Source organism: Pan troglodytes, chromosome 1, assembly GCF_028858775.2.
Source record: "Pan troglodytes isolate AG18354 chromosome 1, NHGRI_mPanTro3-v2.0_pri, whole genome shotgun sequence".
Taxonomy (NCBI): Eukaryota; Metazoa; Chordata; class Mammalia; order Primates; family Hominidae; genus Pan; species Pan troglodytes.
Genome location: NC_072398.2, coordinates 77,506,618 through 77,650,796, shown reverse-complemented (window position 1 = coordinate 77,650,796; position 144,179 = coordinate 77,506,618). Strand labels below are relative to the sequence as shown.

The following is a 144,179-nucleotide window of genomic DNA, read 5'->3' as shown; positions in this document are numbered from 1 at the left end:
ACCCAGGCTGGAGTGCAATGGCACAACCTCAACTTACTGCAACCTCCACCTCTCAGGCTTGAGTGATCCTCCCACCTCAGCCTCCCAAGTAGCTGGGACTGTGGGTGTGCACCACCATGCCCAGTTAATTTTTGTAATTTTTTTTTTTTGAAGAGACAGGGTTTTGCCATGTTGCTCAGGCTGATCTAGAACTTCTGAGCTCAAATGATCTGCCCACCTCGGCCTCCCAAAGTGCTGGGATTATAGGTGCCCGCCACTGCACCTGGTCCTAAATTAATATTAGATAGACAAAATTATTTGCCCCCAGTATGATTAGAAAAAGAAGTGACCTTGTAAGATACACACACACACACAGCCAAAAATGCACCATTTTGACGTGGTCAAAAGAGGAATTCCATTTTATTGTACTCCACCAAATACTCTTTTATTGACACCAGTTTAATTTCCTATGTTTCTCTTCTGTCGGGTTGAGTCCCTTTCTAACATTTTAGGCAGCATTCTCATTTGGTGATCAATTCTCTCAATTGGTCACTTTTTCTTTTTTTTTTCTTTTTTTCTGAGACAGAGTCTCGCTCTGTCGCCCAGGCTGGAGTGCAGTGGCATGATCTTGGCTCACTGCAAGCTCCACCTCCTGGGTTCATGCCATTCCCCTGCCTCGGCCTTCTGAGTAGTTGGGACTACAGGCGCCCACCACCAGGCCGGCTAATTTTTTGTATTTTTAGTAGAGGCGGAGTTTCACCATGTTAGCCAGGATGGTCTTGATCTCCTGACCTTGGGATTTGCCTGTCTCGGCCTCCCAAAGGGCTGGGATTACAGGCATGAGCCACCGCGCCTGGCCAGTCACTTTTTCAATGTAAATATTTTGGGAAAGTTGTACCTTATTTTTGCAGAACTGTCCAGCGAAAGTTAAACACATTCAAATCCTTAGCCTGCTCAAATAGAGCCAGGGTGATCAATGTTTCATTCCTCAAAGGGTATGTCAGATCCAAGAACAGCATCATGGTTTTCCACTCAACAGTATACATAATGAAGGACCTCTAACATCTGGGAATCTTTCTTTCCACACTTTCCTGAACAAAAAAGTCAACCACTGCTTTCCCCAGTTAGATACAAGCACCATTCTAACAATTCCACCATGCCATTTTTATATACAAACAGCCCACAGGGAGCAGCACATAATAACATTATCCTCCTCTCACCTCCCACTCTCTTCTAACAGATGAAACACTAAAGCAAGTGAACAAGTGGATAAGCCAATTTAAGAAATTGTGGGAGATGTTTAAAACCTGTTTGGGCATACAAAAGTTTCCAAACTGTCAGGCCCTAAAACCATGAAAAATCTTGGTTCTTATCTGGAAAGTCATGGTACTTAGAATCCATACTAGCCAGTTTGCATTTAACCATATCATTAAGTCACATTGTTAACTCTCTTCCCATGTAAGCATTCACGGTTTCTCAGTGTTTTTTGTTTTTTTTTTTCTCAGTCTTTTTTTTTGAGAGGAGTTTCACTCTTGTTGCCCAGGCTGGAGTGCAATGAGTGTGATCTCGGCTCACTGCAACCTCTGCCTCCTGGGTTCAAGTGATTCTCCTTCCTCAGCCTCCTGAGTAGCTGGGATTACAGGCACCCTCCACTATGCTCAGCTAATTTTTTGTATTTTTAGTAGAGACGGGTTTCACTATGTTGGCCAGGCTGGTCTCGAACTCCTGACCTCAGGTGATCCACCTGCCTCAGCCTCCCAAAGTGCTGGGATTACAGGCATGAGCCACTGCGCCCGGCTTTTTTCTCAGTCTTTAAAAAAAGATGTATACCTTTCTTTGCAAAGTAATTGAGTGTCAGGAAGATTTGTTTTAAAATTATGTATTTTTAGATAAAATTGTAATTGAAATAAAATATTGGCCTTAGCAATCTGAAGGAATCTTGCAATAAATTTAATTAGTTACTAATAAGTATTTAGTTAGGTCTACTTGATGCTTTGTACTCTGCTGTTTGAAAATATATTTATATTTGTTCACTTTTTTATTATCTGCTTCCCCCACAGAATGAAAGCGCAATAATTTCAGGGACTTTTTTTGCAAAATCTTTTTCTCTGATTTATCCATTGTATCTATTATATGACAGGAGTTAAATAAATATTTGCTTAATGAATAAAAATATTCCAGCAACTAGCCAAATGTTTCCTTTTTCTCCCTCTAGAAAGCCACCTGAGTGTATCTTTGTCTGCCACAAAATCCCAAACTGCTTTTCTCTAACTCACTGTAGCATTGCTTTATGGAGATTAAACAGAAGTTCACTAACAAATTGCCTCAAAATATTCCCATGGCTACAGTTGGCTTGTGTCATGAAAGTTATTCCTTGGGTATCTTACATTATTCCTTTGATAAAAATCTAAGACATGCACAAGAGGTGAGTTTAGACTAGCTGACTACTCTTGGACAACTTTACAGATTGTTAAATTGTTATGTTAAAACCAAGAATCAATAGTTACTTTGACATAGATTGGGTTATCCCACAGTTCAAAATATGAGCATCAGCAGATGCACAGAAGTGCTGAGCTAAGCTTTTCATTCTTGAAAGCAGAGCCAAATGGGGATTTTCCTAAGATACAGTCAACCCAGAAAGGGAATTAGGCAATTTTAGCCCATCTATTTCATCCTCTCTCTCTGCTTGCATAGTGATTTACAGAAGCAGGAGCAGCTCTGACAGATGGTGCTTAGTAGAACAATTGGTTTGTATGTATTTAACCTGCTCAAAGCGCCAAACCTCCCTCTTGCTATCATCAGTGCCTCTCCTGCCCAAAATCTTACCCAGATTTCTTGGTGCTTCTTTTCTTGCCAGAGACTCTCTCTGATGTTATTTTACCTGATTTCATTCAGGTAGAAATGGTAGGAAGTGCTTTCCAAACTTACCTAATCTTGAGAATCATCTAAAATATTTATTTTGAAATGCAGCTTCCAAAAGAACTACTAAAATAATTATAGCTGAATCGCATCCTGAACCTCCTGAAAAGCATTCAAAGCAACATGAAAAACAACAATAAAACACAAAAACAGATATACAATTTCTACACCAATGTTTATAGCAGTATTATCCACAATAGCCACAAGATGAAAGCAACCCACAAGATGAATGCTTACATGGAAAGAAAGCTAACAATATGACTTCAGATATTCAGCAACAGATGAATAAAACAAAATGTAGTATATGCATACAATGGAATATTATTCAACCTTAAAGAGGAATGAAATTCTGATACATTTTACAAGATGGATAAACTAGAAAGACATTGTGCTAAGTAAAATAAAAATAGGCCAGACACAAAAGGAAAAATATTGTATGATTCTACTTATATGAGGTACCTAGGGTAGTCAAATTCATAGAGACAGAAGGTGGAATGGTGGTTACCATGCACTGGAGGAGGAGGGAACAGGAATTGGTGTTTAATGGGTAGAGTTTCAGTATGGGATGATGAAAAAGTTCTGGAGTTAGATGGTGGTAGTGGCTGTACAACGATATGAATATATTGCCAGCACAATAGCTCATGCTTGTATTCCCAGCACTGTGAAAGTCCGAGGTGGGAGGATCGATTGAGCCCAGGCGTTCAAGACCAGCCAGGGCAACATAGCGAGAACTTGTCTCTACAAAAAATAAAGTTCCAGCTCCTCAGGAGGCTGAAGTAGCAGGATTACTAGAGCCTGGGAGGTTGAGGCTGCAGTGAGCTGTGATTGTGCCATTGTACTCCAGCCTCGGTGACAAAGCAAGATCCTAGATCAAAAAAACCCAAACTATGTAAATATACTTAATGCCATTGAACTGCACACTTTAAAATGGTTAAGGCCAGACACAGTGGCTCACATCTGTAACCCCAGCACTTTTGGCTGGCTGAGGTGAGAGAATCACTTGGGGCTAGGATTTTGACACCAGCCTGGGCAACATAGCAAGACTCATGTTTATTTACTTATTTAGAGACAAGGTCTGACTCTATCGCCGAGGCTGGATTGCAATGGCCTGATCTAAGCACACTGCAACCTCTGCCTCCCAGGTTTAAGCCATCCTCCCACCTCAGCCTCCTGAGTAGCTGGGACTATAGGTGCACACCACCATGCCCAGCTAATTTTTGTATTTTTTGTGGAGACCAGGTTTTGCCATGTTGCCCAAGCGGTTCTCAAACTCATGAGCTCAAACAATCCACCTGTCTTGGCCTCCCAAAGTGCTGGGATTACAGATATGAGCCACCACACCCAGCCTAAGACCCATCTTAAAAAAAAGTGGTTAAAATAGTAGATTTTGGCTGGGCATGGTGGCTAACACCTGTAATCCCAGCTCTTTTTGAGAGGCTGAGGCAGGTGGATCGCTTGAGCCCAGAAGTTCGAAACCAGCCTTGACAACATAGTGAAATCCCTTCTCTACAAAAAATTTTTTAAAAAAATTACCTGGGCACAGTGGTGCACACCTGTAATCCCAGCTCCCAGCTTCTGGGGAGGTTAAGGTGGGAGGATGGCTTGAGCCCAGGAAGAGGGGGGTTGCATTGAGTGAGACTGTCTTCACTGTCTCCCAGAAAAAAAAAAAGGGTAGATTTTATGTTATATATATTTTATCACAATTACAAAAACAAATACATAAGACACTCCATTTTCTTTTTTTTTTTCTTTTTTTTTGAGACAGAGTCTCACTCTGGTGCCCAGGCTGGAGTAAAGTGGTGTAATCTTGGCTCACTACAAACTCCGCCCCACCAGGTTGAAGCAATTCTCCCACCTCAGCCTCCCCAGTAGCTGGGATTACAGGCATGCACCACCATGGCCAGTTTATTTTTGTATTTTTAGTAGAGACGGGGTTTTACCATGTTGGCCAGGCTGGTCTCGAACTGCTGACGTCAAGTGATCTGCCCGCCTCGGCCTCCCGAAGTGCTGGGATTACAGGTGTGAGCCACTGCACCTGGCCAAAACACTCCATAGTTCAGTGAGACTAGGATAAAATAGATAAAATCTGCAGACTCCAAAACACCTATTAGGGCAGCTAAAAACAGTGGAGAATAGGCAAAAGTCATATGATAGAAAGTGGAGAGAAGAAATTTGAAGGATGATGAGAGGTTATTTTTATTAGAGCTCAGGAAATACCAGGGTGGGGGTCACTTTCTGAAAGCGAGGGGCCCAGTCTGCAGTTCAAAGGCAATATCACTTGTTTGCACAAAGGGTTATGGGAAGTGGGGTAAGCAAGGCTCTTAGCAGAAGCCCTCCTGGACATTGTGTGATCCAGAGAAGTAGGCATGTAAGGACTACCTAAAGAATTACACAGATAATTCAAACAGATAGGACTGGTATATTTCTGCTGCAAAGGAGAGAGCCTTTGGGTTGTAAAATCTCAAAGGTTACCCTGACTCACCTCTTTTGCTATGCATTAATCTCCTACAAATAGTTAAGTTAATAGAAATCTAACTCGGGCAGGCATGGTGGCTCATGCCTATAATCCTAGCACTTTGGGAGTCTGAGGTGGGAGAACTGCATGAGCTCAGGAGTTTGAGACCAGCCTGGGCAACAAGGTGTGACCGTGTCTCTACAACAAAATTTAAAAATTAGCCGGGCATGGTGGCATGCACCTGTGGTCCCAGCTATACCAGAGACTGAGGCAAGAGGATTACTCAGGCCCAGGAGGTTGAAGCTGTAATGAACTGTGTTCGTGCCACTGCCCTCCAGCCTGGGTAACTGAGTGAGACTCTGTCTAAAAAAAAGAAAAAAGAAAAAAGACAATCTAACTCATTTATTGTTAGGCAATAAAAAACAAAAAATTGGCTGGGCGCGGTGACTTATGCCTATAACCCCAGCACTTTGGAAGGCGGAGACAGGCGGATCATGAGGTCAGGAGATCGAGACCATCCTGGCTAACACGGTGAAACGCCGTCTCTACTAAAAATATAAAAAATTAGCCTGGCGTGGTGGCCGACGCCTGTAGTCCCAGCTACTTGGGAGGCTGAGGCAGGAGAGTGGCGTGAACCTGGGAGGCGGAGCTTGTAGTGAGCCGAGATCGTGCCACTGCACTACAGCCTGGGCGACAGAGCGAGACTCCATCTCAAAAAAAAAAAAAGAAAAATCTGGCACTGGCAGCATTGATACAAACATACCAAAAGAAAAATTGTGGGCCAGGCATTGTGGCTTACTCCTGTAATCCTAGCACTTTGGGAGGCTGAGATGAGCAGATCACCTGAGGTCAGGAGTTTGAGACCAGCCTGGCCAACATGGTGAAGCCCCATCTCTACTAAAAATACAAAAACTTAGCCGGGTGTGGTGGTGGGCACCTTTAGTCCCAGCTACTCAGGAGGTTGAGGCATGAGAATTGCTCGAAACTGGGAGGTGGAGGTTGCAGTGAGCCGAGATGGGGCCACTGTGCTCCAGCCTGGGTGACAGAGTGAAGACCGTGTCTCAAAAAAAGAAAGAAAAACTGAAAACAATTACAAAGTTACCAATGAACAAATCATACTAACCAAGAGAATAATAGCCATCAAAAAACAGATGAGCCTGGCCACAGTGGCTCACACCTGTAATCTCAGGGCTTTGGGAGGCCGAGGTGGGTAAGTTGCTTGAGCCCAGGAGTTTGAGACCAGCCTGGGCAACATGGTGAAACCCTATTGTCTCTACAAAAAAAATACAAAAATTAGCCAGGTGTGATGTCACGTGCCTATAGTCCAGCTACTCGAGAGGCTGAAGTGGGAGGATCACTTGAGTCCAGGGAGTTCAAGGCTGCAGTGAACCATGATCCCACCACTGCCCTCCAGCCTAGACTATAGAGAAGAAAGAAAAAGGAAAGGAAGGGAGGGGAGGGGAGGGGAGGAAATAGGGAGGGAAGAAAGAAAAGAAAGGAAGGAAGGAAGGGACGAAGGAAGGAAGGAAGTGAAGACTCAGGCCAGGAAGGAAGAAAATAAAGGGAAGGAAGAAAATAAAGGAAAGAAAGGAAAGAACGAGGGAAGGAAGGAAGGAAGGAAAAAGAAAGACAAGACAAGAGAGAAAAGAACTAGGCTGGGCGCAGTGGCTCACACCTGTAATCCCAGCACTTTGGGAGGCCAAGGCGGGCAGACCACCTGAGGTCAGGAGTTCGAGACCAGCCTGGCCAACATGGTGAAACCCTGTCTCTACTAAAAATACAAAAATTAACTGGGCACAATGGTGGGTGCCTGTAGTCCCAGCTACTTGGCAGGCTGAGGCAGGAGAATCGCTTGAACCCAGAATGCAGAGGTTGCAGTGAGCCGAGATCCCACCACTGCACTCCAGCCTGGGGGACAGAGTAAGACCCTGTCTCAAAAAAAGAAAAAAAAGAAAAGAAAAAGAAAAAGAACAGAACTCTGGGAAGAAATGATGAGAAATAGTAGGAGGTAACATGTGAACTGAACATACAGGAAAAAAAAAATAAATCCAATAAGAGTAAGGATGAAATTAGAAGGAGCACAGGAAAAGTGAAATACAGAGTTTAAAAGAACTGGAGAAAGATTATAGAGAAAACAAATTAAGGAGTGCCAACATTTGCATAATTGAAGCCCTTGCAGTTGTAGAAGTGTTGAGATTGAGGTGTCGGCAGACATGTTTTGTTTGGATCTCACGTTATTTATAACTATGTGTGTAATTAAATGCCATCACTTAACGACTGGAAGATTTCACCCCCAAAAAATTCTATTTGGCTTCTTTCAAAAAGATCAGAACCACTATCACACCAAAACTGCATTTCTGCCTAGCCTCAGTTGCATAGAGCCAATCAATAGCTCCTGCCACTTTAGTGTAGCACAAATTCACCCAGATATCCACAGTCTGCACTGGACTCTCACCTCCTGCAGACATTTGGGTTTGGGATCCTGGTATACGCAATGTGATAAGGTAGTTTTTAAAAAGCACCTCTTATGAGAGCTGGTCATTTAAAAAAAAAAAAAAAAAAGCATGGATGGGCCAGCCACGGTGGCACACGCCTCTAATCCCAGTGTTTTGGGAGGCCTAGTTGGGCAGATCACTTGAGCTCAAGAATTTGAGACCAGACTGGGCAACATGTTGAAACCCCATCTCCACAAAAAATACAAAAATTAGCCAGGCGTGATGGCACATGCCTGTAGTCCCAGCTACTTGGGAGGCTGAAGTGGGAGGATCACTTGAGCCCTGGAGGTTCACTTGAGCCCTGGAGGTTGAGGCTGCAGTGAGCTGTGATCATGCCACTGCACTCTAGCCTGGGCAACAGAGCAAGACCCTGTCTTAAAAAAATAAAAGTAATAAAAGAAAAATAATAAACCTCCATCTCCTCACCTGCAAAATGGCCAGACTACCTGTCTTATAAGGGTTTCCTAGGAGAGTTTAATGAAAAAATGCACATAAAGCTCAATAGTAATTGTTAACAAATGATAGAAAAAAATGACCAATTAAAAATTAGAGGCTGGGCATGGTGGCTCACGCCTGTAATCCCAGCAATTTGGGAGGCCAAGGCAGATAGATCACCTGAGTTCAGGAGTTCGAGACCAGCCTGGCCAACATGGTGAAATCCTGTCTCTACTAAAAATACAAAAATTAGCTGGGCATGGTAGCACACATCTGTAATCCCAGCTACCCAGGAGGCTGAGGCAGAAGAATCACTTGAACCGGGGAGGCAGCAGTTGCAGTGAGCCAAGATCGTGCCACTGCACTCCAGCCTGGGTGACAGAGCAAGACTCCATCTCAAACAAACAAACAAACAAAGAATTGAAAACACAATTCTAGAACTGCAGATAGAATCAGAGCTATGGTCCATGGATTGGAAAGTGCTGTATAGGTCTGTCCTAGATTTAGGACTTTATGACTGATGTGTCAGAACTTCTCCTCTAGCTCCCCATCTCCATGTCTCAATCCCTAAGAGTTAACAGATAGAAAGAGCCCAATAAATATGGAAGGAAGGAAGAAAAGGAGAAGGGAAGAATGAGTGAAGGAGCTGAAAAAAAGAACAAACCCAAGATGTTTTCTTTTATTTATAAAGTAGAAGAAAAAGGAAGTTTCCAATTTATCTCAGTTTGTTTCGGCCCACCCATCACCATCCCTCTGCCAATAAAAAATGTTAACTGAGGCATACAGTTACATTCTATACCCCCAGTTCCAAAGAAAAGATTTTGAAAAGACACACACTTAGTTTGACTGCAAAATAAATCTCTAAGCCTCCCTGAGTAAGATACTATTTGGATAGTGTTTAATAGAGGTATTTGTTATACCTAAATCATAATACTAACAAAAACCAACAACAACAAAAAAGTGATTACAACTACGATTTAGTGTAAAAAGCTTCAAATAAAAGATGGTTCTGTGTAAGGGAGGGCCAATTTACCCTTTTCTGTTGTAAAAAACATATATAATTTTAACTTTTGAATTCTCCACACAAGCAGTATTCAACCCTGTAAACACCTTTTGTTCATGCTTCTGCTAAACACATTTTCTAGTAGCCACATTTATTTTAATTTAATTTCTTCCAAACACACTATTTTGTTTTTTTGTTTGTTTGTTTTTTGTGATGAGGTCTTGTTCTATCGACTAGGCTGGAGTGCAGTGGTAAGATCTCAGCTCACTGCAGCCTTCACCTCCTGAGCTCGAGCAATCCTCTCTCCTCAGCCTCCTGAGTAGCTGGGACTACAGGTGCACATCACCATGCCCAGATAATTTTTTCTATTTTTTTGTAGAAACAGGGTCTCACTATGTTGCCCAGGCTGGTCTTGAACTTCTGGCCTCAATTGATCCTCCTGCCTCTGCCTCTCAAAGTGCTGAAATTACAGGCATGAGACACTATGCCCAGCCATATTTTCCTTTTTTAAAACAGTATGTCAAAATTGAAGTTTTAAGTCTTCCCAATGTTCTAATACCTGAATACCAAACTATGTTTGGCTTATTCTGTTAGCATGTTCCTGATTTCACTTCTTTGTAGCTGAGGAAAATAGTCATATTAAGTCTGAAACTGAATTAACTCTCATTTTTTAAAAAAGCTGGGTGAGTTAAATTACCAACAGTTTTGATTAATAAGATATTTTATAATGTCATAAATACTGGAAGCAAGAGCATAAATTGTCTGGAAACAACTAGGTCATCTTTTGCTACAAATAAATATTATTGCCAGCGGATTTCAAAGATTCACTTAAGTACTGCAAAAACCGTAAGATAGGTTCTTGAATGCGACTATTTGGCTGAAAACTCTAGATTATTCTTGGAAAGAAACTAGCACCAGGAGAGACAATGTTAGCACTAAGGAACACATCCAAGTCATGCAGCACCAAAGTATGTGAGCAGTGGCGAATCTATATGAGTCTGAAGCAACCTCAATTCTTGCCTTGTCGGAGGAAAGAATTCCTTAAGGTAGAGGGAGAGACCAAGGCAAGTTTTAGAGCAGGAGTGAAAGTTTGTTAAAAAGCTTTAAAGTGGAACCAAAGGAAGTAAAGTACCCTCGGAAGAGGGCCAAGCAGACAACTTGTGAGATTCATGTGCATGGTGTGACCTTTGACTTGGGGTCTTATATGTTGGCATGCTTTTGGGGTCTTCTGTTACTTCTCCCTGATCCCTTGAGGTGAGCTGTCTGCATGCACAGTGGCCTGCTAGCCCATAGGAGGGGCCACATGCACAGTATGTTTACTGAAATTGTACACATGTTCACCTGAGGCATTCTTCCCTTAACAGCTAAGTGTTCCTAGAAGGAGGTCATATACCAGTTAAACTCTGCCATTTTGCCTCTTAGTGAACATGCTTGAGCCCACTTGCCTAACTCCTGAAATCTTACAGGGAAGTTGCTGATCACCAGCTTCAGGTGTTTATTTATTGGGAGACTGCCTGTCCCTGGCATCAGCTGAGACCAATTATTATTTTACAGAGACAGTTTAAAAACTACCTGACCATCACCTGATGGTCACTTGACATTACTGGTAGGGACAGCCCTCTCCTGCCCTAGCCATGTCTGACTATCTACTGTAACAAAAATAACAGGCTCTTGGCAGGAGAAGGAGTGCTATGAAGAGTATTCTATTATCATATGAAGGAATGGGTATGGGGTTCAAAGTCAGTTGCTATTAAGTGCATACGTTTTTAAAGTCTAATTGTTCTAAACTATCTCAACCAAAGGATAATTGTAGTCTTTATTTCCATGAAGCTATGCTCAAGGACACATAGAACTGGAAGATTATTGAGCTCATCCAGTCTAGTTTGCTCATTTTACCATAGGAAACTGAAGATCAGAAATGTGGCCTGCTCATGGTGACCAGATCACAAGGTCCTTTTGAATCCCCTTGCCTCAGCAGCAATTGCACCAAGCACACATTATTTGATAAAAAGGTGATGAATTTATATTCATGAACAAAGAATGAATAGTGTCATCATCATTTACATTCTAGACGTGCTTCGGGGAAAAGGTGTTATGCACTGAATGTTTATGTCTTCCCAAAATTCGTATGTTGAAGAGTTAACTCCTGATGTGATGGTGTTAGGAGGTGAGACCTTTGGGAAGTAATTAGGTTTAGATGATGCCATGAGAGTAGAGTCCCCATGATACAATTAGTGCTCTTATAAAAAGAGATACCAAATCAAGCTCTCTCTCTCTCTCTCTTTCTGTCCCGCATGTGAGGATACAGCAAGAAGACGGCCATTGCAAGCCAGGAAGAGAGCCCTCACCAGAAACCAAACTGGCCAGCACCTTGATCTTGGACTTCCCAGCCTCCAAAACTGTGAGAAATAAATGTCTGTTTAACCACACAGTCTATGGTATTTTGTTATAGCAACCCAAGCTGACTAAGACAGAAGGTTTCCCAAAAGAAAGATTTCTAAAAGAGGGTGAAGTAAAAATATGATGTAGAATATATCACGGAGAAAATCCTTTTAAAGAATATTTTATTGTGGAAATTTTTTTAATTCATAAAATGAGAGAATATAATGAATCCCTATCACCACTTTAAACAGTTATCAATATTCTGCCATTCTTATTACAAATGTATTCCCCTACATTCTTTTTCATTTCGCTTTGTTTTGTTTAGTGGAACATTTTTCTTTTTTCATATTAATTTTTTTATTTTTATTAACTTACCACCATACTAATCGAGATGGTATTTTTTTTAATTTTTAATTTTTTTTTTGTAAATTCAGATTTAGGCCTACAGAGAAGATGGTGGAATACATATATTGTTTGTTTGTTTGTTTGTTTGTTTGAGACAGAGTCTCACTCTGTCACCCAGGCTGGAGAGCAGTTGTGTGATCTTGGCTCACTGCAGCCTCTGCCTCCCAGGTTCAAACAATTCTCATGCCTCAGCCTCCCGAGTAACTGGAATTACAGGCATGTACCCCCAGCTAGTGGTGGAATATTTTTAAAGCAAAACCAAGATTTTGCATGCTTTTTTTTGTTTAAGACACAGTCTCGCTCTGTCACCCAGGTTGGAGTGCAGGTACGCGATCTCAGCTCACTGCAAACTCCACCTCCCAGGTTCTAGTGATTCTCATGCCTCAGCCTCCCAAGGAGCTGGGATTACAGGCGTGCATCACCATATGCAGCTGATTTTTATAATTTTTTTTGTAGATACAGTGTTTTACCATGTTGGCCAGGCTGGTCTTGAACTCCTGGCCTCAAGTGATCTTGAGATCTGCCTGTCTCAGCCTCCCAAAGTTCTGGGATTATAGGTGTGAGCCACCATGCCCAGCCCTTTTTTTTTTTTTTTTTTTTTTTGAGACAGGCTCTCACTGTGTTGCCCAGGCTGGAGAGCAGTCATGTGATCATGGCTCACTGCAGCCTCAACCTCCTAGGCTCAGGTGATCCTTCCACCTCAGCCACAGATAGCTGGGGCTATAGGCACACACCACCACACCTGGATAACTTTTTGTATTTTTTGTAGAGACAAGGTTTGTCATGTTGCCTGGGCTGGTCTTGAACTCCTGGGATCAGGCAATCTGCCTGCCTTGGCCTTCCAAAGTGCTAGAATTACAGGTATGAGCCACCACACCTGGCCTTTTACATCATTTTTAACTATAAATATTTCTGCAAGTATCTCTAAGAGATGAGAATTTTTTAAACAACGTAATCACAATAACTTTTTCATATCCCGTAATATTAACAAGAAATCCTTAACTAGGCTAAGATCTAGTCCAGGAGAAATTTAATTTTATCAGAGCATTCATAAATGGATCAAGTTTTCGAGTGATAGCTTTTCAATGAGACTAAGAATTTTAAAAAGAGGAAAACTTTCAAAATTAAAATTGCAATCTCATTTTTTCTCATATTGCTCTGCAAATATAAATCTGGGCACTCAAACTCCAGAAGAGGATAAAAATAGCCCTATGAATCGAAACCATTAATCATATCCTGTTATTTTTAGTTATCTGTTTCTTCCTGATGTTTTAACTCAACATCAGTTTAATATATTTAATCATGTTTTTTTAAAAGAAAAATATTTTAGATCCATCATGAAAAATTTTAAACAAAAGATAAATTGAAAGCTAAAGCAGGATGGTTGTCTAAGCCTGTGTCCATAACTTTGCACGAGACACTTAGTCATTTGGAAAGTCCTGTGTTAATAGCCTGTTCTATGACTCAATTATCTCCCACATAGAGACAGTAAAAACACCCTTAAGAAAACTCACACCTAGGCCGGGCACAGTGGCTCACATCTGTAATCCCAGCACTTTGGGAGGCTGAGGTGGGTGGATCACCTGAGACCAGGAGTTCGAGACCAGCCTGGGCAACGTGGTGAAACCATGTCTCTACTAAAAATACAAAAAATTAGCCAGGCCATGGTGGCGGGCACCTGTAATCCCAGCTACTCAGGAGCCTGAGGGAGGAGAATTGCTTGAAGCTGGGGGGCAGAGGCATCAGTGAGCCGAGATTGCGCCATTGCATTCCAGCCTGGGCAACAAGAGCGAAACCCCATCTCAAAAAATAATAATAATAATAATAAGGCAAAAAAAACCTCACACCTAAAAAAAATGTAAAAATCATACAACATAAATGACCACTGGGTCACAGATGAAATTACCCTCCATACTAAAAGCAGACCCTAATAATGGCAATTTTGAGATAGCCTATAAAATGTGTGGCTCAGGGCCAGGGTGCAGTGGCTCAGGGCCAGGGTGCAGTGGCTCAGGGCCAGGGTGCAGTGGCTCACGCCTGTAATCCCAGCACTTTGGGAGGTCGAGGTGGGTGGATCACCTGAGGTTGGGAGATCGAGACCAGCCTGACCAACATGGTGAAACCCCGTCTCTACTAAATATACAAAATTAGCCAGGCGTGGTGGCATATGCCTGTAATCCCAGCTACTCAGGAGGCTGAGGCAGGAGAATCTCTTGAACTGGGAGGCGGAGGTTGCAGTGAGCTGAGATCACAACACTGCACTCCAGCCTGGGTGACAGAGCTAGACTCCGTCTCAAAAAAAAAAAAAAAAAAATGTGGCTCTGAGTAAACTCTAAGTACCAGTGTTTTATTTTCACTAAAATGTTTAGAAAGATTCTTTCATACATAAAAGATGCTCAACAGTATTTGTTGATTCAATTTAATATTGAAACTAAAATTTTCCAATATAGCAAGTATTGAATTTCAGAGTAGGTAAAACATAATGGATATGCATTATCCTGCATCCTGGAACTCAGTAGGGAAAGATGGGGCTTTTTCTTTTCTTTTCTTTTCTTTCTTTCTTATTTATTTATTTATTTATATATTTATTTGAGACAGTGTCTTGCTTTGTTGCCCAGGCTGGAATGCAGTGGTGTGGTCATAGCTCACTGCAGCCTTGACCTCTGGGCTCAAGCTATCCTCCCACCTCAGCCTCCTGTGCAGCCAGGACCACAGGCACACACCAACACATCTAGCTAGTTTTTAATTTTTTTTTTTTTCTTTTTTTGAGACAGAGTCTCGCTCTGTCACCCAGGCTGGAGTGCAGTGGCGCGATCTCGGCTCACTGCAAGCTCCACCTCCCGGGTTCACGCCATTCTCCTGCCTCAGCCTCCCAAGTAGCTGGGACTACAGGCGCCCGCCACCATACCCGGCTAATATTTTGTACTTTTAGTAAAGATGGGGTTTCACCGCGTTAGCCAGTATGGTCTCTATCTCCTGACCTTGTGATCCGCCTGCTTCAGCCTCTCAAAGTGCTGGGATTACAGGCATGAGCCACTGCGATCGGCCTAATTTTTAATTTTTTTGTACAGACAAAGTCTCCTTATGTTGCCCAGACTGAAAAGCTTTTTCTTATACACTTTTTAATCTACATTCAGTACATTACCTGCTGTCCCAAATATGTATATTTATATATTTATATTCAGTGTTCATGCTGAATTTATGCTGGTAGGATGGAGACATACAGCATCCCTACATTACCCCCATTCATAACTTCCAGGACTGTCCACAGGATGAGTGATGATGGGGACATTTTCTGGATATTGATAGAAAGGCACTTATCAATACTTCCTGTTTACGTATCAGTGAAGTGCTGATTTTTTTTTTTTTTGGAAGAACACCCTAGTTGGTAAGGATGTCGTACCTCTCCAGAAAATTCTACTGTTGCCCTAGACCTAAATACATAGAAAAAAAAAGAAAAAATAGAATTCTATTGCACCCTTTTCTAGCCTGAAATTTATCAGGGCTATGTAGAATTTACTTATCACGTGTGTTCTAATTACATACCAGCATATATATAAACACAAAATATCAGCCCACATGTTTTTCTACCAGCACACTTTCACTCCCAACAGTCACATGAATAAAGTAACAACACATGACCCTCTCCCAAAGTTTTAGGCTATGTTTTGCAGGAAGGATAATATGGGCAAATAAATTCATGTTAACCAGAGCAAAAAACAAACCAACAAACAAAAAAAACTAACGTACCTTGATGCAGTTTTCCTTATAAGTTATGTTTATTCTTCTCCCATTCATCTTTGTGAATAGGAACAATGCCTTCATTATGTTTGCTCCCTCAGAAGAGTGCATCGGAATCACATGAAGAGTTTTTTTTAAAAAAACACCAGTTCCCAGGATTACCCTTTATCAGGAACTTCAGAGAGTAGGGCTCAAGAATCTGTTACCTTAACAGTTCCTCAGATGCTTTTTCTGTTGACCAATACCAACAGCATGTGAGAATTACTGCCCAGGGTACCTAGAGCAGCTCACTACATATAGTATTTGTATATAAATGTTCAATGAATGAGTAAATAAACAAATGAATCAAAACTGGAAATGCACTGGGCTGGGTGGCTCACACCTGTAATCCCAGCACTTTGGGAGGCCGAGACGGGTGGATCACTTGAGGTCAGGAGTTTGAGACCAGCCTGGCCAACATGGTGAAACCCTGTCCCTACTAAAAACACAAAAATTAGCCGGGCGTGGTGGTGGGTGCCTGCAGTCTCAGCTACTAGGGAGGCTGAGGCATGAGAATCACGTAAATCCTTGAGGGAGGTGGAGGTTGCAGTGAGACAAGATCATGCCACTGCACTCCAGCCTGGGGGACAGAGCGAGACTCTGTCTCAAAAACAAAAATAAATAAATTAATTAATTAAAATGTATTTTAAAAACTGTGGAAATGAGCAACTCTGTGAGCTCTGACCACACCCGAGGCCTATTGGTCTATGAGTCTTCTAAGTGTCTTGCATCTTACATCATTTGGCCAGATAGATGCTGGCTCAACTCTGATCTGTGTTGCCTCATTGCATTTCACTCCTGAGCAGCCAGCAGGACCCCACCTCAAAAAACAAGCTGCCTGGCATGTGGCTCATGCCTGTAATCCCAGCACTTTGGGAGGCCGAGGTGGGCAGATCACCTGAGGTTGGGAGTTTAAGACCAGCCTGACCAACATGGAGAAACCCCATCTCTACTAAAAATACAAAATTAGCCAGGTGTGGTGGTGCATGCCTGTAATCCCAGCTACTCAGGAGACTGAGGCAGAAGAATTACTTGAACCCGGGAGGCAGAAGTTGCTGTGAGCCGAGATTGTGCCGTTGCACTCCAGCCTGAGCAACAAGAGCGAAACTCTCAAAAACAAACAAACAAGCAAACAAACTAAAAAACAAAAAAAAAGGAAAGCTTTGCCTTATTTATCTCCTGGCTTGTAAAGTAAGGAGACTGAAATCCTAAATCCCAGTCCACAGAAATACCTACTGGCATTCAATATATTGCTAAAATAATTAATTGGGAAGCCATTAGGCTGAGAAGGCTGCAGTGCCTTGGGTTCCTACATAAGCAAACCAAAAGCCCACTCAGTGTAAACAGTAAAACAAAACATAAGCTTAACCAGTCAGAAACCATAAACTGGCTGGGTGTGGTGGCTCGCTCATGCCTGTAATCTCAGTACCTTGGGAGGCCAAGGTGGGCGCATTTCCTTGAGGTCAGGAGTTTGAGACCAGCCTGGGCAACACGGTGAAACCCCATCTCACCAGGCAACGTGAGCGTGCGCCTATAGTCCCAGCTATTCAGGAGGCTAAGGTGGGAGAATCTCTTGAGCTTGGGAGGTTGAGCAGAGCACTGAGCTGTGATTGTGCCACTGCCCTTCAGCCGCGGCAACAGAGTGAGACCCTGTTTCAAAAAGAAAAGAAAAGAAACCACAAGCTAACCTTTAACTGGAGACATTAACAATCATACACTGCCAACTCTAACCTCTAACTAGGGACTTTTCTCTTTAACCAAATATTTTATTTGTCTTGCTTGTGTGAGCACCTTATAAAAATTTCCCCCTCATGTTTCCTCAGTGGAGTCCTGAACCACTTGTGATCCAGTGCTGCTTAATTCATGAATCACTGAATGTTTAAATAAACTCATTAAAATTTTAAGGTGCTGAGGGCCAGGCACCCTAGCTTGTGCCTGTAATCCCAGCTACTTGAGAGGCTGAGGCAGGAGGATCATTTGAGCCCAGGCGTTGGGGCTGTAGTGAGCTACGATTGTACCACTACACTCCAGACTGGGTGACAGAGCAAGATCCTGTGTCTGAAGAAATAAATAAATAAAAATTTTATCTTGCTATGTACTATTTACTTTGTATATGCCAGGCATAGTAGAGGATACAAAATAATTATAAAGTTTGATACCTGCATGTATTAGTCCGTTTTCACACTGTTAATAAAGACATATCTGAGACTGGGTAATTTATAAAGAAAAAGAGGTTTAATGGACTCACAGTTCCACATGGCTGGAGAGGCCTCACAATCATGGCGGAAGGCAAGGAGGAGCAATGCCATGTCTTACATGGCAGCAGACAAGAGAGAGTGTGCAGGGGAACTGCGCTTTATAAAACCACCAGATTTCCTGAACTTATGCACTCACGAGAACAGCACGGGAAAAACCCACTCCCATGAATCAATTACCCCCCACCAGATCTCTCTCACAACACATGGGGATTATGGGAATTACAATTCAAGATGAGATTTGGGTGGGGACACAGCCAAACTATATCAGTGCCCTTGGATACTTTTTACATTTAATGTTGGAAAGAGGAAAAAATGTGTCATATCCTATGCTAAGAACTTTATTGACATCATTTAATTCATTCCTTGGAGCAATTATGTAAGAGGTGTGGTGCGGGATGTATTATTATCTCTATCTCACAGGTTAAAAAAAAAGAAAAAAAAATCCTACAAAGGCTCAAGAGGTAAAATACCAGCTAAAGGTTATATATTGGCACAGTTTGAATTTGAACTTCCCTGACTCAGAACCCAAGCTATTGTCACTAACCTATTATACATGCAAGTGCAATGGAAGTTACTATCCATTCAATATCTACCCAAGAAATATAAAATATGCCTTTACTGTGCACTAGGCCCTGATGTAAATACAGATCACACATGGCAGACATTTAATAGTCACAGCAATGAGTATTATGAAGGAAAACTGTAGGATGTTACACAGTAGCCTGTAACCAGTAACTTATCTTGGTCTGTTAAAGAAAAAATTATTCTAACACTCGTTAAAGACGGTAAAGCTGACTTTATTGGAGGAGGGCCATGGCAATGGGTATAGAAACAACTGTAATGAGGTTTTGCAGTGGGGGAAGGAGATTAGACTCAACTCCGACTCCAACAAAAACAAGGGAAATTTGTAACCAAGTAGCGAGATGGGAGTCGAGTCAGTGGTTGGAAAATTACTTAGAGGGAACATCAAGGATAAGGAGATTTCTGGCTAAACCAACTTCATAGTATTATTGTTAAGGTTAGCCTAGAGTGGTAAGATATGGGGGTAATGAGATAACAAGGGTGGGGAATTTTTCACTTAGTGGGATCGACTTAGTGGGATTGACTTAGTGGGATTTTTGTTCAAACTGGATTCTATGAGGACAGAGAGGGAAGCCCAGAGAGGTTTATTCAAGCAGAGTACTCAGAGGAGGCTGATTAGAGTTTTGGTGAAAGGAGAGAGTCTTTGGCAGGTCTAAGGATTCAGCAAGTAGCTGAATCCTAAGTCCAGCAACTCTACTTTCTAGTTTCATGATTTGGGGGAAGGAACAGTTTATTATCTGCAAAATAAGGGATATAATGCAAATCGTAAGTTTTGTGAGGCTTACCAGATAAAATGTTAAAAGCACAGAATCTAACAAAAAGTAAGCGCTCGATAAACATTACTTAGCAATTACTTTAAACATACATATTAAATAAATATTACATTTAAATATTCGTATCTTTTTATGATCAGGCCTGGAGAAAATTTAAGATGATGCAAACGCAGGGATAAAAGCAGATGAAAATGAGCAGTAGAAACAGAGGAAGGAGCACAGTCAAAGGCCCTGAGGCACGAGAAGCAAGGCATCACAGAACTCGGTTTTAAGGTCCAGTCCTGCCTGGCTGAAAAAAAGAGAACCCTGCCAGGGGAAGCTGGAAAGATGGGTAAGGGACACACCAAAATGTCAAAATTTATCAACTTACATACTTTAATTTTTAATTTATTATTATTTTTTAAATTGAACTGACACTTTTGCTATGTTGCCAAGGCTGGTCTCAAACATCTGGGCTCAAATGATCCTCCCACCTTGGCCTCCTGAGTAGCTGGAACTACAAGTGTGCACTGCCACACCTGGCTGACCTGTATGCTCTAAATATACACAGCATACTGGATGTCACACATACCTCAACAAATCAATTCAGTGTAATAAAATTATAAGAAAAAATAAGTCACTTTGATAAAGACAAAGGTAAAGAGAGGAAAACAAAATAGCAGTGACCTTAATAGTTTACTTAAATGACATATGGTGGTGACTTGGATTACAATGGTGGCAACTGGAATGGGGAAAAAAATTAAGGACTTGGCGATTGATTAGATATAGTGATTTTCAGGATAAAGGAGAAAATGACATCTGGTGGATTTTCCTGATTTCTGGCTTCAGCAAACTGGATAGATGATGGTATTGCAGGCTGGCTTCCTTGGGGTAACAGTCAAATTAGCATGCAGAACACTAACTAGCATGCTTTGGGGAATGCCAGGGGAAAGGAGGAGAGAGAAGCAGAATCAGACAGACTGAGAAGTTGATCTATGATAAGTCCCAATGAAGGCTTTTGCCAACAGTACATGAAGTTCTGAAACTGAAGTATCCGTTCATAATGGTCCTCAGATGAGATAAAAGGCCCAGATCTTTGTACCCTCACACCAATCAGTCATTTAGATGGTGGATGCCTCTGAAAAGAGTTGTGACCTTGGGCAAGGCAGTTCTCATTAGCTGAGGCAATCTCAAAAGAAGGTTTAGTCTCAAAGAGGGCTATTCTCACCCAGCACTCCCAAGAACTCTAAAATCAGTCATTCCTTCCCCAGGAGGGACTGGACAGCACATCTCAGTGTCCACCACAGTTGGTGGTTCTCTCACTGAGACACAGAACCCTTACCTCAAATGGATAACAACTTTACATATTATAAAAACACAAGGGAGGCATGGTGGCTCACGCCTGTAATCCCAGCACTTTGGGAGGCCGTGGCGGGAAGATCACTTGAGGCCAGGAGTTCAAAACAAGCCTGGCCAATATGGCAAAACCCCATCTCTACTAAAAATACAAAAATTAGCTGGGTATGGTGGTGCATTCCTGTAATCCTAGCTACTTGGGAGGCTGAGGCAGGAGAATCAATTGAGCCTAGGAAGTTGCAGTGAACCAAGATTGTGCTACTGCACTCCAGCCTGGACAACAGAGCGAGACCTTGTCTCAAAATAAAATAAAATAAAAAACCCAAACAAACAAACAAAAAAACCCACAACCATCAGTCAAGTGCTATACTAGCTTGTTAATAAAATTTTAAATTTGCAGCTAGACATATGCCTGTAATCCCAGCACTCTGGGAGGTCAAGGCAGGAGGATCCCTTGAGCTCAGGAGTTTGAGACCAGCCTAAGCAGGATAGTGAGACCCTCATCTCTACAAAAAAAAAAAAGAAAAGAAAAGAAAAGAAGGAAAGGAAAGAAAAAGAAAGAAAGAAAGAAAAAAAGAAAGAAAGGGAAAGAAAAAGAAAGAAAGAAAGGAAAAGAAAGAAAGAAAGAAAGAAAGAAAGAAAGAAAGAAAGAAAGATTAGCTGGGCAAGGTGGTACACACCTGTAGTCCCAGCTACTTGGGAGGCTGAGGCAGGAGAATCACATGAGCCTTGGCAGTTGAAGCTGCAGTGAGCTGTGATCAGCCTCTGCACTCTAGCCTGGGTGGCAAAATAAATACATTCTGCATTTAATGGTCACAGATGGGTTTTAGAATGCTTGCCTTCTGAAATCACACCATTGCAAGAATAACTCCCTAGTTTCTTGAGAGAATAATGATGGAGTTTCTGTGGAAGTAAAAACAATCTGAGGAAACAATCCAGCCCTGCCTACTTCTCTCAACCCCTACTGCAGGATTCAAGCCTCCTCTCACTACTCCTTGGATTATCATTACAGCCCCTGAAACAGCTGCTCTTGTGCCAGGCAAACCATTTTTCACATTTCAGCTAAAGAAAAGCTTCAGACACTAACCATTTACAGCTCCAGCAGCTAGCACAATCACTGGTACATAGTTTATGCTCAATTAATACTTGTTGAAAGAAAAAGTCACTAAGGAATAATATATATTAAACTGTCTTTCCTATGTGATATCATAAAACTTACACATTTTATCTAGATTACGTAATATCCCAGTTTAAATCTAATCGTTGGCTCCTATTGCCCTCAGTCATACAAAGTCAGTTTACATGACTTTTTGCAATCTGGTCTCTGATCATCTTTGAAGTTTTGCTTTTTTGCCCCTTTTTTCACCTTTCTCCCCCCTCCACCTCTTCCCTTTTACTTTATGAATAACAGAGCTATCAAGATGCTTTTTAAAATCCTCAAACATGCCATGCTCCATTTGGCTTTTGGGATCTTTCCATACGCTGGTCTCTCTGCCTGAAACATTCTTCACCCTTCACTAAATGCAAGTTAACTGCCTCCCTTTCCCCAAAACTTGCCCCATCACTTCCTGTCATATCTGCACACACACACATACAGACACACACCCTCACTCATAACATATATTCACATGAGTATCTAATTCCTATAAACTGTTGGGGCTTAATTCTGGGCAGAAATGTAGTTGTAAGCATTAATCAGGCTGCGCTATGACCCACTTCCTTGTAAGTGAAAGTCGCATAACACTAGATACTGACCATTTGCGTCTTGATTTTCCCTATAGATAGGATTTCTAACATTAAAATCATTAGGCTTTTAAGAACCGCTTAAAGTCGGGCACGGCTGCTCATGCCTGTAATCCTAGCATTTTGGGAGGCTAAGGTGGGCAGATCACCTAAGTTCAGGAGTTCGAGACTAGCCTGGCCAACATGGTGAAACCCTGTCTCTGCTAAAAATACGAAAATTAGCCAGGTGTGGTGGTGGGTGTCTGTAATCCCAGCTACTTGGGAGGCAGAGGCGCAAGAATCACTTGAACCCAGGAGGCAGAGGTTGCAGTGAGCTGGGATCTCACCATTACACTCCAGCCTGGGTGACAAGAGCGAGACTCTGTCTCAAAAAACAAACAAACAAAAAAAAACTGCTTAAACAGATCCTGAATTCCAGACAGAACAGCTGACACCAACTAGTTTAAAGATCTCCACAGAGCAGCCTAGTCAGCATGAGAATATGGTTTCTTCATCTCCTGCCCCATGACTTTACTCTGCACTCTTCAACCAATCAACTATCTCTACACTTCAGCCCACTCTGAAACCCTTAAAAACCCAAGCCCTAAACTCCTCACAGCCCAATGATTAAATCTTTCTCTGCTGCAACCCTGCATATTGACTTGCAATAGATCTATTATGGCTACATTCCCTGACCCCCACCATCCCTGGAAATTTGGGTTAGATGCCTTCCTTTGGACTCACAAGGCACTTTTAATTCTCTCATCAGAGAATTTATCACCTGTGATGGTTATTTTTCTGTGTCACCTTGGCTGGGCTACTATGTCAATATTTGGTCAAACATTATCCTGAATGTTTCTATAAAAGAGGTGTTTTTTGTTTGTTTGTTTATTTGTTTTTTGAGACAGAGTCTCGCTTTGTCGCCCAGGGTAGAGTGTGGTGGCCCAAACTCGGCTCACTGCAACCACCACCTCCCAGGTTCAATCAATTCTCCTGCGTCAGCCTCCCAAGTAGGTGGGATTACAGGCACGCGCCATCACACCTGGCTAAGTTTTGCATTTTTAGTAGAGCTGAGGTTTCACCATGTTGGCCAGTGTGGTCTCAAACTCCTAACCTCAAGTGATCCACCTGCCTTGGCCTTCCAAAGTGCTGGGATTACAGGCATGAGCTGCTTCATCCGGCCTATAAAAGTGTTTTTGTTTTGTGGGAGGGGGTGGGGGGGTGATTATATTAACTGTAAATGGATGTATTTTGACCTTCATAATGTGAGTGGGCCTCATACAATCAAGTGAAGGCCTAATGGAAAAAAGACTGATCTCCCCCAAAGGAATTCTTAAGTGTGGCAGCCTTTTGACTTAAACTACAACTTTGTCTCTTCCCTGGGTCTCCAGCCTGTTGGTCTACGTATCCTATTGGTTCTGTTTCTCTGAAGGACCCTGACTAATATGTCACTTTTAATCATAATTACGTATAATTTCACCCCACTCTCATCCCACTTGAATAGAATCTCCTGAGAACAGGAATTTAAACTGTTTTATTCATTTTTATGTCTTCCTTAGCCTGATATATCATGACTTTTTTTTTTTTTTTTTTTTTTTAGACAGAGTTTTGCTCTGTTTTCCAGGCTGGAAAGCAGTGGCAAGATCATAGCTCACTGCAGCCTCAAACGCCTGGGGTCAAGAGATCCTCCAGCCTCAGCCTCTCAAGTAGCTGAGATTATAGGCACACACCTGGCTAATACATAGGTAATATGGAATATTGTTTTTTTGTTTTTTATGGAATATTGAAATGAAGAGTTTCATTTCACTGCAATTCCCCAAGGCTGTTAAATACTTTGAGATGCTTTCTCTCAATTCTCTTTCAATCACTATTCCCCTTTCTCTCTTCTATCAAGACCATGCCCTATGAAGTTAACAATGGTCCAACCTCTAGAGAATTGCACTAATTCCCATTTGAAGCAATTATTCACTAAGACTCTCAGCAGCTCATAGAAATATTTCTGAAACAATCATTTAATTAACCCCAGCAGAAAAAAGAATAGAGAAGAGCCTGTAGTCCCAGCTACTCTGGAGGCTGAGGCAGGAGAATGGCGTGAACCCAGGAGGTGGAGCTTGCAGTGAGCCGAGATCGCGCCACTGCACTCCAGTCTGGGCGACAGAGCGAGGGTCCATCTCAAAAAAAAAAAAAATAGAGAAGAGAAAGAGAAACAAACCAAAAAACCAAACTAGGTACAAGCTACTGGTGGCATTGTAACATATGAAATTCTCTCTTCCACCACAAGCCTAAAAATTATTCAAAATACCTAGTCCCAATGGTAACCAAAAAAAGTACTATCAATCTTACTTCTCTTAATTACTATGAAGCAATAAAATATTTGACATCAGATAGTTTTATTTATACATATACCCAATTGGTTGGGCAGCAGATACATAAAAAGTCTCGTATACTTTAAAAAATGCTACAAGCGACAGCCAGAGTTACAATTTTAAAAATAATTATTGGGCACTGTATTCATATTCATTAGTAATATCTCACGGATCTGCTTTTTGGCCTAAAAATTTAAGAAATTACAATTTTCTGTATCTTCAGTTACCACCTGGCTATTTTCCTTTTGTAAGCTTTTCCTGTTCTGCCTTTGTTGTGACCCCTTTCCCTTTGTGATCTTCCCCTTCAGATCAGTGCCTTTTATCGCTACTCATTTGCTGACTCAGGTGAATTTACAGCCTAAGGCAAAAATGGGAGCCAGCAGTTTGTTTTCTCAGTCTCTCCCCTCTTTCCCTCCCTTCTTCCTGCAGCTCTGTGAGGGACTAAATCTTCCAGATATTCTGTGCTTATTAACAACACAGCACCCTCTTGACTTGGAATCCATAGCTGTAAGAACTTAGTTTCTCCTGTCAGCTAAGAAAACTCTGGGAAAATTTTTGGTGGACAGTAAATGCCAGGTAATCCAAACTTCATTAATTTATGACATAACAAATAAATACAACTTTTAGCCAAACTGTCCCCTTTATTCAATTATAAAAAGTGTTTGCTAAGTCAATAAACAGACTGGTAATTAAAATATTTATCGGCCGGGCGCAGTGGCTCACGCCTGTAATCCTAGCACTTTGGGAGGCCGAGGCGGGTGGATCACCTGAGTTTAGGAGTTCGAGACCAGCCTGGCCAACATGATGAAACACCCTCTCTACTAAAAATGCAAAAATTAGCTGGGTGTGGTGGCGGGCACTTGTAATCCCAGCTACTCGGGAGGCTGAAGTAGGAGAATTGCTTGAACCCAGGAGACGGAAGTTGCAGTGAGCCAAGATTGTGCCACTGCACTCCAGCCTGGGTGACAAGAACAAGACTCCATCTCAAAAAATAATAATAAAATAAAATAAAATAAAATAAAATAAAGTATTTATCCTACTTGGCCGGGCGCGGTGGTTCACGCCTGTAATCCTAGCACTTTGGGATGCTGAGGCGGGTGGATTGCCTGAGCTCAGGAGTTTGAAACCAGCCTGGGGAACACGGTAAAGCCCCAACTCTAAAAAAAAAAAAAAAAATTACCCGGGTGTGGCAGCATGTACCTGTAGTCCCAGCTACTCCAGAGGCTAAGGCAGGAGAATGGCTTGAACCTGAGAGGCGGAGGTTGCAGTGAGCCAGGATCACACCACTGCACTCCACACTCCAGTCTGGGTGAGAGAGTGAGACTCCGTCTCCAAAAGAATAAATAAATAAATAAATAAATAAATAATTTATCATACTTTATATATAATGTAAAATTTTACATATAACATATAATATAAACATTATAATGTACTCAACAGATAGCCTCTCACAAGTTGGCCAAAGGTTTTTTTTTTGCGGAGCAGGGGAAGGAGTCTTGCTCTGTCGCCCAGGCTGGAGTGCAGTGGCAGGATCTCAGCTCACTGCAACCTCCGCCTCCTGGGTTCCAGCAATTCTCCTGCCTCAGCCTCCTGAGTAGCTGGGACTACAGGCGCCCACCACCACACTCGGCTAATTTTTTGTATTTTTAGTAGAGACGGGGTTTCACTGTGTTAGCCAGGATTGTCTCGACCTCCTGACCTCAGGTGATCTGCCCGCCTCGGCCTCCCAAAGTGCTGGGATTACAGGTGTGAGCCTCCATGCTTGGCCCATTTTTTTCTTAGTTTTTGTTTTTTCTGGACCTCCCGCAAAGGTGATTTGTTGAAGAACTATCAACATTTTTCTTATCTTTATTAGCAAATGTACAACATCTGTTGATGTTTATAAACTGAGATTACATTTTCATGCAGTATTTGGGTATTCTGGTTTTCTTTACACCAGGCTTATCATGTTTCATAGTTTTTAACTAAATATGATTTGCTGGATCATTCATAAAAAGAAAACAAAATTGTCAAATGCACCTAAACACTTAAGAAACACAACTGCTAATCCTTTTGTAGTTCATAAGTGTGATGATTCAGTGTTCACATGAATGTATGAGATGCGCCAACCTCAAACCTTGTTATGACGTGGTCCATTACCCATTTGATGTGAAAATTTAAAATTTTTAAACAAAGAAGAGAGAAAAAAGGAACATTACTGCTAATAAAGTATGATACTTTCACTGATCATTTTGTTTTTAACTACTCTACCGTAAAATTTCAGTGCCTACAGGATTATGGAATCAATCACAATGAGAAGGGTAGAAACTCATTAAATCATTAGCAAATAAGGCTGGACAATCACAAAGAAAATACGTCATATTGTTTGGAGACTGAATTTGTTTTCAGTAAGAAACTAGTTTGCCTGATTCCACACCACCCAATTGGAAATTTGATAATGTTATTCTAAAATTATTGTTTAAATATAAGTGTTGTAAATTAAATGAAAAGTTTTCATTCGATCTGTCATGAAGACATTTTTGTTATAACAACTTTGTCTACAATGGTGGAGTGTCAGGAGAAGTGCAATCCAAGTCAAGGAGACTTCAGTCACATTTTCCCCAATAAATTGGAAACAAAGGTAGTAAGACTGCTCTCTAAAAGTTAGACTTTAAGATCACATACATAGCTAGGAGCAGAAATAAGCAAAGTCACCTTTAAAACACAAACTGGTTTGATTTAACTGTAACTTGATTTTTATTGAAATAATATTGCAAAGAGGTTTGGGTAGCCATGGAAACAGAGAAAGTAACATACAGGGGGCACTTTAGGGCCAGTGGCCATCCAAGTGCTGCTAAGGAGACAAGGAGCACAAATCAGCAGCTCAGCAGGATGTCACCACTATATTGGAGATCAATGTGGGCAACTGCAGCCATTGGAAATTGAGAACTTCTATTTTCAGGACAAAATTGTTCTGTTGTGAAGATAGATGACTCAAGAAAAGTCTATACATATAACTCCACTTGTTCAGAATATGTGCTCATCAAGCAACCTTCTGATAATGCCTTGGTTTCCTGAGTAGGTTTGGCTACACAGAAAATGCACTCAGCGGGGCCAGGCACAGTGGCTCACACCTGTAATCCCAGCACTTTGGGAGGCTGAGGCAGGCGAATCACATGCGGTCAGGAGTTTGAGACCAGCCTGGCCAACATGGCGAAACCCCATCTCAACCAAAAATACAAAAATTAGCTGGGCGTGGTGGCGCCTTTGTGTAATCCCAACTACTCGGGAGGCTGAGGCAGGAGAATCGCTCGAACCTGGGAGGTGAAGGTTGCAGTAAGCCGAGATCACGCCACCTGGACAACAGAGTGAGACTCCATGGGGGAAAAAAAAAAGAAAGAAGGAAGGAAGGAAGAAAAGGCAGGCAGGCAAGGAAGGAAGGAAGGGAGGGAGGGAGGGGAGGGGAAGGGAGGGAGGGAGGGAGGGGAGGGGAGAAGGAGGGAGGGAGGGAGGGGAGGGGAGGAGAGGGGAGGGAAATGAGAAAATGTACTCAAGAAAAGATAGCACCTTGGGTCCATGCTGGCATACCGGAGGCTTTCTGTTTCTGGCAAAAATTAAAAGAAAAAAAGAAAAAAAAGTATTGGCTTTGCAGTTGTTGAGTGTTCAGGTGTATAAATTAAAGCTCTTGGAAATTAATAATTTAATACATGTCTTTTTTTTTTTTTTTTTTTTTGAGACAGAGTCTCGCTCTCTCGCTCTGTCGCCCAGGCTGGAGTGCAGTGGCAGGATCTCTGCTCACTGCAAGCTCTGCCTCCTGGGTTCACGCCATTCTCCTGCTTCAGCCTCCTGAGTAGCTGGGACTACAGGTGCCCGCCACCACGCCCGGCTAATTTTTTTTTGTATTTTTTAGTACAGACGGGGTTTCACCGTGTTAGCCAGGATGGTCTCGATCTCCTGACCTTGTGATCCGCCCGCCTCGGCCTCCCAAAGTGCTGGGATTACAGGCGTGAGCCACCGCGCCCGGCCATACGTGTCAGTCTTATGACCTTGGTTAATGTAATTTCATCTGATTGCTGAAGTTGTTCTCCATTGCTCAAGACAGATGTTTTGGCTGGGCGTGGTGGCTCATGCCGGTAATTCCAGCACTTTGGGAGGCCAATGCGGGAGGCTTGCTTGAGCTCAGGAGTTCGAAACCAGCCCAGTCAACATAGCAAGACCTCGTCTTTACTGGCAAAAAAAAAAAAAAAAGCCAGGTTTTGTGGCAAGCACCTGTAGTCCCACCTACTTGGGAGGCTGAGACAGGTGGATTGCTTGAGCCTGGGAGGTTGAGGCTTCAGTGACCTGTGATTATGCCACTACACTCCAGCCTGGGCAGCAAAGTGAGACCCTGCCTCCAAAAAAACAAAGAAAGATGTTTCTGTGACCAGGACACTATAGACCAGATCCTAGAAGGTTGTAGAAATTCACTAAAGTAATGCTTCCTTGTCCTCTTGTGGATGATCAGTAGGCTTTCCCCTGGCAATGACCCTATATCAATAAAAAAAACTTTTTCTTTTCTTCTTTTCTATTTTTTCGAGAAAGAGTCTCACTGCAGCCTCAACCTCCTGTGCTCAAGTGATCCTTTTGCCTCCAGCCTCCCAAGTAGCTAGGACTATAAGCATGTGCCACTATGCCTAGCTAGCTTTTTTTCTTTTTAATTTTTTTGCAGAGGTAGGGTCTCACTATGTTGCCCAGATTGGTCTTGAACTCCTGGTCTCAAGCAATCCTTTTGCCTTGACCTACCAAAGTATTAGTATTACAGGCATGAGCCACCAAGCAAGTCCAGACTTTTCTACTTCAAATTAATATTAGTGGGGAGGGAGGTGTTCATAATTTACCTCTCTTTATTATTTCATTTATTCTAACATTGCTACAGTGACAATTCCATGGACATACACCAGCTACTGGCGGGGAAGATCGTTCAGACCAGAAGTGGTAAGAAATCCTTGAATCTTAAATATGTCATAGGTAGTTCACAAAGAGGACAAAAGATACCATTTACTAAACATTCGCCATCTGTTCTGACATAATATTATCATCATTGTAGTCTCCCACTTCCAGATACACTCATCTGCCTATGTTACACTTGCCTAGTAAAAGCCAGCATGGGTGAATCTTAGTATTCAACGGAGCTGAACACTGTGCTGGAGAGATCATATAAATAAACTGAATGGCTTATCTCACATCCATAATTAGAAACTTAAAAAGTGCTCTCAGCAGCCCATGCTACTCTGTTCCTCACACTAGTTTTACTTTCACTCTCTGTGATAACTTTTCAATACACCAAGACTTCTCAGCTTGCCCCAAATTCACTGAGACATACTGGCGAACTGCTGGTTCAACCATTTACACATCCACCCACCAGACATAAGAGTGCTCATTTCACTGAGGCTTATTATCAACTTGTAAACGTGGTCAATTCAAGACTTCTTAGAAAGGTCTCAGGTCCAAGCTTTGTCCTGAAAAGATAATTCTGATTGCAGAAACTCCCTCCGTCCAGCAGGAAGCGCCAGCACCCTCTGTCGGGGTTGGGCCGCCACGGAGGCTTCACGTGATCCGGCCGTCTCTGCGCAGGAGTGTGGTCTTGCGGAGATTTGCCCTACGTACTTAGCGTCATGACGTAGTACGTAGGGGCTGGCTAGCCGCCATCTTGCTTCTTTTTCTCGCTCGCTCGCTCCCTCTCGGGAAGCTGCGAAAGTGCTTTGGCGGTTTGTCCATCCGCAGCTTCGGCTTTTCCAGTCTGGTGGCCCTTCCGGCCACCTCTTTAACCCTAGCTTTCCCTCCCCCTTTTTTCGGTCAGAGATCGGCGGAGACCCTCGAAGTGCGCAAACTTGACACTCACCCTGACCGGTAAGGAAAGCGAGGGTGTGGGGGCCGCGATCAAAGAGGGCCCCATCGGGAACGGCCAGAGTGCGGCCTGGGGCGTGGGAGCGCACCCAGACCCTGGCGCCCGGAGGCTAGGGGGCCGCGTGGAGAGGGCCTTGGGTCCGGGCATTTCCCTTCTGTTTGGTTACCATCATCTCTGTGTCTGGGGAAGTCGGCCTCCAGCTTGGGGAGCGGGAAACCGGAGTCAGACCCGCCCCATGTGGTCTGCAGCGGGAGTTCTGGACCGGTCTGTCTTGCTCCCACCTAGACCCCAGTCCTGGCCCTGCGAGGGGATTACGCATGTTGCCGGGTAAGCGAAGGGGGTTTCCGTCTTCCTGGACTGGCGGACGTGCAGTCTTTTTTTTTTTTTTTAGTGTCGGGTATGCGTTCCCCCAAACAACTGAAGGACTCAACCGGGGCTTTCACTGTCTACCTCTTCCTGTGTAGTGAGGGTGGGACTTGCAATGAGCAATGTATGGGAGGGTCTGGATTAAAGACCTGGTTAGATGAGAGGCTCTTCGGGGAATCAAGACCAACCCTACTTCCGCTAGGGAAGTGCTGCCCAACTCCGGAGGAGGATTTGGGTAGTCTTTTCACACTCTAGGCCGCTCCATCCTCTAACTTGCGTGGTGAATCTCGGTAGCTCCCTGTCTTTGAGATAGCGTTGATATTGGTGGTGTCAGGGTAAAGGCCCCGTTTTAGGACTGAAGAAAAGGGCATGGGGCCACTATAGAGACATTGATAGAGTCTTCCTTCCTTTGCATGAGAGGAGTACCTTTAATTTAAAGGGATGTATGTGTGTTTTGACATTATTTGGAATCTTTTGAGGGTCTGACATGCCTGATGTTTGCTGGCTTATAAAGCTACCCGGATTTCCGCATTGGCTGGTTTTCAGCCTGGGTTCATAGATTCATACCTCGTTAGAGTACTTAGAATTGTACAGTAGGCGGCTCTGCTGTAAGATTTTCATTTGGAATGCACCAGAAGAATCGGAGGATTTTTTGATTGTTGAGTACTTAATAGCTTACTCCTGCAAATAAAAATAATAGGGTGATATTAAGCACCTACCAAGCCTAACCCCACCATTTTTCAAAACTAGATTTCACCTCCCATATTGGTAATTAAGATGCTGCTTTGACTGGAGCCATTTTTAGGTGTGTGTCACAGATGCACTGCAGCATCTTTTCTGGCTCACCCCAAATGCATTGATCCCCTAAAAAATTAGGAATAAATTGAACTTGAATTTTGTCTTTAGCATGTAGTCAAATAGTAATTCTCTCCTTTTCTGTAAGTGGATTTTCAGAATATAGCCTTTTTAAGTGATTGTGTTTGCTCTGCTTAGCTTATGTGTGGCTGTTCTCCATTAGGTGACCTTTTGCTATACACTGAGCACAGTAATAAGTCCTTTTCATACATTTTTTTTTTAATCTCCACAACAGACCTTTGAGAAAAGTGCTATTAAGATCATCCCCATTTTACAGATGAGGAAATGAAATCTGAGAGAGTAGTCTGACCAAGGTCACATAGCAGTTATTGGTGGTATTGTGTAGGTTCAGTTCCATACTGTCTGAACCCAAAGGGGATGCTCTAAACCTTCAACCTGCTTTTTAAATTATAAACTACAGTAACTAAATAAGATAAAGCATTATTAACTAGTAGTTTTTCTTTAGCTTGACTAGTATATGAATATTGTTGCATGCTAAGGTTAAAGTGTTGAAAGTTGTAAAAATGGAATATATCCACTTTGGACTTGGGGTAGAGGCTAATTTTTTTGCGTCCTTTTCTATTTGAGTGCTTAGAGATAACTTAAAACTAACTCTACCATGTCATAGATATAATTTTTAAATTTAGGCGTCTGATCTATATTATTGGTAGAATACTCCCTCATCTGTAAAATGGTGATGTTAGGACTTCCCTCAGAGGCTTTTATAGGAGTAAAAAAAGATAATGGATAATGTATGTAAAGGGCTTATTACTATGCTTAGTGCATAGTAAAAGGTCAACTAATAGTGGAGGGAGAATGGTAGGATATTGGTAGAAGAAAATACTCTCTTCCAAGCAATAAATAATCTGTAAATTCTCAGGGTGATGTATATATTTCTTTAGGTACATAAGAAAATTTCACCTCCCCTTATCCCTGATATGTCTACTTATATGCAGGATTTTGCTTCTTAGCGATTTCTTTATGCTCTACAGTAAATATCCCTGGGATGAGTATCTTGTTCATAGCTGAAAATGCAGAAGTTCTGGCTCATTCCAGCCCCCTCTCTTCTTCTTACCCCCACCCCACCCTCTTTACTGATAAAATGTCTTTGAAGATTATATTATATCCCTGTCTGCCTCCAAGTGCCACCCCTAAACACTACTTCAGTTTGTTAGTTAGGTAACTTGTGTTTTGGATGCTATTTATGTCATATTTGTAAATGACAAGAATTGATCATTGGTAAAATGTTACATAAGTTAGTACAGAATTGTATTCTTACAGTGAAGGAGATACAAAAATTGTGTCTGAGTTATGACACACTTTCATTTCGGTAAATCGTGATTTTGTCACCTTATGAATAGGACAACACAATGAAAGCTTATCTCAGTCTATGTTAATTGTTGCTTACAAGTCTGAGAGTTACTGTGTTAGTTTTATGAGTAATAACATTTTAAATTCCTCGCTAATCTCATTGATGCATGAGCCAGAACACCTTTGTGGATAAAAGCGTTCTATAGAGAGGGTAACTTTAGTAAATTTTCTATTTAAGAGACAGACCTAACTCTGTTGCCCTGGCTGGCCTCCAACTCCTGGGCTCAAGAGATTCTCCTGCCTTAGCCTCCCAGGTAGCTGGGACTAGAAGTGCCTACCATTGCTCCCAGCATTGCCAGTTACATTTCTAGTCCTTATTTTCCTCCAGATTATCAGAAAGCATGTTTTGGGGCCTGTGACTACATGTATTTGCTGGCAAATCCAGTCAAACAAGGACTGTTACTTAGTTTCAACCGGAAATTTTTATCTGATTGGCAGACATGATTAGCTGTTAACTAAGAGTCTGAACACAAGATTGTAATGAAATTATTATGTGAATTATAGTCAGTGTGATATACTCACCCCTGTGTGGTGCTGCTATGTGCTTAACATTAAGGGAAGATGGAATATCATTTGAGGAGCACGTCTAGTATTAAAAAAACTATTGGGTATTATGTATGTAGCATACTACATAGGAATATGTACTACATACTATCTAGTAATTTTTCTGTTTTCTGTGTTCTAATACTAGTTTGTTTTCCTCTACTAGACTGTTTCCATGTCCTCATCACCTTGTATGGTGGTTGGCGTATACCTAGAGTTTATATGTTATTGAATGAATGAGGGTGAGAAACACAAAAGAATAGACCCACAAGATTAACTGATAAGTATACTATTGGAGCAAAAGAAAACGCTGTCAGGTTTTTTTTCCTTTACCTCTAAGAATAGTATCACAGGTAACCTTCGAAGAGTTTGTGTTAAATAATATGCATTGTGAGATTTATTTACATCTGATTTTTAAAATTTTTAGCTTATTCAACAAAGATTGAAGATTCTTTTAATTTTGTAAGGCCCAGTGAATCAGAGCAATATGGCATTTGGTCCACTCCCAAGGTGTTCACAGCCTTAAGGATTAATGTTAAAAGTTATCTTGTAGTCTTTGGATTCATGCCAGAAGATAAAAAGGTGTATAAGAAGGTAAGGGAAATTTGGTACAGAAAATTACAGATAGTACAGATTGAGTTCCTAGTTGATTATAAGTGAAGCTGTGATGGCTAAGAAAAATCAAGAATAATTGTGATTATTAATATTTCTTGAGCACTTATTATGCCATGTTACTAAACTAAGACTATTTTTTGAATGATCTATTTAAATCCATATTGCAGAAAGCCTAAAAGGAAGAGATTTAAGTAATTTGCTCAAAGTTACCTAGCTTTTAAGTGGTAGAAATGGCATTTGAATTATTGATCCAGAGCCTGAGTGCCTAACTCAACTACATGGGTTTCCTAGTGGCCAGTATTTTCCAAACTTAAATCATTCACAATTTCTGCTTTGTCCCAAACCATCTGCCTGTTACTTAATATTTTTCTTCAATTCAACTTGCTGTCTTTTAATTAAATGAATTTAAACGAATTTTTTTTTCTTTTTTTAGATGGAGTCTCACTCCGTTGCCCAGGCTGGAGTGCAGTGGCGCTATCTTGGCTCACTGCAACCTCTCCCTCCCGGGTTCAAGTGATTCTCCTACCTCAGCTTCCTGAGTAGCTGGGATTACAGGTGCCTGCCATCACGCCTGGCTAATTTTTGTATTTTTAGTAGAGATGGGGTTTCACCATGTTGTCAGACTGGTCTCGAACTCCTGACCTCGTGATCCGCCCACCTTGGCCTCCCAGAGTGCTGGGATTACAGGCGTGAGCCACTGCATCCTGCCGTTTAAAAGGAAATTTTTATGATTATTTGGCATTAGCTTCCCCCCAACATGTTTTAAAATAAACATGATTTTACATAATTTTCTGTGGATCACTTAAAATCATCCAGTATACTACCAGTCTTTGTATTCCACCCTTTGGGACATTACTGCTATAAGAAATGAATACTGGATAGGATCAGGCCACAGGTACAGTTAATGAAGGTCGAAAGCCTAGAATGGAATAGATTGATAAAATAGGAAATGGCAGCATTACAGGAATAGAGATAGGAATTAGTCTTAACTACATACTTGAGACAACCACTTTCATGATAAACCGCAAAGGAGTAGGTTTATTTAGATAGAGAAATGTAATAGGATGTCTAGGACAGTCTATGGCAAGGGAAGAACAAGACAAAATAAGAAGGAAGTCACTATAGAAATCAGGGCAGAAGAGAATAATCTAAAAACAGGATTATTAGAGCTAAATGTAGCAGAGTTCAGAAAAATATGTGACAAGTAGTCTTTGGATTTGGCTGTGACATCCTTGGTGACCTTAAAATAATCTAGGTCAAGTTACAAAAGTGGAAGGTTAAAGGGGGAAGAGGGAAAATCTCTTGATTTTTAGATATATTGAATACTCAAAGTGGACTCTAGACTAATTGTTTTAAAACCTAGGTTTAGTCCTTTTTGTCACTTTGTGCCAGCTGTTAATTTTGGGGCAAGTTAACCTGGCTTAAGTTTTAAATATATTGATTTGTGATACAAGGATAATATCCATTTCCCCTATCTCAGAGGACTATTGCAAAGAGTACATTTATGTATTTCTATATATCTTCTGAATTTAATATTCTTTGATATTACACAATATCAAGACATGAGTCTTGACCATATTTAAAGCAGAAAAGAGAACCATGAAAAGGGAAAATTAAAGATAAAGGGGAAGATACGTTCCCTATAAGGTTGGAAGATCCCTTCTGAATAAATCTTGAGTCTGAAGGATAAGAGATGGATGCATGTATGTGGTTGGAGAATGGGTATCTAGATACGTTAATAATTCATTTTTTCTTCCCTGTTTGCCAGTGAACAATCTGAAGGTACAGGGCTGCTATATATGGTTATGCAGCTTGTATACTGCCCAAAGATGCTGGACTGAAGGAAGCAACAAGTCAGCCTGTGTTCTGCTTACAGAGTCCTGTGCCCTAGCTTAGGCCTCGCAGAGGGAACTGTGCCTCCACTTCTCTCTCCAAGGCATCAGCTCCTTGCCAAAAGTGTCTGTATTTCCCCAGAAGGATGTATTTTTCCTAGTTACATAAAGGCCCTATGGAGAGCAATGGATGCTCTGAAAGACTCCTTAAGGAGACATATTAAGGATACATTTAGAACAACATCAAAAACAATTGGGAAATTGGAGAAATGGTCACTAAGGAACAAAAAGCTTTGAACTTTTTGCTGGGATGGGTTAGGTGGTTGGGCAAGTACAGAATTCTCATTTATCCAGTGTACTTTAAAGATCTGTATTGTAGCTTATTAAATATTTTTATTAATCAAGAAACTATATTAAATATCATAGTTTATCATATTTCAAAGAAGAGTGATAAGAGTAAAACAATACTTAACACAATTTAATCTTACCCAAAAACTTTGTAATTTGGGGGTTTAAATTAAAGTTTAGATTTTTGGTCATGTGGCTGGTAGTTTTATATATAAGTAACTTTTTAATGTTAGGTTTTATAATTAAAGCTATATAAATTTTATAGCTCTTAATTGAAGAAGCACAATAGGGAAGGTACACAGTTACTTCTGAAGGTTAGGAAAATGGAACAGTGGCATTTTATTTTGAAAACAGAGGACATTGAAAACAAAGGAGGCTTTAGACAGGTGAATTTTAAGTTTATATTTGGAAATTTGATTTGTGGTGTACAGTTCTTTAAGTTTTAGTATGTATGGATTTTTGTAGCCCCCACAACTAGGATACAGAATGTAGAAAGATAAAACATCTCCCAACTGTAGAACTAGAGTCTTCTGGCATTTTGGAGACAGGGAAATTCTCTTGAAGAAATAACTATTAAAGAGGGATGGAAAAAGCCAAGAATGGCCTACCCATGCTGAATGATTTGTTTTCTGATTAGAAAGAAAAAATATTTTGATTATACTGTTATATTTATGACAAACTTGAACATAGAAAGAATGAAAGTAGGAGAAAGAAAAAGAAGGAGTTGGGTGTTGTGGCATGTGCCTGTGGTCTTAGCTACTTGGAAGGCTGAGGTGGGAGGATCTCTTGAGCCCAGGAGTTGTGGAGGGTAGCACACTGTGTTCTACATATGGACTGAGTGTCTGCACTAAATTCAGCATCAATAGGGTGTCCTGGGAGTGGGGGACTAACAGGTTGCCTGAGGAGGGGTGAACTGGTCCAGGTTGGCAACAGAGCAGGTTAAAACTCCCATGCTGATCAATAGTGGGATAGCCATTGCACTCCAGCCTGGACAACATTAAGGTGACCCTGTTTCTTATTAAAAGCAAGAGGGTAGGGGAATTTTTTAAATTTTATTTATTTATTTATTTATTTATTTATTTATTTATTTATTTATTTTGAGACAGAGTCTCTCTCTGTCGCCCAGGCTGGAGGCAGTAGTGCGATCTTGGCTCACTGCAACCTCTGCCTCCCAGGTTCAAGCAATTCTTCTGCCTCAGCAGCCCGAGTAGCTGGGATTACAGGTGTGTACCAGCACACCTGGCTAATCTTTGTATTTTTAGTAGAGATGGGGTTTCACCATGTTGGCCAGGCTGGTCCTGAACTGACCTCAAATGATCCACCTGCCTCGCCCTCCCAAAGTGCTGGGATTACAAGGCGTGAGCCACTGCGCCTGGCCGGGGAATTTAAATAAAATAAAATAAAATAATAAAAGAAGAGAAGGAAGGAGAGAAAGAAGGAAGGAAATAGGTTTACATGTCTTAAGACTGGATATTTCAGTGGTAGAAGAAGAGGGCCAATGATACGGAGGGATGTTAACCAATTCTCTACACTTAATAAATTTAAAATTAATATTCTGACTTTTAAAGGCAACCCTTTGGTCATCCGAAAGATTAACCATAATTCATAATGCTAGATGAGCATCTTGGAGCAAGTACTTCTCTTTCACTCCCATAACATTCAACATATTTTGGCCTTGCAAAAAACAAAGTTCAATTAACTGGATGGGGTGGCATGTACTTGTAGTCCTAGCTCCTCAGAAGGGTGAGGTAGGAGGATCACTTGAGCTCAAGTTCAGGGTTGCAAAGTGATGGCACTGCTGCACTCCAGCATGGGTGACAGAGTAAAACTGTTGAAAAGAAAAATAATACATAAAGGTTGACTAAGAAATTATCTATGCTTTGGGCCTGAAGCGATGGCTCACCCTGTAATCTCAGCACTTTGGGAGGCCAAGGTGGGTGGATTACTTGAGGTCAGGAATTTGACACCAGCCTGGCCAACATGGTGAAACCCCATCTCTACTAAAAATACAAAAATTAGTCAGTTGTGGTGGCAGGCGCCTGTAACCCCAGCTACTCAGGAGGCTGAGGCTGGAGAATTGCTTGAGCCTGGGAGGCGGAGATCCTACCACTGCACTCTAGCCTGGGCAACAGAGCAAGACTCTGTCTTAAAAAAAAAGAGAAGAAATTATCTATGCTTGGGTTTTTCTTTTTAATATATTAGTTTTGCAAATATTGATTACCACTTAATAAGCTTTTGTTACGGGCTTTACACTATTCTAAGAGCTTTATACACACTTTGTTAATTAAATCTTATAATAGTATTGGAGTAGATATTATAGCCCACCCAGGTGAGGAAGTAAAAAATTTGAGATTAAGTAATTTGCCTGTGGTCACCTAGCTACTAAATATTAGAGCTAGAATTTAAACAAAAACAGTTTTAAGAGAAACAGTTGTGTAATTTTAACAATTTTAAAATACATAAGTTGTTAAAAAGAATGCCCTGGCAATCACCTCATTAAGTAATTGGTAGACAGAACAGCTGTACTTTTTAAGGACAGCAGTTTTTAGTACAGAAAATTTGATAGCTACATTTCTGTTCTGATTGTTAAGGCTTTATCCTACTCCGGAAACTTAATTCACATGTTTCAGTTTCCAAGAACAGCCTGAGCCCTTCCACTATCCTGATTAGAACTCCAACAGATTTATTTATATTACACTTTGTTTTTTAAAAAATGACCATTTTGGATGTTTTTGCTGAACTGCTATTTGTAGTAAAAGAATTCAACATATGGTGGTATTCTTAGCTTTACTATTATAGTGGCAAATGTACTCTTAAAATATTTGACCTTAGAATTACTAGTTCATTTTAACTACTAGAAATGGAAGAGAGCTTGTAAGTGGCCAATTCAACTTCTTACTCAAAGCAAGAATTATCTTTATAATATTTCTGACAGGCTTACCTTGCTTTTGCTTGGATCCATCTGATGATTAGTAGGTTACTACAGTCACCCCTTAACATTCACAAAGCATATGTCCTAAGATCTTACAAATTTCCGTATTTAGCATTCAAACTTCTTCACTTTCGCCTTCTGTGATCTACACTAGGATTTGGCCTCCTCTTCACTGCTCTTCCCCACCCTGCCCCCCTCCCTCAAGAAAGAAACAGGTTTCTCTTTGTAAGAGTTATTGTATCCCCTAAAAGAAAACAAAGCTCTGGGCCTGGGGTCTCAGCATTAGGAGTGGTGAGGGATATCCAAGCTTATTTTCTAGATGCATACCTCATGGCATGTTAGTTACATTTTGTGCTTTAGCAAAATTACACGTCATTTCACAGCTCTTTGGGTTATTTGGCAAATTGTTAAAGTAATGCTATAAGTTTTAGTTTAATGTAACTTACTCACTTATGGATAAACTGAACAGTTTTTCCTTTGCATTCAGTCATTTGTTTGTTAATGTTTGTCTTCATGAAGCCTGGAGTTGAGCATAATACTCTAAACATACTGTGACAAACATAAAATTCAGTGGAACTGTTATGACTCCAAATCTGTGCATTAGATTTCTATTAAAATTTTATAAAGCAGTATTGTCACACTACTAGCTGTCACAGCTAGAACCTTTTTCACATGACAGTCTGGGTCTGTATTCTGCATTTATGAAATCCAGTTTCTGAACTGTTAATATGACTGTATAACTAATTGTTTAATTCTGCCTAGCATTCTAAGACTCTTAAAAATCTTGGTCATGGAATACATTGGTACTCCTTCAGATGTATATATTATTTCATATGCCATGTTTACTTTCCAAGTCTTTATTCAAGTTATTGACATGGAAAAGGACAGGGTCCAACATATCCAGGCCAAATTATTTCATATTGACCACACTCTTTTAAATATAAAATGATTTTCTACTTCAAACATTGTGTGATTCTCATTTGTATTAAGTTTATTTAAGGAGAAGTATGTAAATGACTAGTACTTTCAGTAGTCTTAAAAAATCAAGTGGATTGAGGGAAGGAAGTGACTAAATTTTTTTAAGGTTTATATTTTGTGGATGCTGATTCACTTGGAACTAGGAGTGTGGTGAATATTTGGGCTTTTTTTATTTTAAATGGGCAATTTAGTTAAAATTTGAGTGATAAAATTCTGGTTTTTGAAGTTAATGCATCAGTCTCCCCTCATCATAGTTCAGGCTGCCATAACAAAATAGTATAGACTGGATGGCTTAAAAAACAGAAATTTATTTCTGACAGTTTTGGAGGCTGGAAGTCTGAGATCAGGGTGCCAGCATAGTAGTTCTGGTGAGGGCTCTTCCTAGCTTGCACACAGCCACCTTCTGACTGTATTCTCTAATGGAGAAGAGAGCAAGCTCTGGTATCTCTTTTTATAAGGACACTAATCCCCTCATGGCCCATACAACCTCATCTAAATCTAATTACCTCACCAAGGCCCCATCTCCAAATAGCAGCCCAGGGGATTTAGGGATTCAACATATGAATGTCAGGGGGGCACCCATCAGTCCATCAGCACCCCTGCCCCCTTTACGATTTTTAGAGCTTTGATTTTTGTGCCTTTTTTTTTTTTTTTTTTTTTTTGCCGGGTCTCCCCCTGTTGCCCTGGCTGGAGTACAGTGGTGCTATCTTGGCTCACTACAGCCTCTGCCTCCCGGGTGCAAGCGATTCTCCTGCCTCAGCCTCCCTAGTAGCTGAGACTACAGGTGCACGCCACCACACCCAGCTAATTTTTATATTTTTAGTAGAGATGGTATTTTGCCATGTTGGCCAGGCTGGTCTGGAAGTCCTGACCTCAAGTGATCCACCTGCCTTGGCCTCCCAGAGTGCTAGGATTACAGATGTGAGCCACTGCGCCTGGCCTGATTCTTGTTTTTCACAAGTTACAAAAATAATACAAAGAATTACCATATTCCTTCATTCAGATTCCCCACTTGTTAATATTTTACCATATTTACTTTATTATTTTCTGTATAGTATGCACATAGGCACACACATGCACTCTGTGCTTGGTTTTTAATGGCTGCTGTCTAAACCCTGTCATCACCAGAAACTTTAAATTTATTTCACAAGCTCTTATTCCTTACTTGTATTACAAAATGACATTTCTAGCAGCAAATCGATACATTTGGGGCGTGTGTGTGTGTGTGTGTGTGTGTGTGTGTGTTTTGTTTTGACAAGGTCTCACTCTGTTACCCAGGCTAGAGCGCAGTGGTGCAATCATTGGCTCACTGTAGCCTCAACCTCCCAGGCTCAAGCGATCCTCCTGCTTCAATCTCCTGGTTGGGACCACACGCATGTGCCACCACACCTGGCTATTTTTTTGGTAGAGACAAGGTCTCTCCATGTTGCTCAGGCTGGTCTCAAACTCCATTGCTCAAGCTATCCTCCCACCTCTGCCTCCCAGAGTGCTGGGATTACAAGCATGAGCCACCATGCCCCACCAATACATTTGTTAATAGAGATGTTGCTATGTTTTGTTGCTATTGTGTTTTATCTTTGATATCTTATTCTATATTGTAATGCAGTATGTTTGATAATGAAAACATGAATCATTTAGGGTCTCTTAAGTGACATTTATTGTTTTATATTTCAGTTTGTTAATTTCTCAAAATGAAAGTTCAATCCTGATTTTTTAAATAATGAGGTTATGTTGGGCACTGGCTTTGAAGTCAGCCTGGATTTAATCTTGACTCTACCACTTTCCAGCTCTGTGTGTTTTGAGCAAATTACTTTACTTCTCTAAGATTGCTTCTTCATTGGTAATTTTCAGTGATTTAGGCTTTAAGCCCTTCTTAGTCCTAATCTGGTTTTTATTTTTATTTTTATTTATTTATTTTGAGACAGGGTCTTACTCTGTCTATTGCCAAGGCTGTAATACAGTGGCACAGTCATGGCTCACTGTAGCCTCAACCTCCCAGGCTCAAGCGATCCTTCTGTCTCAGTCTCCTGAGCATCTGGGAGACAGGCATGTGCCACCAGGCCTGGCTAAATTTTATTTTTTGTAGAGATGAGGTCTCACCATGTTACCCAGATTGGTCTTGAACTCCTGGGCTCAAGTGGTCCTCCCACCTTCGCCTTTCAAAGTGCTGGGATTACAGGTGTAAGCCACTGCGCCTGGCCCTAATCGGGTATTTTTACGTTATGCTATATCTGTGGAGCTCAGATTTTGGTGGGGCAGTGGGGGGATACGAGATCTCCTTTTGTCCCCCAGGCTGGAGTGCAGTGGCACAATCATGGCTCACTGTAGCCTCAACCTCCTAGGCTCCAGTGAGCCTCCCATCTTGGCCTGCCAAGTAGCTGAGACTACAGGCATGAGCCACCATACCCAGCTAATTTTTTTTTTTTTTTTTTTTTAAGAAAAGACAAAGTCTTGCTGTGTTGCCCAGGCTGGTCTTGAACTCCTGAGCTCAAGCCATCCTTCCGCCTCGGCTTCCGAAATTTCTGGAATTACAGGCATGAGCCACTATGCCCTGCCAATAATTACTATTTTATTGCTAGAGCTTTTAGTCAACCTTAACTGAAATCACCAGTCCTTTCTGCTCTCCTCCTCATTCTCTTCTGACTTCCTCTCTTAGTCCATTCATGCTGCTGTAACAAAATGCCTGAGACTGGGTAACTTATAAATAACAGAAATTAATTTCTGTTGGTACTGAAGGCTGGAAAGTCCAAGATCAAGTTATCGACAGGCAGGATCTCCGCCTCCAAGATGGCACCTTGTTCATGTCCTCAGATGACAGAAGTGCATAGCTGGTTCCCTCCAGCCCTTTCATAAGGCACACATCACATCTGTGAGGGCAGAGCCCACATGGCCCAATCACCTCCTAAAGACCCCACCTCTTAAAAGTGTTGGATTGGGGGTTAAGTTTCAGCATGAAATTTGGAAGAAACATAGGCATTCAAACCATTTTCTTTCACTGTCTGGATTAGACTTCAGTAAAACATTACTCCAGAAATTCTGGCAGTATCTTCATCCACCTTGCTTTTCTTTACTAGTTTACTGATTACTGGTGCAACTCTAATCTCTGATTCAGTCCAGCTGCTTTTGTGCTTCCTACCACTCCCAACATCCTGGATGTCCTACTGGACATTGAAGAGAATCGTAACTGCACAAACTTGGAAATTCTGTATACCCTTGCTCTCCAGCTTCTACTGGGCTTTCTTTTTTTTGTTTTTGGAGGGGAGACTTGGTCTTGCTTTGTTGCCCAGTAGTTGCGATCATTGCTCACTGCAGCCTTGAACTCCTGGGTTCAAATGGCCCTTCCACCTCAGCCTCCTGAGTAGCTGGGACGGGGACTATAAACATACTCTACCATACCTGGCCAATTGTTCATTTTGTTTAGAGACCAAGATCTCTCACTAAGTTGCACAGGCTGATCTGGAGCTCCTGGGCTCAAGCATTCCTCCCTCCTTGGCCTCCCAAAGTGCTGGGATTATAGGCTTGAGCCATGACACTCAGCCCTACTAAGTTTTCAGTGCTTCTTCCCAATGTCTTGGCTGTCTTTCACATTCTCCCATTTGCTTTTCAAACCTTTTCCAGCCTCCTCAAATTTCTAAATTCTGCCTCCACTCAGTGGATGAGGAAAGCACGTCTCTTGTTCATCTGTTCCTAGCAGTGGCTGGTATATGGTAGACACTGGGTAAATATTTGTACGAGTGAATAGGGGAACTAATCATTTTGAGTTTGAAGTTCCAACAGGAAATGTAAGTGATGTTTTGTAGATCATTAAAACTGTGTATCTAAAGATTGTAGCTTGAAGGAAAGTTTTGGAATTGTCCTTACTGATAATATTTGAAGCAGTGAACAGCAGATGAGATGGCCAAAGGAGAAAGCACTTATTAATAGAAAAGGGAGAGATGGGCCGGGCACGGTGGCTCACGCCTGTAATCTCAGCACTTTGGGATTACTACTCAGGAGGCCGAGGCAGGTGGATCACTTGAGGTCGGGAGTTCGAGACCAGCCTGGCCAACATGGTGAAACCCTGTCTCTACTAAAAATACAAAAATTAGCCGGGCATGGTGGCAGACACCTGTAATCCCAGCTACTCTGGAGGCTGAGGCAGGAGAATCGCTTGAACCTGGGAGGCAGAAATTTCAGTGAGCCAAGATCGTGCCACTGCACTCCAGCCTGGGCGACAAAGTGGGACTCAAAAAAAGACGAAACAGAAAAGGGAGCAATGGCAAGAAGAGACAGAAAAAAAGTAACGAGGCTGAAAGCTGTCATAGTCATGGAAACCAAAGAAAATGGTTTACACAGATGCTATTTAACTTTTATATTTATATGTGATACTTGACTATTATCAATTAGTTAATACACATTATTTCCTGATTTACAAATGTTCTGTAAAACACTTGTAGAGTATACTTCTCTGGAAATTGTTGTCGTTCATTTTTAATGTTAACTATTTAAATCTGGGGGACACTGTATTTTCCACGGGAACTGAACTCTCATCATGAGAATAATGAGGAAAGAACGGTAAACAGAGCTTGGATATTTAGAAACCCATTGTGGCCAGAAAGAAAGTTATGTCATTCAGTTGAATTTAGCAAATTGCAATTTGCTGAAGTATGGGGGTTATTTTTCCAAATATACTAAATTTTCAGTATTGCTTAAAATAAGGTTTTCAGTATTAAAACTAGAATCTTATAGTTTTGAGTACCAAAGGAATTTGAGAGACCATAGCTAATCTCTTTAACAAATGTGGAAACCACTTAGACTTTTTTCTTCCAGATTTTCTCTTTTTTTTAATTTTAATTTTTTTCATTTTTAGAGACAATCTTGCTGTGTCACCCAGGCTTGAGTGGACTGGTGCAATCATAGCTCACTGCAGCCTTGAACTTCTGCTGAGGCTGTCCTCCTGCCTCAGCCTCTTAAGTAGCTTGAACTACCGGTACACGCCACCATGCCTGGCTACTTTTTAGTTGTTTTGTTAGAGACAGTCTCACTATGTTTCCCAGGTTGTCTCCAGAGAGTTTCAATCTAGGATAGCTATCCTTTCATGAAAAATGTCCTTTTGTTATCACTGTTCAGTGTCATTCTTTGATTTTAAAAGGTTAATGTATATATTAAACTGCTGCCTTCCAAATTTCTTTTAGACCTTTTGGAAACAATCTGCCTTAAAATCCCTGGCTTCCTTTTTTTTCCTCCTAAACTTCTTCTTTCATTTCTTTTTTTCCTCCCCCCAAAAACAAAACTGTTACAAGGTAATATTTGTTGTACAAAATATGGAAAATGCAGATGCACATGTCTTGTTTTGTTTTTTGAGACAGGGTCTTACTCTCTTGGCCTAGGGTAGAGTGCAGTGGCGCCATCATGGCTCACTGCAGCCTCGACTTCCTGTGCTCCAGCAGTCCTCCCACCTCAGCCTCCTGAGTAGCTGGGACTGCAGGCGTGTGCCACCATACCCAGCTAATTTATTTATTTTTGTAGAGACAGGGTCTCACTATCGGTTCAGTCTGGTCTTGAACTCCTGGGCTCAAGTGATCCTCCTGACTTGGCCTCCCAAAGTGCTGGGGTTACTTCTCATGAGCGACTGTGTGAACAGGGTTCACTACAGCTTTGACCTCCTGGACTCAAAGCAGTCCTCCGTGCCTCAGCCTCCTGAGTAGCTGGGACTACAGGTGCCCGCCACAATGCCCTGTTAATTTTTGTATTTTTTGTAGAAACAGAGTTTTGTCATGTTGCCCAGGCTGGTCTCAAACTCCTGAGCTCAAGTGATCTGCATGCCTTGGTCTCCCAAAGTGCTGGCATTACAGATGTGAGCCACCACTCCCAGCTGAGGTGTACCTGTTTTGATACATCTAATTACAATGAAAAATGCTAGTTTCTTACCAGCATTGCTCAGTCAGTCATAGAACCTTGAACTTAAAATAATGATTTTCTCTTCCTTAAACAGAGAAAGAAAGGTGTGTTATTCAGAAGGTTTTGTTTTTACAGGCTGATCCTCTGCCCTTAATGATTGAGATTTTTAGATACACGGCAAGTAGGACAGTAATATAAAAAGTACTAACATTGTAAAAGTAATAAAAAAGCTTTTCAAAATTAAAATTGATATAGGTAGAGGGTATACTTATTTTGATATCCTCTATAACTGTGTGGATGGGTTTTGAAATCAGAGCTGGCAAGCTGAAGGCAAATGCTACTGAGCATGCTGTTTCAAGGGTTTTGGGATTACTAATTATGTAAATTGTACCATTTTGTTACTTAAATGTGGTTATGCTGAGTGCATCTGTGCCTACTCAGCAATTGAGATTTTTTTACTAGCTTTTTCCTCCAGAGGCTTTTCTTGCCATTAAAACCTTTTTTGTTTTTTTATTGCAAATGAGAGATGGGGGTCTTGCTGGTATTGCCCAGGCTGGACTTGGACTCAAATAATCATCCCACCCCTGCCTTCTCAGTAGCTGGGATTCCAGGCATACACCACCACACCCAGCTTTTTTTGTGGCATTTAGAATAAACTCAAGGATAAGACTTCTAATCCAAGGCTCTGCAAAATGTGACTTTTGCCTACTCTGATTTCATCTCCTGCCTGTCTCCCTGAGACATGACTTTTACACTTGAACGTTCTTAGATTGAAATTGGTTTGCTTTTCAGTGGTTCTCAACTGTGGGTACAGTTTAGAGACGCTTGGGGAACTTTTCAAAAAATACTATTGCCAGGCCTGGCCCAAGAAATTCTGATTTAATTGCCTGGCATGGGGCCTTGACATACAATATTTTTTTAAAACTTTGGATAACTGTGCAGCCTAAGTTGAAAACCACTGATTGGTTTTCCTTAACTCCTGTCCCCTTTTCAGAGAGGTCTTCTGGACCTTTGCTATCCTATCCAAAGTCCCCTTTACCTCTTTGCTGCCCCTTTTTACCCAGTTGAGTTTTTCATTCCCACATTTTTATTTACTTGTTTATTGTTTTGTTAAAAGTTCCATGAAGGCAGGGGCATCATCTGTATTTTCATAACATATCCTAATATCTGAAACACCAAAAAAGGCTTGTTTCTGTGTAACCTGTAGAGAATTGTTTTGCTAAATTATATTTTAGAGAACATACCAACTACTCTAGTAGGCCTTAAAAGGACGTTGATTGTTGTTGTTATTGAGATGGAGTTTTGCTCCGTGCACAGGCTGGAGTGCAAAGGCTCGATCTTGGCTCACTGCAACCTCCACTTCCTGGGTTCAAGCGATTCTTCTGCCTCAGACTCCTGACTACCTGGGATTACAGGCATGCACCACACACCCGGCTAGTTTTTATACTTTTAGTAGAGACGGGGTTTCACCATGTTGGCAGAACTGGTCTCAAACTCCTGACCTCAAATGATTCGCCTGCCTTGGCCTCCCAAAGTGCTGGGATTACAGCATGAGCCACCGCGCCCAGCCGACGTTGGTTTTGTTATCTAAGGTTTTAATGTCCAATGGCAAAGGCATATAAGAGAGAAGTAAATACTTTATCCCTTGGAAACAGTGTTACAGGTGTGGGTTAGGTTCCCATGCAGGTGCACGAAAACTAGAGGCATTACCATAAACACCTTTGGTGGTAGAAGGAGGCTTATTGATAATGATAGAGTGCTCAGTGAATGTTCATATAAATGTGTTTGTAGGCCGGGTGCGGTGGCTCACACCTGTAATCTCAGCACTTTAGGAGTATGAGGCAGGTGGATCATCTGAGGTCAGGAGTTCGAGACTAGCCTAGCCAACATGACAAAACCCCATCTTTACTAAAAGTACAAAAATTAGCCGGGCGTGGTGGCACGTGCCTGTAGTCCCAGCTACTTGGGAGGCTGAGGCAGGAGAATCACTTGAACCCGGGAGGCGGAGGTTGCTGTGAGCCAGGATCGCGCCACTGCACTCCAGCCTGAGCAACAGAGTAAGACTCCATCTCAAAAAAAAAAAAAAGAAACTGCCAAATTGTTTTTCAAAGTGATGGTGCTATTTTCATTTCCGGTTCTTTAATATTCTTGCCAAAACCTGATATAATCATTCTATAATTTTAGCAATTGTATTGGATGTGTGGAGGTATTTTATTTTGGTTTAAATTTGCATTTCCCAAATACAAATGATACTGAGTGTATTAGTTTGTTCTCACATGGCTAAAGACATACCCAAGACTGGGCAATTTATAAAGTAAAGAGGTTTAATTGACTCACAGTTCCACATGGCTGGGGAGGCCTCACAATCATGGCAGAAGGCAAAGAGGAGCAAAGCTGCGTCTTACATGGCAGCAGACAAAGAGAGAGAACTTGTACAGGGAAACTTCCCTGTATAAAACCATCAGATCTCTTTAGAATTATTCACTATCACAAGAACAGCACAGGAAAAACCCGTCGCCATGATTCAGTTACCTTCCACTGGGTCCCTCCCATGACATGTGGGAATTGAGGGAGGTACAATTCAAGATGAAATTTGGTTGGGGACAGAGCCAAACCATGTCACTGAGTATCTTCATATGCTTACTTACCATTTGTATATGTCTGGTGAAGTGTCTCTTCAAATCTCCTGCCGATTTTTAAAAACTGGGTTGGTTGTTATGAGAGTTTTGTATGTATTCTTGATAAAAGTTCTTTCTCAGATCTATGATTTGACAATTTTTTTTCCAGACTCTAGTTTGTCCTTTAGTTCTCAACATTATCTTTCAAAAAGCAAAAGTCCAGTTTATAAATTTCATTTTTTATAGATTGTGCTTTTGGTGTTATATCTAAGAAGTCCTTATCTAACCCAGTGTCACAAAGATTTTCTCCTATGTTTTCTCTGGAAGTTTTACAGTTTCAGGTTTTACATTTTGTCTATGGTTCATTTTTGAGTTGAGTTTCATATATGGTGTAAGGTATGAATCAGTGTTAAGTTTTTAATATTATGTACACATAATTGCTCCAGTATCATTTTTGGGAAGACTGTCCTTTATCCACTGAATTTCTTTGCATTTGTCAAAAATAAATGCTTATGTGTATTTCTATTTCTTGACTCTATTCTGCTCCACTGAACTATTTGTCTTATTTTTACACCAGTACCACACTGTCTTCATTGCTGTGCCTTAAATTGGAAGGAAATTCACCTTCCAATTTCATTCTTTTCAAAGCTGGCGGGGTGGAGGGTAGGGGGTGGGTGGTGCTGTTCTAGAGCCAGTCCATTTCTTTATAAATTTTAGAATCAGCTTGACAACTTTTGTCCTCCAATAAATTTCTTCTGAGGTTTTGTTGGGGATTGCTTTGAATCTGTAGATAAATTTGAAAATAATTGTCATCTTAATATTGGGTCTTGTGATCCATATACATGGCATAAGTTCTTATGCCATGTTTATGTAGCTTTTTAAATAATGTTTTGTAGTGTTCAATGTGTAGGTCTTACGTATCTTTTGTCAGATGTATCCCTAAGTATTTCAATTTTTTTTTTTTTTTTTTGAGGCAGAGTTTCACTCTTGTTGCCCAGGCTGGAGTGCAATGGCACGATCTCTGCTCATGGCAACCTCCGCCTCCCGAGTTCAAGTGATTCTCCTGCCTCAGCCTCCCGAGTAGCTGGGATTACAGGCATGTGCCACCACACCCGGCTAATTTTTGTATTTTTAGTAGAGACAGAGTTTCTCCATGTTGGTCAGGCTAGTTTCGAACTCCCAACCTTAGGTGATCCACCTGCCTCGGCCTCCCAAAGTGCTGGGATTACAGGCATGAGCCACCGTGCCTGGCTGTATTTCATTTTGTATTGCTATTACAAATGGCACTATATGTAATTTCTGTTTCTGATTGTTTAGTGCTGTATAGAAATACAATTGAATTTTGTGTATTGATCTTATATGCTCTTGTAAACTCCCATCTAGTAGGTTTTTTAAGATACCAGATTTTCTACATATGTGATCATATAATGCTAACTATTACAGACAATTTTACTTTATCCCTTCCAATTTGAATTTTTTTTGTTGTTTCTTTCTTATTTTGCTGGCTGGAACTTTTAGTATAGTGTTGAACAGAAAGAAGTGTTAAGAGAGAGTGGATATCCTTACCTCATTTCTCTTCATTGAAGGGAACAGAAGGGCAAGCATACAAACTTTTCACTGTTCCCTTCTATTCCTATTTATTGAGGTTTTTGTTTTGTTTCTGTTTTTCAAATCAGGAATGGGTTGATTTTTGTCAGATAGTTTTTCTGCATCCACATCATGCACTGCATAACGATGTTTCGGTCAACAGTGGGCCGCATATATGACAGTGGCCTCATAAGATTATAATACCATATTTTTACTGTACGCTTTCTATGTTTAGACATGTTTCGATATACAAATATTTCAGCTTTTGTTACCGTTGTGTACAGTATTCAGTACAGTAACATGCTGTGCAGGTTTGAAGCCTAGTGTTCAGTAGGCTATGCCATCTACATTTGTAAGTACACACTATGATGACACAGTGGTGAAAAGTAGAGCCAGGGTTTCACCATTTTGGCTAGACTGGTCTCGAACTCCTGACTTTAAGTGATCTGTCCACCTCAGCCTCCCGAAGTGCTGGGAATACAGGCATGAGCCACCGTGCCCAGCCAATTTTGCCTTTATTTTTGGAAGATGTTTTGCTGCATGTAGAATTCTGTTTTTATTTTTTCTTTCAGTACTTTAAGCATGTAGCTCTACTGCTTGCAGCATTTCCCATGAGGATTCTGCTGTTATTCTGTTTCTCTGTATGTAAAGCAACATTTTCTCTTGTTACTTTTAAGATTTTCTCTTTATCACTGGTTTTAAATACTTTGATTATGATGGGCTTTGGTGTGGGTTCTTCACGTTTCTTAGACTTGGGCTTTGTTGAGTCTTTTGGATCTGGGTTTGCAGTTTTCATCAAATTTGTACCATTTTGGCCATTGTTTTTTCACTTTCTCAAGCCCCTCTATGTGTAACACCAATTACACATAGATTAGGCTGTTTGAAGTTGTCTTAAGGTTCACTTAAGGTCTTTTTTTTTTTTTAAGCTTTTTCCACTTTATCTTTCCCATTGGATAGCTTCTATTGATGGCTTCAGATTCACTATTTTTTTTCTTTGTGTGTGTGTGTTTGTGTGTGTGTGTGTTTTAATTGGAAAGGGGAGTTTTCTTTTTCATAAAGGGTTGCAGCCTGCAGTATTGTTTCCTTTGGCAGTGTGTCTAAAATGCTAGTAATACCAATTGGTGTATTTTTTTCTCTACGTTTTGATGTTTTCATGTCTTTTGTGTCTCTATTTGTATTCAATCTTTAGCTTGTTGAACATATAGAATACAGTTATAAAGTAGCTTTTTCTTAGACAAGGTGACATAAGAAAAATAACTTCTAACATTCTTGTCCACTAATTCTAACATCAATAGTCAAGACTAGGTTGGTTTCACTTGCTTGATTCCCCTCCCCACCCCCCTTGATTCTGGGATTCAGTTAAGTTACTGGGAAACTGTTTATCTTTTCAAGTGTAGCTTTAAGGTTTGTTAGACAAGCCAGATGTGGTGACACATGCCTGTAATCCCACCTACTGGGAAGAACCGAGGTGGGAGGATCACTTGAGACCAGCTTGGGCAACATAGTGAGACCCCATCTCATGTATTTAACATAAAAAGAAGAAAAGATTTGTTAGACAAGATCAGAGCAGTATTTACATTAGGGTAATTTTCACCCACTGCTGGAGGCAAGGCTTTGCTCAGTACTCTACCTGGGTTGGGTGCAGTGGCTCACGTCTGTAATCGCAGCACTTTGGGAGGCCGAGGACGGTGGATCACCTGAGATCAGGAGTTCAAGACCACCCTGACCAACATGGTGAAACCCCGTCTTTACTAAAAATACAAAAATTAGCCGGGCATGGTGGCAGACGCCCGTAGTCCCAACTACTTGGGAGGCAGAAGCAGGAGGATCACTTGAACCCAAGAGGCAGAGGTTTCAGTGAGCTGAGATTGCATTACTGTACTTAAGTAGCCTGGGCAACAGAGTTAGACTCTGTCTCAAAAAAAAATCTCTACCTAATGCCTGGTGAAGCATGTCATGTCATCTTTTTAGTCTTGGTTGTGAAACAGGTACTATTCCCAGCCCTTTATGAACTTCAGGCACTGTTCCCCTCTGATCCTCTCAGGTCTTTCTTTGCTGGCTTGTTAACAATATTAATTCTTCCAATCTGTGAATGTGGGCTATCTTTCTATTTATTTATGTCTTCGATTTCTTGTATCAGTATTTTATAGTTTTCAGTGTACGAGTATTTTGCTCCCTTGGTTAGATTACTCCTAAGAACTTTATTCTTTTTGATGCTCTAGTAAATGGGATTGTTTTCTTGATTTCCTTTTCATCTAGGTTGTTATTTGTGAAAAGAAATGCAACTGATTTTTTGTATGTTGATTTTGTATCCTGTTGCTTTACTGAGTTCATTTATTAGTTTCAACAGTTTTTGTGAAATTTTAGAGTTTTCTACTTAAAAGATCATGTCATCTGCAAACAGGGATAGTTTTACTTTCCTTCTGATTTGTGATACCTTTTATTCCTTTTTTTGGTCTGATTGTTGTTGCTAGTCCTTCCAGCACTGTGTTGAATAGAAATGGTAAAAGTGGACATTCTAGCTGTGTACTAGATTTCAGGAAAAAGCCTTCAGGTTTTTCCCATTGATTATGATGTTAGCTGTGGGATTTTTGTAAATGACCTTTATTATGTTGAGGAATTTTCCTCTGTACCTATTTTGTTGAGAGTTTTTATCATGAAAGGATGTTAAACTTTGTCACATGGTTTTCTGCGTTTATTGAGATGATCATTTGGTTTTTACTCTTCATTCTGTTAAACTGTGGTATATCACATTGATTTGCATATATTAAACCAATCTTGCATTCTAGGGATAAATCAAACTTGGTTTAATGTGTTATTGAGAAGGATTGGTATTGTCTTGATTTTAAGTAGGGAAGTTAAGGTTCATTTTATGATTCTTTCAAGCTTGAGTGTTCTGCGATGGCTAGAGTTAAATCAGATGTTCTATAACCCTGTGGTTAAATTGTGTATTACTACTTTGTGTTCCTTCATAAGAATATAGAGAAGCTGAACTTGACATTTTATTTTGATTTTTGTTTAGTTGTAACGTTGGACATTTTAATACGCTTGCTTACTAACATTTCTCTAGTGAATTGTCTGTTCAAAGCTTTACTCTTTGGGCTGGTTTGATTTGTTGAGTTCTTATATTTACATTTTGTCAAGTGTTGATTATTTTCTTCATTGACCATCAATTTAATTTCTTTTTCTTTTTCTTTTTCTTTTTTTTTGAGACAGAGTCTTGCTCTGTCGCCCAGGCTGGAGTGCAGTGGCATGATCTCCACTCACCGCAAGCTCCGCCTTCCAGGTTGAAGCCATTCTCCTGCCTCAGCCTCCCGAGTAGCTGGGACTACAGGCACCCGCCACCATGCCTGGCTAATTTTTTGTATTTTTAGTAGAGACGGGTTTCACCGTGTTAGCCAGGATGGTCTCGATCTCCTGACCTCACGATCCACCTGCCTCAGCCCCCCAAAGTGCTGGGATTACAGGCCAGAGCCACCGTGCCCGGCCCAATTTGATTTTTTAACCATTATTTTTGTCTTATGCTGGACAGAATGTTTAGTAGGCTTGCTTCTTAAAGTTTTGCCATGAAATAGATGCCTCTGTTCTAGTTAAAAGTGAAACTTCATTCAAAACAAAGAAATGTAAACAGGCAGTGTGGGGATATATTCCTCAGGAGTACTGAGCTGAAGGTAATCAGTTAGTAGTTAAAGCCAAAGGAGCTAATGAGATTTCCTAGACAAGAGTTTAGATAAGAAGGGAAGTGGGGATAGGATGAAGAGCACTAGAGGAAAGATTGACCTTAAATGGAATGAGAAGAAAGATAAACTTTCTGTATTGCAGTGATTCTCAAACTACTTTCAGTTAGAATCACCTGAAGAATTTTTTTTTTTTTAGAAAGAGTTGATGCCCAGTTGCCCCCCTGCCCCCAGATTTGTATACAGCAAGAGTTGAGAATCACTGCTTAGAATATATCTGCTTATAATAAGTCGGTAGGTCTTAACATTTTTGTAAGTCTTAGTCAACCTGGAAGACTTGCTATAGAGTGCTGGGCCCCTTCCTCAGAGTTTGATTCAGTAGGTCTGGGTTGGGACCTGAGAATTTTCATTTTTATCGTATTTCTAGAGAAACATGGTTTCTCTAGAATCACATGTCTCAGAAACATTGTTTCTTTTTTTTTTTTTTTTTTTTTTGAGATGGAGTCTTGGTCTGTCACCCAGGCTGTAGTACAGTGGCATGATCTCGGCTCACTGCAACCTCTACCTTCCGGGTTCAAGTGATTCTCCTGCCTCAGCCTCCCGAGTAGCTGGGATTACAGGTGCCTGCCACCATGCCTGGCTAATTTTTGTATTTTTAGTAGAGACGGGGTTTCACCATGTTGGCCAGGCTGGTCTTGAACTCCTGACCTCAGGTGATCGCCTGCCTCAGTCTCCCAAAGTGCTGGGATTACAGGTGTGAGCCATCGTGCCCGGCCAGAAACATGGTTCTGCAAACCGCAGTAGCAGTAGGTGTAGGAAGGAAAGTTTGGATGTTAGATACAGGTTGGTTTGGAGATTTGCTCCTAGGAAGTTTAAGGAGTTCTTTTCTCATGATGTTGCTTTCTCTCTAATATACAGAAAGGGTCTTCACCAAGAGTGTTGCTTGAGTAATAATGGTGTTCAGAAAAGTCCAAGATTTCAGGATTCTTAGTTAAATAACTTAAGCAAGTTGACTGTTTTTCTTGATACATCAGTTCCTTTTTTTTTTCACCTGATGAAAAAGCTCTTTGAATTTTAATTTTGTCAGGTAGTGAATATTTACTGTCCTCTTTTGTCACTGTAGATAAATATTCTTTCTGTATCTTTGTACATGTTACCGGTAAATTTGCCAATAGGATAGATTTTGGTAGTACATTCTCTTTTCACAACATCATCATCATTAGCGGTCTTGGGGTAAAATTAATTGTATACATTCTTCTACATATAGTAGCAAATTGTATTAGTGTAGTCCTATTGGTTGTAGGTCAGTCTTTTTTCAGGTTGTCGGTTGTCTCAAGGAAGGATGGTTTATTGTAAATGTATACGTGAAAAGCGAAATGGTTATCTCCACTATTATGTGGGAGGAGGCAGCATAGTGTAGTGGATTGAACCCGACACCCTAGTTTCAAATTCAATCTAATTTAGTCTTTATGTGTAAAAATCAAGACAGTAACTACATTGTAAAGTTGTTTGACTGAAATGAGATAATAGAGGTGAGAATGCCTGATAAATTTTAATGGAACTATACAAACGTTGGGTGGCATTTTACATGCATATAAAATGACATCTCTGCTGATTCTGTAATTGACAAATATAAAACTAACGGATGAAACAAAATTTATAAAAGTAAAGTGGATATAGGCTTTACTTTGATGCTTTTTGCGTGGTATACGTATTCTATACTATCTTTGGCTCCTGTGTTTCAGTTCTCAATGTTTTCAGCTATTGATCGTTTGTATGGTAGAATTAGCCATCTTCTACCCTACTGCTACAATAACCCCTCAAAAACAAAAACAAAAACAACCGTTAGGTTGATAAGTATCTAATGTATCTACAACTTAATTAAATTGAAGGGAAATAGCATGAGACATAATTTTTCTTTTTTGCCTATCTATTAATAGACCAAGTTAGGGTGCATCACCAAGATGAGGGTACATTAGCTCTAAAGATGAGGATTCTCTTTGTATTTGAATGCTTATGAAAATGTTATTTATTTCTAACAACTTCTCATATGTAAGGGAACTTTATATATGCTTTGAAAAAAATGGATACTATTTTTTGAATATTTAGTCCGCAGTGATGAAATAGGTTATTTTTATATACCTTGTGTTTGTGAGATGTTTTACCTTTTACGAAATGAAGAGAACATAGAATGTTGTTTCTGTTCTAAACTGTTAAAGTTAATAGAGCTTTGTTGGGCACATACTGCCTGATGATGATACAGGGATGTAATATGTAGGGGAATGAAGATGTTGTCCTGTCATTTGGATTCCATGTGCGTAGGTTGATGTGTCAGTCATTTCAAGCATATTAAATTGGATAATATATCTTTTTAAAATAGACAGTCTCAGTGGGTTCACTGTGTTTTAACTATTCACGACAGCATGGAATTATAACCCTTATTCTCTATGATAGAGTTAAGCAGTTATAAACCATATATAACTGATATGTTTCACAAGTGCATGATAGCTTATTGTGATCAATTTTGTTGTGTATTGGTTATTGGAATTTGACAGTTAAAAAGTTCTATGAAATTATCATTGATATGGGAAGTTTTTTCAGAATTTCTGTGAACATTTGAATTTACTGAGTTTTTCATCCTTATTTTTCTTTCTTATGTACATCTTAAGGACTGGGGTTTTAAGGGGTGTGGCAGGAGGTTTTGGACTCGATGAGTTTCCACCGAAATGTCGGAGAAGTCAGGCCAGAGCACAAAAGCAAAGGATGGGAAAAAGTATGCAACACTCAGTTTATTTAATACTTACAAGGGGAAATCATTAGAAACACAGAAAACCACAGGTGAGTAAAATCAAGTGACACTTATGTTTTTCATGGTTTGTTTTGTTACTATAAGTGATACACCTGCTGCTATGAGAAGCTAGGATGTACCCAAGTTAATACAACGCTATTTACATTTGCCTTTTTATGCATGCACACATTTTTCAGAGGATATGTGATAAACATCTTATAATTGAAAATTTATACTTTCATAGAGCCCTTTAAAAATATTTTTGTTTTTCTCTGTTGTCAGCAGAAAAAAGGTAGAACTGTATGGCTCTAAAGGGGAAACTCAGTCAATGAGATTGATAGGCACAGACCTATATATTAGTGGGAATTTAGTATCTTTTTAATTATAGACTAGAGAAAGTCTTATGTTTCGTGTGTGGGGGTGTGTGTGCGTGTGTGTTAGATACTGTGACCTAGTGAATATAGTGAAAACTGAAAATCATGCATGGCATATTAACAGTATTCTTTATGAACATACAGTCAATGCATTTATTCTCTAACATTCTAAGTTTTGAGTTTGAAATAGATTCTCTGAAAAAATATCAGTATTATCAATGTTTTCTGTAGTGTGTTGAATTGCATTGTTAAAATTTTTAAGGAATCTGTTAAATGCTGTTAAATGGCTTGATTTCTACACTGAAATTTGTTGCAGGTGTGTAGCTTAGTTTTAAAATTATTATTTTAAAATACATGAATGAAAATCATTCAGGGATTGCATTAAATCCTATTGTTTTTCTATATTGTTTGAGGAATAAAATGGGTAATAAAATAGATGTTCTAAGAAAGTTGATGTTATTGATCTTTAGTTGCAGCTCGACATGGATTACAGAGTCTTGGAAAAGTCGGTATTTCACGGCGTATGCCTCCACCTGCTAACCTCCCAAGTCTTAAAGCAGAAAACAAAGGCAATGATCCTAATGTAAACATTGTACCTAAAGATGGCACAGGGTGGGCATCAAAACAAGAGCAACATGAAGAAGAAAAGTGAGTCAAAGTCTGTTAAAGAATGAAGCCCTTCCCCTTTCTTTGTAGGGAACTTATGTTTGAGTACCTGCTATTTGCTAAGTGTTACGCTGTCTGTATTACATATTACATACTTTATACTCTTTAAAGTCTTTTGACTATAGTAACTTTTGGTTAATTTTCCCTATTAAAAGTATTTCAATTTGTCAGGGTAGAACAGATGACAGAATTGGGAGTCACAACCTTGCTTATGTCATAGCCTTTATTAGGCTCCCCACTTTCATACTACCACCAACTCAGGTATTCCCTTTCCAATATGATTAAGAGTTGACTCCGATACCTAAATTCCATGATACTAAGGATGTCTGTCTGCCAATTTACTGTGTATCTCCAGCATTGAAACTGCCTGATGTTTCATAGGTGCTCAAGTAATAATTTGTATATACTGTAGCAAGAAAGTTAGGATAGAATTAAGTGTCCATCTTAGTCATCCTTCTTTCAACAACTATTTAGACTTCTGTGTGTCAAGGATTTTGCCAGACTCTTAGCTAATTGAATGACCAAGCCTAAATAGTGGTAATTTAAAAAAAATAAGACAAGCCATTGGATACTTGATGTTTTCTTGCCTATCTCTTATCAAAATTCTATACTCCTGCGTGGGGAGATTTATATAGTAAATTTGACTACTTCTGTAGTAATGTATCAAATACTTAAATGCTTGTTAGCCCTAGTAAAATTATTTTATAGTAATGAGTCAGTTATAGGTATGAGTGTCCCAGAAACACATTGCATTTTGTGAGCCTCTTAACTACTTTCTTATTTTTAAGCATTACCTCATTACAAGAATTGAATAAAACTGTACACCCTTTCAAAATACCTTTTACTCATGTGAATGCATTAGGCAGGTTGCTGTTACCTCTTTGAATAACAGTAGTAAGTACAGTGGTGATCCTGTTGACTGCCAAGTGGAGAGTTTGCTTAGCTTTAGCCCTCAACTAATTTCACCAGTCCAGACTGTATGTATGTTTATACTGCTATTTTTAATTATAAGTGTTCACTTCTTCAAAACAGATATTTGGTAACTGTGTTTAATTAAAAGTGTGTGTGTATGTGTGTGTGTGTGTGTTTTAAACAAAATGGAAAACAAGCAAAACTCATCTCATTGGGTTATTCAAAGGTAGAGATGAAAGACGATAAAAATAGCCATAATTCATTTAAAGGAATGTTGCAGAGAGAAAACATTTATTGGAGATTTACCAATGAATAAACATATAGCCAAAATAATTTGTACACAGGTTTACCTTAAATATAATATTGGTTTTATTTAAACATACAGTATCTGAAATAATGGATTCATATTTTTTTTAAGAACACCAGAAGTGCCACCAGCACAGCCAAAACCTGGGGTTGCAGCTCCCCCAGAAGTAGCACCTGCTCCCAAATCATGGGCCAGTAACAAGCAAGGTGGGCAAGGAGATGGTAAGTGGACATTAGTTGGGGAAGCTGCCTAGGCTTGATAGTTACTGAACAGCCATGCAGGAGATAAGGGGTGAACTGTGTTTTGGTAGAGCCATAAAGCATTGTTAAAGGATATACTCGAGGCTCTTAAAAAGGTTTTTTAAAAAATCTCTTGGGCTAGCTAAGTTCCAATGTCAAGAGCCATGTATGAGTCAATGATATTGGTTAAGGAAAGGAGTCTTTAAGATACCCTGTGCCCCACATCATTTTATCTTTACCTCTGCATATCCAAGCAAAGCTTGTACCTTCAAAGTATCCAGCCATCGCATAGATTGTTAGAAACCATACTCATTTTTCATCTATGTCCCCAACATCTCCTGTTTCAGACATGCTGCCACGATTCCTGAGAGGAGAAGAACTAGAAAGTAGCCATAAAGCACCACTGCTGTAATATTCCCCTTTCCCCCAAGGAATGATGGAATCCCCAGCAGAATTTAGTTTTCCCACTTTCGAAACAGGAACTGTCTATAAAACATTCTATGGAAGAACCAATCTGGGCCCTCAAGCTAACAAAACTAGCTCTTTTAATTTATAGAAGTACAAAAAATAGGTAGATAGGAAGTTGGGTGAATAGTGAGGTGTAATAATCTTAGCTGTAAATTAAATCAGAGTAAAGTAAATGAAGCAATAAATTAAATAAAGGCATTTTAGCCTCATCTTGATCTTGGGGTCTTTATTCATCAAACACTATTTCAGTAATATGATTTGAACGAATTCTGAGAATTCTTAGCAAAGGAATTTGATGTGTATTGAAAATGTAAGGAGTCATAATGAAAGAGAAACAAGCTCTTCATTTGCATGGTCATCTTAAATGAGTCCTCTGGAATGGTACTGGTAGATTACTGTCTTAGACTTTCATCTCCTCATGGCTGATCATTAGCTTTTCAAAGGAGTCTAGGTGAATTTTAAAGTGATATGGCTATGAACAGTCATCACTGAAATGTGGAATAATTTAAGAGAAAGAGGCAGAGAGCTCTATCCTGGGAGGGTGGTTTGTATTATCTTCAGTATAAAAGTTACCTTTAATTTTTTTTTTAAAAAATCTATAGGAATCCAAGTGAATAGTCAGTTTCAGCAAGAATTTCCCAGCCTGCAGGCAGCTGGGGATCAGGAAAAAAAAGAAAAGGAAACAAATGATGACAACTATGGACCTGGACCCAGTTTACGTCCACCAAGTAAGAGTACTTTCTCTTTAATACAAAATGAGATCATATTTGTGTATTATCTTACAATACAACCTCCTGCTTGCTGTTGCATATATTATTTGCCTAGTTTGAAAAGGCAGACTTTGTACTATAGTCACTTGCTACTCAGGTATGATTTTTGCACCGACAGTATCACTATAACTTGAGAACATGTTAGAAATGTGTCATCTTGGGCCTTGCATCCAACTTACTAAATCAAAATCTACATTTTAACAAGATGTCCAGGTGACTTTCATGTATACCAATATTTGGATTTTTTTATATTAGTTTTTGAGCAGGCTTCCCTAATGTGTAACTATTTACTTACTACTGTATTAATATTCGGTGATTCCTCACTTTCTGAGCTCAAACTGAGGAAACAAATAATTTTGGATAATGAGGGATAGTTTATGTACATTACAAAGCAAAAACTAAAAATAAAAGTATAAAATGTTCGAGGGATTTTTAAATGTCTTCTTAATTGTGATAGCTTCATACTGTCATTACCAAGTATCTTAAAGGACCTTGTTTACATGGGGAGGTTCGTCTATGACAGAAGTGTTTACAAATTCCATATTTCTAAAAACCTGATGTATTTCACGTTTTTTAGCTCTTGTCAGATCTAAATAAATCTAAATCTTATTTTTCAAGCGTCATAATGTGGTTGGTGCATTTGTATTAGAAATAGATGTGCTGACTCCTCTATTTTGTTCAGTTGAATTTTCACCAGTTGTCTATTGCTGCATAACAAATTTAGCAATGTAAAACAACAAACTGAACTATACTTATGATATCCCACTGTATCTGAAGGTCAGGAATCCAGGGTCAGCTTAGTTTGAGGTTCTGGCCAAGGGACTCTCTCTCAAAGCTGCAATGAAGCTGTCTGAAGCTGACTTGACTGGGGCTGTGCTTCCAAACTGACTGGTGTAGCTCTTGGCTCTTTAGTTTTATGGTCTGTTAGTGGGGCTGCTTATGACATGGCTTCTGCAGAATAAATGATGAGAGACAGACACCCTCCACCCAAGACAGAAGCCCACAGTCTTTAATAACTTAATCTGGAGAGGGACATGCTATCACTTCTGCCATATTCTACAGGTTACACAGACCAACCCTGCTATATTGTGAGAAGGGACTACACTTAGTGTAAATACCAGAAGATAAAGATCATTTGGGCTATCCAGGAGACTGGTTACCATGCAGTGTTTCTTAGCAAAACCACCTAGCTGTTTTATTTGGTTAAGTGTAATTACACCAGATAATTTCACGCAATCTGTTCACTTGGGGGCATCTGTAACTAACAATAATATACTGGAAACAGACAAATGAGAATATCACTGTCAACCCTTCCAGATTGTAGAAGTCCCATCTTCCTTCCCTCAGGAAACCTCAGGTGTGTCACTCTGAAACATGGCCATCTGATATATGGAGAACAGTGATTTTAATTTCTATACCAAATATTGATAAAGCTTCATAGAGAAGTTCTAATATTTTCTTCTCCCACCCCAGTATTTGCTTGTGGTGACACCCTCTGAGGTACATCCTCTCCACTTTGGAAGCCACTACTACACAAACAACTTGAAAGCATTAGTAGGACCTGGATTAGACTTTTCCTGCTCTTTCACTCTGCTTACTTGCTTTCATCTTCCTGAAATACATTTTGGTTTCACTTTGTTCCATTTTCAGATTTTTATCTTTTTCCTTTTTTCTCTGCCTTCGTACTAGATGTTGCTTGTTGGAGAGATGGTGGTAAGGCTGCTGGCTCACCTTCGTCATCTGATCAAGATGAAAAGCTCCCTGGCCAGGATGAAAGCACAGCTGGAACATCAGAGCAAAATGATATCCTCAAAGTGGTGGAAAAGAGGATAGCTTGTGGTCCTCCACAGGCTAAACTGAATGGACAGCAGGCTGCTCTCGCTTCCCAGTATAGAGCTATGATGCCTCCTTATGTGAGTATTGTTAAATGAACAAGCATTCAAACAAGTGGTTTTTGATCTGGGCTCCAAGGAGCGAATTGTTATAGGGAAAAGTTTAGGTCTTTGTTTTCATTAACATCTAACTAAAAATTAGCATTCTCTTTTATTGTATGGTATATTGTGAGAAGGGACTACACATGGTGTAAACACCAGAAGATAGAGATCATTTGGGCTATCCGGGAAACGTTACCACGCAGTGTTTCTTAGCAGAAACACCTAGCTGTTTTATTTGGTTAAGTGTAGTTGTACCAGATAGGAAACAAATCAGCAGTATCTTTATTATTAACAGGGATTGCAGATATTTTCATATCACATTACATTCAACATTACTTCAAAATAATTATTAGACCCATAGATAATGATCTAGTAAAGAAGCACGTATGTTACCATACCACAGATTTATTTTGTAAATACAGAGAACAATTACACTAACATTCTGTTTAATGTAATTGTTCTTCTTTGCAATATTTTTGTATTTTACATTATGCATTTAAAATGTTTTCCTGAGAGGAGGTCCATAGGATTCATCAGACTGACAAAGGGGTGGTTCATGGAAAAAATGATAAAGAACACTTGCCGTAGTTTCAAAGTTTTTATTTGTGTACTTTTAATTTTTTTTTCAATTTTTTTTTTTTTTTTTTTTGGAGACAGAGTCTTGCTCTTTCGCCCAGGCTGGAGTGCAGTGGCATGATCTCAGCTCACTGTACCCTCTGCCCCCTGGGTTCAAGCAATTCTTGTGCCTCCGCCTCCCGAGTAGCTGAAATTACAGATGCCACCACACCTGGCTTTTTTTTTTTTTTTTTTTTTTAAGTAGAGATGGGGTTTTGCCATGTTGGCAAGGCTGGTTTTGAACTCCTGGCATCAAGTAGTCTGCCCACCTTGGCCCCTCAGAGTGTTGGGATTACAGACATGAGCCACCTCACTTGGCCTTTAAACTTTTTTTAATGGAAAATTTTAAACATGTACAAAAATAAAGATAACAGTGCAATGAATCTGCCTCTTTTCCTACCACTTTTTTTTTTTTTTTTTTTTGAAACAGAGTCTCGCTCTGTGACCCAGGCTGGAGTGCAGTGACATGATGTCGGCTCACTGCAGCCTCTGCCTCCTAGGTTCAAGCAATTAACCTAGCCTTAGCCTCCTGAGTAGCTGGGATTATAGCTGCCCGCCACCATACCTGGCTAATTTTTATATTTTTAGTAGAGACAGGATTTTGCCATGTTGGCAAGGTTGGTCTTGAACTCCTAACGTCAAGTGATCCACCCGCCTCAGCCTCCCAAAGTGCTGGGATTATAGGCATGAGTCACCATGCCCGCTCTTTTCCTAGCACTTTGGATTACTAAAGCAAATCCAAGATATTTCATCAGTAAATATTTTAAGTTCTATTTTAAAGGATAAAGACTTGGGGAGAAGGTTTGCAATGCTGTTATACATAAAAAGAAAACTAATTCCTTGATATTCTCAAATATTATGTTAGTATTCCAGTAGTTGTCTCATAATTAGGATCCAGGCAACATCCATTCGTTGAGATTGGTTCACATTTCTTTTAAGAATCTTGTTACCTATAGATATTTCTATCTCCTGTTTCCTTTGGAGCTTATCTGTTATAATTTGTTAACCTGTGAAGTTCCTCAGATTTTGGATTTTGTTGATTCTATCTTTAATTTCATTTATTATATACTCTGGCACCCACCCCTGCCCTCCCACCACATTTTCTAAATTATTAGTTAGATTTGGTGTCCTCATTCTTTGTTTACTTTCAGCCCAATGTGAAGTTGTAAAGCAAGTCACATGTGCCTGGATACATCCATTTAGTTTTCCAGAAGACTCATTACTCTCATAGGAAACAAAAATCTAGGTCATATTTATTTAGTTTGTTGTTTAACTCCTAATGTTTGAATCCTAAATATCCATCATACTTTCCATTCCTCCATATTGTTGATTTTATTTAAAAATATGGAATGCTTCATGAATTTGTATGTTATTTTTATGCGGGGGCTGTGCTAATCTTCTCTGTATTGTTCCAATTTTGCTGCCAAAGTGAGCATATACATTACTATTTTTTAATCATTCTAGACTAACAGAGGGAGATGAATGATTAAATACAATTACTTGTTAAATGTTTTTTGCTCTGATGCCTAGGCTGGAGTGCAGTGGCACCATCTCAGCTCACTGCAGCCTCCACCTCCCAGGTTCAAGCGATTCTCCCGCCTCAACCTTCCAAGTAGCTGGGATTACAGGGGCACGCCATCACGCCCAGCTAATTCTTGTATTTTTAGTAGAGACAGGGTTTCACCATGTTGGCTGGGCTAGTCTGGATCTCCTGACTTGAGGTGATCCTTCCTCCTCGGCCTCCCAAAGTGCTGGGATTACAGGCGTGAGCCACCGTGCCTGGCCATTAAATGTTTTCCTAAAAGAAGTTTGGGAGTATGCTGACCTGGCCTTGAAAAATGATTTATACCCAATTACTTTTTTTCTAATCATTTTCAAATTGTGCTACCAAAGACCCCTGAACTTTCATGTGAGAGGGTAGGATAGGAAAGAGGGGAAACCACGTGGGCATCATTCCCACTTTCATCAGTGATTATATTTGAATAAAGTGTTCCACTAATTAACAAAAACATTTAAATATCACTACTGTATACTGAGAATTTAAAATTTGTTTCTAAAATGAATTTTCTGGCAAATTCCTAGACTTTAAGCATTTTTTAAGACCACATGAAATTATGTCTGGAATGACCAGATGAAGGATTTAATGCAACTTTAGCTATGAACATATGCCTCCAGTAGTGTCTTTATTAACTTCAGTATAGAAGTGTGATGCAACTGAAAATTCTCCAGAGTATCCCTCAAAGTTTCCCCAACTGAGTTTCAGCTGTTGCTTGACTTAATTAACATTGCTTCAACCTGACTTAAGAGAAATTTCTTCTCCTTTTTTTTTTTTTTTTTTTTTTTTTTTTTTTTTTTTAATAAAGACGGAGTTTCGCTCTGTCGCCAGGCTGGAGTGCAGTGGTGCGATCTCAGCTCACTGCAACCTCCACCTCCTGGGTTCAAGTGATTGTTGTGTCTCAGCATCCTGAGTTACTGGGATTACAGGCACGCCCACCACACCTAGCTAATTTTTTTGTATGTTTAGTAGAGACAGGGTTTCACCATGTTAGCCAGGATGGTCTCCATCTCCTGACCTCGTGATCTACCCGCTTCGGCCTCCCAAAGTGCTGGGATTGCAGGCATGAGCCACTGCACCTGGCTGAGAAATTTCTTCTTTAGACAACATAATCATATAAACATAGCCTTACTTCAAATGTAAGAATTTTCTTATCTAACACACAGTTACTACTTACTTTTTAGAAAAACTAGTCTTCTATTTCAGGATATAAATTATGTTTTTACAGTAATATAATTTCCTATTATTTACATAATTTGACTTGGATATAAGCGTATAGTCAATGACCAAGACATTCTTTGACCCTTCTTCCCTTCAAAATCATAGGATGAATCCCTTGGTGTTATTTGTTCTCAGAATCTATCTTATGTCTTCTCTTAAGTTTAGTTTCCCAGAGCCAAGTTCCTACAGAGAACAGTATCTGGACCTGTTTGGGACAGTTTATAATGATCATCTGTGCAGTAACTTGATTGAGAATTCACCTATGCCATATACATAGAAAATTTCTGGGTAGCTCTCTGTCCCCCTTTTCCAACTCACTTCCTTGGATTGTGGACTGTCTTTTAATTTTATCTGAGCTGAGTTCTTCTTCCCCACGCCTGCCACCCCTACATTTTTCTTTTTGAGGTGCTGGGACTGGGGACTGATGTTATCCTCCTTATCCACAAATCTGCCTCTGATTATTCTACTCCTGCTTATGGAGGAAGGCCAACAGCATTTGCTTTTCAAATATTTTCACTTTGCCGTTTGCTAGGGTGCATGTGTGTACATATCCTGTTGATACAATTACTTTAATGTAATTTATATCTTGTTGACACAGTTACTTTAATGTAATTTTACATTACATGTCTCATTGATACAGTTACTTTAATGTGTACATATCTTGTTGATACAGTTACTTTAATGTAATTTTATTAATATAATACAGAAGTTTTTCATATGTGCTCTAGTTATTCTATTTATAAAGAGTTGGTAGTGGCAATGGCCTTGGAAATGGGTTGCTATTGAGGATGAATAGATAACAGTCATTAATAGTTTTATTCACTTAAATCATTGTTTCTATAAATTGTAACTTCAGGCCTAGGCTCAGATTTATATATATATATAATTTTTTAAAATAACTAGGTTGCTAAATTTATCCCAATTTTTTGTTTCCTTCATTCAGATGTTCCAACAGTATCCGAGGATGACATATCCTCCTCTACATGGTCCCATGAGATTCCCACCTTCTTTATCTGAAACAAACAAGTAAGGCTATTAAATGATTAAAGTCTGTAAGGAATATATGCTTGTTAAGATTTCCTGAAGGTTGAGTGGATTGTGTGATTCTGAGTTGTGTAATTGATCGTTTTCCTATCCTCACAGTACAGTTGTCATTAGTAAATAATTGGCTAACTCTTATAAGACAGAACAGAAATAATTCATTCTTTTAAGCATTTAAATTAATTTACATAGGATTTTGAAAACTGAAAACCAGGCCGGGGACGGTGGCTCACCCCTGTAATCCCAGCACTTTGGAAGGCCGAGGTGGGCGATTCGCCCGAGGTCAGGAGTTCAAGGCCAGCCTGGCCAGCATGGTGAAACCCTGTTTCTATTAAAAAAGTACAAAACAATTAGTCGGACGTGGTGGCGTGCACCTGTAATCCCAGCTACTCGGGAGGCTGAGGCAGGAGAATTGCTTGAACCCAGGAGGCGGAAGTTGCAATGAGCCGAGATTGTGCCATTACACTCCAGCCTGAGTGACAGAGCAAGACTCCGTCTCAAAACAAAAAGAAAACTGAAAAACATGGCCCTAAAATTGATGACACTTGTTTTTCTCTTCTTCCTTTCATATTATGGACTCCTCATTTTCTTTCTTTCTTTTTTTTTTTTTTGCTTATTATATGAGACTTGAACATCCTTTTGAATTATTTTCCTCAAAATATATATTTTGAAGTTAGTTTTATTCATATCGTTATCCTTTTAACATATATTTGGTTTATCTTAAATATTTGAGAATTCTTAAAAACTTTGTCAGCTGTTACTTAAGAGTTACGTATTATCCTATCATTACGTATTAATATTAATTTTTTCATACACATGTCCATGCAGAACATATTAGGTATCTTGGTGTAGAAAACACTAATGTTGAAATGAACTAAATTCCAATCTTTTAGTATTCTCCCAGTTTAGTATCATAAACTTTTGTATCTTTTCCATGACCTGCCTTTCATTAGAGGCCTTCGAGGAAGAGGCCCACCTCCTTCATGGGCCTCTGAGCCTGAACGCCCATCCATTCTTAGTGCATCAGAACTGAAGGAGCTTGATAAATTTGATAACCTAGATGCTGAAGCTGATGAAGGTTGGGCAGGTAAGAGGCAAAATTAATTAAGTCCTTTAAATTGTTAGATGCTTTCAAGCAGCCAGTCTGAGTTTTCCTTAATTTAATAGGTGCTCAGATGGAAGTAGATTATACAGAGCAACTGAATTTCAGTGATGATGATGAACAAGGAAGTAACAGTCCTAAAGAAAATAACAGGTAAGTTGTGATATCTTTTACTAATAACAGTATGAATTTGTTGATACAATATTAGCTACTTATGCAAAGAGGCTTTGTTAATAGACAATTGTTTATTTGTAGAATTTATATATTCTCAGAAGTTTTACTGAATAGAGGGTGCTTAATGAGCTAGATTAATACAGTATACAGCTAATCAAGGAATTAAAATTTGATGCGTCTCAAGAAAGTTTATTTAAAAACATTTAGGGCTGGGTGCGGTGGCTCACATCTGTAATCCCAGCACTTTGGGAGGCCGAGGCAGGCAGATCACTTGAGGTCAGGAGTTCGAGACCAGCTTGGCCGACATGGTGAAACCCCATCTCTACTAAAAATACAAAAATTATCCAGGCGTGGTGGTGCATGCCTGTAATCCCAGCTACTCAGGAGGCTAAGGCAGGAGAATCACTTGAATCTGGGAGGCGGAGGTTGCAGTGAGCCAAGATCATGCCACTGCACTCCAGTCTGGGTGACAGAGCAAGACTGTATCTCAAAAAAAAAAAAAAGATATTTAGATGCTTGGCACCTAGTTTGGAGATCTTTTGAGAATTGGTATTAGGAACAATTTTTTAAACTGTTACTTGCTTGACCTGATCTGTATTTACAAAATTGGAGAATAATTCCCTGGGTTACTACAGCTGCTTCAGGTCCTCGATTTCTTAAAACTTAGTAAACTGCATTAGGGCCTTGGAAAATGGGGAGCTTTTTATTTCTTTTTCCTTCATTCTGGAATATTGGAGCACCAGTCAGGAATATATGGGTTATATATCATAAAAGTTGGGCTTTTAAAATATATGGAAGTTTGGAAGCACATTTGGTATGATTTTTCAGTTATGGCATTGTGACAAACATCGTTTTATGATCATTTAAGAGATACCTGTGGTTTGTCGTGGCTTTGAAAAAATACTGTAGTTTGATTTATCTTTTTATTAAATCAGAATAAATTAGAATGCAGTTAAATAATAATTCCAATATTACCCAGTTATATTTGGATTGTATTTCTTACGTAGAGGAGATAGGAAATGATGTGATTATATTCTTTTGCCAGGATATATGCCTGACATGTGTTTAGATTTGACAACTACTGTATTGCACTTTCATAGTATATATTTATTGAAAGAACAAATTAGCACTAATGGGTCACACACCCATCTCATTCCTTAATACATTCCCTCCCCCAGAAACCATACAGAAATAATTTTTTTTAATTGCAAAAATAATGTGTGTACTTACGATACAGTTGGTCCACTTTATTTCTTCTGCATTTTGATTTTTCAGTGAGGATCAAGGTTCAAAAGCCTCTGAAAACAAAAAAGAAACAGATGAAGTTTCCAACACTAAATCATCTTCCCAAATACCTGCCCAACCATCAGTAGCAAAAGTTCCCTATGGGAAAGGACCTTCATTTAATCAGGTTTGTTGGACTCATGGAGATCCTTGTTATTGCAAGGATCTCCTTATTGTAATTACTGTGTAATACTATGGATAATTATTCTTACCACAGAGTGGAACGGGACTTAGAAAAAGGAAACTGTGTATTTTTTTCTTGAATAGTCTTGAATCTATCATAATTTTTATTGCATTTAACCGGAATTATCAATACAGTAGCTAAAATTATCAAGTGAAAACTAAAGCTTCACATTTTTTTTACCTTATGATATAGCTCAATCATAGCAAAGTGTAGGGATAATATTTTTCTAAAATAAAATAAACATTGCTGAAGTGCTTTATGGTTTGTTGAATACTTAAATACTAGTCAGTCTTTTTGTGTGAATGGTACACTATCTGTAGGGAAATCACATAGTGAGTAGGGAGATCTAAAGTCTGAATCATTTTGAAGAACATTGTGAATGAAGGGAAATGTGTGTGCAACAGATATTTGATCCCACTTCTGAGATGGTAAATGGTTGCAAAAGCTGCATTATAAACTGGGAATAAAAAGGACTACTTTCAAGGGAGTCCACTTATCTCTTTATTAAGGAATCAGTATAGTTAGCATGTATTTGTTGGATTCATACAAAATAGATGGAGGAACTTGTCCCTTCTGAGGGCTAAAAGGAGGTAGCTAACAGTTTCCTTGACAGGAAAAAAAGTCAGTAAGCAGTTACAGTGTGCTAAGTGGCGTAATCATAGAGGGTACAAAATAAGTTCTTTGAGAATTCATTTAAGGTAGAAGGCTGCAGAAGACTAAGTACTTGAGCTAATTCTTAAACAAGCATGATTTAGGCAGTATACAAAGGGAATATAGCTGTTACAAGCAGTGGAAACACATGTAGAGAAGTATGAGAAAACATGGCACATTCAAGAAATTCTAAGTAGTTTGATATGGGAGAGAGGTAAGAGAGCTATGTAAGAACCACTTCTTTAAAATGTATGCTATATGAGGGTTTTAATCTTAAGGCATTGATGATCCATTGAATAAATTTATGAACCCTGAAAAAGAAGAATTTTTAAAATAACATTTTAATAACTTTTTTGTGTGACTTTTTACTTATTGGCATAATGGGGAATGAGAATTTTTCATGAAAGAATAGAGGAATAGATGGAATATGTCTTGATGTCTTTGACTTTTTTGTGACAGTCATGTGACAGTTTATGTGACAGTTTATATTAGCAAGTGAATGTTTCATATATTTTGTTCCATTATGTTTTAGATTTTCTTTTTTTAAGATAAATCTCATATTTTTAGTTTGCCACTAGAAAAGAATTGAGCTTACATAAATAAAATTTAATAATTAGAGGTATAGATCTCCTCAGTCAGATTTGCTGGATCAGAATTCCAGAACAGCTAGACTAAAATTCTTTTTTTCCCTCTTGAGACAGAGCCTTGCTGTTTCACCCAGGCTGGAATGGAGTTGCGTGATCTTGGCTCACTGCAACCTCCACCTCCTGGGCTCAAGAGATTCTTGTTCCTCAGCCTCCCAACTAGCTGGGACTACAGTGGTGCACCACCACACCCAGCTAATTTTTGTATTTTTAATAGGGCTGGGGTTTCCCCATGTTGGCCAGGCTGGTCTTGAACTCCTGGCCTCAAATGACCCACCCGCCTCAGCCTCCCAAAGTGCTGGGATTACAGGCGTGAGGCACCACGCCTGGCTAAAATTTTTATTGTAAAGTGCATTTAAGATTCTAACCTTACTGAAATAGCAGAGTGATTGCATAGAAAGTAATCTTGTAATGAGTGATATGCTTTTATTTAAAAAGAGAGGAGAAAGATGTTTAGCAATCTTATGGTATTGAGAAAATCATTACATTCAGAAATATATCTTTTTTTTTTTTTTTTTGAGATGGAGTCTTGATCTGTCTCCCAGGCTGTAATGCAGTGGCGTGATCTCCACTCACTGCAACCTCTGCCTCTCAGGTTCAAGCGATTCTTCTGCCTCAGCCTCCCAAGTAGCTGGGATTACAGGCTCCCGCCACCATGCCTGGCTAATTTTTGTATCTTTAGTAGAGACAGGTTTCGCCATGTTCGCCAGGCTGGTCTCTAACTCCAGACCTTGTGATCCGCCTGCCTTGGCCTTCCGAAGTGCTAGGCTCACAGGCATGAGCCACCGTGCCCGGCTGAAATATTTCTAATAGATATATCTTTTCTTTTTCTTTCCTTTTTTGAGATGGAGTCTTGCTCTGTCACCCAGGCTGGAGTGCAGTAGCATGATCTTGGCTCACTGCAGCCTCCGCCTCCCAGGTTCAAGCAGTTCTCCTGTCTCAGCCTCCAGAGTAGCTGGGATTACAGGCACCCGCCACCACGCCTGGCTAATTTTTGTATTTTTAGTAGAGACAGGGTTTTGCCATGTTGGCCAGGCTGGTCTTGAACTCCTGACCTCAGGTGATCCGCCTGCCTCGGCCTCCCAAAGTGCTGGGATTACACGTGTGGATCACCGCACCCAGCAGATATATTTTTTCTTATATGGTTCTTTTTAAGTAATTCTTTCAAGCTGGTGTGGTGGCTCACATCTGTAATCCTAGCACTTTAGGAGGCTAAGGCAGGCAGATCACTTGACATCAGGAGTTCAAGAACAGCCTGGCCAACATGGCAAAACCCTGTCTCTACTAAAAATGCAAAATTACCCGGTTGTGGTGGCAGGCGCCTGTAATCCCAGGTATTTAGCAGGCTGAGGCATGAGAATTGCTTGGCCCCGGGAGACAGAGGTTGCAGTGAGCCAAGATCATGCCACTGCACTCCAGCATGGGCAACAGAGCAAGACTGTCTCCAGAATAATAAGAATAATTCTTTCTTCTTTATAATAGGAACGTGGAACATCTTCACATCTGCCACCACCTCCAAAGTTGCTTGCACAGCAGGTAAATTTTAACTAAGTGCTTGTTTATGGATTATATATTTTATTTGACCTTTTGTTTTGGTGGAAAGACACCAAATTTTTTATTCAAAACTTTTATGAAACAGTTACTAACTTTTTACCTTGTGACTCTTACATGTCTTACTCTTCATCCTTTTCATTTTCATTCTCAGTTGATAAGCATGCTTCAAGTTTCACTAAGAAAATAAGAAGTACCTAGGAGATAACTTTTTTTTTCTATCTCACTGCCCATATACTTTTTCTTCCTATTGTTTTTGGTGCTAAGGACACTTTTTTACTTGGTTCCTTGTATCCTTTTCCACTTATGAAAATGTTATCTCATATTTTAAGAAAAACAACTTCACAAAAACCTCTCTCTTTACATTACTCCATCCCACTTTCCATCCCATTGCAGTGTCTACCCTATTTCTCTGTTCTCCATCAGTGAAAATTTTTTTTTTTTTTTTTTTTTTTTTTTTTTTTTTTTTTAGACAGAGTCTAGCTCTGTCGCCCAGGCTGCAGTGCAGTGGCGTGATCTTGGCTCACTGCAACCTCTGCCTCCTGGGTTCACAGCATTCTCCTGCCTCAGCCTCCTGAGTGGCTGGCACTACAGGTGCCCGCCACCACGCCCGGCTAATTTTTTGTGTTTTTTTTAGTAGAGACGGGGTTTCACCGTGTTAGCCAGGGCGGTCTCGATATCCTGACCTCGTGATCCGCCCACGTTGGCCTCCCAAAGTGCTGGGATTACAGGCGTGAGCCACCGCGCCCGGCCAATGAAATTCTTTTAGTGAACTATTTATACTTACCGTCTTTTGCTGCTCATTCTCTCATTAGCCCTCTCCAGGCATGCTTTCTTTTCCCACTCTACCTTTGAAACTATTATTATCAGAGTCAATGATGACTTCCATCTTGACAAATTCAGTTTTCTTGTCTTCATCTCATTTAAATCTCAACTGAGTCATTGACATAGTTGATTTCTCTATCCTTCTTTTGTATATGCATATATTTTTAGAGACAGGGTCTTGCTTTGTGGCCCAGGCTGGAGTGCAGTGGTGTAATCATAGCTCACTGCCACCTGGACTCCTGGGCTCAAGGGGTCCTCTCACCTCCCCAGCAGCTGGGACTACAGGTGCACACCACCACGCCAGGCTAATTTTTTGCAGAGACAGGGTCTCACCTTCATGCCCAGGCTGGTCTCGAACTCCTAGACAAGATACCACCTTGACCTACCAAAGTGCTGGAATTACAGACTTGAGCCACCATCCCTGGCCTATCCTTAAAACACTTTTTTATCTACTTGCATCTGAGACACCTCGCTATTTTGTTTTTCTTTGCTTTCTATTCCTTCTGGGCCTCCTACACTTCGAGTGTTGGAGCACTCAGCCTTTTTCTCAGTCCATTTTAAAAATCTGTATCCTTTTCCTTGGGGATGTCTTCTATGAGCTGATGGCATTCAAATGTACATTTAGCCCGAAAAGCTTTGCACTGACTTTTAAGAGTCATATATTCAACAATCAACTCAACATCTCCACTTGGATCTCTAGTAAACAGCTCAAATATGTCCAAACCATAACACACACCCCCACCTTTCCTGCATACCCACAGTGCTGCTTCTCCTGTCTTTCCCATTTCAGGTAATGGCATTATCATTCACATATTTGCTAAGGCTGAAACTTAGAAGTTACTCTTAACTCTTCCTTTTTTACCCTACATCTAGCTTTATCTATCAGCAGATTGTCACCTGTACCTTCAAAATGTACACTGACTACTTGCTACCACCTTTTATATTTCCTTTGAACTATTGGAGTGGGTTCTTGACAGATACTGCTTTCCTCTTATGCTGCCTGCTCACTTGCCACCTTCATCCCATATTCTTCTGTAGTAGTTGTTGTCTTTTTAAAACTATGGATTAGGTCCGTTACTCCTTGTTCAAGTCCTTCTCATGATCTTTCAGATCTCTGTCTACTTTTCTAATTTCATCTGCTGTTCTCACCACATACACATTGCTCTTCTTGACTTTTTTACTTGTTCTTCTTTCTAACTAGCAGATTTTCTTTTCCTGAAATCGTTGTTATGATCAGGGTCTCCAGACCTTCTGTAATCACCCTACTGTGATAGCTGTACATATCGCAACCATCACCATCATTTCCAGCAATCCCTCTCCTCATAACCACTGAAAGCTCTTTATAACATTTCTGCATACACAGAAACTAAAACTAAAACATCTAGAAAAAAGTATAGAAGATCAAGTGTTCATGAACTTGGAGCTGACAAAGTTTTCTTCGATAAATAAGACCTTGGCCATGAATTAGAAAGGAAAAGCAGCTGGTCAGTTGGACTTTGGAGAACATTTCCCAAAGAATGCAAAGATATGTTACAGAAAAAAATATTCCTAATACATCTGACGAAGGACTTGTATCTGGGCTTTTTTTTTTTTTTTGCGCGACAGAGTCTTGCTCTGTTGCCGAGGCTGGAGCAAGATCTCAGCTCATTGCAGCCTAAACCTCCTGGGCTCAAGCGATCCTCCTGCCTCAGCCTACCAAGTAGCTGGGACCACAGGCATGTGCCTCTATGCCCGGCTAATTTTTTTGTGTTTTTTGTAGAGATGGGGTTTCGCCATGTTGCCCAGGCTAGTCTTGAACTCCTGAGCTCAAGCAGTCCTCCTGCCTTGGCCTCCTAAAGTGCTGGGATTATAGATGTGAGCCACCGTGTCTAGCCTGGGCCGTATTTTTTTTTTTTTTTAATATCTTACAACTCAATCATACGTAGTTAAACAAAAAGACTTGAACATTTGTTTCTCAAAAGAAAATGTAAGAATGGCCAGTATGCACATGAAAAGATATTCAGTGTCTTTAGTTATTAGGGAAATGCAAGTTAAAACCACTGAGATTTTACTACACTGCCAGAATTAAAGACTGATGACACCATGTGTTGGCACGGATGTATAGAGCAGCTGGCACCCTTATACATTGGAAAACCTTATAACCACTTTGGAAAACAGTTTGGCAGTTTCTTGTAAATGAAATATCTATTTACCATATGACACAGGATTTTCACTTGTAGCTGTTTATCCAACAGCCAGGAAAACATACATTTACACAAAGACTTACGCATGAATGTTCATAGCTGTTTTATTCATAGTTTAAAAACTGGAAGCAACCCACATGTCTATCATACATGAAACAACGTGCCCACAATGGAATACTATCCAGCAGTAAAATGGAGCAAACTACTCATACATAAAATAACCTCAATGCCATTATACTTAGCAAAAGAAGCTAGCACAAAAGAGAATATAATTTTATACATGTATATAAAATTCTAGGACAAACAGAACTATACAAGGTTAGGGTTGGGGTGCTTGGGGCCACAGGGGGAGGCAGAGGAGTGATGGAAATGTGTCTGCGTTGGAGCAGTGGTTACACAGGTGTATCATTTGTCCAAACTCATCAAACTATACACTTAAAATATGTGCAGCACAGCACATTTTATGTAAATTTTACTTTTATGAAGTGAGTTGTGTAAATTAGGCACTAATATATTTGGTTTTTCAGCTTATCTCTGAGCTGTGGATGAAGAAACTCAGCACAAGAGAGATGAAGTAATTTGCATATGATGGCACTATTAGTAAATGGTAGTCTGCATTCATTTAAAAAGATACTCAGTCAAGTGTTTTCGTTGTGTCATTGTTTAATCTTTTTATAAGCATTCCAGCTGGGTTACATATGGCTCTTAAGATTTCTTCACCCTAGTAGCTTTTAAAATCAATATGTTAAAAAAAATTTTTTTAATTACTTTTATTGTTTTTGCATAGTTGCAAGCAGTGATTTTAAAACCTGTCATTGTTTTATAACACATTAATGAAAATTTAGTCATTGAAACTTGGATATTTCAGATGATCCTCCGATTCTCCACTCCGGGTTCTAGATACGCTTTTCTGGATCTTTCAGTCTAAAGATAGAACTTTTCTTCACCCAGACTAATTTGTAGGAATTTCTTCTCCTTTGGGGTATCATTACAGCACTGACTCTGTCTTTTTCACTTTGCTTCTTTGGCTCTGTGCTTTTTACCTGTAGCTGTACCTTAATTTTCTCAGGGCTCACATGCCATCATTTTGGATATTTAATACCTTCATTTCTCTCCCTTAGACATTCCAACTCTGGCAGCTGCTTCTAAAGTATCCATGCTAAATTTCCTTTGTCTCTAAATTTAGATTTTGAGATTCACTGTTGTGCTTCTAGTTTTATTCAGCAAATACTGAATGAGCAACAATGTCTGGCACAATAATAGGTACATACTCAGTAAACATTGGATCGCTGGATTAATTATTCTGGTCTTAGTTTGGTGAATTATCTAGATGTAATATATTTCCCATCTTATGTGTTTTCATTTTAATGTGTATGTTCATCAGAGAAATTTCTGATATTTTTGTGGGGTTTTTCCTTCTCCATGCCTGATACCCAGTGTTAGTCAGAAATAGAGTTGTCATACTCATCTGATACCTTAATGTTTCAGCATCCACCTCCAGATCGACAGGCAGTACCTGGAAGACCAGGCCCCTTTCCCTCCAAGCAGCAAGTAGCTGATGAAGATGAAATATGGAAGCAAAGACGAAGACAACAATCAGAAATTTCTGCAGCAGTAGAACGTGCTCGTAAACGGCGTGAAGAGGAAGAGCGAAGAATGGAAGAACAAAGGAAGGCAGCTTGTGCGGAGAAACTGAAACGATTGGATGAGAAGCTTGGCATCCTGGAAAAACAACCATCTCCAGAGGAAATTAGGGAAAGGGAGCGAGAAAAAGAACGGGAGCGTGAGAAAGAACTTGAAAAAGAACAAGAACAGGAGCGAGAGAAGGAGAGGGAAAAAGAGAGAGAGAGAGAGGAAAAGGAGAAAGAGCTGGAGAAGGAGCAGGAAAAACAAAGAGAAATGGAGAAAGAAAGAAAGCAAGAAAAAGAAAAAGAACTAGAACGGCAGAAAGAAAAGGAAAAAGAACTACAAAAGATGAAAGAACAAGAAAAGGAATGTGAGCTGGAGAAGGAAAGGGAGAAATTAGAGGAGAAAATTGAACCCAGAGAACCTAATTTAGAGCCCATGGTAGAAAAACAAGAAAGTGAAAACAGCTGTAATAAAGGTTTGATAGTCTTCTTCATTCTCTTTTAAAAACTTTACAAAGAGCTTTATGTTGGTTACAGTTTGGGGTTTGTATATTTTAAATATATGTAATCAATATAAAAGTGATTGTTTTATGATAGCATTTGCAGTACAAAATATGGGCTAGAGCCATGTTTTCTAATTCTGTATATGAACAGACGTCTCTGAAGTGTTTCCCAGTTATTAGATGAGCTTCATTTCTGTTTTATCTGCAGAATTGTATTGGCTTCATAGTCACATATACTGATTCTCCCCCTGCTTTTTTCTGACTCCAAGACATTTAACTAAACAAAATCTCATTTGTTCACATGCATTAATACCTCTAAAACTGAACTGGCATAGAGCTTAATGAGTATGTTGGATTATCATAATTAAATGACTGCACCTAGTTCATAATTTCAGGTTTGCTGTTTAATCAGTTTAAACATGCAAGCTTCCATGGTGTAGTTGATATGCTATTAAACTGTAATTTCCTGGAGTAATTATACTTTAAAATAAAATTCTTTTTCTAGATCTAATCAACTTTTTTGTTCTTCTCCGGGTTGGCTTGTAGACTGATTAATGGCATTCAAATATAGTATAAAGCCTTGGCAAAGTTAAAGTTCAGGGTTTTCGTTTTTTGTTTGTTGTGGTGGTGGTGGTGGTGGTGGTTGTTGTTGTTTTTGAGACAGAGCCTCTCTCTGTCTCCAGGCTGGAGTGCAGTGGCGGAATCTCAGCTCACTGCAAACTCCACCTCCCAGGTTCAAGTGATTCTCCTGCCCCAGCCTCCCGAGTAGCTGGGGCTACAGGCACGTGCCACCGCACCCAGCTAATTTTTGTATTTTTAGTAGAGACGGGGTTTCACTATGTTGGCTAGCATAGTCTCAATCTCTTGACCTCGTGATCTGCCTGCCTCGGCCTCCCAAAGTACTGGGATTGTAGACGTGAGCCACCGCGCCCAGCCTAAAGTTTAGTTTTAATGAACGACTTGAATTAAAATAGAAATGCAATTTTATTTCAGTGTATTTTCTGATGTCGAAATATTGTAAGTTTTCTAACCTGATGTCTCATGCTCTTTTCTACAAGGCACTGCTGCTTAAAATAATAAGAATGTGTTTTTAAAAATAAAGTTTTTATTTATATGCAGGGTTACCTTCAAACTTGGCTCTTAATTTAACTATAAAGGAGTATGAGTATTTTATCATTAATTTTTTTAATGAAATAAGGCCTGTATGGACCATTTGTTAAGACTCTAAGATTTCAGATTTTTTTCATATTAATCAATCTAGAGAGACTTTGCCATTGAATAGTGGGCTTATATTACATAAGTACTTATGAAGATTGCTCATAACACCAAAATAGTGAAATAAAGTGTTCACAAGAGAAAGGAAAACATTGTCATAGTTTAATAAGTTTTATTTGTGCTTTTATTTTCATTCACATTTTATATATTCTCTCTCATGGCAATTTAATTTTAGCTTGTTTATCAGTGAGATGTACCCATGTGATTTTTTTTCCCCCTCAATTCTGATACTAGACACATACAATTTTTTTGTTTGTTTTAATGCTCTCTGAGATGTTCTCAAAACACACGTGATTTTAAAGTCAGTGCCTATGTGGCTCTTTTTCCTCCAGTATATTATTTTCCATTCTTTTTTTTTTTTTTTTTTTTTTTTGCTCTGTTGCCCAGGCTGGTCTCAAACTCCCAGGCTAAAGTGATCCTCTCACCTCAGCCTCCTGAGTTACTGTTATTACAGTCATGCACCACCATGACCTGCTCACTCTTTTACAACATTCTTAATATTGAATGTAATCCAAGCAATAAAAATGTTATTTGTGATTCTTAACAGCATGCTTTTACATTGGGAGATAAACTTCCATTTTAAATTCATTACTAGTCATTTGAGAAAAGAATTCGTAACAAGCGTGGCTTTGTAATTGTGACAAATGACATTCTAGAATGAATTATGTTTGAAGATAACTGGTGATCACTCTGTTGTCTTCAGACTTAAACTCATTAGTTTTCCTTACAGATAATAGTCCCTTTATCCAATAAATAACTAAATAAACCAACATGCTCTCTTTTTAAATATTTATAGGCCATTTGTGTTTTCATGTAGATTTTAATGAACTACCAGTAAATACTGACAATTACATTGATGTTTATTGAAACAAATAAAAAATATGTGGAGTTGGAAATGTTTCATTATTTAAAAAAAGAAACAAACATAGATTTTATATGATGAAGCATTTGGATCTCTGCTCTCCATCTCTAAGAATGCAGCTTTTAGGAAATCTAAGGTTTTGATAATCTAATGTTACTTCATTGATAACTACCAATGTTAAAGTAGAAAATAATGTTTTAGAGTGTCGAGGATATTTTCTTTCTCATTAACTTTTATTATACCTCAGTCTTTGTAAAAATCCTGTGTTTGATAAGTGTCATAGATGAATACTATTACCTTTCACCTTTTCTTTGAGCAGAGGAGGAACCCGTTTTCACTAGACAAGACAGCAATCGCAGTGAAAAGGAAGCCACACCAGTGGTGCATGAAACAGAACCAGAATCAGGGTCTCAACCTCGGCCGGCTGTATTATCTGGCTATTTCAAACAGTTTCAGAAGTCTTTACCTCCACGATTCCAGCGGCAGCAGGTAATGATAAAAATATTTTATCATGTATGTGTGATTGAAGTGGTTTATTATGCAATAGTCTGGGAAATTAGACATAAAACTGATAATACGTAAAGCACACAAAGTTCCCTTGAAATTATTTTTCCTTGTAAATAAAAGTTAACGTGGGTTTTACCTTGACCTTCTGTGTCATTCCTTTTGATCTTCTGCCTCATTTATAGACACCATCTTCCATTTCTAGGAGATAGATCATACAGTGCTTGAGTATAAGGTAAAATGTTATCGTTCATCTTTCAGTTTTTTGTCTTGCCAACTCTAACTGTTAAATACCTTTTGAACTCTTACTTTTCCTTCAAGGATTCAAAACAGGCCATTATTTTGTGATATGATTGATTATATTAATTTGTCATGTGGAACTAAACTCTCAAGATATGGGATCTTACTTTTTCAGGAACAGATGAAACAGCAGCAGTGGCAGCAGCATCAACAGCAAGGTGTACTTCCACAGACTGTTCCTTCACAACCGTCCAGTAGTACTGTCCCTCCTCCACCACACAGACCTCTTTATCAGCCTATGCAGCCTCATCCTCAGCATTTGGCTTCTATGGGTTTTGATCCAAGGTGGCTCATGATGCAGTCCTACATGGATCCTCGAATGATGTCAGGAAGACCTGCTATGGATATTCCGCCCATTCATCCTGGTCAGTTGAATTTGCATTTATAGTTTTACAGGATCAAAATTTTTTTTCCCCTGCTTTTAGTTTCAGTTCCTTTGAGAGTTGTAATCTAGGAAAAACTTAAACCTCCAATTTTTAATCAAAATGATGTAACTTTCAGCATCGAGTAATTAAATATCTGACACTCATATTATGTGGCAAGAACAAAATACTAGTTCATTTCTGTTTTGTAAGTATTATTTAAAACTTCAGATGGAAATAATTATGTGTTATTAACAGTATTTGTTATTGGCTACATTGTTGTTCTTTAAAGTGTTTTCAGCATTTGAATTTTGTCCATATGTTATATATATTCCTTTTCAAGTTCTTCCATCATTTACCAACCTAACACTTGAATTTCCTTTTAGGTTAGGGGGAAAAAAAGTGAATTAGCAGTCTTTTATGGAATCCATCAGAATAAATCAAGATAATCTATTACCAAAATGTTACAGAGGAAAATTTAGGGATGATAAGCTGATCACAAATCATGTTTTGATTTTTACATTTATACTGGTATTTGGAAATTTAAGTGGCATATTTTGTAGAATATTGACCAACTAAGGTAGGTTAATGGAATTTAGGAAAGAATTTTCTCTGAAAGTTATCATAGTATAATTTTCATGATGTTTGTATTGACATCCAGAGTCACAGTACTTGGTGTCTGATTTTTATATGCGTAATATTTTCTTTCTTTTGAAGTAAAACAGGCTGCTATTGTGATTTTGCTTATTTTGCTTCCTCAGTTCTTAAATGCAATTTTTATTTAACAGCAGTAATAAAATTCCATTCACAGAACAACCCTTACATAATTTCCACCAATCTTTTACTCAGGAAAAAAATGCTTTTCATATGGAGAATTCCACCTAACAATTAATAACCTGTATTCTATGTCTATCATGGTTTTGTTTCGTTCATTTTTCAAAATCCTCATTTCACCTTTTTCTGAACTTTTGTTACAGGAATGATTCCTCCTAAACCATTAATGAGAAGAGACCAGATGGAAGGGTCACCGAACAGTTCTGAGTCATTTGAGCATATAGCTCGATCTGCAAGAGATCACGCAGTTTCCCTTTCTGAGCCTCGTATGCTGTGGGGGTCAGATCCCTATCCTCATGCTGAGCCTCAACAAGCAACTACTCCCAAAGCAACAGAAGAGCCTGAGGATGTAAGGTAATAAATTATTTCAATTTAATAGATGATACAGAATATTTTGGTAAAAGGAAAACTGTGTAGTGTTTCTGAAGATCATTCCAATTTAGGACTGAAGCATAAATCTGGTTTCCTTCTATTTAATTTAGCATGCTATGCTTACTCTTTGGACATATTCTCTGTATTCATTAGGGCATTTTGTAACCTGGTTCTGTACTCAATTGTATGCTGTAATTTAGTATTAGATGTTGAAATTGGTAGGTTCTTTTTTGAGATAGGAACTTGCTCTGTTATTCAGGCTGGAGTGCGGTGGTATGATCTTGGCTCACTGCAGCCTTCACCTCCCAGGCTCAAGTGATCGGCTTACCTCAGCTTCCTGAGTAGCTGAGACTACATGCGTTCACCACCACACCCCGCTAATCTTTGTGGGGTTTTTTTGTTTTGTTTTTGTTTTTGAGACAGAGTCTTGCTCTGTCTCCCAGGCTGGAGTGCAGTGGCGCGATCTCGGCTCACTGCAAGCTCTGCCTCCCGGGTTCACACCATTCTTCTGCCTCAGCCTCCCGAGTAGCTGGGACTACAGGCACCCGCCACCATGCCCAGCTAAATTTTTGTATTTTTAGTAGAGACGGGGTTTCACCATGTTAGCCAGGATGGTCTCGATCTCCTGACCTTGTGATAATCTTTGTATTTTTTATAGAGATGGGGTTTTGCCATGTTGCCCAGGCTGGTCTTGAACTCTTGGGCTCAGGCTGGTCTTGAACTCTTGGGCTCAAGCAGTCTGACTGCCTTACCTCCCAAAGTGCTGGGATTATAGACGTGAGCCATCGTGTGCAGCCACTTGGGATGTCTTTATTGTAGAGTAGGTGTGAAGAAATTTAAGTGTATCTACAATGCTTATATAATATAGCTAGATGTAATTTTTCCATTAGTGAGATGTTTCTTTTTAACAGTATTTTAGGGAACATTTTTAAGGCCAAGATAAGGAGAAATACAATAATACAAAGTTAACTTTGAAATGGCGCACAATTGGTGATGACTGTAATAATTTATAGCCATACAGTTGGAACTTCCTGCCCTTTTATGGGCTATATTTTTTTGGTAATGTTTTATAATGTTTTATAATTATTTGTAATTAACTGGGACAGATAAGCTTACTCAAGTGTACTCTTTCATTCTAGGTGGAAATTACTGGTCTTGATGGATTAGAAATTCACATCAGCATGGTCTTAACTTTGTTTTTCCTTAAGGAATAAACTTCATTTATTTATTTCTATTTTTTATTTTTATTTTTTGAGAAGGGTCTCGCTCTGTCACCCAGGCTGGAGTGCAGTGATGCAATCACAGCTCACTGCAGCCTTGACCTCCCAGGCTCAAGTGATCCTCTCACCTCAGCCTCCTGAGTAGCTGGACTACAGGCATACAGTACCATACCCGGCTAATTTTTGTATTTTTTGTACAGACAGGGTTTTTTCGTGTTGCCCTGGCTGGTCTCAAACTCCTGGGGCCCTAGTGATCCTCCTGCCTCCCAGAGTGCAAGGATTACAGGCATGAGCCACCGCTTCAGGCCCTTTTTTTTTTTTTAAATGGAGTTTTGCTCTTGTTGCCCAGGCTGGAGTGCAATGGTGCCATCTCAGCTCACCGCAACCTCCGCCTCCCAGGTTCAAGCGATTCTCCTGCCTCAGCCTCCCTAGTAGCTGGGATTACAGGCATGTGCCACCACGCCCAGCTGATTCTGTATTTTTAGTAGAGACGGGGTTTCTCCATGTTGGTCAGGCTGGTCTCGAACTCCCGACCTCAGGTGATCTGCCCTCCTTGGCCTCCCAAAGTGAGGATTGGGATTACAGGCGTGAGCCACCGCACCCGGCCCTATTTATTTTTAATTGTGGCAGAAACCACTTAGAACATTAGATATATCCTCTTAACAAAAATTTAATCATATGGTACCATGTAGTTAACTGTAAGCACAGTGTTATACAGCAAATCTCCAGAACTTTTTTTTATCTTGCATGACTGAAACTTTATACCTATTTCCTATTTTTACCTTTACCTGTATTTCCTATATTTACCTTTACCTATATTTCCTATATTATACCTATATTTCCTATTTCCCCCTACTCCTAGCCCCTGGCAGCCACCATTATGGTTTCTGCTTTGATGAGGTTGATTACTTCATGTTCCTCATGTAAGATATTTGTCCTGACTGACTGACTTCACTTAAGCATAATGTCCTCAGGGTTTATCCATGTTGTAGCATATGACACTATTTCCTTCTTTTTTATCCCTGAATAATATTCTATTGTATGTGTATACCACATTTTCTTTATCCATTCAGCTATTGGATATTTAGGCTGTTTCCACCTCTTGGCTATTGTGAGTAATTCTCCTCTAAACTTTTTATATAGCGAGAGAAAGATTCTCATTATGGTTAAGAGTCATTGCTTTCTGTTTTAGAGGGATTATTTTGCTATATACTTACACATGGGAAAGATTGCTTTGTTGATTATACCTTTGAATTCTTATCATCATAGGTCTGAAGCTGCGTTGGACCAGGAACGGATTACTGCTGCTTATTCTGTAGAACATAATCAATTAGAGGCTCACCCAAAGGCAGACTTTGTCAGAGAATCAAGTGAGGCAGAAGTACAAAAGTTTTTAAGCAGATCTGTGGAAGATGTTAGACCTCACCATACTGATGCAAATAATCAGTCTGCTTGTTTTGAAGCACCTGATCAAAAGACCTTATCCGCTCCTCAAGAGGAGCGGATTTCAGCTGTAGAAAGTCAGCCTTCCCGGAAAAGAAGTGTTTCCCATGGATCTAACCATACGCAAAAACCAGACGAGCAGAGAAGTGAACCATCTGCAGGCATTCCTAAAGTAACCAGCAGATGCATTGATTCAAAAGAACCAATAGAAAGGCCAGAGGAGAAACCAAAAAAGGAAGGCTTTATACGATCTTCTGAAGGACCAAAACCTGAAAAAGTATATAAATCTAAATCAGAAACTCGTTGGGGCCCACGACCAAGCTCTAACAGAAGGGAAGAAGTTAATGATAGACCTGTGAGAAGATCAGGTCCCATTAAAAAACCTGTACTTCGAGATATGAAAGAGGAACGGGAACAGAGGAAGGAGAAAGAAGGAGAAAAGGCCGAAAAGGTCACTGAAAAAGTAGTTGTAAAGCCTGAAAAGACGGAAAAGAAGGATCTTCCTCCTCCCCCACCACCACCTCAGCCACCAGCACCAATTCAGCCACAGTCAGTTCCACCACCAATTCAACCAGAAGCAGAGAAATTTCCTTCAACAGAAACTGCAACTTTGGCTCAAAAACCATCTCAGGATACTGAGAAGCCTCTGGAACCTGTGAGTACTGTTCAGGTAGAGCCTGCAGTTAAGACTGTAAACCAACAGACTATGGCAGCACCAGTAGTCAAAGAAGAAAAACAACCTGAGAAAGTCATCAGCAAAGACCTTGTTATAGAGAGGCCTCGACCAGATTCAAGACTAGCAGTTAAAAAAGAATCAACTTTGCCTCCCAGGACCTATTGGAAAGAAGCTAGAGATAGAGATTGGTTTCCAGATCAAGGATACAGAGGTCGAGGCCGAGGTGAATATTACTCCAGAGGTCGAAGCTATAGAGGTTCTTATGGAGGGCGTGGCAGGGGTGGTAGGGGACACACTCGAGATTATCCTCAGTATAGAGACAATAAGCCAAGAGCAGAGCATATACCCTCAGGGCCTCTCAGACAGCGAGAAGAAAGTGAAACACGGAGTGAGAGCTCTGATTTTGAAGTTGTCCCCAAAAGAAGACGACAGCGGGGTTCAGAGACTGACACAGACAGTGAAATTCATGAAAGTGCAAGTGACAAGGACAGTTTAAGTAAAGGCAAACTTCCCAAAAGAGAGGAACGGCCTGAAAACAAAAAACCTGTAAAGCCTCATTCTTCTTTCAAGCCTGATAATCATGTTCGAATAGATAATAGACTGCTAGAAAAGCCTTATGTAAGGGATGACGATAAAGCTAAACCAGGCTTTCTTCCTAAAGGAGAGCCTACAAGGAGAGGCAGAGGGGGAACATTCAGGCGTGGTGGAAGGGATCCTGGAGGCCGTCCATCACGCCCTTCCACTTTACGAAGACCAGCTTATCGGGACAATCAGTGGAACCCAAGGCAGTCGGAAGTTCCTAAACCAGAAGATGGAGAGCCGCCAAGAAGACATGAGCAGTTTATTCCTATAGCAGCAGATAAACGACCTCCAAAATTTGAGCGAAAATTTGACCCAGCTAGAGAAAGGCCTCGAAGGCAGCGTCCTACTCGACCACCAAGGCAAGACAAGCCACCTCGATTTAGACGGCTAAGAGAGAGGGAGGCTGCTTCAAAATCAAATGAGGTGGTAGCAGTGCCCACAAATGGCACAGTTAATAATATGGCTCAAGAACCAGTTAATACTCTTGGGGATATTTCGGGGAATAAGACACCAGATTTATCTAATCAGAACTCTTCAGATCAGGCAAATGAAGAATGGGAAACAGCTTCTGAAAGCAGTGATTTCAATGAGAGGCGAGAGAGGGATGAAAAAAAAAATGCTGACTTGAATGCACAAACAGTTGTAAAGGTTGGAGAGAATGTTCTACCTCCAAAGAGGGAAATTGCAAAGAGAAGTTTTTCTAGTCAGAGACCAGTAGATCGTCAGAATCGACGTGGCAACAATGGTCCACCCAAATCAGGAAGGAATTTCTCAGGTCCTAGAAATGAAAGGAGAAGTGGCCCACCATCAAAAAGTGGGAAGAGAGGGTGAGTACTTTGTTTTAAATATAGTTGCTTTTGCACCTTTAAAGAAGCTAAAAGTAGAGTTCTTGGTTGAATTATGCAAAGAGCCAGTCTAGATAAAGGACCAAAAAACATTGTTCTTCCCAAATGCTTTATTCTCTGTTCTCAAAGTGTAAGGGTACTTAAGGAAGAGAGGTTAAGGTGTCTTAGGAGTCTTTGCCTGCTACGTTACATTTTCCAGAAGAGTTCTCTTGGAAACTTGTAGCTTTGGGAAAATGTTCACATCTAAGGAGGGACATGTACTGTGTCCTTATTTGGTAAGTTATCTGATGAGTAGCCCTCCCTTCTTTCTCAGTTTCTCCTAATAAACCTCTAATGCTGCACAGGTGTCTTCTGAGATTTAAATTAATGTTATAACCATGTACTTTGTCACTCTAGAGAGAGGCCCAGAAAACAAATCCCTGTTCTACTACCAAGGACACCAATAACATAATTGCCATGGCAATGGATTTTTTAAAAAAAATATTTTTTCTCAAGTAAGCTAAACTTGGCCTGTTTTTTGTTGTTGTTGTTGAGATGGAGTCTCACCTTGTCACTCAGGCTGGAGTGCAGTGGCGTGATCTCGGCTCACTGCAAGCTCCACCTCCAGGGTTCATGCCATTCTCCTGCCTCAGCCTCCCAAGTAGCTGGGACTACAGGTGCCTGCCACCACGCCTGGTTAATTTTTTGTATTTTTAGTAGAGACGGGGTTTCACTGTGTTAGCCAGGATGGTCTCGATATCCTGACCTCGTGATCCACCTGCCTCGGCCTCTCAAAGTGCTGAGATTACAGGTGTGAGCCACTGCACCTGTTGCTTGGCCTGTTTTTTTAAGTATTCAGATGTTGGGCCGGGTGCGGTGGCTCACACCTGTAATCCCAGCACTTTGGGAGGCCAAGGTGGGCGGATCACAAGGTCAGGATATCGAGACCATCCTGGCTAACACAGTGAAACCCCGTCCTCTACTAAAAATACAAAAAATTAGCCAGGTGTGGTGGCAGGCGCCACTGGGAGTGGAGCTTGCAGTGAGCCGAGATTGTGCCACTGCATTCCAGCCTGGGCCACGGAGCGAGACTCCATCTCAAAAAAAAAAAAAATGTTGGTTATAGTAAGCTAGTATTGATTTATTTATTTAGTGTTAGCATTATAAAGTAGCAGTTAAGATTCAGAATGCCTAGGTTCAAATCTCGGCTCTAGTACTTTCTAGTTGCTTCCCCTTTGCTTCCTCACCGGTAAAATGGGGAGAAAATAATAGCACTTAATGTGTGAAGATACTAAGATGATACTTGTGATGCACTTAATACCTGGTATATAGTAAGTAATCATTATTATGTGTGCCCTGCTTTTAGAGCAATTGCCAGGTTTGCAGCCTGAGCTGATAAGAATTTAAGAATTTATTTGGACTGTATGGTATTAATCTGAGTTCCTTAGTTTTACATACTTAGCACTTCAGATTACTATACTCGTAAGGTATATTTGTCTGTTTTCTGTTGATATAACTAAATATCTGAGATCTGGTAATTTATAAAGAAAAGAAATGTATTTCTTGCAAATCTGTTGGCTGCAAAGTCCAAGGTTGAGGGGGCGACATCTCATGAGGGCCTTCATGTTGGTAGAGACTCTGCAGAGTCCCAAGGCAGCATGCTTATCACATGGTGAGGGGGCTCACAAGAGATGGCACAACTGGCTTTTATAACAGACCCATTCATGGTAACTAACCAACTCCCTTGATAACCCATTCATTAACCTGTTAAGGATCAATCCATTCAGAAGGGCAGAGCCCTCATGACATAATCACCTTCCAAAGTTCTCACCTCTCACCACTGCTGCATTGCCATTAGGGACCAAGTTTCCAACACATGAACTTTTTTTTTTTATTGAGGGCGTGGGTGAGGGACGGAGTCTCACTCTGTCACCCAGGCTGGAGTGCAGTGGCGCAATCTCTGCTCACTGCAACCTCCACCCCCCTGGGTTCAAGCATTTCTCCTGGCTCAGCCTCTCTAGTAGCTGGGATTACAGGCGTACGCTACCATGCCCGGCTAATTTTTGTATTTTTAGAAGAGACAGGGTTTCGCCATGTTTGCCAGGTTGGTCTCGAACTCCTGACCTCAGGTGATCTGCCCACCTCGGCCTCCCAAAGTGCTGGGATTACAGGCGTGAGCCACTGCACGTGGCCCAACACATGAACTTTTGAGGGATATGTTCAAATCACAGCATTAGAGAAAATCTTTTTGCTGTTCCAGATAATTTAGAAAAAGGAAATTTTTACTTGGAATTTGAACATTCCCTTAAAATTCCAAGAGAATCAGGATAACCAAAATAAACAGAATAGTTTATTTCCTGTAACCAAACTATTAGAATTTTAAGTAACAATACTCAGGGAAAATTTTGATAAGATTTTTGTGCCATGTAAATCTCAACTATGTAGCAAGATTTTTGTGCCACGTAGATAGATAACAACAACTTTGAACCTGTAGAAATGGCAGTGACGATTATAATTAAATGTTTTTTATAAGAGCACCATATAGAAGAAATGAACTCATTCTTAAAATGTTTCAGGTTATGACCAGGGACCTGGTAAGCTTTTATCTTGAGTAATACTATAGGCTAAGATGCAAATGAATTAGTAAACCCATTTCCCATGATCATTTTCACTTGGAAATTTAAAAAAATCAACCTGAAATTATTCTTTTAGGAAATAAGAACTATTAAGAACTGTAGGGGATACATTTGGTTTGTGAAGTGAATTATTTCCATATTAAGGTTTTTTAAAATAATTATATCAATGTGTAAATCTGATTACATTTTTTTAAATGTACATAGTTGTAAATATAGAATGCTTTTTAAAAATTTTTGTTTTCATATGCTGCCCACTTTTGGAGAGCATCCATTTGTGAATACTTTGAACTTGCTTGGATCACAGAAATTTTCTGCTATAAACAGCGTTAATTAGCTCATTTATAATATGATAGACAAATAGACTCTAAGAACTTCTGGTATAATTAGAATTCTAGAATTTAATTGCTGGAAAGAACTCTAGGGAGCTAGTGTACTTTCTTGGGAAACCCGGTTTTAGTAAGGTTGTGCTGAACAAAAGTTACTAATGCTTGTTTGGTTACAGTTAAGAGTTTTCTATCCCAACAGTGTTTCATCTTAGAATTAACTTTAGAAACTGCCAATAAGAGCATTTTTCTTTTGTTTGGGTAGGTGGAAATAGTAATATCTCAAGTTATTTTTTTGTAGGCCATTTGATGACCAGCCTGCAGGCACAACTGGGGTTGACCTCGTCAATGGCAGCTCGGCACACCATCAGGAAGGAGTACCTAATGGTACAGGACAAAAGAACTCCAAAGATTCTGCTGGGAAAAAAAGAGAAGACCCCAAACCAGGCCCTAAAAAACCAAAAGAGAAAGTGGATGCTCTATCACAGTTTGATCTCAACAATTATGCAAGTATGTCTTAGGTTTCTTTCATTTTATTTATTTATTTATTTATTTGTTACATTTTAAAATGTAGATGCCACAATTAAAGAAGTTTTCCAAGAAGGAAAGATTTGGACATTCAAGGTATACATAGTGGCTGATTATGAAACACTAACTGATTGAACTTAAACTAAAATAACTCCAGCTTTTAGCGTAGCCTTGAATGCTTAATAAAATTTTTGTTAAAAATAATCCAACAGCATTGCACTGTTCTTCCAAAAAAGAGGAAGAAAATTCAGTAACCACTCTACTTTGCCAGATTTGAGAAAGCACAGAAATTTGATTCTTAGTTATATTGGTATAGATGTATTATTAAAAACAAAAGGAACTAAATGTTAAACTCAATAATTATGTCCTTGGTAAAATTGGTGTCTAAGATGTGGCAAAATTCAGAATAAATAATAGGACGAGAGGCAGTGTCACTGTGGATAAATAGGAAAGCCATGAAGTAATAGAGGATCAAATATGAAGGATAATACAAGCAACAAGAAAATATTGGATGAAGAAAAAGACAAGGAATATCTGTGTATAGACATTGTACATGTAAAATGTACTATTTGCCATTCATTTGGATGAAACTGGAAATACTGAATAAAATTGAGAGATTTACTAAGTTAAGACCAGATAGCTCAATAGTGGTAATAATAGTAGTAATAGGAAAGTTGGGTTAGTTGCAGTTATTCTAGTATAAGAGATATAGATGAGGTTTTTCTTTCATCTGCCTAATTGTTATTTGTACATATTAAGCTCTGATTTGAGCACAGCTCATGGACATTATTTTTTGACCAGTGGTTCTCAAAGTGTGGTCCCCACATCATCAGCATTACCTGGAAATTTGTGAGCAATGCAAATTCTTCATTTGTTTGTTTGTTTGTTTGTTTTGAGACAGAGACTTACTCTGTTGCCCAGGCTGGTGTACAGTGATGCAATCTCGGCTCACTGCAACATCTGCATCTCAGACGTCAAGCGATTCCCCAGCCTCAGCTTCCTGAGTAGCTGGGACTACAAGCATGAGCCACCATGCCCAGCTAATTTTTTATTATTATTATTATTATTATTATTATTATTATTATTATTATTTTTGTTTGTAGAAATGGGTTTTCGCCATGTTGTCCAGGTCGGTCCGGAACTCCTGAGCTTAAGCCATCCACCCACCTTGGCCTCCCAAAGTGCTGGGATTACGGGCATGAGCCACCACGCCCAGCCATAATATTGCTATATTAGGACATAATAGGCCCAGGGCAGTGGCTCAGGCCTGTCATCCCAGCACTTTGGGAGGCTGAGGTGGGCGGATCACCTGAGGTTGGGAGTTTGAGACCAGCCTGACCAACATGGAGAAACCTTGTCTCTAAAAATACAAAATTAGCCAGGCATGATGGTGCATGCCTGTAAAAACAAAACAAAACAAAAAAGACAGTAAAAACAGATAAAAACTATATATATTTCTGAAGTGGTGATAGAAATTAAGCTATTCATTTCAACTCATTAAAGTTATCTTTAAGAGTTAGTCGTCTTTAGTTCTTTTTCCTGGTAACATTGTTTTTAAGTAATATCTCTAACCTAAAATGTTAAAAAGAAGAGGACATTGGAAACTAAAAAGTAGTGTTCGAATTTTCCATAAATGCTACATGTAGTTGGGTGAACTAAGGAAGTTGAAATAATAAGATAGGCTTTACACACACACATTTTAGTGTAAGTGAAAAACTGAGATGAAATTAGAATTATGATGAGGTCTTTCCATCAGTCTGAAGTAATGTGTGCATGACATCCTTTGAAATGTTTGACTTAGACCTTTCATCGAAATGAGAATATGCTTCATTTTACAGAGTTAATGATTTTTAAAAGAATTTTAAAAACAAGTAGAAGTGTTTTATAAATCAGAATAAACTGGGTTTTTTTCTTTTGAAATCAAGTTTCCCTTCTTTTTTTTTTTTTTTTTTTTTTTTGAGACACAGTCTTGCTCTGTCCCCCAGGCTGGAATGCGGTGGTGTAATCTCAGCTCACTGCAACCTCTACCTCCTCGGTTCAAGTGATTCTCCTGCCTCAGCCTCCTTAATAGTTAGGATTACAGGCACATGCCACCATGCCCAGCTAATTTTTTGTATTTTTAGTAGCGACTTTAGTAGAGGGTTTCGCCATGTTGGCCAGGCTGCTCTCAAACTCCTGACTTCAAGTGATCCGCCCACCTTGGCCTCCCAAAGTGCTGGATTAAAGGCATGAGCCACCATGCCTGGCTGAAAACAAGTTTCTATTAGAAAAATGGAATAATGGTAATGTCTTGCCCTGTCACCCAAGCTGGAGTACAGTGGCGTGATCTCGGCTCACTGCAACCTCTGCCTCCCAGGTTCAAGCGATTCTCCTACCTCAACCTTCTGAATAGGTGGGACTACAGGCGCGCACCACTATTCCCAGCTAATTTTTTGTATTTTTAGTAGAGAGAGGGTTTTTTACCATGTTAGCCAGGCTAGTCAGGAACTCCTGACCTCATGTTATCCGCCTTCCTTGGCCTCCCAAAGTGCTGGGATTACAGGTGTGAACCACCATGCCCAGCCAGTTTCTAAGGAGTGAAAGCCAGTATTCATTTTTCATTTCATCTCTCAGAGTATGTTAATGCTAAGTTTTAACTATTTTAGAAGAAATGTTTGTAGATAGTTTCTCTGTGACCACTTCCTTGATCATACCTATGTTGCCATACCTAACAAGTATCACCTTCCCTTGTTGCTGTACCTAACAAGTTATCACCATCCTGAATTGTATACTTATCGTTTCCAAGAAAAATATTTTTATTGTATATGTAATTTCCAATTAAAACATTGTATATTGTTTGAAAATTAAATAATTTCTTTAAATTGCTTCACTCTTTCTTGATACTTATTATTCAGACATTATACCTGTAATAAAAAATTACATCATCTGAGGTAATTCAATTTTTCTTGGAAATATTATTTGATGGATTTATATTTCACATACTGACTGGGATATAGGGTAATTTTAAGATAGCCAAAATAATTGGTTAGTTGGAAAATAAGTTGAAAAATGATCTTGAGTTGTTCATCACTTAGATGATTCTGGTATGTGTTCACCTATGCCATCTTACATTCACACACAGCTTACACATTTATTTTAATTAATTAACTTATTCATTTCTTTATTTATTGAGACAGGGTCTTGCTCTCCCAGGCTGGAGTGCAGTGGCTTGATCTCAGCTCATTGCAGTCTCAACCTCCCCAACTGAAGTGATTCTCCTACCTCAGCCTGCCAAGTAGCTGGGACCACAGGCATGCGCCAGCCAATTTTTGCATTTTTTGTAGAGACAGGGTTTCACTGTGTTGCCCATAACATATATTTATTTTTAACAACTCCACACTGTAGACAAGGGTCTACATAAAACAGAGACATTAAGAGTCATAAGACCAGCTAGGCTGGTCATCTTACCTTAAACAAATCAGTTTATTTCATTTTTTAAAACATTATTTATTTATTTATGTGTTTGTTTTTAAAGTAGAGACAGGGTCTCCCCATGTTGCCCAGGCTGGTGTGAAACTGTTGGCCTCAAATGGTCCTCCCACTTTGGCCTCCCATTATGCTGATACTACAGGCATGTGCCACAGCACTAAGCCAATTTATTTCATTTTTTGCAAAGGAGAAATAATAGTAACAGCCACCTCTTAGAATGGTTAGATGCAAATGAGGTAGAATGCTTTGTAGATCTTTTAAAGCACTATACAGATCTGAGGCTAAGAGGTGGAGGTTAGGTCATAGGATAATTTTGATTTTTTTTCTTTTTTAAGGCATTACTTCTATATTACTTAAGGAAAAGAAAAAAGACCTATATCATTCAAAACAGGTATTTTTAGGATTTTTTGGACAGAGTCGCACTCTGTCACCCAGGCTGGAATGCAGTGGCACGGTCTCAGCTCATTGCAACTTCCACCTCCCAGGTTCAAGTGATTCTTGTGCTTCAGCCTCCTGAGTATCTGGGACTACAGGTGTGTACCACCACACACATCTAATTTTTGTATTTTTAGTAGAGACAGAGTTTTGCCATGTTGGCCAGGCTGGTCTCAAACTTCCGGCCTCAAGCAGTATGCCCATCTCGGCCTCCAAAAGTGCTGGGATTACAGACGTGAGCCACTGCACCTGGCCAGTTTTAGGATTTTTATTTTTAACTTTAAGAGTATGAAATCTTTTCAAATCTTTACAATGAATGGCCATGCGATAGGGCGAGAAATAGGTTATACACTGTAAGTTATAGGAACTAGGCCTTTGGCTAGTTTTTTTTTTTTTTAAGTACTACTGTACTAAACATTTTTATTAATTTTCATTTGAAAAACAGAAAATATCTTAAATCCTTTCCCACACCCACAGGTGTTGTTATAATTGATGATCATCCTGAAGTAACAGTAATTGAAGATCCCCAGTCAAATTTGAATGATGATGGTTTTACTGAAGTGGTATCCAAAAAACAACAAAAACGTTTACAGGATGAAGAACGCCGAAAGAAGGAAGAACAAGTCATACAGGTTTAAATCTTGTTTCAACTTGTTGCTAGTTATCTAGATTTGTTGCCCAAAGTGTATCAGCAAATGTTCAAGGTTTTTATACTTGTCAAGGCTGTTTTCATTATTCAAGTGTTAAAAGTGACATCATCTTCCCAACTTTTAATCATTTTGACCGGAATCAAAGGAAATTTTAAATAAAATATAAGGACTGTAGCTCCTTATATTTTGACTTACAGCAAAGACCATCTTTTTTTTTTTTTTTTTTTTTTAATACTGTAAGTTCTAGAGTACATGTGCACAACATGCAGGTTTGTTACATATGTATACATGTGCTATGTTGGTGTGCTGCACCCATTAACTCATCGTTTACACTACGTATTTCTCCTAATGCTATCCCCCCCCTCCCCCCATCCCACAACAGGCCCAGGTGTGTGATGTTCCCTGCCCTGTGTGCAAGTGTTCTCGTTGTTCAGTTCCTACCTATGAGTGAGAACATGAGGTGTTTGGTTTTCTGTCCTTGCAATAGTTTGCTCAGAATGATGGTTTCCAGCTTCATCCATACCCCTGCAAAGGACATGAACTCATCCTTTTTTATGGCTGCATAGTATTCCATGGTGTATATGTGCCACATTTTCTTAATCCAGTCTATCATTGATGGACATTTGGGTTGGTTCCAAGTCTTTGCTATTGTGAATAGTGCCACAATAAATATACGTGTGCATGTGTCTTTATAGTAGCATGATTTATAATCCTTTGGGTATATACCCAGTAATGGGATCACTGGGGCAAATGGTATGTCTAGTTCTAGATCCTTGAGGAATCACCACACTGTCTTCCACAATGGTTGAACTAGTTTACACTCCCACCAGCAGTGTAAAAGCGTTCCTATTTCTCCACATCCTCTCCAGCACCTGTTGTTTCCTGACTTTTTAATGATTGCCATTCTAACTGGTGTGAGATGGTATCTTATTGTGGTTTTGATTTGCATTTCTCTGACCAGTGATGATGATCATTTTTTCATGTGTCTGCTGGCTGCATATATGTCTTCTTTTGAAAAGTGTCTGTTCATATCCTTTGCCCACTTTTTGATGGGGTTGTTTGATTTTTTCTTGTAAATTTAAGTTCATTGTAGATTCTGGATATTAGCCCTTTGTCAGATGAGTAGATTGCAAAAATTTTCTCCCATTCTGTAGGTTGCCTGTTCACTCTGATGGTAGTTTCTTTTGCTGTGCAGAAGCTCTTTAGTTTAATTAGATCCCTTTTGTCTGTTTTGGCTTTTGTTGCCATTGCTTTTGGTATTTTAGTCACCAAGTCCTTTCCCATGCCTATATCCTGAATGGTATGGCCTAGGTTTTCTTCTAGGGTTTTTATGGTTTTAGGTCTAACATTTAAGTCTTTAATCCATCTTGAATTAATTTTTGTATAAGGTGTAAGGAAGGGATCCAGTTTCAGCTTTCTACATATGGCTAGCCAGTTTTCCCAGCACCATTTATTAAATAGGGAATCCTTTCTCCATTTCTTGTTTTTGTCAGGTTTGCCAAAAATCAGATGGTTGTAGATGGGTGGTGTTATTTCTGAGGCCTCTGTTCTGTTCCATTGGTCTGTATCTCTGTTTTGGTACCAGTACCATGCTGTTTTGGTTACTGTAGACTTGTAGTGTAGTTTGAAGTCAGGTAGCGTGATGCCTCCAGCTTTGTTCTTTTTGTTTAGGATTATCTTGGCAATGCGGGCTCTTTTTTTGGTTCCATATGAACTTTAAAGTAGTTTTTTCCAATTCTGTGAAGAAAGTCATTGGTAGCTTGATGGAGATGGCATTGAATCTGTAAATTACCTTGGGCAGTATGGCCATTTTTACGATACTGATTCTTTCTATCCATGAGCATGGAATGTTCTTCCATTTGTTTGTGTTCTCTTTTATTTTGTTGAGCAGTGGTTTCTAGTTCTTCTTGAAGAGGTCCTTCACATCCCTTGTAAGTTGGATTCCTAGGTATTTTATTCTCTTTGAAGCAATTGTGAATGGGAGTTCACTCATGATTTGGCTCTCTGTTTGTCTGTTATTGGTGTCTAGGAATACTTGTGATTTTTGCACATTGATTTTATATTCTGAGACTTTGCTGAAGTTGTTTATCAGCTTAAGGAGATTTTGGGCTGAGACGATGGGGTTTTCTAAATATACAGTCATGTCATCTGCAAACAGGGACAATTTGACTTCCTCTTTTCCTAATTGAATATCCTTTATTTCTTTCTCTTCCCTGATTGCCCTAGCCAGACCTTCCAACACTATGCTGAATAGGAGTGTTGAGAGAGGGCATCCCTGTCTTGTGCCAGTTTTCAAAGAGAATGCTTCCAGTTTTTGCCCATTCAGTGTGATATTGGCTGTGGGTTTGTCATAAGTAGCTCTTATTATTTTGAGACACGTTCCATTGATACCTAGTTTATTGAGAGTTTTTAGTATGAAGTGCTGTTGAATTTAGTCAAAGGCCTTTTCTGCATCTATTGAGATAATCATGTGGTTTTTGTCTTTGGTTCTGTTTATGTGATGGATAATGTTTATTGATTTGCATATGTTGAATCAGCCTTGCATCCTAGGGATGAAGCCAAGTTGATCTTGGTGGATAAGCTTTTTGATGTGCTGCTGGATTTGGTTGACCAGTATTTTATTGAGGATTTTTGCATCAATGTTCATCAGGGATATTGGTCTAAAATTCTCTATTTTCGTTGTGTCTGCCAGGTTTTGGTATCAGGATGATGCTGGCCTCATAAAATGAGTTAGGGAGGATTCCCTCTTTTTCTGTTGATTGGAACCGTTTCAGAAGGAATGGTACCGGCTCCTCTTTGTACCTCTGGTAGAATTCAGCTCTGAATCTGTCTGGCCCTGGACTTTTTTTGGTTGGTAGGCTGTTAATTATTGCCTCAATTTCAGAACCTGTTACTGGTCTATTCAGGGATTCCACTTCTTCCTGGTTTAGTCTTGGGAGGGTGTGTGTGTCGAGGAATTTATCCATTTCTTCTAGATTTTCCAGTTTATTTGCGTAGAGGTGTTTAAAGTATTCTCCAATGGTAAGTTTGTATTTCCGTGGGATTGGTGGTGATATCCCCTTTATCATTTTTTATTGCGTCTATTTGATTCTTCTCTCTTCTTTATTAGTCTTGCTAGCGGTCTGTCAATTTTATTGATCTTTTCAAAAAACCAGCTCCTAGATTCATAGATTTTTTTTTTTTGAAGGGTTTCTTTGTGTCTCTATCTCCTTCAGTTCTGCTCTGATCTTAGTTATTTCTTGCCTTCTGCTAGCTTTTGAATGTGTTTGCTCTTGCTTCTCTAGTTGTTTTAATTGTGATGTTAGGGTATCAATTTCAGATCTTTCCTGCTTTCTCTTTTGGGCACTTAGTGCTATAAATTTCCCTCTACACACTGTTTTAAGTGTGTCCCAGAGATTCTGGTATGTTGTGTCTTTGTTCTCTTTGGTTTCAAAGAACATCTTTATTTCTACCTTCATTTTGTTATTTATCCAGTAGTCATTTAGGAGCAGGTTGTTCAGTTTCCATGTAGTTGTGTGGTTTTGAGTGAGTTTCTTAATCCTGAGTTCTAATTTGATTGCACTGTGGTCTGAGAGACAGTTTGTTGTGATTTCTGTTCTTTTACATTTGGTGAGGAGTGCTTACTTCCAACTATTTGGTCAGTTTTGGAATAAGTGTGATGTGATAGTGAGAAGAATGTATATTCTGTTAATTTGGGGTGGAGAGTTCTGTAGATGTCTATTAGTTCTGCTTGTTGCAGAGCTGAGTTCAAGTCCTGGATATCCTTGTTAACCTTCTGTCTCGTTGATCTGTCTAATATTGACAATGGGGTGTTAAAGTCTCCCATTAGTATTGTGTGGGAGTCTAAGTCTCTTTGTAGGTCTCTAAGGACTTGCTTAAATGAATATATATGCTCCTGTATTGGGTGCATATATATTTAGGATAGTTAGCTCTTCTTGTTGAATTGATCCCTTTACCATTATGTAATGGTCTTCTTTGTCTCTTTTGATCTTTGTTGGTTTAAAGTCTGTTTTATCAGAGACTAGGATTGCAACCCCTGCTTTTTTTGTTTTCCATTTGCTTAGTAGATCTTCCTCCATCCCTTTGTTTTGAGCCTATCTCTGTCTCTGCACATGAGATGGGTCTCCTGAATACAGCACATTGATGAGTCTTGACTCTTTATCCAATTTGCCAGTCTGTGTCTTTTAATTGGGGCATTTAGCCCATTTACATTTAAGGTTAATATTGTTATGTGTGAATTTGATCCTGTCATTATGATGTTAGCTGGTTGTTTTGCCCGTTAATTGATGCAGTTTCTTCCTAGCATTGATGGTCTTTACAATTTGGCATGTTTTTGCAGTGACTAGTACTGGTTCTTGCTTTCCATGTTTAGTGTCAGGAGCTCTTGTAAGGCAGGCCTGGTGTTGACAAAATCTCTCAGCATTTGCTTGTCTGTAAAGGATTTTATTTCTCCTTCACTTACGAAGCTTAGTTTGGCTGCATATGAAATTCTGGGTTGAAAATTCTTTTCTTTAAGAATGTTGAATATTGGCCCCCACTCTCTTCTGGCTTATAGAGTTTCTGCCGAGAGATCAGCTGTTAGTCTGATGGGCTTCCCTTTGAGGGTAACCCGACCTTTCTCTCTGGCTGAGCTTAATATTTTTTCCTTCATTTCAACCTTGGTGAATCTGACAATTATGTGTCTTGGGGTTACTCTTCTCGAGGAGTATCTTTGTGGTGTTCTCCGTGTTTCCTGAATTTGAATGTTAGCCTGCCTTGCTAGGTTGGGGAAGTTCTCCTGGATAATATCCGGAAGAATGTTTTCCAACTTGGTTCCATTCTCCCCGTCACTTTCAGGTACACCAATCAGATGTAGATTTGGTCTTTTCACATAGTCCCATATTTCTTGGAGGCTTTGTTCGTTTCTTTTTACTCTTTTTTCTCTAAACTTCTCTTCTCGCTTCATTTCATTTATTTGATCTTCAGTCACTGATACACTTTCTTCCACTTGATTGAATCGGCTACTGAAGCTTGAGCATGTGTCACGTAGCTCTCGTGACATGGTTTTCAGCTCCATCAGGTCATTTAAGGTCTTTTTTACACTGTTTATTCTAGTTAGCCATTCGTCTAATCTTTTTTCAAGGTTTTTAGTTTCCTTGTGATGGGTTCGAACGTCCTCCTTTAGCTCAGAGAAGTTTGTTATTACCAACCTTCTGAAGCCTACTTCTATCAACTTGTCAAAGTCATTCTCTGTCTAGCTTTGTTCCGTTGCTGGCGAGGAGCTGCGGTCATTTGGAGGAGAAGAGTTGCTCTGGTTTTTAGAATTTTCAGCTTTTCTGCTCTGGTTTCTCCCCAGCTTTGTGGTTTTATTTACCTTTGGTCTTTGATGATGGTGACCTACAGATGGGGTTTTGGTGTGGATGTCCTTTTTGTTGATGTTGATGCTATTCCTTTCTGTTTGTTAGTTTTCCTTCTAACAGCCAGGTCCCTCAGCTGCAGGTCTGTTGGAATTTGCTGGAGGTCCACTGCCTGGGTATCACCAGCAGAGGCTGCAGAACAGCAAATATTGCTGCCTGATCCTTCCTCTGGAAGCTTCATCTCAGAGGGGCATCTGTCTGTATGAGGTGTCAGTCAGCGCCTACTGGGAGATGTCTCCCAGTTAGGCTACACAGGGCCAGGGACCCACTTGAGGAGGCAGTCTGTCTGTTCTCAGAGCTCAAACACTGTGCTGGGAGAACCACTGCCCTCTTCAGAGCAGTCAGACAGGGACTTTTAAGTTTGCAGAAGTTTCTGCTGCCTTTTGTTCAGCTATGCCCTGCCCCCAGAGCATACAGAGTCTACAGAGACAGGCAGGCCTCATTGAACTGCGGTGGGCTCCCCGCAGTTCAAGCTTCCCGGTTGCTTTGTTTACCTACTCAAGCCTCAGCAATGGTGGACGCCACTCCCCCAGCCAGGCTGCCACCTTGCAGTTTGGTCTCGGACTGCTGCGCTAGCAGTGAGCAAGGCTCTATGGGCGTGGGACCCACCGAGCCAGGCGCGGGATATAATCTCCTGGTGTGCCGTTTGCTAAGACCGTTGGAAAAGTGCAGTATTAGGGCGGGAGTCTCAATTTTCCAGGTACAGTCTGTCATGTCTTCCCTTGGCTAGGAAAGAGAAATCCCCCCACCCCTTGTGCTTCCTGGGTGAGGCAATGCCCTGCCCTGCTTTGGCTCACCCTCCGTGGGCTGCACCCACTGTCCAACCAGTCCCAGTGAGATGAACCAGGTATCTCATTTGGAAATGCAGAAATCACCCGTCTTCTGCGTCAGTCACACTGGGAGCTGCAGACTGGAGCTGTTCCTATTCAGCTGTCTTGGAATGGCAACCACTACTTCCTCAAGACCATCTTTACTTTAACAACATATTGTATGCTAGGGACACCTTATTTGCCCCAAGGCAAAGTTGAGTTGATTTTAAATTATCTTGGAAAGCTAATGAACACAAATATCACGAACCAGTAGATTTTGGATTCCTGGCCTACAGAAGTATCTATTGTAATTTATATTAGTTCATTTAAATACACAGAATGAATCAAGGTAAATTATTCATTTAATTGCCTATAACCTTTGGAACCAAATTTTCAGAGGTCATTTATTTAGAAAGGTAAAATAGTTGTGCATCTACCCTATATCATAACATACCAGCCACACTGCCCAAATTAATGCCTGTGGCAAATATATGAGTTAAGACTGTGAGTAGCATTTTGTTAGCTCATGTAAGTTTTGCTGCCAGTGAATTTACTGCAAAATTTCTTAGTTCTTGAATTTCAGAATTGTGTACCTGTATGTCAAGAATGTACAATACCTATTTGTCTTTTGTCTCAATATCATTTTGGCTTCTCATCATTCAAAATCTTATTAGCAACCCTGACATTTTGTGGTTTGAGTACCTATTTTGAAAAGTAAAGGAGCCAAGTTAGTGGGAGTTGTTAAAAGTTGCATTTATGAACTGTTGCATTCAGCTGCATTATTGACAAAAATGGTCCCCGTTAATTTTTTAAGGTCTGGAACAAGAAGAATGCAAATGAAAAAGGAAGAAGCCAGACTTCTAAGCTTCCTCCAAGATTTGCCAAAAAACAGGCTACAGGGATCCAGCAAGCACAGTCTTCAGCCTCAGTTCCACCTCTAGCTTCGGCTCCACTTCCACCTTCAACCTCAGCTTCAGTTCCAGCCTCAACCTCAGCTCCACTTCCAGCAACCTTAACTCCAGTTCCAGCCTCAACCTCAGCTCCGGTTCCAGCCTCAACTTTAGCTCCAGTTCTGGCCTCAACCTCAGCTCCAGTTCCAGCTTCACCCTTAGCTCCAGTTTCAGCCTCAGCCTCAGTCTCAGCTTCAGTTCCAGCCTCTACTTCAGCTGCAGCTATAACCTCTTCTTCAGCTCCAGCCTCAGCCCCAGCTCCAACCCCCATCCTTGCCTCAGTTTCAACCCCAGCTTCTGTCCCCATTCTTGCCTCAGCCTCAATTCCCATTCTTGCTTCAGCCCTAGCATCAACTTCAGCTCCAACGCCAGCTCCAGCAGCCTCTTCCCCAGCTGCCCCAGTCATCACAGCACCAACTATCCCAGCCTCAGCCCCAACTGCCTCAGTCCCACTTGCCCCTGCCTCAGCTTCAGCCCCAGCCCCAGCCCCTACCCCAGTCTCAGCCCCAAATCCTGCCCTGCCTGCCCCAGCCCAGACTCAGGCACAGACCCACAAACCAGTCCAGAATCCACTACAGACTACATCTCAGTCTTCAAAACAACCACCACCATCAATTAGGCTGCCTTCAGCTCAAACACCTAATGGCACAGATTATGTAGCCTCAGGAAAATCCATCCAGACCCCACAGTCACATGGCACTCTGACAGCTGAATTATGGGATAACAAGGTGGCCCCACCAGCTGTGCTGAATGATATCTCTAAGAAATGTAAGTTGCAAAAGAGAAGTGAGGGGTGGGGAATGGCATGGGAATACTGAGGTTTCTTTTCAATTTTATTTATATACTCTTTAAGTGTTTTCTAGCCATCTCATTTTTTATTGTAGGAAAAAGTAAGAGTAATCCTCTCAACTTTCTTAAAATTTTTGTTTTAAGCATGTTTAACAAGCATATTATATTTTATGGAAATAATTTTGTGTTGATGAGAAAATAATAGGCAATGTTTGGGGGGGGACTTGTACATGCATATCTCATTTGATTACAGTTTGTGGACACTGCATTTTTAAAAATTAAAAGTTCATGGTAACTGTGTCAAGCAAGTCTTCTGGTGTCATTTTTCCCACAGCATGTGGTCATTTCATGTTCTGTGTCACATTTTGGTCATTCTTGCAATATGTCAAATTTTTCATCATTTATCTGTTATGGTGGTCAGTTATCTTTGATATTGTAATTGTTTCAGGGTACCATGAACACCCAAATAAGATAGTGAACTTAATTGATAAATGTTTTGTGTGTTCTGACCACTCCATTGACCAGCTGTTCCCTGATCTCTACCTCTCCTGGACCTCCCTATTCTTTAAGAACACAACAATGTTGAAATTAGGCCGATTAATAACTCTCTGGTGGCTTCTAAGTGTTCAAGTGGATGGAAGAGTCACGTACGTCTCACTTTAAATCAAAAGCTGGGAACGACTAAGCTTATTGAAGAAGGCATGGTAAAAGCCAAGATAGGTAAAAAGTTAAGTGCTACTTCAGTAATCAACACTAATGATAAGAAAGTAAAACAGTCTTATTGCTGATACAAAGTTATAGTGGTCTGGATAGCAGGTCAATCCAGACACAACATTCCCTTAACCCAAAGCCTAATCCAAAGCAAGTGTTCTATCTCTATTCAATTCTGTGATGCCTGAGAGAGGTGAGGCAGCTGCCAAAGAAAAGTTTGAACCTAGCAGAGGTTGGTTCAGGAAGTTTAAGGAAAGCAGCCACCTCTATCACATTAAAGTGCAAGGCAAAGCAGCAAGTTATCCAGAAGATCCAAAACTGAGATAATGGATGAAGGTGGCTACATTAAATAATAAATTTTTAACGTAGATGAAGCAGCCTTCTATTGGAAGGAGATGCCATCTAGGCCTTTCATGGCTAGAGAGAAGTCAATGCCTGACTTAAAAGGACAGGCTAACTCTCTTGTTAGGGGCTAATGTATCTGATGACTTGAAGCTGAAGCCCCTGCTCATTTACCATGTTTGAAATCCTAGAGCCCTTAAAAATTATGCTAAATCTATTCTGCCTGTACTCTAGAAATGGAACAACAAAGCCTAGATGACATCACATCTGTTTACAAAATGGCATACCAAGTTTTTTTTTTTTTTTTTTTTTGAGACAGAGTTTCACTCTTGTCACCTAGGCTGGAGTGCAGTGGCTCAATCTCAGCTCACTGCAACCTCCGCCTCCCGGATTCAAGCAATTCCCCTGCCTCAGCCTCCTGAGTATCTGGGACTACAGGCACACGTCACCATGCCTGGCTAATTTTGTATTTTTCATAGAGACAGGGTTTTGCCATGTTGGCCAGGCTGGTCTCGAACCCCTGACTTCAGGTGATCCACCCACCTCGGCCTCCCAAAGTGCTGGGATTACAGGTGTGAGCCACCATGCCCGGCCCATACCTATTATTTTTAAGCCCACTGTTGAGACCTACTGCTCAGGGGGAAAAATGCTCAAAAGCTTTCCTTCAAAATATAAGCTTGTTGACAGGGCACCTAGTCACCCTAGAGTTGTGATGAAGATATACAGGAAGATTTATGTTGTTTTCATGCCTTCCAACATGGCATCCATTCTGCAGCCCATGGATCAAGGAGTATTTTGACTTTCAAGACTTGTTATTTAAGAAATACATTTTCTAAGGCTGCAGCCTCCATACACAGTGATTCTTCTGATGGATCTGGGCAAAGAAATTTGAAAACCATGTGGAAAGGATTTACCATTCTAGACTCCTTTAAGAACATTAGTGATTCATGGGAGGATGTCAGAATATCAACATTAACAGGGGTTTGGAAGAAGTTGATTATAACCCTCATGGATGACTTGGAGGAATTCAAGACATCAGTGGAGGAAATAACTCTGACGCAAAGAAAGTTGTTTTTTGTGATGGAATCTCCTGGTGAAGATGCTGTGGACATTGTTGAAATGACAGCAAAGGATCTAGAATATTACATAAACTTAGTTGATTAAACAATGGGATTTGAGACTATTGACTCCAGTTTTGAAAGAAGTTCTACCATATGGGTAAACAGTATCACATGCTACAGAGAATTCATGAAAGGAATAGTCAGTTGATGTTACAAACTTCATTGTTGTCTTATTTTAAGTAACTGCCACAGCCATGCTAGCTTTCAGCAAACACCATCCTAGTCAGTTAGCAGCCATCAACATCTCCACTGGCAAGATTCCACCAGCAAAAAAAGTATGATTCAAAGGCTAAGATGATGATTAGCTTCCTTTTTAGCGGTAGTTTTTTTAAAATTAAAAAGTATGCATCTTTTTTAAGACATGATGCTATTACCTATTAGACTGTAGTATAATGTAAACATAACTTTTGATATGCACTTGGAAACCAGAAAATTAGTGTGATTTGCTTTATTGCAATACTTGCTTTATTGCAGTGGTCTGGAACTGAACCCACAATGTTTCTGGGGTATGCCTGTATGTTGATACATAATAATCTTTGTAAGTCTGATTTGAAAAGTGATTGTTTTATTCCCTGGCTAGTAATAGCTACACAGTAGGAGATTAAGGAAAGGGTTAAATGGGTTAGAGATTATTAGACTCTAAATCTTAATCATGTTTTTTATGGCTTCTTCTTTCCAGTAGGTCCCATTAGTCCACCACAGCCACCTTCAGTCAGTGCATGGAATAAGCCCTTAACATCGTTTGGATCAGCTACTTCATCAGAGGTAAGAATAGGCTTTTAACAGCATAGGTGTGCTGGATTTTCCCTAATATTTCAGTGTGGACGGGTGTGGTGGCTTACACCTGTAATCCTAGCGTGGTGGGAGGGTTGCTTGAGTCCGGGAGTTTGAGACCAGCCTGGGCAACATAGTGAGACCCGCCTGGGCGATGTAGGAAGACCCTGTCTCTACATACAGAATAAAAAATAGCCAGTTGTGGTGGCATGTGCTTGTAGTCTCAGCTACTCTGGAGCTGAGGTTGGACTGTCACTTGAGCCTGGGAGGTCAAGGCTACAGTAAAGTCATAACTGTGCCACTGTACTCCAGCCTAGGTGATAGAGCAAAACCCCACCTGGAAAGCAAAACAATGCTTATAGCATGCCTCAGAATTAACTTGGAGGGCAATTAAAACAGATTGCTGAGCCCCATGTACATAGTTCATGACTTATTAGGTCTGGGTTGAGGTTTGAATAAATGCTAACAATTTCCCAAGTGATACTCTTGCTGCTACATCTTTACATTTATAAGGTGTGTCTCACTTTTAGACATTAAACACTTATTTTCAATTTAGTCTCAAGAAAGATCTTAACAAAACAGAAAATAAAAGTGCAATTATTGTTTTCTGGACGTTTCTCCCATGTTTCTATCTTGAGGACTTAAGTAGTATAAGTATTTAGAAACTGTTTATAGCAGATTGTTATTCTAACAATTTCTCAAATGTGATATTGGTAAATGACTGTTGGGGGTCAGTGATTCTTCATTCATTCATTGAATGAACATTTACTAAGCACTCACAGTATTCTATGTAGTGTTCTAACCTGCGGGCTTACAAAACTGGGACTAAAAACAGTCAAAAAGCCCTACTGTCATGGGACTTCCATTGTCCTGTGAGGAGAAACCACTAATAAAAAAACATCGTGATCAGCACTGTGGAGAAAAACGAAGCAGGAAAGGTACATAAGGAATTTTCCAAGGTTCACGAAGACAGTTTAATATAGGGTGACCACGAAAGCCTACTTAGATAATGCTTGAGTTAAAGACTTGAAGGATATAAGAGAGTATGCTATTCAAATGTCTGAGGAAAAGAGATTCCAGGTTCAGATAATAGCAAATATGAATGCCATGAGACAGGAGCACACTTGGTTTGTTTGAGGAAGTTCAGGGAAGTCCATGTGGCTGGAATGAAGTAAGAGATGGAAAGAGAATAGATGAAGTTGGAAGTCACACCTGAGTAGCAGGTGGATCCTGTAAGGCCTATGGAAGAGGTGGGAAGACACTGAAGGGTTTTGAGCAAGGAGCAACAGGATCTGACTTTTCAAATTATTCTGGGTTGTCTGTGAAAAATAAATTCATAGGTGGCAAGAGTAGAAGTTACGATATTACAATAATTGCATGATGATAGCTTAAAACCTGGGAAGTGGCATGAAAGGTCATGAGAAATAGTTGGTTTCTGAGTATTTTGAAGATTGAGCTGACAAGATTTACTAAAGTGTTAAATGGAGTATGAGAAGGGACAGAGGAGTCAAAGTTAGCTCCAAAGTTTTTGGGTTGAACAGTAGGAAATACTAGAATTTTCAGTAACTGAGATTGGACAGTTTTTGACATGTTAGATTTAAGATGCTTATTATGCCTCTGAGTGGAAATGTAGTTGGATATGAGTCTGTAGTTCAGAAGAGTTCATCTAGTTTGAAGATAATGAATTTGAAGTCATTAGCATATAGATGATGTTTAAAGTGATGGAATGGTATAAGGTTACCAAGGGAGAATGAGAGTAGTTAGGAAAGAGAATCAAAAATTAAGTCTTGGGGCTTTCTGACTCCAGGAAATGTAGGAATTAGAGAAGCTAAGTGATTAGAGAAGTATCCTAAAAGTCAAGTGAAAGATAAGTTCAAAGAAGGGATAGATTAAGTGTGTCAGATGGCTGTAGGTCAGGTAATATAGGTGTTCAATTGATAGAGTTACATGATGGTCCCTGATGACTTTGATAAGAACATTATTGGTGGAGTAGTAGGGATGAAAGCCTGGATGAAAGAGTGAGTTTAAGAGAAAATGAAAGGAAAGATGAGTACCATTTTCTCTCCATATCTGTAGAGATTGGTTCTCAACACCATAGAAACCAAAACCCAGGGATGCTCAAGTCTCATATAAAATGAAGCAGTATTTGCATGTAACCTATGCATAACCTTCCTGTGTACTTTAAATCATCTCTAGATTAATTATATACCTAATACAATGTAAATGCTATGTAAATTGTTGTTATACCATATTATTTAGGGAATAATGACAAGAAAGAACAGTCTGTTCTTGTATAGCACTGACAACCATTTATAATTTTTTTCTGAATATTTTCCATCCATACTGGGTTGAATCTACAGATGTGGAACCTGCAAATAAGGAGAGCCAACTGTATAAAGAACTTGAACGTCATTTTGCTATAAAGGAGTACAGAAAAAAATGGGGCAGTAAAGAAGATATAGTTGAGATTTTAATTTTTTATTTTAATTTTTGTATAGCCTATAGGTGCTAAAAGATTTTTTTTTCTTTAAAGAAGTCTTCCTGCTACTTCTGTCTCCACTCCAGTTTTCTGACTTAGTAGGTCTAGAGTAGGCTTCATCATCTGTTTTGATGTTACAGATTCTTCAGAGAACTCTAAAACTCAAGAGTCACTGCATTCAATATTTAAGGAGTCTCAGTTTAATAATTTTTCCTTTGCCTGTTGGTATTAGCATCATGATTAGTCATAGAGAGCATTTCAGGATTTTTCATGCTGGTATGAAGGAAAGAGTGGAAGTTTGTTTCCCAACCGCAAGATTTTTCTTGCAGGCATTCTACAAGTTTACAGTGATAAATGGGTGTTTACGCTTACCTTCAGTCAGTGGTGGAGGAAGATATTTTATTGGTGTCTCATTTTTCTCTCATACCTTTTTCTTCATTGTCTTCGTGTTCTTTATGTTTTCTGGATGGAAGATGATTTTTTGTGAATGTCATACATTATTTTGGAGTTTTTCCTCATGAAGAAATTTTGTATTAGCAAAGTTGACATTTCATAGGATGGAAAGATTCCCTAATGGACTTTTTCTTAGATTATTCTAGTGAAATAGAACTCTTAATGATTATTTTACTTAAAGTTATCAACGTTAGTTACACCAACTAGCCTTACAAAGACTTGATATTATAATACTGTCTAAGCTTTTATCATTCTTTGTGTTATGTATATTTCATAAACACTTTCATTTCAAAGGATATAACATTCTCTAACAGTCATTAACTTGACAGTTATTTTTCTACTCATTTAAATATGTACAAGTTCTTAACATTTTTGTATATACAGTTAATAGCCTTCACAGTCTACTTACTGCATTATTTTCTTTTCTAATACTACTGTACACTTACATTTAACTGACTGTAGAATTTCAACATTGACTAAAGCAAAGAAATTTTTATTCTAATGTACATCAGTATTTTCCAATACATTCATGCTTTGCTTAACAACAGAGATACGTCCTGAGAAATGGGTCATTGTGTGAACATCATAGAGTCTACTTACACAAACCTAGATGGTATAGCCTATGGCTTCTAGGCTACAAACCTATACAGCTTATTACTACACTGAATACCGTAGGCAGTTGTAACACAATGATAAGTATTTGTGTTTCTAAGCATAGAAAAGGTACAGTAAAAATACGATATTATAATTTTATGGAACCACCCTTGTATATGTGGTCCGTCATTGGCTAAACATCACCATTATATGGCACATGAGTGTATTTGAAGGTGACTATTTAGATATTAAAAGTAAATCTGAATTGCATGCGTTGTTCATACTCTTGACATTATATCCGGGTAGATATAACATTAACCTTATGTAGTAATTGACCATGCTAGGTTTAGGAATGCCAAAAATGACATGGAGTCGTGATTCAATTATTAAAACAAGCTTTAGTTGAATTTTGACCCTAGTTTTGATTTTTATGTTTGTCTTTTCATGAAAAGATTAGTTGTTGTAACAAAGCCCTAGGTCACCTAATCTGCTTGTCTGTTTCTACAACTGTTCCCCATACCTGCTATGCTTCAGCCTCACTGACCTTTTTTGGTTCTTGACCTTTACCCTAGGTATGTGGTCTCCCTAAACTCTTTCCACTGATCTTGTCTTCTAGATTCAATGTCAGCGTGTCCTCCTCAGGGGCTTTCTCTGTCTACCAGTCTAGTAGCTGGTCTCTTAACCCTATTTTGCCTTTGCAGATTCCTTATCTGACTTTTCAGTTCTTTATTTGCTTCACCTGCTAGAATGCAAATTGTGCAATTAGACTGATTAGCACATCTGATTAGCACAAAGAAGATGCTCAACAAATTAGCTGGGTTGGTTGGTTTGTTTTTGAGACAGGTCTCGCTTTGTCACCCAGGCTGGAGTGCAGTGGTGCAACCTAGGCTCACTGCAACGTCCACCTCCCGGGTTCAAGCGATTCTCCTGCATCAGCCTCCTGAGTAGCTGCGATTACAGGCACATGCCACCAAGCCCTGCTAGTTTTTGTATTTTTAGTAGAGACAGAGTTTCACCATGTTGGTCAGGCTGGTCTCAAACTCCTGACCTCATGATCCGCCCACCTAGGCCTCCCAGAGTGCTGGGATTACAGGCATGAGCCACCATACCTGGCCCAAATTAACTGTTTAATTGGTGGATTGATTGCTTAGATGTTTGCTCTGTGTTACCAATCACAAAGTTTTTATTATATTTCTTAAATTTCATTTTCAAAGCAGACTTCTGAGAAGCAGGTGACACTTATTACTGTCTTTTATTTCCAGTGTATTCATCTGTTTGTTGGTAGTGGTGTCTTTGTGTGTTGCTTTTACGTTTGTTTTAAATGAGGAAACAACTTGAAGCTGTGCTTTGCCCATGATCACACTCATGAGAGCCAGGACTTTAAAAACTTAAGTCTTGTGCTAGTTTCATTTTATCAGTTGTTTTCTAGTACAGACAAACAACAGTTAAGAGAAAATTATCCTAAAATATAATTAATGTCGGTCTCAGTTAATATGTAGATTGTCTTAAACCTTCTATTGTACTTAAACTGTATAGTGCTTCATAAATCAGTCACATCTGAACTATACTTTGCAAGCAAGTTTTAAAATATTCTTTTACTAGGGAGCGAAGAATGGTCAAGAAAGTGGACTCGAAATTGGAACTGACACAATTCAGTTTGGTGCTCCAGCCTCAAATGGAAATGAAAATGAAGTTGTTCCTGTGCTTTCGGAAAAATCTGCTGACAAAATACCTGAACCTAAAGAACAGCGGCAGAAGCAGCCACGAGCAGGACCTATCAAAGCCCAGAAGGTAAATATACTTTATAATCCAGATAAAATTTTATGAAGGCCACTGACATGAAGAGCAAATAATACTTTTAAAAGTGAACTTAATTTTAATGAATATCTTTGATCATGGTGCAATGATGAAAGATACTCATCTATCATAAACATAGTTTTATCGTAAACATTTGACTTTAGCTTCCAGATTTGAGTCCAGTAGAAAACAAAGAACACAAACCTGGTCCCATTGGAAAGGAACGTTCATTAAAAAATAGAAAAGTAAAAGATGCCCAACAGGTGGAGCCAGAAGGACAAGAGAAACCAAGCCCAGCTACAGTCAGAAGCACAGATCCTGTCACGACAAAGGAGACTAAAGCAGTCTCAGAAATGTCTACTGAAATAGGAACAATGATCTCGGTATCATCTGCAGAATATGGTACTAATGCAAAGGTAAGCCACATGTAGGGATTACCAGTTCAACAGATGCAAGCCATGTCTAAAATGAACGAGAAGAACAGCAACAGTCTGCTTTTTTTTTTCCTGCTGAGGCATATAACTCTATAGATTATTTCCACAAAGAAGATTTTGTTTCATGATTTGCATATGTAATCTAAAGAAGTTCTTTATAGCAAATTATATTTCTTTTTGAGGAAATTTACTCTGAATTCTGGACTATTTGAGTAGCTTAAAGTGAAAAACATCTATACAAAATCTGAATACTTTGAAAGATGGCTCTATATCACTTTTAATATAAATAGAATTACAGTAGAGCTTTATCTTGCCCACTGATGACATTCTAAAGTCAGGAAATAAGGCAGACTTTTAGTAACTCCAGTATAGCCAGTTTTTTTCCATAGTTGGAACAGATTACTGTTTCTTTGGTTGAACACTAGAGGCTGTTGACTCACATTTAGGGGCCACATTGAATGAAACATGTATCTAAAAATGCTTATTAAGACAAGATATGTTGATTGACCATGGGAACAGACACTCGTGGGAATAGCAAACATATCTGCGATTTTATATTGACTCTGGGACATAAACTCTGAGAAAAAAGTTACATGCAATTTTTTATATTATCTGAATATTAGTCTCTTTTTAATTGCCATACAGCTGAATTCATATAAGTAATAGCTTATGTGGTCCTACTCTGCCATATTTCAAAATGAGATTTGTGACAGGAAACAAGGAGTGTACCCTAAAACCTGAGTAATTGCAACAACTAAGATCTTGGTAATTGATAGTAAGCTAAGAATGAATGTGGGAAACACATAAAAGGTTCTTTTAATAACCTACAGAAATAAATATTTGGTACTGTTGACAGTCTCCTAGTACTAAATGTACAAGAATGCAGTAGTAGTTGAAATGCTATCATTTTGATCGTGAGTCCATGTTGTATTATTCCATTGTTAGTTGATTGAGTGAGTTGAGTCTTAAAGTCTGCTCTCTTCCCCTGCTTTCTTCCAGAACAACTTTACAACTATTAGGCTATCATTAGAAAGTGAGCAATTTGGCCAGGCGTGGTGGCTCATGCCAGTAATCTCAGCACTTTGGTGGGCTGAGGCAGGCAGATCACTTAAGGCCAGGAGTTCGAGACCAGCCTGGCCAACATGGTGAAACCCCATCCCTACTAAAAATACAAAAATTAATGTCATGGTGGTGCACACCTGTAATCCCAGCTACTTCAGTGACTCAGGCACAAGAATCACTTGAGCCTGGAAGGCAGAGGTTGCAGTGAGCTGAGATCATGCCACTGCACTCCAGCCTGCATGATAGCGAGACTCAAAAAAAAGAAGAAGAAGTGAGCAATTAATTCAGTTTAAAATGTATTTTTTTTCTATTACTACTTCACAGGAGTCTGTAACAGACTATACTACACCCTCTTCTTCTCTGCCTAACACTGTGGCTACTAATAATACAAAGATGGAGGATACTTTGGTTAATAATGTAAGTAATCAGTTTGAGATGTGGCAAGTTTGGATTGGAACCTGGCTATTATTATCAAGCACATTATTTCATGTTTTATTTACTGTAGTGATCAATATTTAACTCAGGGAAAGAGTTGATAGTAAATTTGTGTTTAGGAGTACTGTAATATAATTAGCAAAAATAGTCAAAGCTGAGTTTTTTATTTTTCCTCTGAAAGCCATCTGCTTTCCATTTAAGATGAAGGTTTGTGGTGCGTAGGCTTGGTTTCATGTAAATACTAATCTTATTAACCTGGTATTGGTAAGAAGTTTTTTTAGCTCTCACATTTACAAATTTAACATGAACGGTTGGTGATTTTGTTCTTACATAAAACCTTTTTATAATTCAGTGAAACCCAACTTATTTAAGATAACTAAAATTAGAATTAAAAGACAACTATAGAATTCCCAAAGAATCAAGTATGTCTTTAAAAAAGAAAAAATACCAGCGTGTTAACAACATTCTTGTTGTGTAGATTGAGCTATATTGTATTGTATACATAAGTACGCCAAACACTCTGATATGCTCTAATATAAGGTGATGTTAAGTCATGTTGTAACTTAGGACCTAGTTTTCCAGAGCAACCATGTTACTAATATAATTCAAGGTTGTGTTAAAAGTCTGTACAGTTCATCATTTTGCTTAGCTCACTGTCTGATAGATGAAAAATTGTTAGCCCAGAAACATTAGGTAGCTTGCCATAGTTATACAGTGTCATTTATTTAGAAGAACATTTTAAAAGTTACTTGCACGGTCCTTATTTTGGAGAGAGGTATGATGGAAATTTGGTTAGTGCTCTCTGTTTTAAATATAGCCTTCTGTAATAAGTAAAGGCTATCAGACTAAAATGTTGATCATCCTTTTTTTAAAAAAATCCTTTACAGATAAATATTTAAAGGTCTGTCACAAAGAGCTTTAACTATCATTTTGACTTATAAAAATCTTTATTATCTTCTTACTTTTTTTCTATGCTTTCTATTCTTCCCTCTAGCATCAAGTATATGGAATTTTAGAAAGGTGAGCTGCATTAGGGGTCACTTAATCCAATTTTTGTAGTTCAGCTGAAGGACTGTACTAAATATGTAGTTGAGAAAAGGAATAGAAAGGAGTGAGTCACATATTTTTTCTTGGTGTTGAGAGCTCTCTAGGAGCTGATTAATGTGATTTGTTCAACTTTCCTCCCACCCACCCCCCACTTTTATGAAAGTGGTTTAAATATATATATATATATATATATGTTCTTTTTTCTTTTTTTAACTCCTTATACCTCCTGTGAAAAATAATGGAAGACGGGAAGGAGGAAAAGACTTCCTTTCAGTTTAAGTGCTGTGATATCACTGTCTAGATTATGAAATATTCAATCAGTAAGATCTCAATAAAGTTTAATTATACTTTGTGTCTTTTCTCATTTTTAAAAAATACAGAATATTTCTACGATAGTGGTTTTTAAAGTATATGATGCTTTTTGCGAAACTACCCTCTGAAAATATGATTTATAAAATATATAAAATAAGGAAGAAAAAATTATTATTCTCAGAACCCTTAAAATTCATTGAAAATATCCAGATGAGCATTTTGATGGTTTCTGTGTGATCTATAAGGCTAATTAATGGAGCGACTTATATACTGATAACTACTGGAGGCAACAGACCCAGCCTCATATATAGGTGAATAGTCTGCATGCAGTTGTTAGCAGTGTAGCCAGGGTATGTTTGAAAGCAGAAAGATCAGTTTGGGTTAGGGAGCATTATAAATGGTCATCAGTTTGAAAGGATTTCATGGTGTTGCTTACTTGTGCCAAGTGTGTTGGTGATTCTGAACTCAAATGTAGAGTTAAAAACAAATGTCCTTCATGGGAAAAAATTTAGGACCTCTTGAGATGTCCTTTTTTCTTTCACTTGTCTGTTTGGGGGTTCCATTTTGCACATAGAACTTTTGTCTTTCTTAATTATACTTGAAAATGGCTTATTTCTCTTATTGGGGCTTAATACACTTTTTTTATGGTCTTAACTGATACATGTTGGTTAGTATTACTCAGTAGTACAATCATCTTGTATCTTGAATGTCTTGAAGATTAAATGCAGGTGGCCTTTTGGATTATCATAGCACAGCTGCTTTCAACATGTATGAAAGAATCTCCATTAGGTAGTCCATAGTATCACAAAGTGATTATCTTAAAACTCTCAAGCATCCCAGTTATTTTTCCTGAACAACTGAACGAACCATCCAAAACGTAATACATAATAAAGTCCCAAGATCCAGAGATAAAGGCAGTGAGTTTCTAATATCTTAAAGTTTCTAACAATATTTGCCATAATTATTACTATAGCAGAACAGTTTTATTGTAATGAGATGGTGCTAACAGTCCATACTTTCTTCCCAAGATTACTTTTGTTCTTGAATCTTGTTATAAAAGTTAACCATATTGCAGGAAAGAGATTAATTTTTTATATTTTTGCTGTCATGTTAAATACTTCTGGTGGAACCTGTAGATATATGGTGAAGGTTTTATTCCTTAGAGCTTTGCTACACAGTATGCAGCCTGTAGACCAGCACCATCAGCATCACCTGGCAACTTGTTTGAAACCCAGCATTTCAGGCCTTAACATAGACCAATTGAATCAAAATCTGCTTTTTATCAGCATCCTCAGGTGATTTATGTACATATTAAAATATGAGAAGCACTGCCTTCTGAGTATACACCTTATATCTGGTGCAGACTCTCTTTCTGCCAACTTAACGTATAAAAAGGCAGATAATAATTTCCCTTCAGAAGTTTTATCTGAGGTATCCTTAATTACCAACTACTATAAACACAATGTGACTCTTAAGTAATCACATATTTCTGTTAGCTCTGATGAAAAATAAACACTACCCTTAGAACACCTTAGCATTGTCTTTAATGGGGCTTTCGTAGTAGACACATAGTTAGATTGTGATATGTGTTGCCTACCTTTTCAGGTGCCCCTGCCCAACACCCTTCCCCTCCCTAAGAGGGAGACTATACAACAGAGCTCCAGCCTAACTTCAGTTCCTCCCACTACTTTCAGCCTCACCTTCAAGGTATGTACAACATCCATCTCTAAGAGTCCTTAATTGTTGCATGCAAGGGGACATAAGTTAACAATATTCATGGGGTATTTTTACTAGATTTATGTGGTAAGCAACAATACTAAGCTGAGGAAATAGAGTGCTGTCAAATTATACCTTACAGTTTTATTAGCTTCTGATACCACTAAGTGGTGACGTGATATCCTCATATTTAAAGTGAGGCCTATTATGCTTGTGAATTTTGTCTTAAAAATACAGGAGAGTATTTTTCCATGTTTGTGTTAAGTTCCTCCCAGAGATCTTAATAATTTTTGGATATATGGGTTTGTATACAAAAAATAAAATCTTAATTATTTCATGTTTTTATGAGTGTTACCAAAATATTAAGTACTGATAATAGTAAGAATGTTGTTTGTCTTCCCTGTAAGTTATGTGTGAATTGAATGAACACTGTATGATTATTTTATGGGAAGATAATTGACAAGTATGCTTTATAGATGACGTCAGAAGATTTTCAGTTGATTTTTTTTGGATAATTATTTAATAAGAGGGCAAAAGAGATTCAGCGCTTTTTGATGTCAAAATGTTTTGGCCTTTTTTTTTAATCTCCTATTATAATTTTGAGCTATGTTAATGATTTTTTACAGTTGTGTTGTTTGAGAGTATTTTAAATCAGTTCATCTTTGGAGTAGTCAGTAGTTTAAAAAAGTGCAAACATGGAATTAAAGGAGGTTTTTTTTAATTTAAAAAAAAATTTTTTTTAAATAGAGATGGGGTTTTGCCATGTTGCCCAGGTTGGTCTTGAACTCTGGGCTCCAGCAATCCACCTGCCTCAGCCTCCCAAAGTATTGGAATTACAGGTGGGAACCACCACACCTGGCCAAGGGAAGATTTTTTTTAAGTCTATTTATCTCATTGATGTTCTTTGTTCATAATCCAGGGAAGTTCTTAATCTCTAATATAGTAGGGCTTCCTGATGTTGCACTGGTTGACAATCTCTTTGATGATCTTCAGTTGGGGTCACAGGAACTTTGTTGTTTTACAATGTGGCCAATATTCATTTTGGACTCATATTACTTTTGTCCCCTCATCTTTTCCCCTGTCTGCCCAACTTCTTTGTAAGAGGCTTAACAAATATAAGTTTGAGATCATAAAATTTTATAAGACAACAGCTTCTGCTTTGTGCCATCCCTGTCTTTGCCTAGTCTTTACTGCCAATTCCTGTTCAGCCTTTTCTGTTGTCTTTCGGCTTGAATGACTGTCTTAATCTGTGTTCCTTACTTAGTCTTACTTTTATGGTTTTTATCATTATACTAGCAAGGTAATAATCTAATTTCACATAAGCAAATATAATGTCATCTTTAATTATTTTTAAGCCAGTATTTATTTCTTTAGAATACCTATTCAACTTTGCCTTTCACTCATGTTTTTAACATTCCAAGAAGAAATATACACATTGAGAATTAAATTTAAGTCAAATTACATTAGCTTAAAACCTCTGATTTCTTTATTTTTACTTCCTCTGCCATCTCCTTTTTGTTGGAGTAATACATAAAGCATAGAAAAGTTATATTACACAGTAAATTCTTACTTATTATCAGTGGGTTCATGAAAACTGCAACTCTAAGCAAAACTGTATGATGGATCCATAGAATAGCATCATTTGGTTCAGTGCCACTTGTTCTAAAGTGTATGAGAAAAAATATTGATTATACATTGTTGGGCTTAGTCACAGTTTCCAAGAACCTATTGACGACATTAAGTTTTTATGGACATCATTGACAAAATATGAAAAAAATGAGTATGATTAACTAATTGTACTTTTAGTTTCACTGAATTTCCGAAAATAAAAACTTCAAATTATCTTTCTGCTTAAGGAATGGAATCAAGTCAAACTTGTGGCCTGTATGCATACATGTGGCCTGTATGTTATGTAAGTTTGATTAGCTATAACTTAATTTATATGTTCCCAGTAAAACAAAATTGGCATGAAAGACATTGTACTCTGTCAACTTGCCGTAAACCACAAAATCTCAGATGGTACAGGTAAATTATATTCTAGCTTACTTCCTAAATTCCCCCAAGACTTCTATTTTAAAATAAAACACATTTGAAATCAACCAAGTGATTTTGAGAAAAAGAAAAGATTTCAGATTTTTCTCAAATATTAAAGTGTTCTGTATTTTAAATATCTAATGATAACAATTAGTCTTAAGAAAAGGTTAAATTATGAATAGTGTGTTTTTAAAGGAAGGCAGGGTAAAATACGTACTATGTCTCAAAATTCTTTTTTTTTTTTTTTTTTTTTTTTTGAGTTGGACCCTCGTTCTGTCGCCCAGGCTGGAGTGCAGTGGCGCGATCTCGGCTCACTGCAACCTCTGCCTCCCGGGTTCACGCAATTCTCCTGCCTCAGCCTCCCGAGTAGCTGGATTTACAGGCGCACACCACGCCCGGCTAAATTTTTTTGTATTTTTAGTAGAGACAGGGTTTCACTATGTTGGCCAGACTGGTCTCGAACTTCTGACCTCGTGATCTGCCTGCCTCAGCCTCTCAAAGTGCTGGGATTACAGGCGTGAGCCACCGCACCCGGCCTCTATTTCTCAAAATTCTTATAACCAAAATAAAATTTTAGAAATTGATACTTTAAGGACCCACAAAGTTCCTAACAGTGATATTAAATATGTTACTTGAAAAAGTTCCTCTCTCATAAGTCATTGCAGCTGGATCTTATAGATTATGTTGGATATATACTGCATATGAAATTTTAATATTAAAAAAACTTATAAAATATCAATTTATGTTCATTAGTGTTTTAGTTATAATATAAATATTGGGTTGAATTAAATGTTTTCAAAATAAATATATAATCTATTTGTATTTACTTTTTAAAATGTAGCTACTAGAAAATTTAAAATTACATATTTGATTTGCATTTAGATATGTATCTGTTGAAAACTACTGAATAGTGCTGCTCTAGATTGAAATAAGGCCATTTTCTGCCATTTAAGAAACTAGGAGAAGAAAATACAGCTGAAACCAGGGGTCATAAATGCAAATGGTTACATCTGGTGGTACATGAAATGCTTGAGATCTGGATGTGAAACAAAAGCATTTCTATTGCACCCAAGCCTAAAACCTATCTTGTTACCTTGCCTTTTAAAACACTGTGAGCATGAAGCAGCCAACCAAAAGATGCCTGCCATTTGCCATTTAAGAAGCATTGGAGTAAAAAGAAAGAATGGAGAGAATGGATATTTACTGGGGAAGGCCTTTCCTTATTCACTGGTAGGGATAAGGGCTCATGTTTAAATGATACAGGAGCTGTGACTTTAAAGTACGCTGACTTGTTCTAAAACCATCAACAAGTTCTCTGTAGAAACATAATTAAGCCCCACTCTCACAGTCCCAGTTTGAGTAATGGAGTAAAGATAAAGAGGCAAATGGAAAGTCTGAAATCCCTAGGGTCTTAGGGTCTTAGATTTTCTTTAAATATCTTTGTGTGTGTGTGGTTTTTGAAAGATTATATTTGGCACTTAAATACTGATACATGTATATACATACGTATATTCTGTATTAACATCATTTTTTTACTATAAAATGTCCGTTTTATTGCAGATGGAGTCTGCACGCAAAGCATGGGAGAATTCTCCAAATGTAAGGGAAAAGGGGTCTCCAGTAACTTCCACAGCACCTCCAATTGCAACTGGAGTCAGCAGTAGTGCCAGTGGACCAAGCACTGCTAATTACAATTCGTTCTCAAGTGCATCCATGCCCCAGATTCCTGTTGCTTCAGTCACTCCTACAGCATCACTATCAGGTAGAACTTTTTCGTTCTGTTTCTTTAAATATCTTACATTATTTAAAATTTTTTATGATCGATCTCTTGTTTACTATCTCTAGCCCTCCCAAAATAGTAATATTCAATCTTCCCACCTCAGCCTCCCAAAGTGCTGGGATTACAGGCATGAGCCACCACATGTGGCCAGTAATTGCTTTTTAAAATGTCATTTTCCTCTAAATTTTTCTAGGAAGTTCACCTTTTGATTGTCATTTTTTATGTATGTACAACTAACTAGATCAGCTCAAAAAGAACAGAGAATCACACCTCTTTTAAATGTTTGACAATCTGTATCTAATTTGAAGGTGCTATTGGCCTAAACCTGTTGGGATAACGTATTTTCTGGTAAAGACTTAGGGATGGAGAATTTTCAGCCTCTGCTATTTGAGTGATGTAATTCATTGGATTTGGCTTTAGTTTGGTTTGGATTTTGTTTTATTTTGTTTTTTAGGAGAGTCCTTTGGTGCCCAAAGTTAGAAGGTGCTTTTCTTGCGCTTTTTCCTTAGATTTTCTTAAATTTTTACTAGTGTGTAATCTTTTCATTGAACTATCTCATTATTTGGAGACCTTACGGTTCTTAAAGAAACACAGATGTTTCCAAAATGCTTGACTCTAGAAAAGTACACCCTTTTCCTTTTACCATATGTAGAACCAAGTTTCTTCTGTTGAAAAAATAAAATTTAATTTCAAGCTTTCTCAGTATTATCTGCTTCCAAAGCAGTAGGAAGCTCCTTTCCAGTGATATAAATTATTTTGTTTGACTGGTTCTCATTCAATATTGCTTTTTAGTATTCCAGCCCACTGTGCTATTTTTAGGTACCAAAAAGCTGGTCTTAGGTTTATACAAGTTATTTTGATATTGTCTGTAATCAGAAGTATATATTAACACAAACTCCCGAGATTCTATGCTGCATTAACATTTTAAATCAAACTGTGTTCCAACTATATTTCTTTTCACTTTAAAACCCTTCCTAGCATTCCTCCACCACTCATTTGCCAAGGCATCTTCACTTATGTTTACTAGACTAGCTTGAACCCCAGTCCACTTTGGGATGGGGGGTTAGTGAAGGTGGTGTAAAGGAAACAGGAGAGTACGGTAGGAAGATCTGGAAATAATGGTTCCTAGTTCTTTCTTTGGAACCCAACTAACCCGTTTCCCCAGGTCTAGATTTCCTCCACTATGCTTGACTGGGATAATTTTTTTAACAAGGCCCTTATTGCCTAGTCATCCTACTGGTAGATGATTCACTAGAAGGATAGAAGCACTTGAATTTTGGTCCACTCTCAGGTGGAACATCATCTGAAGATAACGACAACTTATACATTACTTTTTAATCAAATACCAGTATTGACATTTTGGGCTAGTAATAAAGTCATAATAGCCCACTAATCAATAAAACAAATTAACCCTAACACCTAAGTTTTATAATTCTATTTACTTAAGTAGTTTATTTAATTTGTTTTAAAGGTATTACTATATACCAGGTGGTTTTGTTTTGTTTTTGTTTGTTTTTTGGTTAGTTGTTTTTGGAGTTGTGTGGTTTTTTTTGTTTTGTTTTTTAAGAGTTGATGTCTTGCTCTGTCGCTCAGGCTGGAGTGCAGCGATGTCATCACTGTTCACTGCAGCCTCAAACTCCTGGGTTCAAGCAATCCTTCCATCTCAGCCTCCCAAGTAGCTGCGACTACAGGCACCACCATGCCCAACTAATTTTTTAATTTTGTGTAGAGACAGGATCTTACAATGTTCCCCAGGCTGGTCTTATACTCCTGGCCTCAACATGTGCCAGTTTTTGCAGGAGAGAGAAATCCAGCCTTAAGTTTATGTGACATTTTAGGACCAGTTGAGATCTTTGAAGGCCCATGTATATTCATAATTATTTCTAAGGTATAGCACTTTTCTCTTTTGTGTCCTTGTATCTGTGGTCATAAGTGAATGAAGCTCTTGATTATATATCCTATTCTTTGTGATGATTAAAAAACAAATCATTTCTGGCTAAACTATAACAGTTACATAGGCTCTCAGCCTCATTTTATTAATTTTGTGTTTTGTTTCTTTCTTATTTTGATTTTCTGTTGTTTATTGTTCCATATTTTCTAGTCATATTTACATTTGGTGATAATTACTCTTTTATAAGCTACCTCATCTACTTTTGGCCTGAAGCAGTATATAAGTACGTGATGGGTAGAAACATTAATTTTGCAGTTTCTGGTTGGTACTGTGAACAATAGCAACACTTTTAAATATGTTCTATTTTCCGCTTTATTTGCTTCCCCAAATATAGGAGCTGGTACATACACTACCTCTTCTTTGAGCACAAAATCTACAACCACATCGGACCCTCCAAATATTTGTAAAGTGAAACCTCAGCAGTTACAGACAAGCAGCCTGCCTTCTGCAAGTCATTTTTCACAGTTAAGCTGTATGCCTTCCCTTATTGCCCAGCAGCAACAGAGTCCGCAAGTTTATGTGTCTCAGTCTGCAGCAGGTAATGTTTTTAGGCTTGAATATAAGGAATTTAGAAAATGAAGACTTACTAAAATGCTTATTTTTGTCTCTTCTTACCCTTTCAGCTAAGCATAAGGCTCTTAAAGTACATTGCTGTAAATATTTAAATTCGCATAATTTTTTTTTTTTTTTTTTGAGATGGTGTCTGGCTCTGTTGCCCAGGCTGGATTGCAGTGACGCGGTCTTGGCTTACTGCCACCTCCACCTCCCAGGTTCAAGTGATCCTCTCACCTCAGCCTGCCAAGTAGCTGGGGCCACAGGAGCACACCACCACACCCAGCTAATTTTTCTTTTCTTTTTTTTTTTTTTTGCATTTTTGGTAGAGACGGGTTTTACCGTGTTGCCCAGGCTGGCCTCGAACTCCTGAGCTCAAGTGATCCTCCTGCCTCAGCCTCCCAAAGTGCTGGAATTATAGGCATGAGCCACCTCACCCAGCCTAAATTGGCATAATTCTTTTTAAAAGTGTCTTGGAAAATATAAGTGTACATACTTACTGTAGTAACAGTTTCATAACTAGGAATCTCATATGGATACATTTAAGCTATTAGAGATTAAGTAAGGGTATTCATTGCAGTATTATTTCTAATAATGACAAGTTAAAAACAATATATAGGCTGGGTGTGGTGGCTCATACCTATAATCCCAGCACTTTGAGAGGCCAAGGCAGAAGGATTACTTGACCCTAGGAGTTCAAGACCAACCTGAGCAACATAGTGAGACCCATCTCTACAAAAAATTTTAAACATTAGCTGGATGTGGTGGCACATGCCTCTAGTTCCAGCTACTTGGGAGGCTGAGGTGAGAGAATCATTTGAACCCAGGTGATAATCATGCCACTGCACTCCAGCCTGGCGGACTGAGGCCCTGTCTCGTCGTAATAATATGTGGAGTTCTGCAGAACATACTACTATATAAAAACAGCGAGTCAGCTAGGCACCGTGGCTCACGCTTGTAATCCCAGCACTTTGGGAGGCTGAGGCGGGCAGATCAGTTGAGGCCAGCAGTTCAAGACCCGCCTGGCCAACATGGTGAAACCACGTCTCTACTAAAAATACAAAAATTGGTTGGGCGTGGTGGCGCACACTCAGCTGCTCAGGTGGCTGAGGCACAAGAATCACTTGAACCCGGGAGGTGGAGGTTGCAGTGAGCTGGGATCAATCGTGCCACTGCACTTCAGCCTGGTGACAAAGCGAGACTGTTTCAAAACAAAAAACAAAAACAAAAAAAAACAGCAAGTCACCAAATATTATGTATCATACATAGAAATGTGTTTAAAATTTATACCAAACTTTTAAAATTAAATGTCAATCCTCTAAATATTTTGCTAGATTCTAGTAGGTAGGTTTAAAATTGGAGTAGAATTGCTGGTTCAATGGGTAGATTCATTTTCAATTTTAGTAGATTATGTGAAATTTTACCACTGACAAAATCTGCGTATCTATACCCCATTGGCGGTATATAAATTTTTTTTTCATGCCTTCACAAGTACTAGTTATGTTTGTGTGTACCTGTCTACTAGAAGTTTTCCATCTTTTCACATTTGCATCTTGTCACGTTTTTAGTTTTTCCATGGCTGTATTTTCAGAGGGTGCACTTAATTTGGAATCTGCTACAAAACTTGGTTTTTATTTACTGTTTGGAAAATTCTGAAATTAGGACACTTACTACTGCTTGTTTATCCTGATGGTCTACAGCTCAAATCCCAGCCTTCTATATGGACACAAGTCATTTATTCAATACCCAACATGCACGATTGGCTCCGCCATCCTTGGCTCAACAACAGGGTTTCCAACCAGGTCTCTCTCAGGTAATATCAAAGACTTCTTCCATCCTGTATTTGTTCCTTCGCATTTCTGTGGTTATAATAGTTATCTTGGAACATAAAAAATAGACTCTGAAATTGCAAGCTACCCACGATTAGCTTGATATTCTATAAGCAAAATTTAAAATTTTTCCCAAATTTGCCAAAGCTTAATAGTAATAATGTAGAATAAGTAGTGGGTTGAAAGGGAAATTTAGATGTTTACATTCAGTTTTGTTTTAAAATGGAGCTGATATATAGTATTAATCTTACTCTTTTCATGTCTCAAATTTTTATATTCCAGTGTTAATGATTTATCTGTATGATGTTGATATATATGTTTACATACTTTCTCAATGCATTGCAGCCAACTTCAGTTCAGCAGATTCCAATCCCTATTTATGCACCACTGCAAGGGCAGCATCAAGCCCAACTGAGTTTGGGGGCTGGCCCTGCTGTTTCCCAGGCTCAGGAATTGTTCAGCTCCTCACTTCAACCATATAGGTAAATGCTTTAAAAGTTATGTTTTTAATGATGTTGAAAACATTGTAACTGCTGATCCTCCTTGCCGTAATCCATACTGTTCCTTCCCAAAAAAACCTAGGATGACTCTGCTATAAACTACATTGGCTAATTGAGCATGTTGATTATATGTCATGAACCTCAGCCTCTGGTAATTTCAACCATATCTTATTAAAGAATGTCAGGTTTCAAACCCTCTTGAAGTAGTGAACAACAGCAACCCCAAAACTGTTAGAAATTATAGAAAGTAGCTGCTAAAGAACCTAAAAGTATGTGTGCCATCTGGCTACCAAAAACTATAAATCTGAATCTTCTCTATGTACGAGCTGAGGCATGGCAGTTAACTACATCATGTTAGGGGGTGCAGGGCAGGGTGGAATATAACAGAACAGAGAGGGGTAAATATCAAAGCATGGAAGTAATGGTGATAAATATGCTGTGTAGTGAAGAAAGCATTTTTTCCAAAAATTCACTCAGATGCACTGTAAGTTACCTTTGCAACTAGGGAAATAATGAAAACTGATTTTTATTGAACTTTCCTTATATATGATAGATATTCAGCCTTTCACATACATTAACTAAATTTAGTCTTCACACAACCACCTAAGATAAGTCACCCTCATTTAACATGTGGATGTTAGGACTTGAAGAGGGTGAGGCTTTTTTTGTTTTGTTTTGTTTTAACCTGAGGTTATACATAAAGTGGCAGACCCTCAGTGTCTCTGGTTTCCAGTTTCATGAGGGAAGAAGAGTGAGTAAGAGTCAGATAGTAGGAGCAGTGCATCATGGCATAGCTGTCATCCATACTCATGATGGTGGCCTTAAATCATCATAAAGAAAAATAAGTTACATTCAGGACACTTAGTTTAGGAAGGCTGTGCATTTGTTTTTAGGAATTTGTTTTCAGAAGTGGGTTCAGATAGAATTTCTATACTTTATAGATTAAACCTGTCATCAGTTAATACAGTATGTTTTATATTACCATAATGATACTCCTAGAGAAGCCAGGTTCAGCTAATGAAACTTTCTTAACAGAGAGCCTAGTCATTAGTAAACCTCATAAATGTGGCTTTTATTTTTACCTTTTGATTAAAGATGCTTTAGTAAAATTTAAGACACCTGTATCATTACTTATATAGCTGTTGTAGGTCTTCCCTCCTCATCTTACTCTCATTTAATTTCGTTATTTTCTCCCGTTAGAAGCCCCAACTAGAAGCTAAAGGAAGTCTTGTATTGAATTTGGGATTATCTTGGAATTTATATTAAAAATAAAACTTGAAAATTTCTGACACAGGAATAGCAGCTAGATTTAATCTCACAAGCCAGTCTCCTTTTAAATTGTATTGGCTGCTTGAAACACTGTTGAAAAGTTTGCAACCGCTTTTCAGTACTGTGAAAAAGAGTACAGTGATTAATTAGTAATGTTTTCCACAGGCCGTGGGAGGTGGAGTAGCAATGTACTATATTTGTAATCCCCATTTCACTAATTGTCTTGGAAGATATACTTTTTAAGACCAGACGTGGTCAATAGAAATAAAATGTAAGACACATATATAATTGTGGCACTTGGCTACCACATTGGAAAGTACAGGTTTAGATTTTGAAAGCAGTTATTTTATCCCTAAACATTCCTTGCTTGTTCCTTAACCTAATCAGCATAGTGTTTATTAGGGAATCTCTGAATTGGTTTCTGCAAAGACAGGATAGTTTATAGCAGTATATTCATGTTTTCTTACCTCGTGTTTGAAACATAAATTATAAGTAGGTATTGTAAAGACTGCTATGATCCTAGACTAGCATTCTTTCTTAGTGACTTTTGTTCCTGCCACATAGGTCAGTTTTAACAAAGCAACAAAGCATAATGTTCTTTAACCCACTACTTTTGATTTAGGTGCTTATTCTTTATCTCTGCATCTTAAAAGTGTAGACTGGAGGCATCCATCTCAGAGATGATAGGGAAGTCTGGAGTTAGATTCTGGCATATTGTGGTTTTGTTTTGAGGGGGTGTGTTTTGGCTTGGTTTGGTTTTGGTTTATGTTCTTGTTTGTTTGTTTGTTTGTTTGTTTGCTTGCTTAATCTTCATGGGTAACTCTGACATGAGCTACTACTGTGCTTTATTCCATGGAGATCTTGAGGCTAGGCCATTTATATTAAAAATATATGTGGGGAAGTAATGAAATACAAATAAGAAAAGTTGGGGCTATTGGTGCTATGAATTAGAATGTTGCCAAAGAGAAAAAGAGATTTTGTTCTGAACTTTGTAGTGAACACAAAAAGAGAATTATTCTCACTGTTCAAAAGGAAAGAGCAATCCACTTCTTAGGGAGAACAGGCCTTTTCACAGAACTTTTACATGTGAAGCTTCCTTGTATACAGGGCTTTAAATCTTGAAACAAGTTGCTTTAGACACAGTCTGTATTCTCTGCCTCTTTTCTTGATTTCTGAGCTAATTAGAGTGCATCCAGGTATCAGTGATGGGGAGACATTCTGAAGTATGCATCCTTTTTCAAACATCATAGAGTGTACCTACAGGAACCTAGGTGGCATAGCCTGCAGCTATACACCTAGGCTGTAGAGTACAGCCTATTGTGTCTAATTAGGCTATAAACCCGTGCAGCATTTTACTGTACTTAATACTGTAGGCAGTTGTAACACAGTGGTAAATATTTGTGTCTAAACATAGAAATCTAAACAATCTAAACAGAAAAGGTACAATAAAAATATAGCATACAAAATTAAAAATGGTACGTACCATGTATAGAGCACTTACCATGAATGGAGCTTGCAGGACTGGCAGTTGCTGTAGGTGAGTCATTGAGTGAGTGGCGAGTGATATTACTGTACACTACTGTGGACTCTATACTACACTGTGGGTACACTAAACTTGTTAAAAAAAAAAAAAACAAATTTTTCTTCAATAATAAATTAACCTCAACTTACTATAATTTTTTGACTCTTATAATAACATTTAGCTTACAACACAAACACATTGTACATCTGCACAGAAGTATTTCTTTTTTTGTTTGTTTTTTGAGACAAGGTCTGTGTCACCCAGGCTGGAGTGCAGTGGCACATACAGCTCACTACCTCGAACTCCTGAGCTCAAGCCATTGTCCAGCCTCAGCTTCCCAAGTAGCTAGGACTACAGGCACTTGCTACCATGCCCACCTAATTTTTTATTTTTTTGTAGAGATGATGTCTTGTTCTCTTGCCCAGGCTGGTCTCAAATTCCTGGCCTCAAGCAGCCCTTTCACCTCAGCCTCCCAAAGTGCTGGGATTATGAGCATGAACACCATGTCTGGCCTTTTCTTTTGTAACGTTTTTCTGTTTTTTAATTTTTTAATTTTTTTTTAACTTTTTAAACTTTTTTGTTAAAAACTAAGATGCAAACACACACATTAGGCTAGGCCTACACAGGGCTAGGATCATCAATATACTTTCATCTACCTCCACATCCTGTCCCACTGGGAGGTCTTCAGGGGCAGTAACACATACAGAGCTGTCATGTCCTATGATAACAATGCCTTCTTCTGGAATACCCGCTAAAGGATCTACCTGAAGCTGTTTTATAAGTTTTAAGTAAAAAGAGTACACTCTAAAATAACCAGAAAATGTATAGTAAATACATAAACTAGTAACATAATTCTTTTTATCAGTATCAGATATTATGTACTGTATGTAACTGTATGTTCTGAACTGTTATGACTGTCGGTATAGTAGGTTTGTTTATATTTAATACTAGCACCAGCAAAAACACTTGAGTCATATGTTCTATGATATTAGAACAGCTATGATGTCACTAGGTGATAGGAATTTTTCAGCTTCCTTATGATCTTATGGGACCATCAATATATATGTGATCTGTTGTTGACTAAAATGTCAGGCAGCACATGACTGTATTGGGTCATTTGGGATTTGCATTCTTAAGATTTTCAGATTCCAGATGAAATTAACTTCTAACAATATTTTCTCTTTAATCCTTATGTAGATCTCAGCCAGCTTTTATGCAAAGCAGTTTATCCCAGCCATCTGTGGTCCTTTCTGGTACTGCTATTCACAACTTTCCAACTGTCCAACACCAAGAACTTGCCAAGGCACAATCCGGTCTTGCCTTTCAGCAAACATCAAATACTCAGCCCATTCCTATATTGTATGAACATCAACTGGGGCAGGCATCAGGACTAGGAGGTTCCCAGCTGATTGACACACATCTTCTCCAGGTAAGTCAGGGGACTAGAGCAATGCACCCTCATTGTATTCCTATGCCACAGATCATTTTAAGGAAACATTTTTAAAAGAAAACATGTTAGAAGATGCAATGAAAAAAACAAAGTCCTTTCATTTATCTAATACTAAAAATTGCTAGACATTGCTTTGAAGTCATAATCTCCACCTCTGAATTTGAAATTTTTTTCAGTCTTACTCATGTTTTCTTAAAAAATTTTTTCTAGGCCAGAGCAAATCTTACCCAGGCCTCAAATCTTTATTCTGGACAAGTACAACAGCCTGGTCAGACAAATTTTTATAACACTGCCCAGTCACCAAGTGCTCTCCAGCAGGTAAACTATGGCATGGTAAATTTCCTCAATTTTATTTATTATTATTTTTATTACTTTTGTTATTGTTTGGGAATTTAAATTGAACCAAGATGCAAGATGGAGGATGGTTTTTAAACTGTTCACTGAGATGTCCTGAAGAATTCCATTGGGTCCACGTAGAAGGGGTTTCAGGCTCATGACACCCCTCTTCTCACCACCATCACCCCCTACTTCAGTCATTCCTGTTTTTTTATATCTTCCAGGTTTTTTGTTGGTTTGGGGGGTTTTGTTTTGTTTTTTTCTGTCACCTAGGCCAGAGTGCAGTGGTGTGATCATGGCTCATTGCAGCCCAACCTCCCAGGCTCAAGTGATCCTCGCACCGCAGCCTCCTGTGTAGCTGGGACTACAGGCTCACGCCATTATGCCTGGCTAATTTTTCTTCGTACTTTTTGTAGAGACAGGGTTTTGCCATGTTGCCCCAGGCTGATCTTGAACTACTGGTTTCAAGCGATCTGCCTGCCTCGGCCTTCCAAAGTGTTGGGATTACAGGCTTGAGCCACCACACCTGGCTGCTTTTTGTTTTTTGTTTTTTTTTTAATTAAGGGGGAAGAAACAACTTAGGTTTCCGTGTAATTATTTATTCTATTTTAACAAAGGATTCAATGAATATAAAACCTTGAAAACCATTGTCCAGATTACATTAAGTGTGATACAGGTGGTTTACCCATTAGTGCTAGGGAGAAGCCTCCCAAAGACCATCTGGCAGGTTAGCATACATACAACAGTGTGGCAGACTGTGATCGAGTATAAATGACAAACGCTTTCTTAAGTGTATGAATGCAATAATAATTTTCAGTGAAAAGTATATGGTACGTTTAAAACTATCTCCTCTAATAATTTCATTAGCTTATTCTTTAAAAGTGGTGGAGGGCTGGTGGGGGAACAAGTCATTAGTCATTTTCTTATAACTGTTGTTGTTTGCTATTTTAGGGAGTGATAATTCATGAATATCTTACTGACATTCAGATTAAATATAGTGTTTATGTGAAAACTGAGAGATTCTTGTTCTTCTCATAGCTCATTTTGACCAGCCTTGAAAGTATTATGTAAAATATCTGTTTGGAAACTTGTGAATACTACTTATATTGTGTCCTCATTTACTTTGTGATTATTTGACATGTCCTGTGGATAAATTCAAAGATAGTCCTAATTCTTTCAGTTTCTATTCTCTTCGCTACAAGTAGCATTAACTAAACTATGTTATACCTTTAATAGAAGAATGGAGATACGGTTGAGGGTTGAGTGTCTCTTACCGAAATGCTTGGGACCAGAAGTGTCTCGGATTTCAGATTGGTTTTTTTTTGTGTGTTTGCGTATACATAATGAGGTGTCTTGGGGCGTGGAGCCTGTCTAAACATGAAATTCCTTTGTTTCATACATACTTTATACATATAACCTGAAGGTAATTTTAAGCAACATTTTAAATAACTTTGTGCATGAAACAGAAGTTCTGACCTCACTTCGACTGATCTGTCGCAGGAGGTCAGGTGTTGAATTTTTTTTTTTTTTTTTTTTTTTTTTTGAGACAGAGTCTCCCTCACCCAGGCTGGAGTACAGTGGCATGATCTTGGCTCACTGCAACCTCCACCTCCCAGGTTCAAGTGATTCTCATGCCTCAGCCTCCCAAGTAGCTGAGATTACAGGCACCCACCACCATGCCTGGCTAATTTTTGTATTTTATTTTATTTATTTATTTATTTTTTAGTAGAGACGGAGTTTCCCCATGTTGGCCAGGCTGGTCTCAAACCCCTGACCTCAAGTGATCTGCCTACCTTGGCCTCCCAAAGTGCTGGGATTATAGGCGTGAGCCACCGTGCCTGGACTTGGTGTCAAATTCTCTACTTGTGGTGTCATATCAGCCTCTCAGAAAGTTTTGGAGCATTTTGGATTTTGATTTTCAGATTAGAGATACTCAACTTGTCATCACTAAGCAAAAGAAATATGTGAAATATATTAGTAGATGGATGTGTTCTATGTATTTTATTTTATTTTATTTTATTTTGAGACAGAGTCTCGCTCTGTCGCCAGGCTGGAGTGCAGTGGCAGGATCTCGGCTCACTGCAACCTCCCCCTCCTGGGTCCAAGTGATTCTCATGCCTCAGCCTCCCAAGTAGCTGAGACTACAGACACATGCCACCACATACAGCTAATTTTCGTATTTTTTTTTTTTTTAGTAGAGACAGGGTTTCACCATGTTGGCCAGGATGGTCTCGATCTCTTGACCTCGTGATCTGCCCGCCTTGGCCTTCCAAAGTGCTGGGATTACAGGCATGAGCCACTGCACCTGGCCGATGTGTTCTGTTTTAAATCTTACTCAAAAGTATTTGAAGAGTTGTGTATAGTTGTATGGATATGTCTGTAGTAAACAGAAACAAATTGCTTCAGTTTCTCTTTACTTATTTTCTAGGTTACAGTACCTTTACCAGCATCCCAGCTTTCCTTGCCTAATTTTGGATCTACAGGGCAACCTCTAATTGCTTTGCCTCAGACTCTTCAGCCCCCATTACAGCATACCACTCCCCAAGCACAGGCTCAGAGTCTGAGTCGTCCTGCACAAGTAAGCCAGCCTTTCAGAGGATTAATTCCTGCTGGAACACAGCATAGCATGATTGCAACCACAGGAAAAGTAAGTAAAGAGACATTTGCACAGGTTATTTGAGAATTTAAGGTAGTGTGTTCAGATATATGCATCTGTGTTATCTAAAAAACTAAAATGCGTCAGTTTTTACCACCCTGCAAAAATCTCAAACCCCAGTATATTTACATTTTATCTATTTACTTTTAATGTGTTTGGCCCCATCTAGTTTTTACCTAATAACAAAGAATTCACAAATTTATTGGAAGAATTGGATTTATAGTGTCTCTTGGGCTTATTTAATTATAAGTCTGTTTGGTCTGGTAATTCCATAATACTTGAAGCCTAACTATAGGAGTTTTGTACTAAGGTTCTTTGCCCTTTCCTAGATTACGTCTTCACGTATAGGACATGTAAACACAGCACTTAGCTTATGGAATTAAAGAAATGTTAAGTTTATTTTATGCTTCTCCTCAGATGTCTGAAATGGAACTAAAAGCCTTTGGAAGTGGCATTGATATAAAACCAGGCACACCTCCAATCGCTGGTAGAAGCACCACACCAACATCTAGTCCCTTCCGGTAAAATGGGCATTTAAATTTGCTTATGAAATTCCAATTTGGTCACTATTTGTTAAATACTTATCAGTCCTGTGTGACATAATCCCTTTTCCAAGCAGAAAAGGAATTATTAAGACATTCTTTTTGATAGTTTTGTCTAAAATGTTAAGCTTTTAAATTATTTAAAATGTGTTTATTGTACTATATTTTAAGTAAATTCTTTTGTTACAGAGCAAACCTTTTTTTCTTTTATTTTTTTTGAGACAGAGTCTCACACTGTTACCCAGACTAGAGTGCAGTGCCATGATTATAGCTCACTGCAACCTCAAACACCTGGGCTCAAGCAATCCTCCTGCCTCAGCCTCCTGAGTAGCTGGGACTACATACACATGCCACCACACCTGGCTAATTTTTTAAAAAATATTGTCCAAGCTGGTCTCGAACCAGCCAATCTAACTGGTAACTGGTATCCTTTCTTACCTCTGCTCCTCCAATGTCTCTCTTCTACCAGAATGTTTTGGTAATCATCATAGTAAATTTTTACCAACTGCCAAGTATGATGAAAATACCAAGAACGGTGTTTGCAAAAATCTAACAGCATTATTTACTTGGTATTACTATACTGACTAGTAATGGCTTCTTTCCAAGGGCTACTTCTACGAGTCCGAACAGCCAGTCCAGCAAAATGAACAGCATTGTCTACCAGAAGCAGTTCCAGTCAGCCCCTGCCACTGTGAGAATGACACAACCATTTCCTACACAGTTTGCACCCCAGGTGGGCAGACATAATTAAGAAATGAGTATTATTTACTTAAAAATAGTTGCTAATCTGATAAATTATGATCTTGCCTTATGTTAACCAGTTAAGAAGTACAGTTTTTAATAAAAAATTGTTTCTGAATTTAACAATAAATTTATTTTATAAAGATAGTCTGCGATTTATAGCCAGACATGGTAATTGTTTAGTTCTAAAGCAGACAAGAGAAATAGTTAAAAGATTCCCCACACAGCTCTGATAATGAGTCCTTTTCCTTTTAACTTTTTTTAAGGAGTTGACTTTTCAGCGAAGGGTCCCAGTGCTTGAAGTTTTCTAGGTTTAAAGTTGTTTTTTGTTGTTGTTAAGATATTTATGTGCAATTGAGATAAAATTTCCAAAAAGATGTTTTAATATATGTAAAAAATGTTGGCTTCTCTTCCCCTTGCTGATCGTATAAAAGGACTAAGAACTCTCACAAACTAGAACTGGTTCCTGAGAAATTCACATTTGTTGAATTAGTATTGATTTTATTTATCTTCAGATTACATTTGTTACAGGTGTGTGCCTTTTCTGCAACTACCTTTTGAAAAGATAGCCTAATTAAAAGTCTTTCTATCCCCCCTTCAGAATTTACAACTGAGATGCTAGGACCAACTGAAGTGCCATAGCATGCTTTGCCTAATTTTTCTGTTAAACTCTCCAAGCATGGCCTGTTTATTCCTTGTCCTTGTTAATGGAATGGCACAATCTGTACACTTCCTTTCACTGGTAGGATGGGCACAGATTTACTCTGGGATGAGCCAACCTGGTGTAGTTGGCAGTTCTTTTTTTTTTTTTTTTTTTTTTTAACAGTTCAATGTTGTATGTTTTGTTTTTTTCACTCAGATTCTCTCTCAGCCTAACCTGGTCCCTCCATTGGTAAGAGCCCCACATACTAACACCTTCCCAGCGCCTGTTCAGAGGCCACCAATGGCACTGGCCAGTCAGATGCCTCCTCCGCTGACCACAGGCCTCATGAGCCATGCTCGTTTGCCACATGTAGCCAGGGGTCCTTGTGGATCACTATCTGGAGTCAGAGGTAATCAGGCCCAGGCTGCGTTGAAGGCTGAACAAGACATGAAGGTTAGTACAGTGTTAACAGCCAACAGATCAAGAATCTGTCTCTGAACCATGTCTTAAAATGCCTCTGGACCCATAACTGTATATCCAGGCATTCATTGTCTTAGCAGACTTAACCAAGCTAACTACTTTTATTCATTCCCCCTTTTTTTTTCTTTTTTTTCCCCCATTCCCATTCCTTTCATCTTTTTTTTTCTTTTTGTTTCTTTTTCTTTTTCTTTTTTTTGCAACTGTAGTCAGGAAATGAATTAATGTCTTAAACTGTGGCCAAATGAATTGTTATCAAATAAATATTTGAGGGAGATCTGAGTTTAGATGCAAACTTTTTTTTGGAATAGCAAAGAAGTAATATGAATTATTATAGACTTCCCCATTTTCTTTCTTTTTTCTTTTTTTTTTTAATATATATTTTCTTCCCCCCTTTCCCCTGACTCTCCTCCTCCCAGCAGCTTAAAATGTAAATCATGGTTATATGAAAACTCTGGAATGGGTAAGATGTGTTACTATCTTAGTACTTTTTTCCATTATGAGTCATCAAAGTACAGTTTTCTTCTCAAACTGTTTTCATACCCTTTTTGGCCTACCACATGAGTTGGTTGTATTCCACAGTGGATTGTGCAGTTATAGATGAAGAACTCAGAAAAGCACTTTGGGATCCTTCATGATGAAAGGCACTGATAAACATGAGGTTTGCTAATGCAGAAAGAGTGCCTTTAGGAGTCTGTGTGGGGACAGTTTTGTAGCATAAACCTTACATGTCTGCCAGTACAGCCAGTTGAATCCGTTTATTTCTATATTTACTTTAGGCTTGACTTTCAGGGATCTTAGTAATTTTTGCCTGTTTTGTCACTACATATGTCATCAGATCAGACTAGAACAAAGAAAAGCTTACTGCTTTCAGACAGGGAAATGTGCATAATGCTTTACTCTGAATTAGAAACATGTTTATGATAATCCTATTAGAAAATTTGATTGATTGATTAAAGTTTCCTTTTTGGGTCTACATCCCTAGTGTTTCTGATCCTGAGTAATCAAATTTAAAGACTACCCAGCAGCAAAACTTTTATTAAATAATTATCTACTTTTATTAAGGCTGTATGCCTAGGATTTCCATCTGTTTGTTATAATTAGAAATACCAGTGTGAGTAAAAATCTTAGGAAGTTATTTGGCCTTGGATTCCAGTTCTACTCCTGGCTCCTTGGCTCTTGATTTTCGCATATTCCCATGTTGGAAATAACATTAGAGCTTAATAGTAGTAATGGGGTGGGAGAGGGTACAAGCTTCTTGAAAATTGCTTCAGATCTTTGGATAGTACAGGTTACCTATAGAACATAAAGCATTTTTTTTAATATGCAAGAAGGATGGAAACTTAAGTTTTAATTGTGAATGTTACAGTGGTAAAATTTACAGATTTGACGTAAGTATATTTTTGGGGGCACATAGTCAAAACTAAGAAATTATTTACCAGCTCAGAATGTGGTAGGAGCTATCAGAACTTAGTGATCAAGTGAAGTCGTAGTTACTAATTTCTGATGCTCTTCCCCTGCAGAAGAGAGCTGTGGGAAGAGGACTCAGCCACAAGACATTTGGTCCTAGGTGTTGGTAATGCCACAATATAAGTGCTTCCTTTTCATTTTATTGTAGACCACATATTGATAACTAGAAGTTTTAAGTGTTACATGTATGTTTTTAGATTTGCAAGCAGGTTCCCTAAATAAAATTTAATATGAGAGGGCAGACCTTGAAAAGGTGGTGGGAGGTGGTCCTGTGGTTTTTTTTTTTTTTTTTTTTAATCACATGAAATATTTCAAAAATAGGAAGAAATCTATTCATTAAAAGCTCAAAGATCAATGAGGTACTTTTGGCTTTGGCCAAACCAGTGTGGGGAAAACTGATTTGTGATTGGTAAAAGAATTTGAACCAAGAGTGATTTGACAGGCTTTGGTAATGCTGCAGTATTTTCAGTTGTTCTTTCTCATTTTTTAAGGCAAAGCAGAGAGCAGAGGTTCTTCAGTCCACGCAACGGTTCTTCTCTGAACAGCAACAGAGCAAACAGATAGGAGGAGGCAAAGCCCAGAAAGTGGACAGTGATTCAAGTAAACCTCCTGAAACACTGACCGACCCTCCTGGGGTCTGTCAGGAAAAAGTAGAAGAAAAGCCACCCCCTGCACCCTCCATAGCCACCAAACCTGTTAGAACTGGACCAATCAAACCTCAGGCGATCAAAACCGAAGAAACAAAATCTTAAAGGCTATGGTTTATTGCAGGGGATTGGGAGGGGGCCGGGAAAACATGGAGAATTAAGTCAGATAATGCTGGCAGCCAAAGGGGCAAAATGGCCTGTGACATTATCCTGTTCAGAGCTTGGAGATGTACAAGGGACATAGGAGCAATTTACACTGACACACAGCTGCTGTACCAGTGAAAACGAGGCTTTGCAAGCTTGTACCTACTATATAACGTGTGCTTGGTTGATGGCCATGCATCTTCAGTCAGAATTTATATATAAATATATGCACCCATTTTTTTGAGTGCATATAATTTAGACCTAAAAATCCTTATGATTAGATGAAACACCAAAAATATAAGCTAAATAACACAGCAGAGGAATAGCTCAGCCTGAACAGTGTGATGGTCCCAGCTACTACATCAGATGCGGTTTTTTTGCTCCCTTATGTTCTTCGGATACGGTTATGGCATTTGTAGGCTTGGAGGTGAAGAACTGAAGATAACTGGTGCTGGATAGAGGAGCCTTATTTTTTATTATGGCAGCTTGCTATTTTTATAACATGGTGATTGAGTTGAACACAATCAAAGTACAGTAGTAACTGATGTCCCCTTCTTCCTGGATGAATGAGCAGATAAATATTGATGTCAGCATCCTTGAACCATATCAAAGTGAGCAGTGTTTGGCTACTGCTTCTATTTGAAATGGTGCTGTGTTTTGGTTGTGGTCTGAAGCTTTGAAGCGCTACTTAGCATCTCCTTTCTTCCATGGAGCTCTCACGATTCAAACATGACAGATTTGGTAAAATGCTGGTTAGGTTGAGTCTTCCTTGCCCCCACTCAGTCATCTTTGTATGAATCCCATGATTTGGGGGTTTTTTTCTTTTTTTTTTTTTTTATACCAGTTTTTAGCTGGTGTTTATGAAGAACAGTGAGTACCTAGAACTGTGCCACTAATTAAAGGAAATCCTAAGAAGGTGCATTTCTTTACAGAGCTGTGTCATGCCATCCTTTGGGCCCTCTGCTGGAAAAGTAGAATCAAGTCTCAAATAATGCCTTTTTAATTGTATCCTCTAGTATTATAGATATAGGACAGTACTGTATCATACCTCTGTGAATGTAAAATATCTTGTACCTGCTTTATGATACGTAGTAGTGACCGTGCTTTATCAGAGCTGTTTTTAATGATGTTATTCTAGAATGTTTTCTTTCCAGATGATGATTCAGAAGCTAATTTTAAAAAATGGTGCCAGGTACCACAACAGTAACAGAACTTTGCAATTTTCTGGGGTTTTGTTTTTTACCTTTTTCCCCCCTTTTTTTTAAATGGAGTGTGCTGGATGTCTCTATAATTTTATTCAGATGACTGCAGAACCTGGAAAAGCTGTTGCTGCTATTGATGCATAACATACTGCTATTGGTCTTTTTATATAAATATATATATATATATACATATATATATATAATTTGAATTTTTGGAAACTTTAGCTGTGCTGTCAACTTTGGAAAAAGTATCCCAGTTTACTGTGTTGAGTTGGCATTGTACAGAAATTAACAGCCATATTGGTCTAGAAACGTTAAACTTAATTTTTTTCCATTTGTACAGGGGTAACGCACTGTATTAAATATGTAAGGTCTTATCTACATGGGTTTGATTACAGAAACTAATAAAGTATTCTCTAAATAATGATTCTTGGAGCTTATAATCATTTCCTAAAATCTGAAGCAAGAGGGTTTGTCATGTATTAAAAATAGTGGTCAAGAGTACTGGCCAGTCGCAGTGGCTCATGCCTGTAATCCTAGCACTTTGGGAGGCCGAGGCGAGTGAATTGCCTGAGCTCAGGAGTACGAGACCAGCCTGGGCAACATGGTGAAACCGCATCTCTACTAAAAATACAAAAAAAAAGTACATTATACAGCCGGGAGCAATGGCTCATGCCTGTAATCCTAACACTTTGGGAGGCCAAGGCAGGTGGATCACCTGAGGTCAGGAGTTTGAGACCAGCCTGGCCAGCATGGCAAAACCCTGTCTCTACTAAAAATACAAAAATTAGCTGGCCTGGTGGCAGGTGCCTATAATCCCAGCTACTTGGGAAGCTGAGGCAGGAGAATTGCTTGAACCTAGGGCGGGAGTCAGAGGTTGCAATGAGCCAAGATCAAGCCACTTCACTCCAGCCTGGGCAAAAGAGTGAAACTCCGTCTCAAAAAAAAAAAAAAATTACATTATACTCTAGAAAAGGATTATCATCCAAAGCCTTGACTTCTCGCTTTGAAGAACTCTGGAGATCATTCAACTAAAGTAACTATTGTCATGGCAGATAGTCATGGCCCCTGTTCTGAAGTAGCCAAACTCATATTGAAAACAAATCTGTCAGCCGGGCGTGGTGGCTCATGCCTATAATCCCAGCACTTTGGGAGGCTGAGGTGGACGGATCACCTGAGGTCAGGAGTTCGAGACCAGCCTGGCCAACATGGTGAAGCCCTGTCTCTACTAAAAATACGAAAATTAGCTGTGCATGGTGGTGCATGCCTGTAGTCCCAGCTACTTGTGAGGCCGAAGCAGGAGATGTCAAGGAGTAAAATTCTCTTGATGCACAGTGCCAGATGTAGAAGAGTTTCACCATCTTTTGGTCAGAAGCTGAAGGACCAAAAATAGATCTCAGTATTATTTACATTTGTATTTTTCATAGCTTTGTTAGCATGTTCATGAACATCACCTGCCCTAAAAGGCTATAGGGCATTTATTCTATCATTTACTCAATTTATGAAATGAAATACTGAGGGATTGTAATTACTTAATCCCATGTTCAGAACATATGGCTTCCAGACCCAGCTTTGAGAAAACCAGTCATTTAGTCACTAATGACGCATGTGCCTTCTTAACTCATGGATACTGCGATTGTTAAACACAAGATAATCAAGTTTTGATGGTTTTGTGTTGGGTAGAGACAGGGTTTCTCCATGTTGCCCAGGCTGGTCTTGAACTCCTGAGCTCAAGCAGTCCACCTGCTTCAGCCTCCCAAAGTTCTGGGATTACAGGCATGAGCCACCGCACCAGGTCTGATACGTATTAATAGGCCCTGCCTTGATCCAAGTTTTCAGTCTAGGGTTTTTCTCAAAATATGCTCTAAATAAAAAGCTGTGGTTTATTGCAGGGGATTGGGGGAAGAGGTATGATGGATAAGAATGGGAATCAAATACTTGCCTTACTAAGTCACTGCCATTGTCAGTATTTTTCATATTCTAGTTTTTCAGTTTAATCCTCCTAAATTTTAAGACCTAATGGGTGACCAGCTATACAGCTTGCATTACCCCCACTTGCAAACCAGCAGGCATGTGCTATTTGGTTGTATTAACTGTTAAAATACCACTAATACTTTGGGTCCTTCGCTAGAACCTACAATGGAAAAATGGCACCAAAAGCATATCGAATGAAAGTAAGATAATGTATATAAGTGTCTCTGCAGTTGGCCATGTAGTTTTGTCCATGGCTTCTCTGACATGTGACAGAATAACCCAAAAGGTTTTGCAGTTAATAGTTGACTGTAGATACTTGGTCACATAAGCTTCTGAACATTGTCCCTTGAGCTGCCCTGGTAGAAGGTAAGGGGAGTCCAGGTCCTTGCCCCTAGTTAATAACAAATAGTGCTTATGATAGAAGAGTGATTGGGGGAGGAGGGTTGGGGAATGAGAGGAGGGTATAGTTTATAAAGTTCCAACAAACTCTTGGCCAGAGGCAAGATACAGAGGGCAGAATGAGTCAGAAGCTATTTAAGTGTCTCCTAACAAGTAACCAGTGATTTTTCATGTTGCCATTGCAGCATATTTCATAGATGCTTACCATTTTCAGTACTGACTTCACATGCCCCTGCAACCTTTTTCCACCTTATGGATAAATATAAAACTATATTATAGTTTGACAGACCTAATTATTTTGTAGGTGCTTTAGAAGTAGAAGAACTAGGATTGGTGGTTGGTCAGTTAAAATGGAAAGTCACAAAGTCTAGATACTTTGATTGCTTGTATTAGATGTATGCTTATTTTCCATACAATCTTTTAATGAAGGACTACACCATTTCTTTGAGATGTCTGCTGCCTAGATTCTATTACATACGCATCATATATAGTTTTCAGTTTTGTCTTAAAGAAATCTGAATAGAGAATTCCCTTGAACTTTCACAGATACCTTCCCTCAGTTTTCCAGCTTTCTTCATACTCCTAATTTGACCACAGTTTTTACAGTAAAAATTGTAGAAATCAAGTAATATTGACAACCACCTACTAGCTAATAGTCATCAGTCAACTTATATTAGCTTGGAAGTGGTTAAATAGAGTTTGGTTAAGAGCCACAAATTTACTTCATATTGTAATGTAATGATTTTTTTAAAAACTTGCCTCAACAGAAAGGAATAATGTGCTACAGGAAAAGGAAAACTTACCTGAGGTAGAGAGTTTAAGCAAGAGGTGAATCTGGTGTAATCAGGCAAGGAGTCAGGTATTAACTCTGTATGTGTCAGGTGCTGGGAATATAGAGGACAGTTTCTTAACACAGTCTGGGGTGTAGGTGGAGATACATGTGGTGGCTTTGAGGCCTTTCAGGTTTTCATCACTGATAGATACCTAGCCCTTATTTCATGGATGCCTCAAACCCCATTTTCCAGTCTAAGCTTTCGCCCCTAATCTATTTGCCTGTACTGCATAACCTTCTAAATATGATTAAAATCTTCCAGAGGTTTTTAGTCAGCCCTGATCTGGCCTTCTCACCATTTCTTCACATACTAGCTAATATTTAATAAGTAGAATTAAGTGTAAATTTGGGTCTTCCTGGTATATGAGCAAAAAAAGCAATAGTTTCCTTATCTGAGCTGAAAAAGGCACTAATGTTCAGTGGAGAACAGAGGAAGAGAATTCCAATAAGCAGAGCCTGTGGTTCCAGGTGAATAAGTCTTAAGTTCAAGGATGGTGTAGAGGGACAGAGATGCATTCTGGCCCTCCAGGGTTAGATTTGTCAAGAGGCGAAATAGTTAATTTCAGACAGTTCTCTGGAACTGATGTAATCTGGTTTACTTAGGGCAGTGGTTTTCAGATTGGAAGTACACACTATTAAACAGAAGCAATTCCACTTTAAAATTTTGCTTGGCTAAAGGATTCAGTGGCTATTTTTATTTTATTTTTTTAATTACCAATGTGAATAAGGTTTATTGGTTCTGGGGAGGAGACACCCTCTCTAGTATGAGAAGCTGCAAAGAAGGTTGTACTTGGAGTAAAAACCCCACTCTTCACAGAAGCTGATTGTGATACCCATTGAGGAGACTGATTGGGCCTTAGCTTTCTATAACCTGGGAATATAAATGGGTGTTATAAAGTTTCGTGTTACATGACTCAGTTATCAGAATTGTATCTCCAGCTTAGAACCTTACAGGGAAAAACTGGAAATTACGCATAAATATCACCCACTTGCCCCCTCCACCCCCCAACTTTATAAGGTAGGTAATATTATTTACACATGCAGAGAATGAGGTGTGGTAACCTGCCCAATGATACACAGTAAGCAGAGGAGGCAGGGTTTTTTGGTCCAGACAGTCTAATTCTTAAGTGTAAGCTCTTTACTAAGCTGCACTGTTGTGAAAGCACTGTACTTGAAGTTACAGGCATACCTTGTTTTACTGCACTTTGCAGATATTGCAAGATTTTTTCTTCAAAATATCGAAGGTTTGTGGCAACTCCATGTTGAGCAAGTTCATTAGTGCTATTTTTCTAACAGTGTGTGCTCATTTCCTGTCTGTGTCACATTTGATAACTCTTAAAATTATTTCAGGCTTAAATTATCATGTTATGGTGATCCGGGATCTTGAATGTTACTAGTGTAATTGTTTTGGAGCCTCATGAGCCACACCCATACGATGGTGAACATAAATGCACGTGTTCTGATTGCTCCACAAACAGGCTGTTCCCTCTCTCCGTCTCCTTAGGCCTCTGTATTCCCGGAGACACAATATTGAAATTAGGCCAATTAATAGCCCTACAGTGGCCTCTAAGTGTTCAAGTAAAAGGAAGAGTCGCACATCTCATTTTAAATCAAAAGCTGAAAATGATTAAGCTTAATGAGGAAGGCATGGCAAAATCTGAGATGGGCCAGAAAGATAGGCTTCTTGGGCCCATTAGACAAGTTGTGAATGCAAAAGATAAATCTCGAAGGAAATTAAAAGTGCTACTCCAGTGACTACACAATGATAAGAAAACAAAAGAACCCTATTGCTGATATAAAGTTTTAGTGGTCTGGATAAAAGATTGAAACAGGCCCAACATTCTCTTAAGCCAAAACCGTATCCAGAGCAAAGCCGTAACTCCAATTCCGTGAAGTCAGAGAGGTGAAGAAGCTGTGGAAGAAAAGTTTGAAGCTAGCAGAGGCTGGTTCATGAGATTTAAGGAAAACAGCCATCTCCATAACATTAAAGTGCAAGGTGAAGCAGCAAGAGTTGATGTAGGAACTGCAGCAAGTTGTCTGGAAGATCTAGCTGAGATAATTGATGAAGGGGCTGTGCTAAATAGCAAGTATTTAAGGTAGACAAAATAGCCTTCTATTGGAAGCAGATGCCATCTAGGCCTTTCATAGGCTAGAGAGAAGTCAATGCCTGGCTTCAAAGCTTAAAAAAAGACTGACTTGTGAGGGGTTTATGCAGCTGGTGACTTTAAGCTGAAGCCAATACTCATTTACCATTTCGAAAATCCTAGGGCCCTTAAAAATTAAGCTAAATCTACTCTGACTGTGCTCTAGAAATAGAACAGCAAAGCATGGATGACAGCACATCTCTATAGCATAGCGCATCTAATATTTCAACCCACTGTTGAGACCTATTGCTCAGGGACGGAAAAAACCTAAAGCTTTCAAAATATGATAAGCTCATTGACAATGCACCTAGTCACTCAAGAGTTGTGATGGAGATGTACAAGAAGATTGATGTTTTCATGCCTGCTAACATGACATCCATTCTACAACCTATGGATCCAAGAGTAATTTTGACTTTCAAGTCTTATTTAAGAAATATTAGGCCAGACGCAGTAGATCACGCTTGTAATCCCAGCACTTTGGGAGGCCGAGGCGGGCAGATCACGAGGTCAGGAGTTCGAGACCAGCCTGGCCAACATGGTGAAACCCCGTCTCTTCTAAAAGTACAAAAAAAAAAAAAAATCCAGGCATGGTGG

At 39.2% G+C, this 144,179-nt stretch overlaps 1 protein-coding gene and 2 non-coding genes across 25 annotated transcripts; 2 read left to right on the top strand and 1 right to left on the bottom strand.

Moving 5' to 3' along the window:
- Positions 1-26,935: 26,935 nt before the first annotated feature.
- On the top strand, positions 26,936-27,038 carry LOC112207463 (small nucleolar RNA U13). The gene has a single exon (XR_002941901.2). It is a non-coding gene; the product is annotated as a small nucleolar RNA U13 (small nucleolar RNA).
- A 3,457-nt stretch (positions 27,039-30,495) lies between these two features.
- On the top strand, positions 30,496-138,663 carry PRRC2C (proline rich coiled-coil 2C). Of its 23 annotated transcripts, XM_016932428.4 has the most exons (36): positions 30,496-30,757; positions 57,027-57,195; positions 57,990-58,167; positions 59,516-59,625; positions 60,714-60,839; positions 62,571-62,794; positions 67,150-67,232; positions 68,201-68,334; positions 68,415-68,502; positions 69,799-69,934; positions 72,769-72,822; positions 77,334-77,949; positions 80,433-80,602; positions 81,033-81,282; positions 82,257-82,467; positions 84,975-87,233; positions 90,491-90,699; positions 95,098-95,252; positions 102,290-103,193; positions 106,068-106,153; positions 111,291-111,479; positions 111,650-111,901; positions 113,306-113,398; positions 116,381-116,482; positions 120,086-120,287; positions 122,591-122,794; positions 124,509-124,621; positions 124,983-125,119; positions 129,126-129,357; positions 129,589-129,711; positions 132,143-132,361; positions 132,788-132,891; positions 133,519-133,645; positions 134,513-134,749; positions 136,297-136,349; positions 136,735-136,989. In XM_016932428.4, the coding sequence occupies exons 2-36, from the start codon at positions 57,084-57,086 to the stop codon at positions 136,805-136,807; spliced, it is 8,565 nt and encodes a 2,854-aa protein (XP_016787917.3). In that variant the 5' UTR covers positions 30,496-30,757; positions 57,027-57,083; the 3' UTR covers positions 136,808-136,989. The 23 variants fall into 23 exon arrangements, with proteins under 23 accessions (XP_016787917.3, XP_016787884.3, XP_016787951.3 ...); XM_016932395.4 differs by lacking the exon at positions 136,297-136,349 and having other exon boundaries at positions 129,589-129,696; positions 136,735-138,663; XM_016932462.4 differs by lacking the exon at positions 134,513-134,749 and having other exon boundaries at positions 129,589-129,696; positions 136,735-137,330.
- Positions 64,769-64,872, bottom strand: LOC112207043 (U6 spliceosomal RNA). The gene has a single exon (XR_002941525.1). It is a non-coding gene; the product is annotated as a U6 spliceosomal RNA (small nuclear RNA).
- Positions 138,664-144,179: the final 5,516 nt, after the last annotated feature.

What these genes read in the sequence shown, in the direction of transcription:
- PRRC2C (XM_016932378.4), top strand. Translation starts at nt 57,084, where the DNA reads ATGTCGGAGAAGTCAGGCCAGAGCACAAAAGCAAAGGATGGGAAAAAG. An exon ending in TCCTACAGCATCACTATCAG is followed by an intron (nt 120,288 to 122,590) that starts GTAGAACTTTTT and finishes CCCCAAATATAG; the next exon opens with GAGCTGGTACATACACTACC. An exon ending in TGTGTCTCAGTCTGCAGCAG is followed by an intron (nt 122,795 to 124,508) that starts GTAATGTTTTTA and finishes GATGGTCTACAG; the next exon opens with CTCAAATCCCAGCCTTCTAT.